Source organism: Bos mutus, chromosome 22, assembly GCF_027580195.1.
Source record: "Bos mutus isolate GX-2022 chromosome 22, NWIPB_WYAK_1.1, whole genome shotgun sequence".
In the NCBI taxonomy this organism is placed as follows: Eukaryota; Metazoa; Chordata; class Mammalia; order Artiodactyla; family Bovidae; genus Bos; species Bos mutus.
Genome location: NC_091638.1, coordinates 15,066,992 through 15,173,296, shown reverse-complemented (window position 1 = coordinate 15,173,296; position 106,305 = coordinate 15,066,992). Strand labels below are relative to the sequence as shown.

Genomic DNA, 106,305 nt, shown 5'->3' with positions numbered 1-106,305 from the left:
GCCAAACCACGCCAGCTCCTGCAAGGTGCAGGACTTCCGACACAGAAAGAGTATCTGAATGGCCAATGAGGATATGAAAATGGTACTCACCATCATTAGTCAATAGAAAAATATAAACTAAAACCACAATATGTGGCATCTATACTAACACCAGAATGGCTAATATCAGAAACCACGGAGGAGGAGACTGTAGACCCTCATACACTGCACGAAGGAGGACACATCATTATAAGGACTCTGTGAGGCTTTTGGCAGCTATCTGTTAAAGACCAAATATGCCTAACCTATGATGCAACAATTCCACTCGTAGATTAATTAATTAATTAATGCAAAATTATATAAACCTATCTATCTATCTACAGATATTCAAGAGATATCCATGAATTTGAAAGTGAAAGTTGCTCAGTTCTGTCTGACTCTTTGCGACCCCATGGACTGAATTCTCCAGGCCAGAATACTGGAGTGGGTAGCCGTTCCCTTCTCCAGGGGACCTTCCCAACACGGGGATTGAACCCAGGTCTCCCGCATTGTGGGCATATTCTTCACCAGCTAAACCACATGGGAAGCCCAAGAATACAGGAGTGGGTAGCCTATCCCTTCTCCAGCAGACCTTCCCGACCAAGGAATCGAACCAGGGTCTCCTGCATTGCCGGCGGATTCTTTACCAACTGAGCTATCAATAGGTCAGTCAAAAGATACAGATAAAAGAATATTCATAGTAGCTTTATTTATAAAAGCCCCAAATCTGAAACCACCCAAATATCCATCAACCAGTGGTACATCCAATCAATGGAATGAACAGGAATCAGCAACTTTAAAAAATAATATCCAGTTCTTTATTACTTCAATTTATTTTTTATTTCTTGGTCATGCCAGACAGTATGCGGGATCTTAGTTTCCTGACCAAGGATTGAACCCACACCCCTGCAGTGGAAGCACAGAGCCTTAACCACTGGACAGTCAGGGGACTCCCAGTACTCAGCAACGTTCAAAAGCCTCTGCAGACTTCCCTGGTGGTCCAGTGGTGAAGACTCCACACTTGAAATGCAGGAAGCCTGGGTTGGATCTCTGGGTGGAGAAGTTTCACATGCTGTGTAGGCAGCCAAAAAAAAGAAAAGAAAGCCTCTGCTAAACGTGACAACATGGATACATCTCACTGACAAAATGTGGTAAAAGCATCTGAACATAAAGAGCAGATGCTGAATTATTTTGTTTGTAATCTACGCCAACCTGCAGTAATGGCTAGCCCTCGCGAGGCACTGGTCTGGTAGGAGACACGAGGGAGCCCTCTGAGCCGTCAGGTCTGGGCAGGAGGCATAATGCTAATGTTTGCTTCCCCGGGAGGCCGCCTTGCTCTGCTCAGGCCTGCTCCTTCTTACACAGCAGGAGCAATACACTGCAGTATACTGCAACCATAAAAGTAGCTCTCTTTCATCAATTATAAGTTGCTGTCACCTCTTTATTTATTAAACATACTTTTAGGAATCTTGTCTCCCTAAGGGCACGGGCACATTCTTACAAATCACATGAAGAAAGAGAATCTGCAGCTCTGGAGACAGTCAGATCCAGGTTTAAAACTGAATTTCAACACTTCGGTCTGAATGATCTTAGACCAATAACGTACCATCCAGCCTCAATTTCCTCACCTATAAAATGGGGATATAATGCCTACCTCGTGAAGTTTACTAGAACAGTTTTAAAAACACACAATGAACGTAAGGAACTCAATACCTAATGGGCGCTCATCAAATGGCAGCAGCTGTCTTCTCTTCCAGCTGCACCAAGGCCTCACTCACAGAGCCCTTGGAAGAGCTTCAGTGATTCTCCTACCTTGTTTCTGAAACCAAGAAGCAGTCCAGAGGACAAACGTGGGGCAGCATCCCATCAGCAGGCTTCCGAATGCCGCCTGCCTCTTCTGGAGGTCATGAGACAATGTTTAGCTGATCATATTTATGACCTGGGGAAGGGGGAAAAAAAATTCTAACCAAATAAACATATCAAACATGAAAAAAAAGACCTGAGGATGAATTCCAATGAAGTATAGCCATGGGTAACTTGATTGCCCTTGCCAGTCATGTACAGCAATCCCCTCAATGGAAGAAAAACGACGAAATGCACTGAACTTTGGAGCTGGCGGTAGAATTTCACAGAGATCATCTAGGCTGGTACCAAAATCGTGAGTATGACAGAAAGGTTTTAAATAATGAGGATGTGAACAAGTAAATAGCACCATTCCGTATGGAAGCTGTTCTGGGCTTTGATTCAGCCTGGAGATTCTCCTAGTTACTGCATGATGTCCTGGCAGCAAAAGGGTGGAGAACAAGACACACTAAGGAAAAGAGGCAAAGTTGGGCCACAATCTAGAAAGAAAACGATTCAAGGCTCTGAGATCGCTGTGTCTCTAGGGTCTACAAACTCCATGACAAGCATGAATGCAGAAACCTCTTCTCACAGGCATTTTAAACACCCTAACCTGAAGAACACCCGAAACACTGTACAATGAAACAGGAACACATAATCACAAAGCGGGAGAGGGAAATCAAAGGAAAAACGTGAGGAAACGGGGCCTCACTTTTCTTCTGGAGGTGGGAAATTTGTCATAGCAACCACAAAGAACCGCATGGAGGCTCCTTAAAATCATAAAACCGGAGCAAACAGTATATCTGGTAATGCCATTCCTGGTAAGGTATCTGGAGAAAATACTAATTCCAGGACACATGCACCCCAGGTTCGGTGCATCACCACTGACACAGGGCAGGACATGGACGCCACCAAAACGACCTTGGGAAATGGAACAGATACGGGAATTTCAGTCCATAGGCACAATGAACTACCACTTAGTCATAAAAAAGAAAACTGAAGATGAACGCCATGCTGGACTCTAGCAACATGGGTGGAACTTCATGTGATCACACCAACAAAATGAACACACACAAATGGAGACGAACAGGAACTGACGTCACTTACACAGATACACGGAAACTGTCACATAGAAACTCAGTTACACCCTGAGGGAGAGAGTCCCAGAACAAAGAAAACCTGTATTTAAAAAGGGGAAATGTAAAAGGAAGGGATAAACCAGGTGCTTTGGAGTCACACATCAACACTTGTTCACATTAATTCAAAGTTTTGCTGGCCACTCTGGAATAGTCCAGTGGAATAAGAAACAGAAAAATAATTCACATTTCCAAATGCCAAATGAATGAAGGAACTATTCACCTTAAACCAAAGCAATGATCAAAATACCTAGATGCCAGGAAAAAATAAGATTAAATGAAAAAAGGAAAGAAAGAAAAATGACTATTATCTCTGCCGGAGGCCTCCGGGTTCTGGGCTGGTGTCACATTTCTGGAGCCTGAGCCCTCCGGACCCTGCGGAGGCTGGGGGAGCTAAAGAGGATGGGCAGGCAAGTGGGAACCGAGGACCAGCAGGGTCTCTTCCCCTCCGACTGAGAAGCCAACCTGCAAATCCAGGCGGGCCAAACTATAGCAAACCCATGCCAGGCGCACCCAACACCTGGGGACCCCCTGGGCTGCAAGAGCTCTTAAACAGTCCCCGCTCCACATGTCCTGAGAGTGGGGCTTCCACCTCCCACGGACATCCTTAGAGTCGCCCCGCCTAGAAGCGGCAGCATCCTCAGCACAGCAGCTGCAGCGGTTGGGCTATGTCTTCCCGGGTGAAGGGGACGGGCAGAGAGGCCAGGAGATACAAGGTCTTGGGCTTTGGGCTGGCACACTGCACTCGAATTAAAACCCACAAACAGGCCTTTCACTAAGGCTCTTGGTTGCCTGAGCAAGCCAAGGTGGGCAGGCAACGTGCTGCCGCCTTGTGGACATTTGTGGGGACTGCAACCAGGGCTGATGGGCACTGCACGTTCCCAAGCGTTTTTTCAGATCAGTTCAGACGCTCAGTCGTGTCCGACTCTCTGCGACCCCATGAATTGCAGCACGCCAGGCCTCCCTGTCCATCACCAATTCCCAGACTTCACTCAGACTCACGTCCATCCAGTCAGTGATGCCATCCAGCCATCTCATCCTCCGTCGTCCCCTTCTCCTCCTGCCCCCAATCCCTCCCCAGCATCAGTCTTTCCAATGAGTCAACTCTTCACATGAGGTGGCCAAAGTACTGGAGTTTCAGCTTCAGCATCATTCCTTCCAAAGAAATCCCAGGGCTGATCTCCTTCAGAATGGACTGGTTGGATCTCCTTGCAGTCCAAGGCACTCTCAAGAGTCTTCTCCAACACCACAATTCAAAAGCATCCATTCTTCGGTGCTCAGCTTTCTTCACAGTCCAACTCTCACATGCGTACATGACCACTGGAAAAACCATAGCCTTGACTAGACAAACCTTTGTTGGCAAAATAATGTCTCTGCTTTTCAATATGCTATCTAGGTTGGTCATAACTTTTCTTCCAAAGAGTAAGCATCTTTTAATTTCATGGCTGCAGTCACCATCTGCAGTGATTTTGGAGCCAAAAAAAATAGAGTCTGATACTGTTTCCTCACAATTAACTGTGGAAAATTCTGAAAGAGATGGGAATACCAGACCACCTGATCTGCCTCTTGAAAATTTGTATGCAGGTCAGGAAGCAACAGTTAGAACTGGACATGGAACAACAGACTGGTTCCAAATAGGGAAAGGAGTACGTCAAGGCTGTATATTGTCACCCTGCTTATTTAACTTATATGCGGAGTACATCATGAGAAACGCTGGACTGGAAGAAACACAAGCTGGAATCAAGATTGCTGGGAGAAATATCAATAACCTCAGATATGCAGATGACACCACCCTTATGGCAGAAAGTGAAGAGGAACTCAAAAGCCTCTTGATGAAGGTGAAAGTGGAGAGTGAAAAAGTTGGCTTAAAGCTCAACATTCAGAAAACGAAGATCATGGCATCAGGTCCCATCACTTCATGGGAAATAGATGGGGAAACAGTGGAAACAGTGTCAGACTTTATTTTTCTGGGCTCCAAAATCACTGTAGATGGTGATTGCAGCCATGAAATTAAAAGACGCTTACTCCTTGGAAGGAAAGTTATGACCAACCTAGATAGCATATTCAAAAGCAGAGACATTACTTTGCCAACAAAGGTCCATCTAGTCAAGGCTATGGTTTTTCCTGTGGTCATGTATGGATGTGAGAGTTGGACTGTGAAGAAGGCTGAGCGCTGAAGAATTGATGCTTTTGAACTGTGGTGTTGGGGAAGACTCTTGAGAGTCCCTTGGACTGCAAGGAGATCCAACCAGTCCATTCTGAAGGAGATCAGCCCTGGGCTTTCTTTGGAAGGAATGATACTAAAGCTGAAACTCCAGTACTTTGGCCACCTCATGCGAAGAGTTGACTCATTGGAAAAGACTCTGATGCCGGGAGGGATTGGGGGCAAGAGGAGAAGGGGACTACAGAGGATGAGATGGCTGGATGGCATCACTGACTCGATGGATGTGAGTCTGAGTGAACTCCAGGAGCTGGTGATGGACAGGGAGGCCTGGCGTGCTGCGATTCATGGCGTCGCAAAGAGTCGGACACGACTGAGCAACTGATCTGATCTGATCTGATCTGACACTGTTTCCACTGTTTCCCCATCTATTTCCCATGAAGTGATGGGACCAGATGCCATGATCTTCGTTTTCTGGATGTTGAGCTTTAAGCCAACTTTTTCACTCTCCTCTTTCACCTTCATCAAGAGGCTTTTTAGTTCCTCTTCACTTTCTGTCATAAGGGTGGTGTCATCTGCATATCTGATTATTGATATTTCTCCGGGCAATCTTGATTCCAGCTTGTGCTTCTTCCAGCCCAGCGTTTCTCATGATGTACTCTGCATAAGTTAAATAAGCAGGGTGACAATATACAGCCTTGACATACTCCTTTCCCTATTTGGAACCAGTCTGTTGTTCCATGTCTGGTTCTAACTGTTGCTTCCTGACCTCCATATAGGTTTCTCAAGAGGCAGGTCAGGTGGTCTGGTATTCCCATCTCTTTCAGAATTTTCCACAATTTATTGTGATCCACACAGTCAAAGGCTTTGGCATAATCAATAAAGCAGAAATAGATGTTTTTCTGGAACTCTCTTGTTTTTTTGATGATCCAGCTGTCAATGTCACCTGCCCTCAAGACACCACCGGAGATGAGTAATTGAAACAGGATTCGTAAACCACAGAGTTGCCTGAAGCCTGCTGCAACAGATAAATTGACTCGCAGAGTTTACTGAAATATAAAAACATGGAAAAACAGGCTCCAGCACAGCAAAATGCCAATCAAAAGACCACTGAGGATTTCCTGGGTGGTTCACTGGTAAAAATCCACCTGCCACGCAGGGGACACCGTATGGATTCCTCATCCAGGCAGATCCCATATGCCGGGGATCAACAGAGCCCAAGACCCACAACCACTCCAGCCCCCCGCCTAAGAGACAGTGCTCCCCAACAACAGAGGCCACCACACAGACAGTCTGCCCACCCAACTACAGAGGAGCCCCTGCCTGCTGCCGCGAGAGAGAAACCTGGGCAGCAAAAAACACCCAGCACTGCCGAAAGGAGTCAACCGACTAAATAAATACATACAGAAAAATCCAACTGAAAAAAAGAAATGTATTATTTTGAGGAAAAAAGAGAGAGAGAGAGAGAGACATGAGACATGTAATATCTCACCAGTCAGAATGGCCATCCTCAGATTGTCTACAAGCAATAAATGCTGCAGAGGGCCGGGAGAAAACCATGCCTGCCTCAGCTTTTCCAGAGAAGCATACCTGGTCACCATCACTTAAAAGAACAGGATGGAATTGACTTTAAAGTCTAATACAAGAGGTAGGACATTCCCGGTGGTCCAATGGTTAAGAATCCATCAGCCAATGCAGAGCATACAGGTTTGATCCCTGGTCCAGGAAGATCCCACACGCTCCAGGGCAACTCAGCCTGTGTGCCGCAACTACTCTGTCTGCGCTCTCGATCCGGGGCTCCAGGACAAGAGGAGCCACCGCAACGAGAAGACCACACGCCAAACGTTAGGAAGCCAAGGTGCAGCATCAACAAAGACCCAGCACAGCCAAAATAATAAATAAATAAATAAAAAGAGTAAACAAAGAAAACCAGACCAAGCAGATCTGGGAATCCGACTTTCGCTAACGTCTCCAGAGAAAGCATGAATTCCAACACACCTGAACCCCAAAGTTCAGCACAGCTCTATGGACACAGGGGAGAACACGGAAGCCTCCAAGATGTCCTTGGACTGGAACGATATAGGAAGTTGGCTCTACTGAGGCACTGGACTCAAACTCAGCCCCAAGAAAGAAATGTGACAAAGAATGAAATAATGACATTTGCATGGACATGAGGGAGCTGGATATGACTACACTAACTGAACTACTGCAGTGAGGACAGAGAAGAATATGATAGGATATCACTTATGGACAGAATATGAAAACTGGCACATATAAACTCCTTACACACCAAGTAGAGGGTCCCAGAATAAGACAAGACGGAAGGCAAAAGGAAGGGATCAGAGAGTTGCTTTGGATTCACATATGGAAACTCATATACCCATAGGAAGCTCAGCTGCGTGCTCTGGAATACTCCTAATGGAAAAAGAACTTGAAAAAAAAAATCCACATTTCCACTGGAAAAAGAAAATGAAACTGCTGTGCCCCTCAAACCAAAGCAATGATTAAATCACCTAGATGCCAGTAAAAAATAAAAGTTATGTGAGAAGAGGAAAGAAAGAAATGCCTACTATATTCCCCTGACCTCCGCGTCCTGGCTGGCGTCACATTTCTAGAGCCTGAGCCCTCTTGGATCCTGAGGCTGGACCCCACAGGGGCTGAAGAAGATGCGCAGGCAAGTGAGAACCCGGGACCAGCAGGGTCTCTTCCCCTCCGACTGGGACCCCAACCTGCAAATCCAGACGGGCCGACCTACAGCAAACCCATGCCAGGCACACCCAACACCTGGGGACCCCCTGGGCTGCAAGAGTTCTTAACAGTCCCGCTCCAGGAGTCCCGGCAGTGTGGGGCTTCCACCTCCCTCAGCCATTCTTAGTCTCCCCGCCTACAAGCGGCAGCATCCTCAGCACAGCGGTTTTGCAGCGGTTGGAATATGTCTTCCGGGCTGAAGAGGACGGGCAAAGAGGCCAGGAGATACAAGCCCGTGGGTCTCTGTGCTGGCACATTGCACTCTAATTACAACCCACTAACAGGCCTTTCACTAAGGCCTTGGTTGCCTGAGCAAGCCGAGGTGGGCTGGCAACGTGCTGCCGCCTTGTGGACAACTTCCAGAACTGCAACCTGAGACCCAGGCTTGATGGACGTGGCACATTCCCAGGGCGTTTTCAGGGGCTGTCAATGTCACCTGCCCTCAAGACATCACTGGAGGGGGGGTAACCGAAACAGGATTCAGGAATGGCAGACATGCCCGAAGCCCACTGTAACTGGTAAACTGACTCACAGGGTTTACTGAAATATACAAAAATGGGAAAACAGGCTCAAACATGCTTATCAGGGAAACGCCAATCAAAACACCACCAAGGGCTTCCGGGGTGGCTCATTGCCCAACAATCCCCCTGCAAGCCAGGGGACACCGTATCGATTCCTCATCTGGGAGGCCCATATGTCGGGGGTCAACGAAGCCCAGGACTCACAACTACTCCAGCCCCCTGCCCTAAAGCCAGGGCTCCCCAACAAGAGAGGCCACCACAATGAAAGCCTGCTCACCGCAACTACAGAAAAGCCCCTGCCTGCCGCACCCAGGGAAAAACCCGGGCAGCAGGGAAGACCCAGCACAGCGATGGAATCAGCTGACTAAATAAATACAGAAGAATTCAACTCAATAGAACAAATGTATTTTTCTGAAAAAAAAAAAAAAAATGAGAGCGAGACAGAGAGATGTCATATCTTTTCAGTCATAATGGCCATCCTCAGACTGTCTACAAGCAACAAATGCAGGAGGAGAAGACCTGGAGAAAGCCATGCCCTCCTCAGCTTTTCATGGATGCGAACCTGGCCACAGACACTAGAAAGACAGGATGCAGTTAACTTTAAAGTAAAAAACCAGAGCCAGGCTTCCATGGTGGTCCAGTGGTGAAGAATCAGTCTGCCAATGCAGAGGACATGGGTTCGACCCCTGGTCCAGGAAGATCCCACTTGCTTCAGGGCAACTAAGCCCGAGTGCCACAACTACTGAGCCTGAGCTTTCCAGTCAGTGCTCCACGACAAGAGAAACCAAGGCAACGAGAGGCTTGTACACCACAGTTTGAGAAAGCCAAGGTGCAGCAGCAGTGAAGACCCAGCACAGCCCCCAAATAAATAATTTATTAAATAAACAAACAAATGAAACCAGAGCGGGCAGATCTGGGAATCCGACTTCTGCCCCCATCTCCAGAGAAAACGTTAATTCCAACACACACGAACCCCACAGTTCGAAGCAGCCCTGTGGATGCAGGTGAGAACATGGAAGTCTCCCAGATGTCCCTGGACATGGGAAGGACATAGGCATTTGGCTCTATAGAGGCAATGGACTCTCACTCAGCCTTAGGAAGAGAAGTGAAATTGGACCTAATGACATCTGCACCAACATGATGAAGTTAGACATGGTCACGCTACACAATCTAATGCAGAGAGACAGAACCAAATACGATAGGATACCACACGTAGAGAGAATATGGAAAGTGGCGCCTGTGAACTGGTTATACACGCAGCAGAGGTTACCAGGTAAAACCAGAAACCTCTTGCTACAATAGGGGAAAGGTTAAAGGGAGGGATCAAAGAGGTGCTTTGGATTCACATATGCAAACTCAAATATATTCACAGGAAGCTCTGCTGGGTGCTCCGGAATATTCCCAATGGAAGAAGAATCTGACAACGAATCCACACGTCCACATGGAGAAAAAAAACCAAGTTGCTGTTGGCCTCAAACCAAAGCAACGATTAAATCACCTAGATGCCACCACAAAATAAATAGTTACATGAGAAGGAAAGAAAGAAATGCCTACTATATTCCGCTGAGGCCTCCGCGTCCTGGCTGGTGTCACATTTCTGGAGCCTGAGCCCTCTTGGATGGTAAGGCTGGACCCTGCGGGGGCTGAGGAGCTGTAGAGGATGCCCAGGCAAGTGAGAACAGCGGTGTCTCTTCCCCTTGGACTGGGACCCCACCTGCAGACCCAAACCGGTCTGCCTTCAGCAAACCCAGGCCAGGTGCACCCAACACCTGGCGGCCGCCCTGGGCTGCAAGAGCTGTTAATAATCCCCGCTCCACGTGTCCTGAGAATGGGGCTTCCCCCTCCCATCACCATTCTTAGAGTCGCCCCACCTACAAGCGGCAGCATCCTCAGCACAGCGGTTTTGCAGCGGTTGGGATATGTCTTCCGGGGTGAAGGGGACGGGCAGAGAGGCCAGGAGACACAAGTCCGTGGGTCTTTGGCCTGGCACATTGCATTCGAACTCTCAACCCACAAACAGGCCTTTCACTAGGGCTCTGGTGGTCTGAGCAGCCGAGTTGGGCTGGCAACGTGCTGCTGCCTTGTGGACAATTTCTGGAACTGCAACCTGGGACCCAAGGCTGAGAGGGCACTGCACATTCACAGGGCGTTTTTAGGGGCTGTCGGAGGCGGCGATGCCACCCCACTCCAGTACTCTCGCCTGGAAAATCCAATGGACGGAGGAGCCTGGTAGGCTGCAGCCCATGGGGTCGCGAAGAGTCGGACACGACTGAGCAACTTCCCTTTCACTTTTCACTTTCATGCATTGGAGAAGGAAATGGCAACCCACTCCAGTGTTCTTGACTGGAGAATCCGAGGGACCGGGGAGCCTGGTGGGCTGCCGTCTATGGGGTCGCACGGAGTCGGACACGACTGAAGCGACTTAGCAGCAGCAGCAGCAGTGTGTTTGGAGAAGACTCTTGAGAGTCCCTTGGACTGCAAGGAGATCCAACCAGTCCATCCTAAAGGAGACCAGTCCTGGGTATTCATCAGAAGGACTGATGCTGAGGCTGAAACTTCAATACTTTGGCCACCTCATGCAAAGAATTGACTCATTGGAAAAGACCCTGATGCTGGGACGGATTGGGGGCAGGAGGAGAAGGGGACGACAGAGGATGAGATGGCTGGATGGCATCACCGACTCAATGCACATGAGTTTGGGTGAACTCCGGGAGTTGGTGATGGACAGGGAGGCCTGGCGAGCTGCGATTTATGGGGTCGCAGAGTCAGAGACGACTGAGCGACTGAACTGAATGTCACCTGCCCTCAAGACATCGCCAGAGGTGGGTAACCAAAACAAGATTCGGAAACGGCAGACATGCCAGAAGCCCACTGCAACCCACTGCAATAGGTAAACTGACTCACAGGGATTACTGAAATATATAAACACGAGAGAGGCCAAGAGACACAAGCCCGTGGGGCTTTGTGCTGGCACACTGCACTCTAATCACCTTTCTCTAAGGCTCTGGTTGCCTGAGCAAGCCGAGCTGGGCAGGCCAAGTGCTGCCGCCTTGTGGAAATTCTGCGAAACTGCAACCTGAGACCCAGTGCTGAGGGGCAAATTCTGTCAATGACACCTGCCCTCAATACATCTCTAGGGGTGGGTAACAGAAACAGAACTCATAAGCCGCAGACTCGCCTGAAGCCCATTGCAACAGGTAAACTGACTCACAGGGTTTAGTGAAACATAAAAACACGGGAAAACAGTCTCAAACATGCTAATCGTCAGGGAAATGCCCATCAAAATACCACTGAGGGCTTACTGGGTGGCTGACTGCTAGACAATCCACCTGCCATGCAGGGGAAACTATCGATTCCTCATACAGGGAGATGCCATATGCCAGGGATCAACAAACATGAGACCCACGACTAGTCCCGTCCTGCACCTACAGCCAGGGCTCCCCAACAAGAGAGGCCACCACAATGAAAGCCTGCCCACCGCAAGTACAGAGGAGCCCCAGCTTGCCGCTACTAGAGAGGAACCGGGCAGCAAAAAAACACCCAGCACTGCCTAAAGGAGTCAAGTGAATAAATAAATACATAAAAGCTCAACTAAATAAATGTATTTTTTGAAAAAAATGAGAGACAGCAAGAGATGTCATATCTTACCAGCCACAATGGCCATCCTTAGACTGTCTCAGTTCAGTTCAGTTGCTCAGTTGTGTCTGATTCTTTGCGACCCCATGTCTACTAGCAATAAATGCTGGAGACGGCCTGAAGAACCTGCCTGCCTCAGTTTTTCCAGAGTGGGGATACTGGTCACAACCACTAGAAAGAACAGGATGGAGTTTAAAGTCTTAAACCAGAGCTGGCAGAAGATCTGTTAACCTAACTTCTGGCCACATCGGTGGAAAAAATATTAATTTCAAGATACAGCACCCCAAGTTTCAGTGCAGCCCTCTTGATATAGGCCAGGACATGGTATGCTCCAAAATGTCCTCTGTATACAGAATGGAAACTGTGGTTTTTCAGTTCAGAAGCTTGATAGGTGGAGAAATCAGTTGCTACTCCTAGGGGAGCTATCGGACACACAGTTCCAATAGCTGGTTCCAACTGGTGTTGAAACGATGTCCTATAAAACAAAGTCTCTAAGGACTTCCCTGGTGGTCCAGTGGATAAGACTCTGTGCTCCCAATGCAGGGGGCCCGGGTTCGATCCCAGGTCAGAGAACAGATATCCCACATACCGCAACTACTGAGCCCAAGAGCTGCAATGAAGATCCAGTGCAGACAAAATTAATACATAAAAATAAATAAATAAAACAAAGTCTCTAGCAGACAGGAAAAACACCTAGGCATTCCACATGATCTGACCTTAAAACACAGGTGATATGCGAAGCCCCATATTCACATGGGTAGGGTAGGGGTGCCTGGAAGTTACCTCAAAGAGAGAGGACGTTATCCATTGGAGAATCTGGGATTGAGAGCTGATTTTCATCAAATTTGGAAGGTACGTTATGATATGACAAACATCAGTCCTGTGGCATTCATGAAATTAAGGCTGCGGTGTGAAAGGCACCTATTTTGACACTCAACCTCCAAGCAACTGAGATGGAATACAAAGGAGGAGCTTGTGTGGCAACGAAGAGAAAATATGATATTAAGGTGCTGTCCAAGAAAACAGTGCCTTCAAATATAAGCCAGGATCAGCATGATTAATTTTCAAATGATAGAAAACCCAAATCTATGTACTTTAACTAAAGATGTTTATGGGCTCACGGAATAAGTTGAGAGGTAGGTCTATGTCAGGTAAGCTTGGGCTAGTGGCTCAACTGATGTCACCAGGGACCCGGGGTCTATTTCACCACTGTATTCTTAGTATTAGCCTCATTCTCATGATCCATATGCTGGACCCGGGAAGCCCAGACTTCCCCCACCCCAACAGAACAGCTGTGGATACGATTCCAGGCCTTGTACCTTCTCCCTACATATCCTACAAAGGAGGATAGAGAACATCTCCAGTGGTTGTTCTCAAAAAGAAAAGCCTCTCTCTTTCAGAAAGCCCGGTAAATATCTCTTCAGATCTCAGTGGCTCTGTAGCCAAGGGGATAGGCAGGTTGATGGACTTAAGCCAAACAGGATCCACTCGTGAAGCTGAAGGTGGAGACAGAGCTGAGCCGAGAGGATGAGAAAGGATACTTACCCCTAAAACATTTGGGTTACTGTTCCCAGAGAAAAGGCGAATGGATGCTGGGAGCCGAATAAAAGGTGAACGTTACAGAACCCTGGCTGAGAAACCACAAGACGTGCTCAGAATTGCAGATACTGATTTACACTTGGGCTTCCCGGTCGGCTCAGTGGTAAAGAATCCACCTGCAAATGCAGGAGACATAGAGACACGGATTCGATCCCTACATCGGGAAGATCCCCTAGAGCAGGAATAGGCAACCCACTCCAGTATTCTTGCCTGGAAAATTCCATGGACAGAGGAGCCTGGAGGGCCACAGTCCACAGGGTTGCAAAGAAGTCGGACACGACTGAGAACACATGAACATTTGCAACTGAGCAGCTTCTCACACAGGCATCTTTGTCACTAGCTCTGGGTGGCAAAACAGGAGGGATTTAATTATTCATTCTGCCAAGAGACTCCTGGCAGGCCAGCTAATTTTCACTGTGTGAGAAAAAAAAATCTATTCACTATTTCTCCATTTCCTCACTTTCCAGTCCTAGTTTTGAAATTTTTGAGGACAAAATTGTACCATAATCAATGACTGTTTTTAATATTTGCTAATTGCAATTTATTAGAAATTATCATCAATTTTAAAAGATAAACCCTTCTATTTCTCCAAAATTTAAGAACTGAGTACAGTCTTATATCTGTGAATTCAACCAATGGTGGATCAAAAAAAAAAAAAAATTTTACAACTTTCCCCAAACAAAACTTGAGTTTGCAGCGCATAAATCATATGCAAAACCATGGTATTTTCTTTCACTTTATCAGCCGTGCCACTTGGCTTGTGGGATCTTAATTTCCTGACTAGGGATCAAACCTGTGTCCCCTGCAGTGGGACTCCTAATCACTGGACCACCAGGGAAGTCCCCCATGACATTATATGTAAGGGACTTAAACTATGTGGATTTTTGTGTCTCTTGGTGGGAGGTGTCCTGGAATCAATCCCCCGTGGATACCAAGGGACAACCGTATTAATTTTATCCCACTTCTGACTTTGAGATGTGTGCAGTGTCACTACAAATTGAAGGGTCTTCCACGGTACAAATCCTTCATCGCAGACTATGGAAACTTTGATATTCGCTCAGGGTTTCCAAGAGCTTGTCTCTGGGCCTCGGGTAAGGAAAAGACCAGTTAGGAATTCTCTCGGTAGGGGCCATCTATCTCCACTATTTCTTAATCCTCCTGCAACACCTATCTTTTGCCATGTTTTGCTCATTCTCTCATTGTGACGCTTCTAAAATCTGTCTTGTCGTTCCATGGCTCTGCCTACTTACATTTCTATCTTTGAGTTACTAGGGTTCATCAACTCCCGTGATGCTCTTCTGGAAGTCCAAACTGTTCCATTTCCATGGGTTCTTATTCCTCTCCATTCTCTCTCTCCTCCAGTTTAAGGTACTGACTTCATCTAACAGTATGTGTCAACTTCACTCTGGGAGCTTTTGAATATTTAGGATTTTAACAATCTCTGCAGTCCTAGTTGGAAAGTCAACCTTATTTCAGCTGCTGCTTGCATAAAGTATCCACAGGTGATGTTGCCAATTGCTCACTAACTGCCCTTTTCTTTTAAGTACCTATTTACTTGGAGGTGCCAGGTCCATTGCAGCATGCAAACTCTTAGTCGCAGCACATGGGATCTAGTTCCCTGGCCAGGGATTGAACCTGGGCCCCCTGCATTGGGGGAGCAGAGTCTTAGCCACTGGACCATCAGGGAAGTCCCTGATTGCTCTTTCTTAGCATGTATTCCTGGTGCTTCCACCCGTCTGATTCCCTAAATATTGAGTCTTATTCCTTAAGACTTCATCCTGGGTCCTCATATTTTGCTGTACTCTCTCTGGGGGCAGTACCGTCCAACAGACCTTTCTGCAATAATGAAAATGTTCTACACCTACACCATCTAATAAGGTAGCCAACTGCCACATATGGTTACTATGTGCTGGAAATCTGGCTGTTGTGCCTAAAGACCTAAATTTTTAATTTAATACCTATATGTAGCTAGTGGCTACAGTATTAAATAGTGCAGCTCTAGGAGATTTCATTCATTTCTTCCCACAGCTTTAAATACCTTCTGCTCCTTTGACCACTCCCAAATGCACAGCTCCAGGTATTGCCATCACTTCATGGCAAATAGATGGGGAAACAGTAGAGACAGTGACAGACCTTATTCTGGGGGGCTTCAAAATCACTGCAGATGGTGACTGCAGCCATGAAATAAAAAGACCCTTACTCCTTGTAAGAAAAGCTATGACCAACCTAGACAGCATATTAAAAAGCAGAGACATTACTTTGTCAACAAAGGTCCGTCTAGTCAAAGCTTTGGTTTTTCCAGTAGTCATGTATGGATGTGGGAGAATTGGACTACGAAGAAAGCTGAGCACCGAAGAATTGATGCTTTTGAACTGTGGTATTGAAGAAGACTCTTGAGAGTCCCTTGGACTGCAAGGAGATCCAACCAGTCCATCCTACAGGAAATAAGCCCTGAATATTCACTGGAAGGACTGATGCTGAAGTTGAAACTCCAATACTTTGGCCAGCTGATGTGAACAACTGACTCATTTGAAAAGACCCTGTTGTTGGGAAATACTGAAGGTGGAAGGAGAAGGGGATGACAGAGGATGGATGGTTGGATGGCATCACCAACTCAATGGACATGAGTCTGAGTACACTCCAGGAGTTGGTGATGGACAGGGAGGCCTGGCGTGCTGCCGTCCATGGGGTCACAAAGAGTCGGACACGACTGAGCGACTGAACTGAACTGAGGTATGACCATCCAGAGCTTCAGTCCATATATAAAACCATCTACTTGAAATTTCTAATTGCACATCTCACACATAGTACAAATGTTAACATTAAATAGAGTTTTAGATTTTTCCATCCCCAGACCTATTCTCATTCCAGTAAATGGCAACACTAACTCAGCTATTCAAGCCAGGAAGCTACCCCTGACTCCTCCCTATCCATTATCCTTGCATCTAATCCATTAGCAGTTCACTGATTTTTCTTTCCAAAATATATCTTCAATCCACTTTCTCTTCATTTCTATTATCACCACCCTCTCCAGGCCACTATCATCTCCAACCTGGGCTGCTGGCAGTCTCCAACATGCTCTCTACTTCCACTTTGGCCCCCTTTTCTCTTAGTAGCCAGAAGTTCACCATCATCTTATAATAAGAATCAAACATGCCATTTCTCCACTGAACACCCTTCAGTGGCCTCTTCTCACTTAGGACAAAATCGAATGATCTGGCCCATCGATCTCTACAATCCCAACTGGTGCCACACATGCCCTGATCATTTTGCTAAAATCTTGTCTTCTTGGACATGCCAAACTCTTCACACATCAGGTAGTCTGCACAGCTCTTCCCTCTATCCATTCTTCCTGTTCTTGATATAAGAGGCTGTTTCTCATCCTTCAGCTCTTAGCACTGATGTTACTCTTAGAACAGGCCTTCTGTGAGCATCTTTAGAAAGAGGGCCCCCCTTTCTGATCTTGTTCATTCTCTTCATAGCAATTAGCAACCTTTAATGATTTGGTTCACTTGATTTTTCTCGGTTGGTCCCTTTAATCCTCACTAGGTTAATATTCCATGAAGGCAGGGCGCAGGTCTGACTTCTCATTCCTTGGCAGGACCTGACATGGTGGTTTGCATACAGGCAGTTGCTCAGTAATATTTGCTCAATAAACGACTTGCCCAAAACACTTGTTCATGTTACTCATTTCCATTTCCTGGTTCTGTGTAGTACAAAACAAAATGTTTACTGCTTATTAGAGGTTCTCTAGCTGGACAATGTTGGGCCAAGTTCTGGAGTTATCAGTATGTTTGTGCTTTTCAGAAAGCAGAAGTCTCGTCCAAGCAGGCCTCTGGTTTCTCTTCCTTGCTCCTTCAACAAATTCTATTCACTGGTTGGGAGTTTATAAAAGTGGGATTCTAAATAGCAGTGGGGCAAACTGCAGTCTGGAGAATGGCTCTAAAAGTGGAGAATCTGGAATGGATGTTTCATCTGTGTTGGCCAGCATTCTGCTTCTCTGAATTGGGCCTTTGGTTATCTGATCTTTTAAGATGGTTCATGCCATTCATTAATATACTGCATTTCTTCACAGTTAATATTTTAACACCTTTTTAAAATATGGTCTTACCTTACAGACTCAATATCAAGCACAGTTAATTCTGGAATCCTTCACTGACCCCTTACTTGCTGCAGAGAATCTAAGCATTTCTAGCATCCGTCTTTGATCCTGGACTCTGCAGGGCATTTGTGACCCTGATGCCAAGACACTTGATTATATTTCCACTGCTGACTGACTGAGGATACCCAACAGAGTGCGAGCCCTCATCAGAGAGTGACCGTTTCTCCCTCCTTTAGGTGGCCCCACAGCTGACTTCAGGATGTGGGTATGATGGCAATGAGAAGGGGACAGACGAGGAGAGAATTAGGAGAGTGGTGCAGTGACAGGGGTTGTAACTATACAAATTTTTATGAAAAAAAAATTCCACTTTATTTACATTTCTCCAGAGAACTCTCTCATAATCCAAGGGCAATCAGGTCTCCCAAGACTGCAGGGCCCCGACCATCCCCACTGCTCCCCTTAAGTCACCTCCATGGTCTCAAGGAGGCTCACAACTTCTGAGGAAGAGAAGGTCCTGGAGTTGGCAATGTAACAGCAATATCCTCATATCAAATACAGTTTTAAGTGGGGTAGACTTACAGAAAGCAGTATTAATAAATACTTTGTGTGTGTGTACCCAGAAAGACACAGAAATAACGTATTGTCTCTGAGGAGGGCTGAGAGACAGGAATGACAAGGAACGTTTGAACCATTTCAATTTTTTTTTATCATGAGCATATTATATCTAGTCAAAAATAAATATTCTTCAAAATTTGAAAAACAGAAAGAAATGCCATGCTCCAGAGAGCCGTTTATAGCTGGACTAACAAGCATGAGACTATTAGAAAAATATAAGACAGCACATAATTAAATACCAATTTGGGTGGTACTGACTACCATTAGAAGAGGAAAAGAGGTCTGTTCAACAGAAGGAGCTGGGTCTTAGATGAGGAAGAGAGCCTTTTAGCCCAGGGAAACTTTAGAAGTAAAAACAGGCAAGACTAGAAATGTGCGCAAGGAACAGTAGAGTCAACTGGGCCTGGTTCCAATCTCAACTCTAGAGTTTAGTAGCTGACTGGACTCGAGTGAGTATTATAACCTCTTTCAACCTCATATTTCTCCTGTATAAAATGAGAATAAGAATACCTACATTACAGGATTAAAAAAAACACGCTAGTAAAGTAATGCTCAAAATTCTCCAAGCCAGGCTTCAGCAATATGTGAACCGTGAACTACCTGATGTTCAAGATGGTTTTAGAAAAGGCAGAGGAACCAGAGATCAAATTGCCAACATCCGCTGGATCATGGAAAAAGCAAGAGAGTTCCAGAAAAACATCTATGTCTGCTTTATTGACTACGCCAAAGCCTTTGACTGTGTGGATCACAATAAACTGTGGAAAATTCTGAAAGAGATGGGAATACCAGACCACCTGACCTGCCTCTTGAGAAATCTGTATGCAGGTCAGGAAGCAACAGTTAGAACTGGACATGGAACAACAGACTGGTTCCAAATAGGAAAAGGAGTACGTCAAGGCTGTATATTGTCACCCTGCTTATTTAACTTCTATGCAGAGTACATCATGAGAAACGCTGGACTGGAAGAAACACAAGCTGGAATCAAGATTGCCGGGAGAAATATCAATAACCTCAGATATGCAGATGACACCACTCTTATGGCAGAAAGTGAAGAGGAACTAAAAAGCCTCTTGATGAAGGTGAAAGTGGAGAGTGAAAAAGTTGGCTTAAAGCTCAACATTCAGAAAACGAAGGTCATGGCATCCGGTCCCATCACTTCATGGGAAATAGATGGGGAACCAAAAAGTGGAAACAGTGTCAGACTTTATTTTTCTGGGCTCCAAAATCACTGCAGATGGTGACTGCAGCCATGAAATTAAAAGACGCTTACTCCTTGGAAGGAAAGTTATGACCAACCTAGACAGCATATTCAAAAGCAGAGACATTACTTTGCCAACAAAGGTCCATCTAGTCAAGGCTATGGTTTTTCCTGTGGTCATGTATGGATGTGAGAGTTGGACTGTGAAGAAGGCTGAGCGCCGAAGAATTGATGCTTTTGAACTGTGGTGTTGGAGAAGACTCTGAGAGTCCCTTGGACTGCAAGGAGATCCAACCAGTCCATTCTGAAGGAGATCAGCCCTGGGATTTCTTTGGAAGGAATGATGCTAAAGCTGAAACTCCAGTACTTTGGCCACCTCATGTGAAGAGTTGACTCATTGGAAAAGACTCTGATGCTGGGAGGGATTGGGGGCAGGAGGAGAAGGGGATGACAGAGGATGAGATGGCTGGATGGCATCACCGACTCGATGGACATGAGTCTGAGTGAACTCCGGGAGTTGGTGATGGACAGGGAGGCCTGGCGTGCTGCGATTCATGGGGTCGCAAAGAGTCGGACACGACTGAGCGACTGAACTGAACTGAACTGAACTGAAGGAATGTATGTAAAACAGTTAGCACAGTACCTGACACAGAGTAGGTGCTCAACTAAACGTTGCCTGGTATGAATACGGCTGAACAGGGAAACCAGTCTTGCCAGAGTACAGGGTATTCACTCAGAAGGGGCAAGATAATACTGGATGTTGCAGTCCAGCAAACTGTGGGCCATCATTTCATCTTGTGGTTGGGGTTCCTGTAGCATAAGAATTAGAAACAAATATCACCATTACGCATTCTCTACTGTTCAAGAAGGTGAGAAGTCTGACGGTTATAGGGTTTCTCTCCAGCACGGCACCTCTGATACATAATCAAAACAGAATTCTAAGTGAAGGCTTTCCCACAGTTGTTACATGTCTAGGGCCTTTCCCCAGTATGGATTCTCTGATAACAAGTGAGATGTGCCTCGCAAATAAAGCTTTCCTCACAGTCAATACATTCATGAGGCTTCTCTCCAGTGTGGACCCAGGGGTGCCGAGCGAGACCCAAGTTCCACATGAAGCCTTTCTTAAAGCCCTTACATTCATAAAGTTTCTCCCTAGTGTGAATGTGATTGGTAGTTGTAACCAGGACTGTGCTTCTTCACACCCAGGGGGAGGAACAGGGCAGGCCTTCCTTAGGCTCTAACCATGGTGAGTCACAGTCCACGTGTTGCTCTACTCACCATCTTAAGTCTTATGCCGGCTCTAAATTGGTCCCATAGCCAGGGAGAAGCTGTGCATTGACTGACTTGGCCTGGATTGCTGGTCTCTGAACAGGTCTCTCATGTAGTGACTTAGATGGGAGAACTTACTTGGCTTATCTCAGTGGGGGCCTATGCTAGAAGCTGGAGTTGGGATTACTCCCACCCAAAGGGCCTGGCTACTCCCTAGTCGGGGAGGGGGAGGAGAATGGATGTAGGGAGGGAACCACAGTGTCCTCTAGATTCTCTCAGGATCTCAGGACCTACTCTCGCTACCACTCCAGGGAATTTCCCATCTCTGCTTTAGACAGAAAGCTAACAGCGAGGTTATTCCTTGAATAAAACCTGAACTCCCTGACCTGCAGCAGCCCTTCCTGGAGCTCATGTTACTACTCAATTTCCCTTGGAAATTGTAGAATTGGTCTACAGTTCTCCAGGCTTGGATGGGAGTTACAAAGAAACAGAGCTTAACTAACTCTGAAGAATTTATTAGAGTGGACCTTTGTAAATATGTGCTTTACATATTTTTATCACTAGAGTTTTATCCTTAGGTGTTTATCATTAGAGTTAGAAGTGACTTCTGGAAGTGGCTGAGTGAGGCTATGAGGCCATTTTTATGGATGCCATAGAGAGACTCATCGCTGACCCTTATAAAAAGAGAAGGCTATGATGGATAGGAAGGAAGGGAAGTAAGAGATGGTGATTTCCCAACACAGCCTCAGGAGCAGCTCTTTGAAATTCTATCCTGTCAGGATAGTTTTCTATATGAATTGGCTTTCAGCTCCTAGGGGCAGGTGCAGAGACGTTAGTCTTTCCTATTTCTTCTTGACATTTTAAAATGAGTGACAAGTTTTTGTATTTTGGTGAACTGATGGAATCCCAACTTCCCTGAACCTCTCTTTCCTGTCCTTTATATTCTTACTACTCTCAAATTTCAGGTCATCTGTGTTACCAGTCTTTCCCCCAACCTTCATTCTCCCCTCCTGCTTAGACACAGGAGTGGCACTTGAGAAAAATGGACATATTAATACAGCTTGACGACTTTAGTCGCTCTGTCATGGGTACTGATGACATTTGCAGCTCTGTTTTCTCCTTTCAGAGGGGGTGTTGAAGAGTGAGAAAGAACATTTTATCCTGAAGAACATTCACGAGCAGGCACAGGACCACATGTTGCTATTGAGTGGACCCCAGTTCTGTGGCTCCCAGGAATTCTGGTTTGGAAAAACCTGTGAAGAGGAGAAAAGCACTGTAGGGAGATGGCCTGACTACCCTAAATAGGGCAAGTGTGGAGAACACTACACGTGACATCACGGCAGTGATTGTCAAAGATGAGATGATCTTAGTAGAAGAGCGTTCAGAGGATGCCGATGTTAACACCCACCTTGTACATCAGGAAAGCCTCAGTGAAGAGGCGTTCTATGTACATGAAGAATGTGGCAAGTGTTTTGATCAAAAGGAAGACTTTGATCAACATCAGAGAGTTCATAATGGACAGAAGGTCTATGGATGTAAGGAATGTGGGAAGAATTTCAGTTTTAGATCACTTTGCATTGTACATCAGAGGATTCACACTGGGACGAAACCATGCCTATGTCAAGAATGTGCTCCTCATATGTTAGTTTGTCTCCAGTCTGGCTCCTTTTCCCTTGTCCAGCTCTGTGCCCTTAGACCTGCAGCCCCCGGCCCCCAGCCCTGCCTGAAGATCCAGATCCTCCCTTGTGTTCATCTAAAGGTGTTAAGTCAAAGTGTTAGTGGCTTAGCCGTGTCCGACTCTTTGTGACCCTATGGACTGTAGCCCATCAGGCTCCTCAGTCCATGGGGATTTTCCAGGCAAGAATACTGGAGTGGGCGGGCAGCCATTCTCTACTCCAGGGTATCTTCCCAACCCAGGGATCAAACTCAGGTATCCTACACTGCAGGCAGATTCTTTACCATCTGAGCCACCAGGGAAGCCCATTCATCTCAAGACCCACCTCAAACAAAACCAGCTCTGTAAAACCAGTCGTGGAAGTTCTGGCCATTCATCGCTGCACACAGCGGTCTGTGGACACCTCTACCCCAGCACTGGCTCAGGCCTGTGCATCTGCTTCCCCTGCCGCCACAAGCCTGGGGGATGCCGGATCCACTCTGCCCCTGCCTGTTCCTCGGGTCCCTCCACTCAGGACTGTGTCCCAATTTCCCCGTCACTGCACTGCCTGCTTTCCGCCCCTCATCTGGGCCTATAGCCAGCTTCCTGGCATCGGCTCACCTTTGACAACGTGGGCTGTCCTGGCAGCAGGTTGAGCGCTGGGCTGAAACGGGCCCCACTTCCCAGGGCCACCAGCTGCTCGCTGGGTCAGACCGGGGGCGGCCAGGTGTCTGGGAGGAAGGCTCCAGAACCGCTCGGGGCTGACATACCAGCCATCGGCCCGGGAGCGGACCTGGAAAGACGCAGGCCTCAAGCCCCCGCCAACCCCACATGCAGCTCTCCACGTTCTGTGTTGGCCAGATTGCTTCACGCGAGAGGTGGAGGCCGGCGCACTCCTGCCATTCCAGCTTCTCTAGGATGGTGGAGGGCTCCGCGACTCTGTGGTCCTCCGCCGTGCTCAGTAGGAGAGGAGAGGGGCCCAGCTCTCCCAGAGACACTGACGCTGTAGAATTCTTCCCTGGCCCTTTTCTTCCCACTTCTCCACCTTGTTGCACCTTTGCAGGATAGATGCTGATACAAGATAGCCCACACTTCCCTTGATTAGGCCTGTTCACATATCCTACTATGTCCTGGATATGCTCACCTTTGTGTCTCTAATATCTGCCCCAAATCTAGCACTTCTTAGGACCCAATTTCTTCAAGTGCCATAGAATGTCTGTTGAATAAAAGGATGATTATATGTTGAGCCAGTTTTTCAGTTGAAGTAATGCCCCAAAAGAGGAAATGACTTACCTACAGTCACAGAGGAAGATAAGCTTTTAAAGAAAGTTGTGGAAATAAAGGAAAACCTCAGAGATGAGAACAAGCAATGGCTATTTATTCAGAGATCAGCCGCCATACTTGCATTTGGCAGAGAAGTGGAAAGTTTGATAGCAGGAATAAAGGAAGGCTTCAAGTATGTGCTGATAAAAGATTCTAAGTATAAGGCCTTACTAGAAGCAAAGCATCTTATGTGATTGGTTGTGAGGCATTATTCAGACTCTGGCTATTTAGGGATGATTACTACAGGGGTTACTTTGGCTTCCTGGACCGATTGCTACAGACAGTAGTTTGACCTCTTGGATTGATTATTGCTAATAGTGCATTGGTTTTCTGGACAGGCTGCTGCAGATTGAGAGTCAGAGTTCTACTTTTCTATATGGTCTGGCCATTGTCCATTTGTATATTCAGTCTCTAGAATGAACAAAGTAGAAAGATATCTGCTTCACAGGAACTCAAAATCAGGTTCAGGTACCTCAGGGACTGGAGCTTACAGATACCATACCTACAGAAAGTTACAAAGAAGCCCTCATATGAACTCCCAGGTTTATTGGTTGGTTGGTTGGTTTCTAAGAGAATACTGGAGTAACTCATAAAAGGACAATAGCTGATAGTCTGCAGGTACTGAGAAGGAAGCAAAGACTCTTAACTTGGGGAAGATCACTATGAAGGGTGAGCATACAACAATTTGATATATGTTAACCCCATGATTTTCCTCAGGACCAGCTGGAGAAAACTGAACTGGTGACAAAACAATTGCGGGAGTTGTAGCTCAGAATAAGGAGCCCTCAAATACCTGATTTACCAAGTTATGGTCCACCTGAAAAGAGGTATCGATGGCTATGATCAGTGTTTGGTTTATATTTTTTTTAGAAAATTAAAGAGGCAAGGAAGAGTCTATCACATTTAATCCCATATTTTTACTCTATTATTCTTCTGTCAAACACATGGCAGCAGGCAAGGTCAAGGCCACGTCCTAATTGATTTGGCCAGTAAAGATAATCTGTCATTCTGAGATTCGTATAATGTATTAATTACAAAAACAGCAAAAGGAAGAGTAGGCAAACATCCCAATCCCCCAGGTCCTTGTCCCACACACCAAAAACAACGACACGAAAACAAAAGGGGGCTGGATGACCGCAACATGGGTTGTGGGATACACCCTTGCTGAGGAGTCAATTTTAGGCTGCAGCTCAACAGTGTTATATTGTTGTTCAGTCGCCAAGTTATGTCTGACTCTTCGCGACCCCCATGAACTGCAGCACTCCAGGCCTCCCTGTCCCCGACCATCTCCCGGAGTTTGCCCAAGTTCATGTCCATTGATGCCATTCAGCCATCTCATCCTTTGTCACCCTCTTCTCCCTCTGCCTTCAGTGCTTCCCAGCATCAAGGTCTTTTCCAATGAATCAGCTGTTCACATCAGGTGGCCAAAGTATTGGAGCTTCAGCATCAGAACTTCCAATAAGTTTTCGGGGTTGATTTCCTTTAGGATTGACTGGATTGATCTCCTTGCTATTCAAGGGACTCTCAAGAGGCTTCTCCAGCACCACAGTTCAAAAGCATCAATTCTTCAGCACTCTGCCTTCTTTATGGTTCAGCTCTCACAAGTGTACATGACTACTGGAAATTACAGTGTTATAGTCTGAAGTTAAACCAGAGAAGAGTGGGAGAGAAAGTCTCATTACTTATCAGAATCTGGGAGGCAATGAGAAACTGTCTCATAACAGCCTCCCACAGGGATAGGGACAGAAGTGGGAGATGGCCTGAAAAGCTTGTAAAGATCCTCTTTTGTTCTGGAAGGATCACAAGGTGGTCTGCCAAGACTCAGATTAGCTATAGTTCAAGGCTTTGCCTGCATGGCCTATATATTGGCCAAACCAATAGACATGAGTGAAACTGCCAGAGCACCATGGTAGAGGCAATTCTCCTACAACTTTACCTCCTAACTTTTTGCCATGCAACGTGTGCAATTTTAGTTCCCTGACCAGGGATCAAACCCACACCCCCTGCATTGGAAGCATGGATACTTACCCACTGGACCACCAGGGCAGTTCCTAACTCCTTACTTCTAACACATAAAGAATTCTGAGAAGCATGTCACCACGTAGGTCACCAGATACTCTAGTTCATTGTACTGAAAGAGGATTGGGCCAAATATATTCCATTTGTCTCAGGCAGCACTGGACAGGAGTGACAGTGATTGTGACTCACAGTAGTATAACCAGGCTCACTGTAGGAAAGACCATGGTGAGGCTCCACATCCAGAACTAAATGTGTCATTAATCCCTGTGGGGCAAGAAAAACTGGCAATGGCACATACCTCAGCTAAACTGGCCAGTGAGAAATCCAGGGCAATACAATTGTCCATCATCATTCATGCTAGAGAATTTAAGAAAATCAGTGATCTCTGAAAAATGTACAAGAGACTCCAACAGTAACATAAAGCTAAAGGGAATTATGTCAATGTCTAGAAAGTTAATTCTGTTCTGCTGTTTTTTGATGAGGCTGTTCCTTTCTGGAGTCAGTGGCTATTGGGAGGATTCTGAGAACTTTTAAACTAAGATCTGGCCAGTAGTCAAATTGAGGGTAGTGGTAAAAGCCTGGGTTAAATTGGCCAGATATCCTACAGACAAAAGCTAAGCTAGACTAATTATCTCTGCCTCTGCTCCTGACTTCCCAGAGTCTAGGGTGTTTTTGCCTTACAAACTAGGATTGTTTCTCTCCTTCCACAGCCATAGAATCATTACATCTAGTCTCTGGAACAATCACTTCACCTTTTCCCCAATCCTCCCCACGTCTTCTCACACTATATGCTACAGCTCATCCCTAGTTAGCTAAGAAGTTCCTTTCTTATATAATGTATAACACCCAAGACCATCTACCACCCTGTGACATGTGAGCCATGCCAAGACCACATTAGAATTATCACCTTGTAAATTCTTGATCACTCTTTGTGACCTCATGAATTATATAGTCCATGGAATTCTCCAGGCCAGAATACTGGAATGGGCAGCCTTTCCCTTCTCCAGGGGATCTTCCTGACCCAGGGAACAAACCCAGGTCTCCCGCATTGCAGGCGGATTCTTTACCAGCTGAGCCACCAGGGAAGTCCAAGAATACTAGAGTGGGAAGCCTATCCCTTCTCCAGGGGAATCTTCCTGACCCCGGCCCAGGAATTGAACTGGGGTCTCCTTCATTGCAGGTAGATTCTTAACCAGATGAGCTACCAGGGAATCCCTACAATTATCTATAATTGCCCAAATCTAATTACATCTGTAATTTTTCATCTGAGTACTAATTTCACTATATGCCGTAAACTTTGGTTTTCATTTTCATTCATCTCAAGGTGTTTTCTAATTTCTCTAGTAAATCCTTCTCTCAGGAAAGCATTAGGAAGCTTGTACATAGATTCTTGCAGACTCCATGTTTGTCTTTTCCCCTGATGATTTGGCTATGTATCTTTAATACACCACTGTAATAAATTTCGGTTATGAGTAAAACTATAGGCCAAGTCCTCTGAGTTCTTCTAGGCAATTCTCTGCATGTGAAGGTGGTTCTAGAGATCCATGACATGGGTCATGGGAACTAGACTGCATAACAGATGTTAAGCATTTCGCTTAATTCCTGGCTCATGGTAAATTCTTAATATAAAATTGGTAAAAATTTTAAATGGTAAAAATGTAAGCGGTCATGGTGGCAAAAGGCATGACCAGCAGAGGGCCATGAACAGGACAGAGACCCAAGCTCCCAGATTTACTGCCATAGAGTGTCTCCAGACTGAGGACCCCCAAAGCACCGACCTAAAGTCTCCATTAAGCGCAGGGCGGGGCAGCAGAAATGCCTCATGGGCCTTCCGGCCCCTAAGCCCGAGGTCCCTCTAGCGAGCCCAGAGGACACCTCTGCAGGTCGTTGATCCTCCCAGTTCAGTTCAGTCGCTCAGTTGTGTCCAACTCTTTGCGACCCCATGGACTGCAGCACACCAGGCCTCCCTGTCCATCACCAACTCCTGGAGTCTACTCAAACACATGTCCATTAAATCAGTGATGCCATTCAACCATCTCATCCTCTGTTCTCCCCTTCTCCTCCTGCCCTCAGTCTTTCCCAGGATCAGAGTCTTTTCAAATGAGTTCTTCGTATCAGGTGGCCAAAGTATGGGAGTTTCAGCTTCAGCATCAGTCCTTCCAATGGATATTCAGGACTGATTTCCTTTAGGACGGACTGGTTGGATCTCCTTGCAGTCCAAGGGACTCTCAAGAGTCTTCTCCAACACCACAGTTCAAAAGCACCAATTCTGCGGCACTCAGCTTTCTTTATAGTCCAACTCTCACATCCATACATGACCACTGGAAAAACCAAAGCTTTGACTAGATGGACTTTGTCGACAAAGTAACGTCCCTGGTTTTTAATATGCTGTCTAGGTTGGTCATAGCTTTTCTTCCAAGGAGGAAGCATCTTTTAATTTCATGGCTGCAGTCACCATCTGCAGTGATTTTGGAGCCCAAAAAAATAAAGTCTGACACTGTTTCCACTGTTTCCCCATCTCTTTGCCATGAAGTGATGGGACCAGATGTCATGATCTTCGTTTTCTGAATGTTGAGCTTTAAGCCAACTTTTTCACTCTCCACTTTCACTTTCATCAAGAGGCTCTTTAGTTCTTCTTCACTTTCTGCCATAAGGGTGGTGTCATCTGCATATCTGAGGTTATTGATATTTCTTCCAGCAATCTTGATTCCAGCTGGTGCTTCATCCAGACCGGCATTTCTCATGATGTACTCTCCATATAAGTTAAATAAACAGGGTGACAATATACAGCCTTGACGTACTCCTTTCCCCATTTGGAACAAGTCTGTTGTTCCATGTCTGGTTCTAACTGTTGTTTCCTGACCTGCATACAGATTTCTCAGGAGGCAGGTCAGGTGGTCTGGTACTCCCACCTCTTTCAGAATTTTCCATAGTTTATTGTGATCTACACAAAGGCTTTGGCATAGTCAATAAAGCAGAAATAGATGTTTTTCTGGAACTCTCTTGCTTTTTTGATGACCCAACAGATGTAGGCAATTTGGTCTCTGATTCCTCTGCCTTTTCTAAATCCAGCTTGAACACCTGGAAGTTCACGGTTCATGTACTGTTGAAGCCTGGCTTGGAGAATTTTGAGCATTACTTTGCTAGTGTGTGAGATTGAGTGCAATTGTGCAGTAGTTTGAGCATTCTTTGGCATTGCCTTTCTTTGGGATTGGAATGAAAATTGACCTTTTCCAGTCCTGTGGCCACTGCTGAGTCTTCCAAATTTGCTGGCATATTGAGTGCAGCACTTTCACAGCATCATCTTTCAGGATTTGAAATAGCTCAACTGGAATTCCACCACCTCCACTAGCTTTGTTCATAGTGATGCTTTCTAAGGCCCACTTGACTTCACATTCCAGGATGTCTGGCTCTAGGTGAGTGATCACATCATCATGCTTATCTGAGTCATGAAGATCTTTTTTGTATAGTTCTTCTGTATCTTCTTGCCACCTCCTCTTAATACCTTCTGCTTCGGTTAGGTCCATACCATTTCTGTACTTTATTGAGCCCATCTTTGCATGAAATGTTCCCTTGGTATCTCTGATTTTCTTGAAGAGATCTCTAGTCTTTCCCATTCTATTGTTTTCCTCTATTTCTTTGCATTGGTCACTGAGGAAGGCTTTCTTATCTCTCCTTGCTATCCTTTGGAACACTGCATTCAAATGGGTATATCACTAAAACTCAGACGTGACTGAGAGATTTCACTTTCCCTTTTCACTTTCATGCATTGGAGAAGGAAATGGCAACCCACTCCAGTGTTCTTGCCTGGAGAATCCCAGGGACGGGGGAGCCTGATGAGCTGCTGTCTATGGGGTCGCACAGAGTCGAACCCGACTGAAGTGACTTAGCATTAGCATTAGCATCTTTCCTTTTCTCCTTTGCCTTTCGGTTCTCTTCTCAGCTATTTGTAAGGCCTCCTCAGACAACCATTTTGCCTTTTGCATTTCTTTTTTGGGGATGGTCTTGATCACTGCCTCCTGTACAATGTCACGAACCTCTGTCCATAGTTCTTCAGGCACTCTATCAGATCTAATTCCTTGAATCTATTTTTCACTTCCACTGTATAGTGGTAAGGGATTTGATTTAGGTCATACCTGAATGGTCTAGTGGTTTTCCCTACTGTCTTCAGTTTAAGTCTGAATTTGGCACTAAGGAGTACATCATTTGAGCCACAGTCACCTCCCGGTCTTGTTTTTGCTGACTTATATATAGAGCTTCTCCATCTTTGACTCCAAAAAATATAATCAATCTGATTTTGGTATTAACTATCTGGTGATGTCCATGTGTAGAGTCTTCTCTTGTGTTGTTGGAAGAGGGTGTTTGCTATGACCACTGTGTTCTCTTGGCAAAACTCTATTAGCCTTTGCCGTGCTTCGTTCTGTACTCCAAGGCTCCCGGACTGCCCTGCAACTCCATTGTGATGCCGCCCCCACCCTGCCCTGCAGCTGCGGCTGGACTGTGTGAGGCTGAGACTTGCCATAGGCTTGCGGTGCACACTCTGGACCGCTGGGTCCCAGCCACTCCAGAGGGTTGGGAGGGCAGCGCCTGGGCCAACACCCTGGGACAGGCCACCCTTCAGTGGCCCTGGTGGGCTGGCCCCATATACACAAGAGTGGCTGGACCTGCTGGCGTGAGAAGAGTTCAGTGCAATGGTGATTGGTCAGAGCTCAAATTCGCACTGAGCTGGAGACTCCTCCCGCTCTGAACACTCTGGCCACACTGGCCCTCTTGAGATGACCCCGCCACTTGCTTTAGAAGAATGTCCCCTATATCCTTACACACAGCACACATTTACCTGGTCTTGTTGTCCTCCACTAATGATCCTGATCAGTGCAACCTCCCTGATTCCCCATCCTCCTTCCTGTTCAGCCCTTTTTTGTAGCACTTAACACAATTGTGATTATATGCTTCTTCGGTGGAAGCCATAAACTCCAAGAGGGCAGGGACCAGGTCTGTCTCATTTAGGGTTGCAGCAAAATTTCTGGTTTAAGTGCACAGCAGGTATCTGTTAAATGGATAGACAAGGCTGTTCCAAGAAAGGAGGAAATGAATGGATGAGTGGGTGTGAGTGAATAAGTGAATAAATGAAGGAGAGAATGAATGAATAAATGAAGGAAAGAATGAATGTAAGGTAGTGGTGGTTGTTGTTGTACAGTTGCTAAGTGGTGTCTGACTCCTTTTTGACCCCATGGGCTGTCCATGGCATTTTTCCAGGCAAGAAAACTGGAGTGGCTTGGCATTTCCTTCTCCAAGGGATCTTCCTGACCCAGGAATTGAACCCATAGCTCTTGCATTGCGGGTGGGTTCTTTACTGCTGACAAGCCAGGTGGGGCTGCCATCCATTAAAACTGAGGGACAGGGACTTCTCTGTTGGTCCACTTGTTCAGACTCCAAGCTCCCAAACAGCAGCACAGGTTTAATCCCTGGTAGGGAAACAGATCCCACAAGTCAAATGGTACGACCAAAAAAAAAAAAAAAAATCCGAATCCCAAAATACAAAAAAATACTAAGGGACAAAGTCAAGCTCTTTGGACTTGACTCACAGTTTCTGACCTTTTTCTTTTTTTGGCAGACCCTCAGCCTGTGGGGTCTTAGTTCCCTGACCAGGGACTGAACCCGGGCCACAGCAGTAAAAGCAGAGTCCTAATCAGTGGGCCACCAGGGAATTCCCTTTCTGACCATATCCTAAGGATGGGGAGAGTTGTTGGAGCTGAGTACTTGCTGTGGTTGCCCTGAGCAACCAGAGAGGACTTCATGGATGCTGAGTGTGGATATTTTCAGCTCCCTAGTGGGAGGAGCTACACATGGGAGCTCACTCAAGAGAAATCGTATGATTGTCTGAAGAGACAAAGTCCCTGTTTGCAGGTCATCTCAGAAGTTAAAGAGTAACTTGAGGGTTGTCACAACTGGTTGAATTCAGTCTGAACCTCATATATTGCTACAATGAGCTAGGCTGCTGAACCAAAGTCTTAAGAGCCAACAGTAGTTTTCTTCTTCTTGGGCCTGCTGACAGGGTCTTAGCCTGACATGTCACTGAAGGTCCCTAGTAAATGGTCAACTCACCTCACCCAAGCCAGGGCCACTGTCAGAAAAAGTCCCTGCTATACTCTGTACCGAGATCCTTCTTGTGAAGTAAAGCAGTTGGTTTGAAGTCCCTATCATCTCTGACATTTCATAATTCCATGATTTACATTCTGTATTTCTTGGTAGAGAAGTGTGCAAGCCAGTTGGCGAGAGACTCAGAGACTCAAGTCTGAGCTTGTGTTTGAAGAAGCCTCTGTTTGGGAGAGTCTGTGGGTCTTTTAAAGGATGAGGAAGAGGTGGATGTGAAACTTAGTAAGTACTTCGTGCATTTCTGTTGAAGAAACTAGCAAATTAATGGATATATGAAGTCAAGAGTAAATAAAGGAGTGAGTGGTCAGTAAGTCACAAGGGCGGGCGTTGGGTCAAAGAAGTCTTGGCAGAGAAAATGCTGGACCGTGTCAGGAAAGGTTGGAACAAAGTCTGAAGCTCTTGCGGGGGCTGTGACCATAGCAAGAGGCTTCCTTCTGGCCTTCCTCCTGCTTCCTCCCACCTGCTCCTCTCACGTGACTAGGTCCTAACAAAATCAAGGGAAAGGGTTTGCTCTGAGGTACTGTCTCACCAGCTTTATTTACAGCAACTTGCAGCCACAGGGCAAGGTCCAGGTAGGAAGTCCTTTCTATCCCCACTTTGTCCTCCCAAATCCTCTGGCACCCAGAGAACAGCACATCCAGAGCTCAACCTGGAACAGACCAGCCATGGTGCTCTGGGGTCCGGCGCTGGGAGCCCTGCTAGTGGCCATTGTGGGATATCTGTGCCTTCGGGGGCTGCTCCGGCAACGAAGACCCAAGGAGCCCCCACTGGATAAGGGCCCCGTGCCCTGGCTGGGCCATGCCATGGCTTTCCGGAAGAATATGTTCGAATTTCTGAGGCACATGCAGGCCAAACATGGGGACATATTCACGGTACAGCTAGGGGGCCAGTACTTCACCTTTGTCATGGACCCTCTGTCTTTTGGCCCTATCCTCAAGGATGCGCAGAGGAAGCTAGACTTTGTGGAGTATGCTCAAAAACTGGTGCTAAAGGTATTTGGATACCGCTCTGTGCAGGGAGACTATAGGATGATACACTCAGCCAGCACCAAGCACCTCATGGGGGAAGGCTTGGAGGAGCTCAACAAAGTCATGTTAGACACCCTGTCCTTGGTTATGCTGGGGCCCACAGGCCCCAGTCTGGACACCCACCACTGGCGTGAGGATGGCCTCTTTCACTTCTGCTACAACATCTTGTTCAAGGCTGGCTACCTGAGCTTGTTCGGCTACACAAAGGACAAGGAGCAGGACCTGCTGCAGGCAGAGGAGCTATTCCTGGAGTTTCGCAAGTATGACCGCCTGTTCCCCCGGTTTGTTTACTCCCTGCTGGGGCCCTGGGAGTGGCTGGAAGTGGGCCGGCTCCAGCGTCTCTTCCATAAGGAACTCTCGGTGGAACACAACCTGGAGAAGTACGGCGTAAGCAACTGGATCACCTACATGCTTCAGTTTCTGAGGGAGCAGGGTGTCTCCCCAGCCATGCAGGACAAGTTCAACTTCATGATGCTCTGGGCCTCCCAGGGGAACACAGGGCCGACCTCTTTCTGGGCCCTCTTGTTCCTCCTGAAGCACCCAGAGGCCATGCGGGCTGTGAGGGAGGAGGCCACCCGGCTCCTGGGAGAGGTCAGGCTGGAGGCTAAGCAGTCCTTCAAGTTCGGTGCCCTGCACCACATGCCAGTGCTGGACAGTGTGATGGAAGAGACACTGCGGCTGAGGGCCTCGCCCACCCTCCTCAGGGTGGTGAACGATGACCAGATCCTGCAGATGGCCAGTGGGCAGGAGTACCTGCTCCGCAATGGAGACATCCTGGCCCTCTTCCCTTACCTCTCAGTGCACATGGACCCCGACATCCACCCCGAGCCCACCGCCTTCAGGTACGATCGCTTCCTCACCCCCAGTGGCAGCCGAAAAGTAGACTTCTACAAGGCAGGCAAGAAGATCCGCCACTATACCATGCCGTGGGGCTCGGGTGTCTCCATCTGCCCTGGGAGGTTCTTGGCCCTCAACGAGATGAAGCTCTTTATCCTGCTCATGGTCATGAACTTTGACCTGGAGTTGGTGGACCCTGCCACACCTGTGCCACCCGTGGACCCCCAGCGCTGGGGCTTTGGCACCACACAGCCCAGCCACGAGGTGCGATTCCGCTACCGCCTGCGGCCTGCGGAGTGAGCTCTGTCCAAGAGGCGGAAGTCTGGCTGGGGGTGCTCCCCTGGGTCTCTGCCTCCTCTCGCCCACCCCTCTAAAGCCCCAGACCACCCCCTTCCTCTTCCTGCTTGTCCTCCCTGCTCTTTGGCATCCTTCTGATCACCTCACAGGCTGATACTTCTCTCTTGAAAACACCATCTTTCACAGCAGATGCTGCATAACTCGCCTCTCATAGGAAGTCCAAGGAAGGGGAAATAACTGTGGGCAACTCAGTTTGGGGGATAATACATGCCATGATAAATCTCACGCAGTACAGACACCGGTTACAGTGAGTCATATAGCATCTTGCAAACATTGGTCTCCACCCTCCCACTCTGCTTTGCTTGTTTTCCTCAACACTCACCCTGTGGGATTCAGGGCCTAGAACAGTGTCATCCGATAGCCATATGAGGCAAGCCACATGTGTAATTTTTCATCTCCTAGCTGACATATTTTTAAAAGTAAAAAGAAACTGGTGAAATTCATTTTTCTACTGTATTTTACTTGTCCTGATGTATCTAAAATATTAGCATTTCAACAAGGAGTCATACAAAAGTATTAATTAAATATTTTTACATTTCGTTTTCCCTCCAAGATCTGGTCTGTACTTTTTAACCCTTCACACTGAGTGCTCAATAGCCGTGTGGCTTCTGTAATGGACAGAGCAGCTCTAGAAAAGGGTGGCCTTTCATGGAAGAGATATGCAAGGTCCCTCCTCCCTGCCCTCCTCTCCCCTCTGCACCCCCACCTTGGGGTGATTTCAACCCTTCACTTGGTTTCCACAACCATTGCTAAGCTCAGAGCTCTCTCCTACCTCCAGACCCCCAATATCCCCACAGCGATCTCCCAGCACCTCTGATTCAGTTCAGCCCACACAGAACTCAGCATCTGTGCCCCCCCGCCACACACACCTCTGCCCTGAACCACGCCCATCTCCTGATTTCCCTGCCTCTCTGCTCAGGACATCACCATCCACCCCATCCCCTTAGGCAGATACAGAGGACACACCCTCAGCCCCTCCCTTTCTCTCTCCCACAGGGAGAGAGCTCTGTCATCTGACCCCTGTGGTGCCACCGAACCATGGTCCCGCTTCCCCACCCCTGCTACCCTTCTTAGAGCTCAATCCCAGCATCTCTTTCCACGTGGGGCCTGTGGACTCTGTTTACCCTACTGCCAGAGACTTTTTTTTCCAAAAGCACCTCTGAGCATCCCCTTTTTACTTTTCTGGCTCCTCATCACCTCCCCGCAGTTGATATTTAAGTTTTGCCACATGCAGTTCCCGAATTTTCAATCCAGGGCAATTCAACTTTGACAACTTTCTCCAGTGGAACTGTCCGTACAATGCTTGTTTTCACTCTCAGCCCCGGGGCCGGCTATTCCTGGAAGCCTCTTGAACATCACCATCTGGCCAGAGATGGCCTCCTCCCCAGCCCCTCCCTGGAGCACCCTGCCACTGCGTGTATCACAGCCCATCTGTCATGTCATTGCTTTCTGTGTCCTGTTTCCAGCCTCCTGCACCTGCTTCAGACTGCAGCCCACAGGGCTTGGTATCTTATTCCTTCATCTCTGACCTCAATTCCCTAAACGTAGATTAAATTACAGAAACCTGACTTCCAGTCTTGTCTACTTTACTTTGGCTCATGTCCTCCTAGCCTTCATTCCATCCAGCCAAAAATTTTGTTCTGAGCACTACTGTCTGCCAGGCTCTGTGCTGGGTTTTGCAGGTGGCTCTGGGAGGTGGGCAGAGAAGGCAATGGCACCCCACTCCAGTACTCTTCCCTGGAAAATCCCATGGATGGAGGAGCCTGGTAGGCTGCAGCCCATGGGGTCGCGAAGAGTCAGACACGACTGAGGGACTTCACTTTCACTTTTCACTTTCATGCATTGGAGAAGGAAATGGCAACCCACTCCAGTGTTCTTGCCTGAAGAATCCCAGGGACGGGGGAGCCTGGTGGGCTGCTGTCTCTGGTGTCGCACAGAGTTGGACACGACTGAAGCGACAGCAGCAGCAGCAGCTGGGAGGTGGAAGAAAGCAGTGATGCTTTAGAAGCTCAGCAAGAAAGAGACGGCACTGTGGCTCAGGGGCTCCCTGGGAAAGGTTTCTCGGTGGACATATCGGTGCACAGGGAGGATGCCGACCGAGGGAGACATGGAGCATCCGGGCAGGGCATATCCGTCCGGAATCCTTAGGTCGCAGGTAACAGAAGACCACCACCCCAAACTGAAAAGACATCCCTTGGTTCGTGTCACTGTCAAGTGCAGGCTTGGGATGTCCTTCAGCCGGGCCTTGATTCTGGGGCTTTGGCATTGACCCCAGGATCTGCTCACTCACTGCTGTCACCTCCCCTTCTGAAGTTCGAGCTGATGGAGGAGCAGCCTAGACCTCACACCCTCCTGGCTTCTGTTTCATGCCTCTGTTCTAGCATGTTCTAGTCGAGTTGCATTTCACAAGCTCTGCCTGGGCCTGGGCCCATCCCTAAATGAATCACTGTATCAGGGAAACGTAAGGCCAAAGCTGGCCCAAGACCCGTGCCCCACCCAAATACCACCCAAAGCACAGGACAGAGTGACTCTGGAGTGGTTTCCCAGAGCAGGTAGGACTCAGTTACAAAACAAGGGTGAGGGGATACTTGGCTGGAAAATGACCCCTGTTCCATGAGGGAGCCAACCAGCGAAGAGCAGAGATGGGAATGTGAAGGAAACAGCAACAGGTGTGGTGCCCAGGAAATGAAAAGCCAGGAGAAGGAGTGTCGGGGTGAAATGGTGTGTGGGATTCTGATTGTGAAAAGTCCAGCTTTAAGACTGGACAGAGGTCCTGGATTTGATGGTGTAGGCTCTGAGGGACCCCTGAAGGCTCCTGAGTGAGGGCACGGGAGGCAGAAGGAGGGAGAAGCTCCTGGACCACCAGAAATATGTGTTTACTCTGCCTCCCACCTGCGGACTCTCATGGGTGGAGACCCTCCAGCCCCTCCTGACAGCCAGCCCCTGGAGCCAGCATGAGGACTGTGATATTAAACAAAATTATGATAATATTTTCCCAGCCGAGCTTCAGGGAAAGGGGAAGCCTGGTGGGTGGCAGACATCTGACTACTCTGCAGGGTGTGGGAGTGATGCTGAGGGTGCTGTGGTCAGGGGCTGCTGGGTGCAGCTCAGATGACACACGAGCCCGAGGATGGGCAGCACAGAGGTCAGCTGTTAAACTAAGGCGGCCTTTCAGGCAAGCGAGTACGGACTTCGGGAGGGCAGTGAAGGAAGAGGAGGGTGAGGGAGGGAGAGAGCGAACGCTGCTGATGGCTGAGGACTGAGAACTGACCAGTGGGATCAGCAACATGGTCACTGAGGCCTCTGAAGGGAAGATTTCAGTGGATGCACCAAGGAGCTGGGTCCCCTCTGCTCTCATGGACTGTGGTGTGACCGTTCAGGCTGTTTTTCCCTCTGTCCCCCTTGCCGGGGAGCTCTCAGCCAGCCTCTCCCCGAGGTCACTCATGCCCATTACATCTTCCTGGACCGTGAGCCCGCTACTCTCAGAATAGCTGGACGGCAGGGCCTGTTGCCTTCTGAGCACAGTGGCCAGGAAAGCCTTGAGGTACTGGCGGAAGCGGTGGCTGGAGAAGGCGTAGAGGACGGGGGTGAAGCAGCAGTGCAGGAAGGCGATGCTCTCCGTCACCTGCAGCGATAGTCCAGGTGCTGGCTGACCCTGCAGTCCCCAAAGACTTGCAGGTCCAGCAGCGAGTGCAGGAACAAGGTGAGATTGTACGGGAACCACAGCACAAAGAAGGCCACCACCAGAGCTACGGCCATCCTCAGGGCCCGCCTCTGGCCCGGGGGCCTCAGACTCACCAGCACAGAGCCAATGCGGGAGTAGAAGAAGATCATGGCAAGGAGGGGGAGGAGAAACCCCAGGAGGTTCTGCTGGAAGCGGAGGAAGAGCTTCCAGATGGTCCCATGTCCCCCAAAATCTGCATAGCACTCCCACATGCCCGGGGAGTTCTCATGCGTCCTCACAAAGACCATGTCAGGAATGGAGACAGCCAGGGCCATGGCCCACACACTGGCTGCAAGCAACAGGCTCTTGGCTCGGGTCCTCAGTCGGTGGTAGGGCCGAGCGCAGACAATCTCCAGGTACTTGTCCAGGCTCATGCAGCTGATGAAGAAGATGCCACTGTAGAAGTTCACGGTATAGAGGGTGCTCACCACCTTGCATAAGACGCTCCCAAAGACCCAATGCCATGCCACAGAGATGCCCCAGAAGGGCAGTGTCACCACAAACAGGAGGTTGGAGATGGCCAGGTTCAGCAGATAGGTCTCGGTCATCCGTCTTCGAGGCACGAACCGGAGCAAGACCGCTAGGAGGAGGAGGTTTCCAACCAGGCCCAGCACAAAGATCAGGCTGTAGAAGACAGGTAGAAAGACTCTGCCAAATGACAGCACCTCGTCCTTCCTGCACAGCATGAAGATCATGTCCTCCAGGTAGTACTCATAGTCATAGAAGGAGCTGCTGTTCTCAGAACTGGCCACCTTGGTGGTGGGCGGCAGAGGGGAGGCGGTGGTGGCCATGGTGGGAGGACGCACCCAGTCCTGGAGCTCTGCGGGCCAGAGAGCAGTGTGAGCCACAGGAGACGGATCCAGGCCTTCCCGCCCTCTCTCCAAACCCACTGGAGCCCCTTTTCTGGGCTGGCCAATAGACTCTCCACATTTACACCAGTACCTGTGGGCTAGCGACTAGGAGTACAAGTGCGGGCAGCCCAAGGCTACCCCGTGATACTGCGGTCATCTTGGGTAGGTGACGTAACCTCAGGTGTTCTCACAGTATTCACTTCTCTTCTTTATTTTATCCCTCATCGTTTATAAAGACTGATACAGTCATTTGTGTCTTCTTTATTATTGAGGGATACCGATTCACCTGGGCTTCCCAGGTGGCACAAGTGGTAAAGAACCCACCTGCCAATGCAGGTAGATGTAAGAGACATGAGTTCTATCTCTGGGTTGGGACGACCCCCTGGAGGAGGGCAGGGCAATATTCTTGCCTAAAGAATCCCATGGACAGAGGAGCCTGGCAGCTTGCAGTCCATAGGGTTGCACAGAGTCGGACATGACTGAAGCGACTCAGCACACACCAATTCACCTGTTTATTGAGTCTGTATAGACTCCTGAGAGTCCCTTGGACTGCAAGGAGATCCAACCAGTCCATTCTAAAGGAGATCCGCCCTGGGTGTTCTTTGGAAGGAATGATGCTGAAGCTGAAACTCCAGTACTTTGGCCACCTCATGCAAAGAGTTGACTCACTGGAAAAGATTCTGATGCTGGGAGGGATTGGGGGCAGGAGGAGAAGGGGATGACAGAGGATGAGATGGCTGGATGGCATCACTGACTCGATGGACGTGAGTCTGAGTGAACTCTGCGAGTTGGTGATGGACAGGGAGGCCTGGCATGCTGCGATTCGTGGGGTCGCAAAGAGTCGGACACGACTGAGTGACTGAACTGAACTGAACCCTTCCTCATGTGTGGCTTAAAATTAATCTTATTTGTGTGGTTTGTAATTTTTTTTTTAATTTAATGGCCATGCTACACAGCTTGCAAGATGTTAGTTCCCTGACCAGGGACTGAACTCACACCCCTGCAGTGGAAGCACAGAGTCTTAACTGCTAGACCACCAGGGAAGTTCCTTTTTTATTTTTTTTTAAAATGAGAGCTTCTCTTCAGTGGGCTTGCTTCTTCTATATTTAGCTAGTGTGTCCACTCTGGCTTTGAGCTCTCTTTACTTCTGTCACTTGAGGATTCCCTTGCTTTGGTTATTTTAAAAGTATTTTTTGGGAGAACAAGATGGTGGAGGAGTAGGTAGACATGGAGTACATCTCTCTCCACAGATTCATCAGGAATACACCTTCAGACACAGAAGATCTTGCAGAACAACAGCTGAGAGCAGGCGGAGGACCTGACCACTGGAAAAGAATATATAGAACCATGCAAAATGGAGCCACAGCCAGAGAAATCAACTTTTCTGACTACAGACTACACTACAAAGCTACAATCATCAAGACAGTATGGTACTGGCATAAAAACAGAAATATAGACAATTGGAACAAGATAGAAAACACAGAGATAAACCCACACACCTGTAGCTACCATACTTTTGACAAAGGAGGCCAGAATATGCAATGGGGTGAAGGCAGTCTCTTCAATAAGTGGTGCTGGAAAAACTGGACAGCTACATGTAAAGGAATGAAATTAAAACACTTCCTAACACCATACACAGAATGTATTAAAGACCTAATTGTAAGACAAGAAAGTATAAAACTGTTAGAAGAAAACATAGTCAGAATCCTCTATGATGTAAGTCACAGAAAAATCCTCTATGACTCACCTCCTAGTGTAATGGATATAAAAACAAAAATAAACAAATGGGACATAATTAAACTTTAAAGCTTTTTCATAGCAAAAGAAACTATAAAGGTGAAAAGACAACCCTCAGAATGGGAGAAAGTAATAGCAAATGAAACAAGTAACAAAGGATTAATTTCTAAAATATACAAGCAGCTCATACAAGTCAATACCAGAAAAACAAATAACCCAGTCAAAAAGTGGGAAAAAGACCTAAACAGATATTTTCCCAAAGACATAAGATAGATAATAAATACATGAAAAGATGCTCAACATTGTTCATTATTAGAGAAATGCAAATCAAAACTACAATGAGATATCACCTCACACGAGTCAGAATGGCCATCACCAAAAAACCTACAGACAATAAATGCTGGAGAGGGTGTGGAGAAAAGGGAACACTCTTGGACTGTTGGTGGGAATGCAAATCGATACAGCCACTATGGAAGACAGTCGGAGATTCCTTTAAAAATTAGGAATAAAATCACTATGTGACTCAGCAATCGCACTTCTAGGCATATACCCTGAGGAAACCAAAACCGAAAAAGACACGTATACCCCAATGTTCACTGCAGCACTATTTAGAATAGCTAGGACATGGAAGCAACCTAGATGTCTATCAACAGATGAAAGGATAAAGAAGCTGTGGTACATATACACAATGGAATGTTGCATGTGTGCATACTAAGTCACTTCAATCGTGTCTGACTCTTTGGGACCCTATGGAATGTAGCCTGCCAGGTTCCTCTGTCCATGGGATTCTCCAGGCAAGAATACTGGAGTGGGTTGCCATGCCCTCCTCCAGGAGATCTTCCCCACCCAGGGATCAAACTCGAATCTCCTAGGGCTCCTGCATCTCCTGCATTGCAGGCAGATTCTTTACCACTGAGCCATCAGGGAAGCCCATGGTGAAATATTCCTCAGCCATAAAAAGGGATATGTTTGAGTCAGTCCTGACGAGGCAGATGAACCCAGAGCCTATTATACGGAGTGAAGTAGGTCAGAAAGAGAAAAACAAATATCATATACTAACGTATATGGACGGAGAAGGCAATGGCACCCCACTCCAGTACTCTTCCCTGGAATATCCCATGGATGGAGGAGCCTGGTAGGCTGCAGTCCATGGGGTCACGAAGAGTTGGACACGACTGAGCGACTTCACTTTCGCTTTTCACTTTCCTGCATTGGAGAAGGAAATGGCATCCCACTCCAGTGTTCTTGCCTGGAGAATCCCAGGGATGGGGGAGCCTGGTGGCTGCCGTCTATGGGGTCACACAGAGTCGGACACGACTGAAGCGACTTAGCAGCAGCAGCAGCAGCAACGTATATGGAACACAGAAAGATGGTACCGATGAAATTACTTGAAGGGCAGCAATGTGGAGACACAGACATAGAGAGCAGACTGATGGACACTGCGGGGGTGGAGGAAAAAGGAGAGCATGGGATATATGGGCTATATGGAGAGAGTAACACGGAAACATACATTACCATATGCAAAATAGATAGCCAGTGGGAATTTGCTGTATGACTCTGAGAACTCAAACCGGGGCTCTGTAACAACCTAGAGGGGTGTGGTGGGGAGGGAGATGAGAGGGAGATTAAAGAGGGAGGAGACATAGGTATGCCTGTGGCTGATTCACGTTAATGTTTGGCAGAAACCAACACAATACTGTAAAGCAATTACCCTTCAGGTAAAAGTGAATTTATTTTTTAAATATTTTATGTATAAATACTTAGGTTTATGTCAATAATTTCATTTGTAAATATTCAATATGTTAAAAATATTTTATCTCCTCCTTCTAGATTTGCAGCAGAAAGGTATGAACCACCATGTTGATAGACTCAGAACCTATAAACCTACTAATTCCTCAGTTTTACCATCTTCAAAATGATATTAATAATTGTGCCCATTTCATGGGGTTCTCGTGAGGCTTAAACGTGATCATTCAGGCAGAGCAGTTCAAGCTCTATGAAGAATGCCCAGGACATAGGAGGCACTCAGCACACATTCGCTTAAATTACTGCTTTGCCCAGAAGTGAGTTCACCACCTTCCAAATCAGCCTCTTTTCCTCTATCTAACTGAACACCCACCACTAGCTACTCGGTCTCCTAAGACTGAACTGTAAGACATCGCAGACCCCTTCCTTGCAGCCCCATCACCACCCCAGGTGGCTCTACCTCCACACTGATGTCCTCAGGTCCCATTAAAATACACACATGATAAAAATATAATACTCTTTTAAAAAAATTAATACAAATGAAATATATATATGAAACAACCTCACGAAGTATACAAACATATGCTATGAAGGAGTACAAAGAGGTGAAAGGCAGGTAAGAGACAGGCAGAGGACTCACGACGGTGGCCGCCTGGGTAGGAGAAGCCAGCGACACGGGATGGAGCAGGTCACTGTTTAAGGTCAAGTTCCCCTGGACAGCAGTTTCCCAGGTTTTAGTTGTACTGTTAAGCGTAATTTTTAAAAGAAAGCCTCACATGAACCAGTGTAAAAAACCCTGTCATGAACCAAGGATTATGCTCAGTCCTGTTCTGTGTTCTACAAGGAGAGAAACTTCATGTTCAACACATTAAATTGTTCACCGATGGAGAGAGGAAGGAGATAAAAAAGAATTTGTTGGCCAAACAGGCACCCATGTGCAGTCACCAGAATAAGGCCTGTAGGCTGGTAATGGTAATGGGCCACAAACCCCGAAATACAAATCAACTCTACCTTGTTCCTCTGCATTTTAGTTTTTATTCTTTCAGGGGAGGAGGAACTGTACTGCATGGTTTGTGAAATCTTAGTTCCCTGACCAGGGATCAAACCTGGGCATTCAGCAGTGAGAATGCTGAGTCCTAACCACCAGATCACCAGCAAATTCCCTGTTTCTTATCCTATGGTTGTAAATGAGGTTTAACTTTTTAATGTGTTCAGTGCCAGTCTGTATTTCTTCTGTGCATGATTTATTGTTTTAATGGGTGGGATTCTCATTTTACAAGAGGTTTTCTATAGTAAGATTTTAGCTTTTTGCAGATATACTGGAAATACTGTTCCCAGTCCTTTCTGGTAGAAATTTTGTATGTTATTTTTTCTTCCAGGTAGAATTTTGAAGGAAATGTTGATTCAGGTCCTCAGCTGACTCTTCCAGTATCCATGACACTGTGACCCATTGATGGAAATACACATTCTGCGGAGGCTGAACCTCTCCCAGGAGTCTTCCTACTCCTTGAGCCTCTGCCCCACCCTTGGGCTTCTGTCAACTGGCCTCTGGGCCAGAGATTGGGGAAAGATAAACGCCCTATCCCCACCCCAAGGCCTCAGCCTGGGCGGCTTTAACTAGGGCTGGGCTCTGCTCCTGACTGGACTTGAGAACTGGGCCCTGTGCCTTCATTCCTGGTCTTCCACTCCCTTCCTGTGCATCTGAGGTCTCCTGTGTGTGAGCCCCTGACTTTCCTGGGCAGCAGTCATGACATCCTCCGGCACATGGCTGGTTTGTGAGTCTGAGTTGCTGGGGTTGGGAGGAGGGACTGCCCTTCTGTACGTGGGCCTAATTAGGGTTTTCAGTCAGGAAGTTGTTGTTATTTAGTCGCTAAGTCATGCCCAACTCTTTTTGAGGCCCCGTGCACTGTAGTCCACCAGGCTTCTTTGTCCATGGGATTTCCTAGGCAAGAATACTGGAGTGGGTTGCTATTTCCTTTTCCAAGGGGTCTTCCTGACCCAGGGATTGGATTTGCGTCTTCTGCATTGGCAGGTGAATTCTTTACCACTGAGCCACCAGGGAAGCCCAGTCAGGAGTTACCACTAATTAAATAACAGCTCTTCTAGTCTGTCAGCACTGACCTTGATCCTGATCTGGCTTCTCAAAGTCCCTGTCTTTTACTTTAATAAACAACCAAATCTGATGATTGTTTTGATCAAAGCCAGAGGTCAGGGTCAGCATGCCCCAGCTGGACGAGATCACCTTTACAAGGCTCCCTTTACCTGGAACGCTCCATTCTTTTTCTCTGGGGGCTACAAGCCTCCTGATCTTTCACCCTGGGACTCTTTCCACATTCTTTTAACCTCTGGGGCCACAACCCCTCCTGTCCCTTCATCAATAATACCAACAAAGATGACAACAGCAATAAGCATTCCTGTACTCACATGACAACTGGCCAGGCATCTTCTTATCAACTGTGGTAGTCCTATAAGGCAAACCAGGAAGGACCCACCAGCCCCGCTTAACCCAGGAGCAAAGTAACTTCAGCACAGTTACACAGGAAGTCACTGGCTGAACTGCATCTGGATCCAAGGGCTTCATCCTCAGCAACAGTACCGTGGCCCTAGCCCCATCTCATTCTCTGCCTCTCTTCTGCCCTGTCTAGCAGTTATCAAAAGGACCCACTTGAGAGAGGTATGATTTTGAGCTCAGGAGGTCTTGGTTGACCGGGGTTCACCCTCACTGGCTAGTCTTATCTTTGTAGATTCCACCATTAATCACCTGAAGGCTTTATGGAGCCTCCTTGGGAAACACCTTCTCTATGGTCAATGGAGTGGCCTCCCCAAATATCCACATCCTAATCCCTGAAACCTGTGGATATGTTCCTTTATACGTAAGAGTGACATGACAGATGTGGTTAAGGACCCTGAGCTAGGGAGAATACCCTAGATTATCCAGGTGGGGCCACTGTAACCACAAGGGTCCTTTATAGGGGAGGTAGGATCTTCCTGGGTCGGGAAGATCTCCTGGAGGAGGGCATGGCAACCCCCTCTAGCAATCTTGCCTGGAGAATCCCCATGGACCGAGGAGCCTGGCGGGCTACAGTCCATGGGGTCACAAAGAGTCGGACATGACTGAGTTACTTTATTAAGCACAGGAGTGTCCGAAGCAGAGAAGGGAATGTGACTATGGAAACAGGTCAGAGGGACTGGGTTCCAAGACAGGGGGTGCAGGTAGCCTCTAAAGGCTAGAAGAGGCAGGGACCAAATCCTCCCTGAGCCTCTGAAAGGAACATGGTCCTGATGACCCATTTTAAGACTTCTGACCTCCAGAACTTTAAGATCGTACATCTGTGCTGTTTTAAGCCACTGAATTTGTGGTACTCTGACACGGTGGCAATAGGGTCACTTCCTGTGACCCTCGAGTGCCCTCTGAATCTCAGACTGAGAGAGTGAGACTGCATGGTGTCTACCTCCTCCAGCTTACAGGTGGGGAAATGGAGACTCACTGAACAGGAACTACTTGTGCAAAGCATACAGTGAATCATCAGAGGCTGTGTTGAGCCATGGACCCCATGTTTCTGACTGCCCTTCATGTCTCTGTTACCCCACTCCTAACTGTCCCTCAGGCTTGACCATTTAAAGGCATAACACTTTGCATTCATATAGAGACAAAAATTTATGGAACAGAAAATAACATGTGTCATGTTGAAGGTTTACAGGAACATCTGAGCAATCCCATGTGGATAATTGCAAGAACAAAGGATTACCCTGTCCCCACCAGGGTCTGGCTGACACCCAGATGTCTGCAACATCCAGTCACACCCACTCCCCTTGGGGTGTAAAAAAAAGCCTGAATTCTAACTTAGGAAAGATGGTTCTTTGGGATATGAGTTGACCGTCTTCTTGGTCTGCAGGCTTTCTGAATAAAGTTTCTATTCCTTTGTCCCCTGTTGTGTGCAGCAGCAGCACAAGCTCAGACTCGCTAACAGAACTGGTGATACCCTTTTCCCCCAGCTCCCTTTTTTAACATGAACCAAACTTGAATTTGAGGGTGAGCTTCTGATAGTGGGGCTTCTGGCCTCATCAAGGGGTGGCAGAGGAGATTCTAAGTCTGCCATACGCTGGGCCTGGCTTGTACTGGCTGGCGAGAGTCAGTGACGCAACATGCGGGAGGCCTGCAGCAAACGATCATGGAATTAACCAGCTCCACCTTCAGTGATAAGTCAGTAGCTTGAAACGGGTTACAGTGGGAACGTTTATACCACGGCAAAGGCCGCATACTGGGCCTTCCCCTCCCTCGCTCGCCACTGCTGAGTTGGTTGTTAAACTTTTACCAGGACCCCGATCTGGACCCCATGGAGCCCGGCCAGACCTGCCTGTCTTGCTGTCTCCCTGTCTGTGTCACCTCCTTGTCCCCCTTTCACATCAGCCCCACAGCTGCCCTCCTCCCCAGCCGAGGGCCCTGGAGGTCACGGTCACATGCAGGCCCCTGCCAGGCCCCCAGAGCACTCCCATGCTGTGTGCTGCCTACAGTGCAGCTGAGACCAGTGAACAAACAAACAAGATCAAACGTGACCCCAAGAGGCCACACCAGCTTTCATAATATAAAACAAAGAGTAACACTGGAGATCACTTCAAGTGGACACTAATTCTGCTGGCTCCCCTGGAAAAGGATTTGGAAATTATAACCTTTAAAAAGGCCACCTTAATGCTCCCCTCCCAGAAGCCTGCCTGGGCCGCTAGCCTGGTGAAACCCCCTTCCCAGCCCCCCGAGCACTCACAGAAGGTTGCTCCTCAGCCTCAAATCCACCTCCCCAGATTCACAGTCGCCGTGTGAGGATCACCTGCCTCCTCTGCTGGACTGGGGATTCCCAGAGGTTGGAACTCCCCGGCACAGGCTAGCATCTGAGAGGTACTCAACAAATGACCATGGAATTAATTAGCATAGTCAGGCCTCTCTCTCTCCCTACTCTGCCTCTTTTCCTGGCCTGCTTCCTCCCTCCGCCACTGGTGCCCTGCATACAACGGAGCCAAAAGCCTCCTTTCTTGAGTTATTAATACTTCCTCAGCCTGGGCAAGCCCTGCCTCAGTGACCTTGGGAGCCAGTGACCATGGAGGATGACCAGCCCACAGCCCCCACTATTTCCACTGCAGCCGAGTTCAAGGCCAATTCCAGCTCCCTGTGACCTCCCTGTGACCACCACACACACCTCTCCCCCACCCCCTCCCCTCTCTCAGAAGTCTCCTCTGACTGCTTTGAGAGGACAGTGGTAGAGATGGAGTCCCAAGGTCTGGACTCATCTTGGCTCAGCTAGCAATAGGACCTCTGCCCCCACCCGATGATAACTCCAGCATTTCCAGCCTGCCTTCCTGGCTCAGCTGTGGTTGGAAAAGCTGAGGCTGGTGTTGTGAAGTGACTCACACTCTGACTGCAGTGTCAGGCTGTGGAAAGTGCCCTGGGGTTGGGGAACTGGTAACTGCACTGGGATCTCTATTTTCTTCCTCCTGGGTTCGGCAAAACATCAGATATTAAACTCTATTCTACATATAACCACCAGAGCAACAACAACAACAATACCCACCACTTACATAGCACTTACCGTGGGCCAAGCTCTGTTCTCAGAACCTTACATGTATTCATTCATTTCAGCCTTGCAATACCACTCGGATACTACTGCTATCTCTATTTTGCCTTTGAGTAAACTGAGAGAACATTCCTGAGGTCACACAGTTAGTAAGTAGGGGAGTGGGGATTTGAACCCAGGCCCAGAGTCTGGGCTAGCTCATTAAAAGACAGGGGTGAAGGCTGGAGACTAGAAATGGAAAAGTGGTAGGAGACCACGCTGCCATGGCTCAGGATGCCTGAATGGAAGGCTGCTTGTGGGGCTGACGGTATGTGAATGAAAAACAGGAAAAGCAACTGGGAGCCACATAAGGACAAGAGGGAAAAGGTCCAGGGCCATGGGAATGGCACGCAGGGAGAGAATTCAGGAAAGACTAGCTCAGGTCTGACCAGCTCAGGGTCAGACCTCAGTGGAGAGGTCTCCTCTCCACTGCACAGTGTGGGATGCCTTTAGGCTTAAACCTTCAGGCCCTGCAGCCACAAGACAAGGTCAGGGCTTTATCCAGAGCCCTTGAATTCCACGAGGCTGTTTTCTCATCATAAAATAAACAAGACTTACGGCAAAGACAAGGGATTCCGTGGGATTAAATGTGGTACAGCTATTATAGCAGCTAACACCATGGACACTTGACAGTGTGCTGGGCGCAGGAACAAGGAGCTTCACATACATTAACCTATTTAATCCTAATATTAACTTATAGAAATTAAACATGATTATTAGTCCTGTTTTATAGCTATGAATACTGAGGCACAGAGACTAGGGAACTGGCCCAAGAGCAAGTGAGTAGCACACCAGAAACTAAAATCCAAAATTCATGCCTGTTTTTTTTGGACCATGCAGCATCGCTTAGCTCCCTGATGGGGGGCTGAACCCATGCCCTTGGCAGTGAAGGTGCAGCGTCTTAACCACTGGACTGCCAGAGAATTTGCCAGAGTCCATATTTCTAAAACCAAAAATTACATTCCCTCTCAAAGAAAACAACAAGTGAGTGGTAGTCCCACCCACCCCCAACTTCATCATCAAGTTTTATGTGTGTTACGGTACACACTAACCTCATAAAGACTTTTTGAGACAAGCACTATTATTATTTCCATTTTACAAATGACGAACTGAGGCTCAGGGAGGGAGAGTAACAATCGCAAAGACACACAGCAAGTATACCACAGGATTAGGAATCAAGTCTCAGCAGTCCGCTTGAGATCGAGAGCCTTGTCGGGGAGCTCTCAGGCGGCCTCTCCCCGAGGTCACTCATGCACATTACATCTTCCTGGACCGTGAGCCCGCTACTCTCAGAATAGCTGGACGGCAGGGCCTGTTGCCTTCTGAGCACAGTGGCCAGGAAAGCCTTGAGGTACTGGCGGAAGCGGTGGCTGGAGAAGGCGTAGAGGATGGGGGTGAAGCAGCAGTGCAGGAAGGCGATGCTCTCCGTCACCTGCAGCGCATAGTCCAGGTGCTGGCTGACCCTGCAGTCCCCAAAGACTTGCAGGTCCAGCAGCGAGTGCAGGAACAAGGTGAGATTGTACGGGAACCACAGCACAAAGAAGGCCACCACCAGAGCTACGGCCATCCTCAGGGCCCGCCTCTGGCCCGGGGGCCTCAGACTCACCAGCACAGAGCCAATGCGGGAGTAGAAGAAGATCATGGCAAGGAGGGGGAGGAGAAACCCCAGGAGGTTCTGCTGGAAGCGGAGGAAGAGCTTCCAGATGGTCCCATGTCCCCCAAAATCTGCATAGCACTCCCACATGCCCGGGGAGTTCTCATGCGTCCTCACAAAGACCATGTCAGGAATGGAGACAGCCAGGGCCATGGCCCACACACTGGCTGCAAGCAACAGGCTCTTGGCTCGGGTCCTCAGTCGGTGGTAGGGCGGCGCAGACAATCTCCAGGTACTTGTCCAGGCTCATGCAGCTGATGAAGAAGATGCCACTGTAGAAGTTCACGGTATAGAGGGTGCTCACCACCTTGCATAAGACGCTCCCAAAGACCCAATGCCATGCCACAGAGATGCCCCAGAAGGGCAGTGTCACCACAAACAGGAGGTTGGAGATGGCCAGGTTCAGCAGATAGGTCTCGGTCATCCGTCTTCGAGGCACGAACCGGAGCAAGACCGCTAGGAGGAGGAGGTTTCCAACCAGGCCCAGCACAAAGATCAGGCTGTAGAAGACAGGTAGAAAGACTCTGCCAAATGACAGCACCTCGTCCTTCCTGCACAGCATGAAGATCATGTCCTCCAGGTAGTACTCATAGTCATAGAAGGAGCTGCTGTTCTCAGAACTGGCCACCTTGGTGGTGGGCGGCAGAGGGGAGGCGGTGGTGGCCATGGTGGGAGGACGCACCCAGTCCTGGAGCTCTGCGGGCCAGAGAGCAGTGTGAGCCACAGGAGACGGATCCAGGCCTTCCCGCCCTCTCTCCAAACCCACTGGAGCCCCTTTTCTGGGCTGGCCAATAGACTCTCCACATTTACACCAGTACCTGTGGGCTAGCGACTAGGAGTACAAGTGCGGGCAGCCCAAGGCTACCCCGTGATACTGCGGTCATCTTGGGTAGGTGACGTAACCTCAGGTGTTCTCACAGTATTCACTTCTCTTCTTTATTTTATCCCTCATCGTTTATAAAGACTGATACAGTCATTTGTGTCTTCTTTATTATTGAGGGATACCGATTCACCTGGGCTTCCCAGGTGGCACAAGTGGTAAAGAACCCACCTGCCAATGCAGGCAGACATAAGATACGTGAGTTTGATCCCTGGGTTGGGACAACCCCCTGGAGGAGGGCAGGGCAATATTCTTGCCTAAAGAATCCCATGGACAGAGGAGCCTGGCAGCTTGCAGTCTATAGGGTTGCACAGAGTTGGACACGACTGAAGTGACTCAGCACACACCAGTTCACCTATTTATTGAGTCTGTATACCCTTCCTCACGTGTGGCTTAAAATTCTTCTTCTTTGTGTGACTTATAATTTTCACTTTAAGGTCACACTGCATGGTGTGGGAGATCTCAGTTCCTTGACCGGAGACTGAAACCACACCCTTGTAGTGGAAGCACAGAGTCTTAACCACTGGACTACTGGAGAAGTCCCAATTTTTTTTTTTTTCTTTTTTTCCAATTTTTTTTAAAAAAGAGCTTCTCTTCAGTGGGCTTGCTTCTTCTGTAAATAGCTAGTGTGCCCACTCTGGCTTTGAGCTCCCTTTACTTCTGTCACTTGAGGATTTCCCTTGCTTTGGTTATTTTAAAAGTATTTTTTGGGATAACAAGATGGCGGAGGAGCAGGTGGACGTGGAGTACTTCTCTCTCCACGGATTCATCAGGAATACACCTTCAGACACAAAAGATCTTGCAAAACACCAGCTGAGAGCAGACAGGAGTACCTGACCACTGGAAGAAAATATATAGAACCACGCAAAACTCGGTAGGATGAAGGAAGTAGGGGGGAAAGAGGAGAGTGAGCAGGACTGGACCTGCACCTGGGGGTAGAGGAACTGAAATAGGGGTCAGAGCCTCACATCGGGGCAACTGTGTAGGACAGAAGAGAAGCATTTAAGGCTGTTGGAGAGCGAAGTAGCTGAGCTGTGACAGCGTGAATGGAATAGAATCACACAGACAATCCTTGCTGCAGCCATACATACCCTGGACAGGGATGCAAGTCCCCTAGGAAGTACAGGGGCTGGGAGTTGGAACGTAGGGATTGGAGAGCAATCCCAAGGCAAGGTCTGCTGTTGACTGTGAGGAGACGGACCAATGGGGCGTGAAGGAGGAGATCTCAAGGGGAAATCCCTGTGGAGGAAAACCAGGCAACCATGGAGCCAAGGTGATACTGCAGAGTTACGTGCAGGGGATGGAGCCATCACTGAAGTCTCTCTCTCCCCACATGCCAGCAGTGACAGCTGAACAGAGAAGCTCCAGAGAGGCTGGCCTTTTAAGTGCCTGATGCACCAAGCAACAGGAAAGGACCAGCCAAATAGGCTCTCTGACCGCCTGCTGCCGGAGGCTAGAAAAAGACTATGATAGGGCCATAGCTCTCAGAGTTCTTCTAGGTCTTCATAGAATTGATCAACTTCAGCTTCTTGGGCATCAGTGGTTGGGGCATAGACTTGGATTCCTGTGATGTTGAATGGTTCTGCCTTGGAATCATATCATATTTGAGACTGCACCCAAGTACTGTATTTTGGACTCTTTTGTTGACTATGAGGGCTACTCCATTTCTCCTATAGGATTCTTGGCCACAGCAGTAGATATAATGGTTATATGAATTAAATTCACCCATTCCCATCCATTTTAGTTCACGGATTCCTAAGATATCAATGTTTACTCTTGCCATCTCCTGCTTGACCATGTCCAGTTTACCTTGATTCATGGACCTAACATTTCAGGTTCCTATGCAATACTGTTCTTTACAGCATCAGATTTTACTTTCATCATCAGACACATCCACAACCAAGCTTCAGTTTCAGCTCTGGCCCAGCCACTTCATTCTTTCTGGAGCTATTAGTAGTAGTTCTCCACTCTTCCCCAGGAGCATATTGAACACCTTCCGATCTGGGGGGCGGGGGGGGATGACTCATCTTTTGGGGTCAAGTCTTTCTGCCTTTTAAACATTTCATGGAGTTCTCTTGGCTAGTATACTGGCGTGGTTTGCCATTCCCCCCTCCATTTTGTCAGAACTCTCCATGACCCAACTGTCTTGGGTGGCCCTACACGGCATGGCTGATAGCTTCATTGAGTTACACAAGCCCCTTCAACATGACAAAGCAGTGAACCTTGAAGGAGAGATCTAGAAAACCTCAGAACTAACAAAAAAAAAAAAAAGATATCCTATTCAACATAGGGGATTGGAATGCAAAAGTAGGATATCAAGAGATACCTAGAGTAACAGGCAAGTTTGACCTTGGAGAACAAAATGAAGCAGGGCAAAGGCTGCAAACACCCTTTTTCAACAACACAAGAGATGACTTTACACATGGATGTCACCAAATGGTCAATGCCAAAATCTCTTTTGGTATTTGGTCAAAACCAAAGAATGATTACGTTCTCTATAGCCGAAGATAGAGAAGCTGTATGCTGCTGCTGCTGCTAAGCCACTTCAGTCATATCCGACTCTGAGCGACCCCAGAGATGGCAGCCCACCAGGCTCCCTCGTCCCTGGGATTCCCCAGGCAAGAACACTGAAGTGGGTTGCCATTTCCTTCTCCAATGCATGAAAGTGAAAAGTGAAAGTGAAGTCGCTCAGTCGTATCCAACTAAAAGCGACCCCATGGACTGCAAGCTACCAGGCTCCTCCATCCATGGGATCTTCCAGGCAAGAGTACTGGAGTCGGGTGCCATTTCCTTCTCCAAGGAGAAGCTGTATACAGTTAGCAAATACAAGACCTGCAGCTGACTGTGGCAAATCATCAGCTCCTCATAGCAAAATTCAGGCTTAAACTAAAGAAAGCAGTGAAAACCACTAAGCCAGTCAGGTACAACTTAAATTCCCTATGAATATACAGTGAAGGCGACAATTTTTTTTTGTGTGTGAAGGTGACAAATTTAAGGTTTTAGATCTAGTAAACAAAGTGCCTGAAGAACTATGGACGGAGGTCCATAATATTGTACAGGAGGTAGCAAACAAAGCCATCCCAAAGAAAAAGAAATGCAAGAAGGCAAAGCGGTCGTCTGAGAAGGCTTTACAAATAGCTGACAAAAGAAGAGAAGTGAAAAGCAAGGGAGAAAGGGAAAGGTACCTCCAACTAAATGCAGAGCTCCAAAGAACAGAAAGGAGAAATGAGAAGGCCTTCCTCAATGAACAATGCAGAGAAATAGAGGAAAACAAGAGAAAAGATAAGATGAGAGGTCTCTTCAAGAAAATTGGAAATATCAAAGGACAATTTCATCCAAAGATGAGCACAATAAATGGCAGAAATGGTAAAAAACCTAACAGAAGCAGAAAAGATCAAGAAGAAATGGAAAGAAGAGGTATACAGAAAAGATGTTAATGACTGGGATAACGACAGTGGAGTAGTCTCTCACTCAGAGCCAGACATTCTGGAGTATGAAATCAAGGGGGCCTTAGGAAGCACTGCTGTCAATAAAGCTAGTGGAGGTGATGGAATTCCAGCAGAGCTATTTAAATCCTAAAAGATAATGCTATCAAAGTGTTGCACTCAATATTCCAGCAAATTTGGAAAATCCAGCAGTGGCCACAGGACTGGAAAAGGTTAATCCTCATCCCAAATTCCAAGAAGGGCAGTACTAAAGAATGTTCAAACCACTGGAAAATTGCACTCATCTCCCATGCTAATAAGGTTATGCTCAAAATCCTCCAAGTTAGACTACAATAGTACGTGAACCAAGAACTTCCAGATGTTCATGCTGGGTTTAGAAAAGGCAGAGAAACCAGACATCAAATTGCCAATATTTGCTGGATCATAGACAAAGCAAGGGAATTCCAGAAAAACATCTATCTCTGTTTCACTGACTATGGTAAAGCCTTTGACTGTATGGATCATAACAAACTGTGGAGGCATGGGAATACCAGAACATCTTACCTGTCTCCTGAGAAATCTGTATGCGGGTCAAGAAGCAACAGTTAGAACCCTGTATGGAACAACTGACTGGTTCAGGACTGAGAAAGGAATACAAGACTGTTTATTGTCACCCTGTTTATTTAACTTAAAACGCTGAGCACATCAGGTAACATTCCCAAGGACACACAGCGAGTGTACTGCAGGATTAGAAATCAAGTCCCGGAAGCTGGCTCAAGATCTGGAGGCTCGAACCATGCAGTGGGAGCTGCTGTGAGCCCTCTCAGACTCACAGAATCGACAGTTGCCCTCTGCATGGCCCCCCTTGAGAAGCATGGCATTTGGGTTCATAGCAATGTATAAAACACAATGAAAACAATGCAACCCAGTCCTGACAGTTACGGGAAGCTTTCTTATACCCTAGCGCTTGCAGGTCCTCCTGGCCTCCCTGTGAGAAGGGGAGCAGGTATGCCCTCCCTGGTTTCACAGGAAGCCCAGGGCCATACCACAAGCCAGGCACGTTTGACCCTAGAGCCCTCAACACTGAGTCCTGGACCACTGCACACACGATCCCTCTTTGTTTTTCTAATATGCATTTTTCCTGATTACCAAAGTAATATATGCTCAATGTAAAATGTGAAAATAGAAGAAAAAATAGAAAAGAGACTAAAAATCTCTCCCTAATCCTACCCTGCCCCCTCTAAAGTAACCCTTGGGAACATGCTGGTATACCTTTTCTTTTCCATGCCCAGAGTCCCCATCTGCCTCACTGATCTTTCCTGGGTGTGAGATTCACCTGCTGGCTTCCTGGCTGGAAGAGTGGCCTTGCCCAGTCCCCATGGAGTAGGGGGCCCCTTGCAGCCACCTGATAGACATGCCATCTCCTGCTCCCTGGGATCCGTGAGGCCCACCCACTCCCCACGCTCCCTGGGACCCCACATTACTCAATGTTTCCTGGCTCTTATCAGGAAACAGGGATGTTTGTGACATTGATGAAATCACAACAACAACCCCTCCACCCAAAGTTTCCTTCAATTAATAAAAACTAGGTAATTTTAGAACCTGGCTCTTCAAGGAGCTGCTGCGGAAGATTTTCACATCTTTCTTGAATCATTTTTGCTCCCCACTCCTTTTTTTTTGCTTCTCTTGTTGCCTGAACTTTCACCACTTCAGCTCCTGGTTTTCATTTCACCATTATCCTGGGGTAAAAATGAAACACTCACCCCACTGCCACTACCCCCAGGGAGAGTGGTATACTCAGCATGGTGCAGCATGGAGGAACAGACTACAGGCTGGTTCACTTCATGGCTGAGCATCCATGAGCGAATTACTTAACCTCTCTGAGCCTTAGTTTTCTCAACTCAGAAATGCTTCCCTGGTGGTGTTTCTATAATATTAGTTAATAATTAAATAAGTGCCTAGCACATGTCTATTGGTTTCCCCTCCAGGCCCTAAAATGACACTTGGCTCAAGTTGGGATGGATAAAAGGATATCCTGGGGCTGTTTGGGACAGATGGAGGGGTTAAGATCTTGTCAGGGTTTGGGGATAAAAAGAGAAGGATGTGGGCTTTTAAGAAGAAAGTGTAGATGTGTGCTGGAAACCTCAGCCCTGGGAGTGGGGCCCCTTAAAGGCTACCTCATCTGTCCACATCACAGTACAGCCCAGAGAGCAGAGGGAACAGCTGAGGTTACCCAGCCTCATCTGGTACCAACCCTCAGGGATTTCCCAAACCCACAAAGCAGATCCTCAGAGCCAGAGTCAAGGGCGTAAGGGGCCAGCAGGCCACCTTCCTCCTCGGCTGCCTGGGCCACTGCTCCAACAGCTGTCCTAAAGAGAGAGTGCCACGCTCACCCTACTTAGCTCCTGTCTCTCCCCACACCTGTCCCCTCTCCTGGCCACAGGATCTGGTCTCTCCCTGTAACCCCTACATAGGACCCACCCACCCCATTCCCAGAATGGCTGAAACCTACCAGAGCCAGACCCACTTGCCTGTGGACGCCCACCTCGCAACCAGGAGGAGAGCAGCAGCGTCTGTGTCCCTCTTCCTCGGGAAGCACGGAGGGAGTGACTCTTCTTTATAAGCTCTTCCCCTCCCCAGACGGCTTCCTGCCCGCATCCTCTCTGCACATCCCTTGTGCCTGCCCCAGCCCCACCTCAGCTGCACACTGAACTTGAGTCAAGCCCAAATGACCGCCTCGTTGAAAGATCACCACCCCCAAAGATACACTAATTATTTTAGAAAACATGTGTCCCCAATCACACTTTTCTGGAACCATTCTCTTGCGGCTGGGCCAAGGACACAAAACGCCTCAGTCCAGGCTTCCAGGCTTTCACTTACTCTTGTCCCCTATCTTAAGTAGTCTTCCCAGCCTCCAGCTTCATCGGTCCTGGATTCTGCGCCCCCCGCCGCTCCCTGCCCCACCACCCAACTCTCCTCTGACGGTAACTCCGCACAATCAGAGCTGTGTCTGGCTCACCCATAGTGACATCAGTTCTCTCATCTACCAGACTTTTCAGGCCAACTTCACTCTTTCCCCTTCCCTGCTCCCCCCGCCAGTCCCATCACAGCATAAATCTCTTCAGAGCCAGCTGTCTGTTCATGTCTGCTCAAGGACCATATGTGACCCACCAGGCTGAGCCTAGGGCCAGGCAAATGCAGACCGAGTGAATGAATACACGTGTGGAACACACTGCCCGTCACGCGCTCGGCAGTATGAGGGTACCTACCTCTCCACCAGGATGGCACCTGTGGTCCACTGTGAGTCTCAGCCACCTTCATCTCCAACCCCACTGCCAGCCTGACACAAAGCAGATGCCTGGTGAATGCTCACGGCCCCTATCTGAACTGAGCAGTTAACAGAATAATGGCAGGTGGTTACAGGCACTGGCGATAGGGTCACACAGAGCTGGGCTTGAACCTGGCTACGTACGTGCTGTGTGACCTAGAGAATGTAGCCTCACCTCTCTGAGCCTTGGTTTTCAGATCTTTTGGGGGAGGTGGGGTTGGTGTCTCCCTCAGACAGGCATGAGAACTAAGTGTCCCCAGAGAGGTGGACAAAGACAGACATTTGCCTTTCTCTGGGGTCCACAGGCCACAGGAGGCCAAGCCTGTGATGGGTTCCACTCCCAACAGTGGGGAGCAAGGGACCTTCCTCGTGAGTGGGTTTCCAAGTCTCTCTGGGGCAAATGTTAATTACCAATAGGGAGAATAAGGCCACAGAGTCCTGGTTCCATCTAGGGGAACAGCTAGGTTCTAGAACTTGGGCTTCTTCCTCACCACCCCCTTTTTAATTTTTTTAAATTTTTTAATTAATGTTAATTTTTAAATTTAAAATAATTTTTAGACTTGCAAAAATTGTGCATAGAATTCTTGTTAACATATTATATAATCATAACACAATTATCTAAACCATGAATATCATGGCATAATATCATTAACTGGACTTGCCTAGTAGCTCAACAGTAGAATCCACCTGCCAATGCAGAAGATGTGGGTACAGTCCCTGGGTCAGGAAGATCCCCTAGAGAAATAAATGGCAACCCACTCCAGTATTCTTGCCTGGAGAATCCCATGGACATAGCCTGGCAGGCTACAGTCCAAGGGGTCATCAAAGAGTCAGACATGACTTAGTGACTAAACAACAATAATACTTCAACTAATCCACAGACCTACTTGAATGTCACCAACTGTCCCACTAGTGTCCTCTCTGGTCCTGGATCCTAAGCAGAACCCCGTTGTGCATTTGGCGGTGGTGCCTCCATGGTCTCTCTGCTCTGGGACAGTTTCTCAGCCTTGTTTTGTCTTTCATGACCTTCACCATTTTGAAGAGAACTGTAGAATGAACCTAAATTTTGGTTTGATGCTTCTTCATGATTAGATTGAGGCTATGCATTTTGGGTAGGAACATGTGTTCCAGAGAAGCGATGTGTCCTGCTCACTACATACCAGAGGTAACCGATTTCAATATAGCCCATTACTGACCATGCTAACTTTGATCACTGGGTAAGGTGGCTTCTGCCAGGTTTTTCTTCAGCGAAAATACTGATTAACCCTTTGTAATTAATAAGCATCCTGTGGGGAGGTATTTTGAAACTATGTAAATATCTTGTATCTTCTTATACTTTCACTACTAATTTTAGCACCCATCAAATGATGCTTTCTGACAACAATTATTACTGTGGTGTTTGCCGAATGGTGATTTTCTATTTCCATCATTCTTTCTACATTTATTAACTTGAATTTTACCATTAAGAGTTGGTCCTATTTATTTATATATATCGGTAGAGACTCATGAGTACTACTTTCATTTCATTTTTGATGTTCAAATCATCTCATGCTCTTTTGAAATATTTCAACCCATCTGCTTCCTGCTGACTTAATTTCCCAGCCACAGTTCATCATGGTGGGCAGGGCAGGATACTGGGGCAGGTGTCTTTGCATGAGTGGCCAGGTTTCCCTAAAATTCACTCAGGCATCTTCCCAGTAAAAGCTGGGCCTTTTCCTGGAATAGGCAGGTTCCAGTCAGAGGAAGTCAGTCATGGGCTCCAATGCCAGGAAGGGCTGACCAGGTAGGTCCACATCCTTCCACTGCCTTCCAGTCCATCATCTTGCTCTCCACCCCAATCCTGACCTGGCCCATGGCAGTACCAGCCAACCTCATGCCCTGAGCTTTTCATTCTCGACTCCCCTTTCTCTGCTCTGCTGCAGGGACAGTTGCTGAGAAGCCTGGGTGGCAGACAGCTGGGCAACATTTACCCAGATTCATAGAGAGGAACTGCGCTCCACCCAAGAGATAGCTGACAGGTGTCCTTCACCAGCTCCAGGGGCAGCCAAGGCAGTGAGTGCAGTGCACTGCAGCAAGAGAAACTGGCCAGGGAGCAGCGGGACTGGCCCACGTCCAAGGGAGCTGAGGGAGACGGGGGGCTCTGAGCTCATTCTCTTTGCTCTCTTTAATAAGACTGTCTGACCTGTGGAAGGGGTGGACTCAGTCTCTGAGGCCAGCCAGCCAGGATGCTCACAGGCCTCTCCCATAGGGCACAGTGCCCTTGGACTACAGGTCTGTGACTTGACAATCTTTACTATTCCGACATACTCCTAACTCACTGAACACATTTATTAACTACAGTGAAAAGTGGCATCACATTTTTAAAACACCTGCTTCTCTCTTCAGCTGAGCATGGACTGTGAATCTGCCAAGCTTCTGCATGCAGCCTGTCCTCCACGAGCCACCTGAAGGCCTGTCTCCCCCGCCACGAGCCTCCCCAAGTCCCTCCAGCCTACCCTGATGCCTGGCTCTGAGCCCCTGCACGCAGAGTACCCAGCACTACCCACACTACACAGGAATGGGAGAGGCAGCTGGTTAATTTGTTGACGGAGTCCAGCCAAACTTGACAAACTGGATTTTAGAGAAAGGAGTCCTGGTTTGGCCCAGCCTCAGCTTCTGTCTTACTCGCTGTCTCTCTTTCTCCGTTTCTCTGTAATCCTTAGGCAAAGCTCACCCCATTCTGGGCTGGGCCCACGAGGACATTAGTCTGGTCCAACTCCAGGGTTTTAGAGTTGGAAATCCTAGAGCACAGACTGGCTGCCCAACTCACAAGTTCTATAGGTGCCTATGTCGAGTCACTGATTCAATGTGGTGACAAATCTCAGAGCAGCTTCTTTCTACTATGCTCCACTGATGGCCCAGCAGGAGAAAAATGATGTTTATCTCACCTCTTCCTACACCTTCTGGGCCCCTCCAGTCACCCTAGACATGTGTTGTCTCCCCTTCTGTACATCTGCCCAGGGCCTCGTGCTCAGGGCCTCATGAGGGGGCTGATTTCAGTTAAGGTGGGTGAGGGGTGTGTAACCTTCTCACCACTCAGCAGCCCCTTGCCGGGGTACAAATATACCTGTTTGTAATCAACATATTTATTCCTTTATCACAATACCTTCAACCACGTATTCCATGTTAATATAGTGGTTCACCACATGCCTTCTCTGTGAGTTGGGCCAAGCTGAGGTTATCACACCCATTTTGTGGACGTGGCTGCCAAGGCTCAGAGAGGGAAAGTCACTTGCCCAGAAGCCTGTAGTTGATAGGCATCCCTGAACTTTCTGATTCCTACCCGAGTGCTCTCTTGCCCACAAGGTATGAGAATACTCTGCTTAATTCTTTGCTTCTTCCTTCTCCCTCCCTTCCAACTCAGACCTAATTAGCTATTCTAGGACAGAAATTATTTCTTACTCATCTGCGAATCCCTCACAGAAAAGCCCAGCGAGGGCTTGACATGAAGTAGAACTGTAATACAAGTGTACTAGGTGAATGGATGCTTCCCAAGTGACATTAGTGCTAAAGTAAAGAACCTGCCTGCCAATGCAGGAGACACAAGAGACGCAAGTTCAATCCCTGGGTCGGGAAGATCCCCTGGAGGAGGGCATGGCAACCCACTTCAGCATCCTTGCCTGGAGAATTTCATGGACAGAGCCTGGTGGGCTATAGTCCATGGGGTCACACAGAGTCAGACACAACTGAAGGAACTTAGCATGTAGCACATGCTTTGATGTAGGAAGCTTCCCAGAATGACTTAAATCCACTCCCTGGGGCTTCTCTGGAGAGTGGTTGTAGAAGGTCGGTCAGGTCTGATGACATCCATGCTCCATCAGCTGGGTTACCCTATTGTTGGCTCTGGGACTTTGCCCATGAGGGCATGACTGACACCCAGCCAGAGTGAGGTCAGGGTCAGCAACCAGTAGCAGCTGCACACATCCTCGGGTTCCCAGTAAAGATGGCATCGTGTAGGGCTTGAAAACTGGTGCTCACAGCAAAGCCCAAAAGTAGGTAGGAGGCAAGGATGGGCTGAGGTGCCAGCTTTCCGTGGGTAAGTTCGTTTTGTGGAATTATTTTCTTTCAAACATTTTTCCGGTCTTGGAAAGTGTGAAAGCTGTTAATCAACTGTTGAAAACAGAAAGCCTTGCCAAACACTCCTTCACCTTTTTATCCCATCTGCCCAAGGCCCTCCCCACATGTCTGTCTCAGGTCCAGGAGGCCTAACTCTGCATTCCCACCCTCAGCCCCCAGCCAGGTGCTGATGGCAACTTCCTTCCAAATCCAGCTGTTTTCTCCACACCACATGTTTTATAGTTTTGTTAAGTTTATTTATTCTGGCAATTTTCAAATATATACTTTAAGAAAGTGCCAGAATAGTGTAAATAACTCTCATGGATCCATCATCCAGCTTCAGTGATTATCAACTAGTGGTCAATCTTTCTACTCATACTCCCACTCACTTATCCCTTCCTGTGTTCAGTTCAGTTCAGTCCCTCAGTCGTGTCCGACTCTTTGCGACCCCATGGACTGCAGCACACCAGGCCTCCCTGTCCATCACCAACTCCTGGAGCTTGCTCAAACTCATGTCCACTGAGTCAGTGATACCATCCAACCATCTCATCCTCTGTCGTCCCCTTCTCCTCCCTCCTTCAATCTTCCCAGCATCAGGGTCTTTTCAAATGAGTCAGTTTTTCACATCAGGTTGCTGCCGGGGTCCAGCCCCGGTGGATCCAGGGAATTCGAAGCGGGGACGGCGTCAGCGAGGATCAGGAAACAACTGCTTAATTAAACGTTAATTAAGGATATAAAGAGTAATAGAATAAGGATAGCTCAGTGAGGAAATTCAGTGGAGAAAAGAGGCTGAAATAAGGATAGCTCAGTGAGGAAATTCAGTGGAGAAAAGAGGCTGAATAATTCAGCCAGAAGGTAAGAGAAAGAACGACATGGTGAGACCAAGTTTCGGTGAACAAGGCCCACACTTTATTTTCCAAAGTAGTTTTTATACCTTAAGTTATGCATAGAGGATAATGGGGGAAGGGGTAGAGTCATGCAGCAAGCCAGGCTTTCTTCCTGCAAACTTATCATATGCAAAAGCTTAGGTGATTTGCATCATCTTCTGGCCCGGAGGCCTGTTAACATTTTAAGACCCTTTCTTCAGAAAACTTATTTTCCTCTAAAGGTGATTGGTCAGGAGCCACCCTCCAAAAGCATTAGATAAAGTTGCATTCCTACAGAGCAAAGGTGTGGTGGGCTATAACAAGAAAAAGAATTAACTCAAGGGTCCCAGGTTACAAACATTAAAGCTACTACTTACACCAATTATATTAATCAATACACTGCCAGGGACACAGCAGGTAAGGGATATGGAAACTTAGCAGCAAACATTGGCCCAACAAGTGAAAATCCCTTCACCAATACAATTTCTAATCAATCTTTTAACTACTCAAAAGAATCTGTGTTTAGACAGTTTAGAACATCTCCTGCCTCTCACAGTTGGGAGGCTCTGAACAATCACATGTGGCCAGAAAAACCTATTCAGGCAGGCTAGAGGATTTCCAAAGGAGTTTGTAGGTTGAAACACTGTCAGACCCAGGAATTATTAACTGGAGCTGTAAGCTAACTTTTTTCAGAGAGGTAGTGGGGGACAGCCCCCCATAAAGTCAGAGGTGTAGGTGAAAGCACAAAGCAGAAAGTAGGCAGACCCTGGTTTTGGGTGTAAATGCTCGAGAATTTCCAGGGGAACCCCTGAGGCTCGATCCCGCCTTTGCGCCTCCTTCCTCATGACCTTTGTCATGGGCAGAGTTCCTCACACTGGCTCCCAGCAGTGATAGAATTCCAGTTGAGCTATTCCAGATCCTGAAAGATGATGCTGTGGAAAGTGCTGCACTCAATATGCAATATGCAATATGCACTCAATATGCAATATGCCGGCTCCCGGCAGCTGGCCAAGATACTGGAGTTTCAGCTTCAACATCAGTCCTTCCAATGAACACCCAGGACTGATCTCCTTTAGAATGGACTGGTTGGATCTCCTTGCAGTCCAAGGGACTCTCAAGAGTCTTCTCCAACACCACAGTTTAAAAGCATCAATTCTTTGGTGCTCACCTTTCTTTATAGCCCAACTCTCACATCCATACATGACTACTGGAAAAACCATGGCTTTGACTAGACCAACCTTTGCTGGCAAAGTAATGTGTCTTCTTTTGAATATGCTGTCTGGGTTGATCATAGCTTTTCTTCCAAGGAGCCAGCATCTTAATCTCATGGCTGCATCACCATCTGCAGGGATTTTCGAGCCCTCTCACTGTGTCCACTGTTTCCCAGCTATTTGCCATGAAGTGATGGGACCAGATGCCATGATCTTCATTTTTTGAATGCTGAGCTTTAAGCCAGTTTTTTCACTCTTCTCTTTCACTTTCATCAAGAGGCTCTTTCGTGTTTCTTCACTTCCTGCCATAAGGGTGGTATCATCTGCATATCTGAGGTTATTGTTATTTCTCCCAGAAAACTTGATTCCAGTTTGCACTTCATCCAGCCCAGCATGTCTCATGATGTACTCTGCATATAAGTTAAATAAGCAGGGTGACAATATACAGCCTTGACATAATCCTTTCCCGATTTGGAACCAGTCTGTTGTTCCATGTCTGGTTCTAACTGTTCCTTCCTCACCTTCATACAGATTTCTCAGGAGGCAGGTCAGGTGGTCTGGTATTCCCACCTCTTTCAGAATTTTCCACAGTTTATTGTGATCCACACAGTCAAAGGCTTTGGTGTAGTCAATAAAGCAGAAATAGATGTTTTTCTGGAACTCTCTTGCTTTTTCAATGATCCAACGAATGTGGGCAATCTGATCTCTGGTTCCTCTGCCTTTTCTAAATCCAGCTTGAACATCTGGATGTTCACAGTTCACAGACTGTTGAAGCCTGGCTTGGAGGATTTTGAGCATTACTTTACTAGCGTGTGAGATGAGTGCAATTGTGCGGTAGTTTGAGCATTCTTCGGCATTGCCTTTCTTAGGGATTGGAATGAAAACTGACCTTTTCCAGTCCTGTGACCACTGCCGAGTTTTCCAAATTTGCTGGCATATTGCAAATATGCAGCACTTTCACAGCATCATCTTTCAGGATTTGAAATAGCTCAACTGGAATTCCATCACCTCCACTAGCTTTGTTCGTAGTGATGCTTCCTAAGGCCCAATTGACTTCACGTTCCAGGATGTCTGGCTTTGGGTGAGTGATCACATCATCGTGGTTATCTGGGTCATGAAGATCTTTTTTGTATAGTTCTTCTGTGTCTTCTTGCCACCTCTTCTTAATATCTTCTGCTTCTGTTAGGTCCATACCATTTCTGTCCTTTATTGAGCCCATCTTTGTATGAAATGTTCCCTTGGTATCTCTGATTTTCTTGAAGAGATCTCTAGTCTTTCCCATTCTATTGCTTTCCTCTATTTCTTTACACTGATCACTGAGGAAGGCTTTCTTATCTCTTCTTGCTATTCTTTTTAATTCTACATTCAAATGAGTATATCTTTCTTTTCCTCCTTTGCCTTTAGCTTCTCTTCTTTTCTCAGCTATTTGTAAGGTCTCCTCAGACAACCATTTTGCCTTTTTTGCATTTTTTTGTGGGGGATGGTCTTGATCACTGCCTCCTGTACAATGTCATGAACCTCCATGCATAGTTCTTCAGGCACTGTCTATCAGATCTAATTCCTTGAATCTATTTGTCACTTCCACTGTGTAATCATAAGGGATTTGATTTAGGTCATACCTGAATGGTCTGGTGAATGGTCTAGCCATTCACTATCACAGTAATCCAAATCTATACCACAACAGTAATGCCGAAGAAGCTGAAGTTGAACGGTTCTCTGAAGACCTATAAGACCTTCTGGAACTAACACCCCAAAAGATATCCTTTTCATCATAGGGGACTGGAATGCAAAAGTAGAAAGTCAAGAGATACCTGGAGTAACAGGCAAGTTTGGCCTTGGAATACAAAATGAAGCAGGGCAAAGGCTAACAGAGTTTCACCAAGAGAATGCACTGGTCATAGCAAACAGTCTCTTCCAACAACACAAGAGAAGACTCTACACTTGGACATCACCAGATGGTAAATATCAAAATCAGACTGATTATATTCTTTGCAGCCAAAGATGGAGAAACTCTATACAGTCAGCAAAAACAAGACTGGGAGCTGATTGTGGCTCAGATCATGAACTGCTTATTGCAAGAGGTTATACTGGGAGAAACTACATGAAAGGGATATAGGATCTTTCTGTATTATTTCTTGCAAATGCATGTCTAAAATTATGGTAAGATGATTTTTAAAAAGGTAAAAAATTATTCTGAAATACAGTTCTTAAAGTATTTTTAAAAACACATTTATGATACAGTAACATATGCCTTTCATTATTAACACATTTAAAAAGATATAGCAACAAATCTTACAACTACTATGACAGTGATAAATATAAATTATATTTTTAAGATACCTGTGACAAGATCCTGCTAATAACACTACTTTTTGGTTGCTTACAGTCATAATCAAACATGTTAATTTTGTCAGAGGTTAATGAAAATAAAGGGGTTTCCCAGGTGGTGCTAGTGGTAAGAACCCACCTGCCAATGCAGGAAATGTAAGAGATGCAGGTTCAATCCCTGAGTTAGGAAGATCCCTTGCAGAAGGGCATGGCAACCTACTCCAGTATTCTCGCCTGGAGAATCCCATGAACAGAGGAGCCTGGCAGGCTACAGTCCTTGGGGTCCCACAGAGTCAGACACGACTGAAGCAGCTTAGCACGCACACAATGAAAATAAAAATGTAAATTTTCTTCCTATCAAAATTCAGGGTTCCCTCCCTGAGTCATATCATGGGCCCCCAAGTTAAGGACTCCAGCTTTGCTTAAAATGACAGCTTTCTTTCCTCTGTTTCACAAGCTATAATGGACACAGTGGGTAAAGAGTAGTAGTGGGAGCATCTATGGAGGACGTGGTGGCCACACTGCATTGGTCATGGTGGCATGGAGCATTTTTGAAATGTCAATTCATGCTTCCCCATATTGACTTTCCCTTTACTCAAACAGCAAGATCTTAAAAAAGTCTGAATTTTCCTTGTCCTTTGAGTACAGGAGTTTGAGGATATTAAGGTTCTCTTTCCGCCCTTCATCAAACTAAAAACTTATTCCCCAGGCTGGGGAGAAGATGAGGGGCCTGAGGGAAGCATGTCACTCTAGACACTAGGTGACCCTGGGCTCTGCTTCCCCATCAGAGACCTGGGGTTTCTGGGATCAAGGGAAAGAGGGACATGGCACATTGTGAGTCTAAGTTGAGTACAGCTACAGGCAGCCCCATCCCACTCCCTAGCTTGGCACAGATGCAACAAAATGAGGTACTCAGTGAACTGCCAGGCCTGAAGGTGCTGGTGGACCATCCTGAGTGTGCATATATAGGGCTGGAGACCAACTGGGAGGCAGCAAAATGTCTAAGTGGAGGCCTGTATGGGCAGATTCCACCAAGAACCATGTGGCATAGTGCTTGCCTTGGCCCTGACTGAGTCTCCTAGACCTGATGCAATTCCGGGCAAAGGGTGATCCTCACACTGACTGATATTTCTTTTCCATTATCCTGTGGAATGCAGTCACAAAACAGAAAATAAGTTGTTCTTGAAAATATGATATTTTTTTGTATATTGAGTTTGTGTTCAAGAGCTACTGGCACTTTCAGAATCCAAGGGCACAGCTTCTGCAGCAGGTGCCACTGCTGGTGCTCCAAGATCCAACCCTTCCTTATACCCACTGGCTGACTCCCAACTGGCAACACCCACTATGCCATGTCTCAGGGCTTGCTCTGGCTAACAAAGCCTGTTTTACCTCTGCCTCCCCAACAGTGCCGTGCGCCAGAAGTTCCAAGGAAATAATGTTCTCGCCCCCTCAAGAGTCCTCAGCAGTCGCCCGGCCAGAAGTTCCAGAGAACTAAAACATCCCACCCCATCAAGGGTCCGTAACCAATGACTGGGCCAGAAGTTCCAGGGATACAACACTTTCTACCACCTCAAGAGCCCTCAACTAGGGACTTCCCTGCTGGTCCAGTAGCTAAGACTCTGCGCTCCCAATGCAGGAGAGCAGTTCCTTGAGAGTCCCTTGGACTGCAAGGAGATCCAACCAGTTCATCCTAAAGGAAATCAGTCCTAAATATTCAATGGAAAGACTGAGGCTAAAGCTGAAACTCCAATACCTTGGCCACCTGATGGGAAAAACTGACTCATTTGAAAAGACACTGATCCTGGGAAAGACTGAAGGCAGAAGGAGAAGGGGACAACAGAGGATTAGGTGGTTGGATAGCATCACCAACTCAGTCGACTTGAGTAAGCTCCAGGAGTTGGTGATGGACAGGGAAGCCTGGTGTGCTGCAGTCCATGGGGTCACAAAGAGTCGGACATGACTGAGCGACTGAACTGAACTGGGTTAGATCCCTTGTCAGGGAACAAGATCCCACATACTGCAAAGGGGATAAAGATCCCCTTTGCCACAGATAACCCTGGCACAGACAAATATACTTTAAAAAAAAAAAAAAAAGAGCCACCAGTAACCCTCAGGTGAATGGTCTGTACTGTTATCCTGAATTTCCCAAACGGGATTACATGACCCTCCCTCCCCTGTCTCACTTCCCCACTATCCTGCCTGTGTTTCCACCTCCCAAATAAACTACCCACTTGAACCACATGACACTGCCAATGGCTGATCTTCTTTGCTTTATTTTTAAAAAATGAATGCAACTGTATAAATAAAACTGAAACTAAAATCTATACTCACATCCCTGTCTTGGGGTCTGCTAAGACATTTATCTATTACATACTCCACCCAAGAACTGTCCCCTTGAGCTGCCACCAAGCCCTCTCTGCAGTGGGTCAATGGGAGGAAACTGCTGAACCAAATTCAGGGGAAGGATCCCCTGGGAGCTGGAGAGGCCCAGTGTGCCTCCTCTGGTTCCACAGGAGAGCTGAGGTAAAGAACACAGAGGCTGCTTCAGGTTGGGAATACGCTCCACCCAGATACTACATATCACAGTGGGAAGTGTGGCCACAAAATTAAGAAACCATGAGATAATGAAATGCTATGATTGGAAATGTGATGAAATCTTTGGAAGCTGAAGCCTGGGATGTGGAGTGAAAAACTGCAAAAAGGAATATCTGTATGATCTCAGGACGGTGACCGTGAAAAGTTCTGGGGCCCTATTTGGCCTGATCCCAGGCCTCCCTCCTAGAGAACTCAATCCCTAGGAGGTGGAGGTGGAGGGCTCTGGGCTTATAAATGGGCTGGAGAACACCTTGGCTAAGTCTGAATCCCAAACATAACCTAACATGTTAGCCACCCAGCAAAATTAGCCTGCCTCCATGGCTCGGAGGGTGTGGGGATCCCCCCGCTAGACAGTGGAGCAGGAGCAGAGCTTGGACTAGAAGCCAGGCCTGTTTCTCTCTGAGCAGATACTTTTGCCTGTAACCCAACAGGAAATGCATTTTACCCAGCAAGCAACTACACAAGTTTCATAAAAAAAATAAATGCCCTGACAATCCGTAACACATTTTGACATTTTCAATTTTATTCTGTTTCATATTTCTAAAATGCTGGACATAACACATTAAGTGATTTCACAACTCACTTCTGGGTGGTGACCCACAGTTTGAAATACTGCCCTTGAATGTATCCAGAAATGAAAGTACATGGACAGGAATTCTAGGCTTTTCCTAAATACTGTGTATTTACTGTCAGCCTCCATGTCCCATCCAAGGCTGCAGAGAATACTGGGCTGGGCCAGGAAATTAAAATTCTGCAAAGTGGACACAGAGAACTAGTGGTTGCCAAGGTGGAAGAGGGGATGGATTGGTCATTTGAGATTAGCAGGTGCAAACTATTATAGATTAACAATGAGGTCCTGGTGTATATATAGCATAGGGAACTATATTCAACATCCTGTGATAAACCATAATGGAAAAGAATATGAAAAAGAATGTATTAATATATATGAAAACGAATATCTATGTAACTACTCACTTTGCTATATAGCAGAAGTTAACACAACATTGTAAATCAACTATACTTCAATAAAATAGAAATTTTAAAGTAAAATATAAAATTCTGTAAGGTGAAGGTGATTCCTGTCTCCTAATCCAGTGATTCAAACCAGGCATTGCCATTGCTTTCACATTCTTTGCCACATCTCATACCACCTGTACTATGATTACTATATGAATATTCTAAATCAATTCATCACTTTTTAAAACTTAAATACTCACACTAGCCTTGTCTTATGGAAATCAAAGGTTTGAAGTTACTCCCTGATGCAAAATAAAACTAAAACACAAATGATGAAAATAAAACACGCTTTCTGTGTTCCACATTAAATTCCAGAACTTCTGGCTCTCCCAGTCCTGCTCCTTTCACAAGAAAATAATCCAGCCTTGATAGCTCAATACAAGCTGTCCTTAACCCCTACAAAGGCTTTGTCCTTCCAGACAGTCCACCTCCCCAATGATAATCCGCACCATCATCATGGCTAATGACATTTAAACTCATTCAGTCTTCACACTGGCCCTGTGACCTGGTCAGGTCACTCCCTTTTATAGATGAGGAAGCAAGTATGGAGAGATGAGGCAGACTTGCCCATAGTTAGGACATTTTGAACCCAGGTCATCTGAAAGCAGAGCCTACGTGCCTAACTGCCCCCTCTGAAGGTGCTCATCGCCAGAGTCAGCCCTAGTGTCGCCTCTTACAGGATACCATCCTGGACTACACATCCATAATATTGTTCTGCCTCTGTTACCAAAGCACTCGCTTCTTGCCTGTTTAACTCACTGGAGGTCAATCATAAAACTGCTTGGATACACTGCCTCTACCAGGCTGGGAGCTTCTTGAAAGGATGGCAACATCTTATTCTTCTATGTATTTCTGTGTCCAATAGACTGTCTGAGGCATCAGAGGCCTTCAGTATTTCTTGGATCCTATGATCTTTTCTTGTTATTTAACAAGCACTCAGTATTCTTTGCAATTTACTAGCTCACAGGCTGGTTTCCAGTAAAGCGCTGGCAACAGAGGGAAGGGAAGACAAGTCAGAGACAACAGAATGAATGGGTCTTAACCTGCAGTCCACAGATCCCCACTGGACCCATGCCTAGGATACAGGTCTCTGAACTTAAGTGGAACAAGATTACATCTTTATTGTCACTGACCTCTCATGGAAATTCAGTATTTCCTTCTAATGGAATCTGACCTGTGACTCAGTCACTAGTAAAGTCACTAATAATTCCATTTCACATCACCATTGCAGCAGACATCACAAAATACACCCATCACTTCCTAAAAATTTTGGTTTTCAGACCCACAGCTGTATCTTGTATTTAAGACGCCGGTAAAGAAACACAGATATAGCACATACCATGCCACAATTGGAAAAACATAGCTTAGCATCTGTATTTTAATAGGACTGGCATTTCTTAGCAATTTCAATAGCGTCAGTAATCTGTTTTATTTTATACTTTTTAAAACATTATTTTGAGATAGGCCCATAGGTTTCACCAGGCTGCCAGTGGAAACTATGGTCCAAAAAAGTTAAGAGCTGGGTTTGAGTTCAAACCTTAGTTCTGCCATTTATAAAACAAGTTACCTGGGCCTCAGTACCTTCATCAGTAGAATGGGGATTACTACCTACCTTATTGGATTAGCATCTAGCATCTGAATAAAACTGATTCCAAAACCAGCCTAGACTGCCTGGTGAGGCACACAAAGCCCAAGCATAGTGGAACCCTCAGTTGCCCACCTCTCCTGTCACAGAAGCCATTTGTCCCCCTCAGTGTGGCTGAGACCAGCTCCCTTTGGCTGGACATAAGGGCTAACTTCAGACCCTTCTTAGATGCTCTATCCCCATTCTGAGCTCAGCATCTGCACCCCACTCCCCAAATTGGCAGACATCCTGGAATATGAAGTCAAGTGGGCCTTAGGAAGCATCACTATGAACAAAGCTAGTGGAGGTGATGGAATTCCAGTTGAGCTATTTCAAATCCTGAAAGATGATGCTGTGAAAGTGCTGCATTCAATATGCCAGCAAATTTGGAAAACTCAGCTGTGGCCACAGGACTGGAAAAGGTCAGTTTTCATTCCAATCCCAAAGAAAGGCAATGCCAGAGAATGCTCAAATTACCGCACAATTGCACTCATCTCACACGCTAGTAAAGTAATGCTCAAAATTCTCCAAGCCAGGCTTCAGCAATATGTGAACCGTGAACTTCCTGATGTTCAAGCTGGTTTTAGAAAAGGCAGAGGAACCAGAGATCAAATTGCCAACATCCGCTGGATCATGGAAAAAGCAAGAGTTCCAGAAAAACATCTATTTCTGCTTTATTGACTATGCCAAAGCCTTTGACTGTGTGGATCACAATAAACTGTGGAAAATTCTGAAAGAGATGGGAATACCAGACCCCCTGACCTGCCTCTTGAGAAATTTGTATGCAAGTCAGGAAGCAACAGTTAGAACTGGACATGGAACAACAGACTGGTTCCAAATAGGAAAAGGAGTACGTCAAGGCTGTATATTGTCACCCTGCTTACCTAACTTATATGCAGAGTACATCATGAGAAACGCTGGGCTGGAAGAAGCAAGAGCTGGAATCAAGATTGCCGGGAGAAATATCAATAACCTCAGATATGCAGATGACACCACCCTTATGGCAGAAAGTGAAGAGGAACTAAAAAGCCTCTTGATGAAAGTGAAAGTGGAGAGTGAAAAAGTTAGCTAAGCTCAACATTCAGAAAACGAAGATCATGGCATCTGGTCCCATCACTTCATGGGAAATAGATGGGGAAACAGTGGAAACAGTGGCAGACTTTATTTTTGGGGGCTCCAAAATCACTGCAGATGGACACTGCAGCCATGAAGTTAAAAGACGCTTACTCCTTGGAAGGAAAGTTATGACCAACCTAGATAGCATATTCAAAAGCAGAGACATTACTTTGCCAACAAAGGTTCGTCTAGTCAAGGCTATGGTTTTTCCTGCAGTCATGTATGGATGTGAGAGTTGGACTGTGAAGAAGGCTGAGTGCCGAAGAATTGATGCTTTTGAACTGTGGTGTTGGAGAAGATTCTTGAGAGTCCCTTGGACCACAAGGAGATCCAACCAGTCCATTCTGAAGGAGATCAGCCCTGGGATTTCTTTGGAAGGAATGATGCTAAAGCTGAAACTCCAGTACTTTGGCCACCTCATGCGAAGAGTTGACTCATTGGAAAAGACTCTGATGCTGGGAGGGATTGGGGGCAGGAGGAGAAGGGGATGACAGAGGATGAGATGGCTGGATGGCATCACTGACTCGATGGACTGAGTCAGTGAACTCAGTGAACTCTGAGTCTCACTGAGTCTCAGTGAACTCTGGGAGTTGGTGATGGACAGGGAGGCCTGGCATGCTGCGATTCATGGGGTCGCAAAGAGTCAGACACAACTGAGCGACTGATCTGATCTGATCTCTGATTCTGACTTTTAATACCATAGATTAGCTTTGCCCTGTTTTTAAAGTTTATTTAAATGTTGTTCAGTCGCTCAGTTGTGTCTGACTCTTTGCAACCCCATGGCATATATTTTGAAATGGCAACCCACTCTAGTATTCTTGCCTGGGAAATCCCACGGGCAGAGGAGCCTGGTGGGCTACTATCTATGGGGTTGCGAAGAGTTGGGACACAACTGAGCAACAAACATATATTAAATATATTCTTTTGTGTTTGTTTTGTTCAATATTATGTTTGTGAGATTGTATGCAGTTGTATTTCATCCATTCTCACTGCCCTGTAGGTTCTACCCAGTGGATATTCAATAAATTTGTCCATGTATCTGTTGACTTGGCATTTGAATAGAGTCCAGTTTAGGGTCTGCTTTGTGGGTGCTCCCTGGAGGGTAGCATCCACGCTTCTACCCAACCAAAATTGGTTTGGAGCTGGGGACTAATGACGCAATACACTCACAAGAGGATTTGAAAGATTAATCACATAGTAAAGCTTTCTGGGGACAGCAGGGCCCACACTCAAACCAGCATGTTTGGCTTAAGCAGAAGATGCAAGTGGCTCTAGTTTTTACAGTGGATGGAGAGAGGGGGATCAAAGGTGAAGACGCCCTCTCCCACTGGCTGGAGTTTCAGGAGTCTCACCTTCCCACTCATGCCAAGGAAGCAAGTATCTAGCTTTTCTTATTGGCATGTCCAGGAGTGGAGTGAAAAGGGAAAGAATAATGGGGCTTGCAGGCTATCATGGTCAAACATCAAAAATGGAATCAGACTCTTTCTTTTACGGTTATTATAAGTAGTACTGCTGTAACATTCTTGTACAAGCCTTTTGGCAAACATATCACACATTTCTAATGGGTGGGTGTCTCTAGGACTGCAATTGCTGGGGAATATGCTTGTCTTGGGTAAATACTGCCAAACAGTTTTTCAAAGTGATTATACCAAATTACATTCCCTTCAACAATATTTATGGCTGTACCAGTTTGTTTATCCACTCTGCAGCTGAGGGACATTTGGTTTGTTCCCATTTTGGGGGGGATTACAAATAAAGCTGCTGCAAACATTCATATGCAATTTTGGGGTAAACACAGGTTTTCATTTCTTTCGGGTAAAAACTAGGAATGGGACAGCTAGGTTGTATGGTAAGTCTACACTGTGCTGTGAGAGAAACCAGGCACACTGTTTTCCAAGGTGGCTGTGCATTTTGCACCTCCACCAGCAAAGTATGTGAGTTCAAACTGCTCCACAATCTCCTGAGTACTTGGATTGGTCAGTCTTTACTTTTAGTTATTCTTTTAAGTGTGAAGTAGTATTTAATTGTGCTACTGAGTTGTATTTCCTTAAGAACTAATGATGGTGAACATATATGGATGACTATATATGTTGCCATCCATATATGTCCTTTGGTGAAGTGTCTTTTTCAAATCTTTTGTCCATTTTTAAAGCTGAGCTGTTTTCTTACTGTTGAGTACAGCGGGCTCTCTGTTTATCTTGGATACAAGTTCTTTATCAGGCAGATGGTTTGCAAATATTTTCTCCTAGTTTGTGACTTGTGTTCTCGTTACCACAACAGTATCTTTTGAATAGCAGTAGTTCTTAATTTTAGTGAAGTACAAACAACTTTTCTTTTACGGATTGTGCTTTTTGTTTTTGTGTCTTACCTAAGAAACCTTTGCCTACCCTCAAGTCACAAAGATTTCTATAAATTTTATATTTTCAGGTTTTACATTTAGGCCTGTGACTGATGAGCCTATATTAACAAACTTCAAAAGGTATTTGAAAAAGGGTCTGATAATGGACACATTGAAAGAGGGCAGAGTTTACTTCCAGTAAAACACTCAAGATAGATTAGGAGGAAACTATTAGATACACATAGTTTCTGTGTATAGAGTCAAAAGTTAAGATTTTCTGCTAATTCAGAGTTTATCTTTCAGAAAAAACTGGCAAGAAGTTCTAGGGATGATGGGGGCTGCTTTCCTCTCTGAATCCTCCCTTTGATAGATGTATCACCTTTATATAATATTTATGCAGTAGTCTACAAATACGCCCTTTCAGTCTATAAATAATTTCACAGTCTTTGTTTGTTTTGCTTCTCTGCTCCTAAGAGGACCATTTGTTTAGCCCTTCAAAAAGTTAAGAGTTGAGAGGGAGATTTGTTTAATGTAACATGACAAACAAACCCTAAGTAGCATAACAAATACACAGAGTTCATCGTGTGATCAGGATAATTATTAATTTGTAATGAATAACTTTTAACAATCACCCACCAACGTCTAGGATCTGCCTGAACCAACTGAAGAATTATTCATCTTATGGAGTGAAGAAACTTCACTTCTTTCATTTTATGGGTTATCTTCTTCTGTCTACCTTGAGCCACAGTTAAAGTTCATGAGCTATTTTATTCTTCCTTTTACAGAGGCAAACGACAACTCATTGGTTCGGGAAGCCCCAATGGCATTAGTTCCAATAGGCCTTGTTCTAGAATTCCCACTGGTTTTACAATGGACTTTTCAAGTTAAAAACAAAAACCCAGTTCCAAGAATTATAAAAAGGACATAAAGCCAAATGTTTGTTGGTTCTCTATATTCCAAAGCAGCTAACCAGCAAAAATGCTGTGTCAGGGAGGATCCATGTTTTACTTAGGTAACCTTTAGGCAAGGGAAGTTTTTATAGCATCTATCACCTTGTGTACTGAAGGCAGAGTAAGCAGCAGTCAACGGACTTTAGAGACAATGCTAAAGTCTGTGCACTAACTACTGGGTAGCCATGGGTCACCACTGCAAAGGCATTTGACGGAGAAGGCATGGTGGAAAGGGGCAGGCACGAGGCTCCTGATGCACAGCAGTAAACTACAGTGGTAAGCAAGGTGAGGACTTCAGAATCCTACTACCAGCCCCGCATCTTTCATATCTAGACTTGAGGGTATTTACCTGGCAACTCCACACAGTCCCATGCTCTTGTGGTCTTCACCCAGGATATCTTGAATGCCACAAAGTAACCTCCTTTTCTTCCCAGGCTAAGACTTCCCAGGGGTCTGTGGTCTCTATGAATTACATACAGATTTACCTTGTTCACTATCGGTTTTGATGCAGCTGTGGCCAGCCACCCTAGCATAGCTGAGCGTGGTCGAGGGCCCCACAGAATCCTGTGGGGATGGCCAACAGAACTCACAGGGCTTTTTCCATCTAGGTTCTTTATGGAAGTTCCTTTTCATAGACCTGTATCCTGCTGGAACATATGCGTTATACGGATTCTGTGGTGACCTGGGCTGCAGAGGAACCCGGGACATAGTTGAGAACTTGAAAATAAGAATGCAAAAGACAAGTAAGACAGCTCTCGGGGTTGAAGTGACACTACTGGAAAACTAGCTACATGTTGATACGGCTTGAGTCTTGAGATCTGGTCGACTGATGAACTGCAGCATTACCATTCATCTTGATCCTCAAAAGGGCTTCAGGCCATGTAAAGCCTCCTTGTTGCTAAGTTTTGTTTAGTTTTGCTTAGTTCCATAGTTTTGCCACTAGATCACCAGAGCTTTGGAATTTGGAAGGGATATGTGGTTTGTAATTTATAAAAACGTTTGAAAAATTATCCCATAAAATCGAGAACATCAGTCTGAGTTAGGTATGAATCTATCTTTTCCCAGAGAGGAATGCATCTTTGGAGTTCTTCTGACTATGGTAGGATCTTCCTCCCAGGAGGGGTTTCCGCAGGCTACTCAGAGAATAAGCCTAACAACTCAGATCCAGTGGATGACAACTGACACTTATATCATCTTTTTGGGGTGCTTCCCCCCCGTTACCAGTGACAGAAGAAGGGCAGTGCACTTAAGAAATAAACCAATAAATTGGAAAGTCCAGGTCAAGCCTGGCATTTTTTATTCTATCATGCTCCTTCATCTGACTATGCCCTAGGATCACAAGCTCAGATAGGCAGGAAGGAGGAGGAGGGGCCTGGGACCTCCTGTTGCCCATCCTGGTGGAGGCTATAAATAGGTAGCACAGGAGAGCAAGCTGCTAATGTGTGGGCAGCCTTTTCTGTATCAGGGCCCCCTTTTCTAGGCTCTTTGGTGGTTCTTACATTGGAAATGACAAGGGCTATAGACCAGAACAGGGAGCATATATTCATATAATGGCCAGTTTTGTCTCAAGCATTTCCCTTTACGTACTTCAACTTCTTTAACTCATAAGCAAAGCCTTCCTGGGACGAAATTCATACTTATAAATCCAATACACTAAACTTTAAATATTAGGAGTCTAAAGGCCTCCAAGTGTTCCAATATCAAGAATAATTTTGTAAGATTTCACCTTAAAAAAATGTACATTGCTTAAACATTTCAAACCAGTTACAAAGCTATCATTCTACTAGATCAAGATTACCCTTCCTGTGATACATTTATAAAATATCAAATACGCAAAGCCACTTACTTACTTCACACAAAAATGTTAATGCTAATGGGTCTTTTCCTTAACTATTCCTATGCTTTATTCATATTCTATTTATTTAACCTTTATTTCCAGGTTAAAAAATGCTTACGCACCTAAGGCAGGCAGTTATCATACCAGGGTCTGCTAGCAGACTCCTGGGCTGGGAGGAGGAGAAGCATATTTGAGAACCCATGGGCAACACTAAATTCTATATAAAGTTATGTTAATCACTCCATAATGTCAAAGGAGTAATAATTGGATGAAATAGTATATAATATATAATATCTTGGATTTGCTTTAAAATACTCTAGGGAAAAAAAAAGTTAAAATGTAAATATATACCTAAATACATAAATGTAGGCGTGATCACCTAGTCCATTTCCCTGTGTTCAAGTTTTTTATTTTATGTGTTTTTTTCTCCCTAAAACTCCAAAGCTCTTAGTCACATTGATTACTTGACTAAGTTTTGAAATTCTAAGATACATAAACATATATGTTTGTGAGCTAAGTCACTTCAGTTGTGTCTGACTTTGCAACTCTATGGACCGTAGTTCACCAGGTTCCTCTGTCCATGGGATTCTCCAGACACGAATACTGGAACGGATTGACATGCCCTTCTCCAGGGTATCTTCCTGTCCCAAGGATTGAACCCATGTCTCTTAGATCTCCTGCGTTGCAGTTTCTTTACCACTGGCACCATCTGGGAAGCCCAAATATACATGCTTAGATATGTAAATACCTTTACATAAATATCTCTAGAGATCACTGAAGCCCTGATGGAAATGTGCATTCTTTCATATTCATAGAACTATGCAACATTTGAGGATCTTTAAAATTAGATCCATTTGGATTTTGGATATTTCGTATGGTTTTCTTCTGACTCAATGGCAGAACTTACAGATTCATGATACTACATTCCCTTTGAATCAGATAATGTCTCCTAACTGCTATTTTTAACAGTTTCTGTATTCTTTATGACACTACTAAATGGATTAATATCAACACGATTGAGTAGTAACTCAACGGTAATGTTCAACAGTGTTTCTACTTAAATTCTTGATTCTGAGACTGTACTTCCTTTATTTTTATACTGAAAATGTTGATTCCTAAAATAATACACATAATCACTATTATGTTTACTTATATTTAGCACAAGAAAATGATTTTAAAATACAACATTAATATGATCAATAAAGCTACAGGATTAAGTCTAATATTTTTTATGCAGTTTCCTTTTTTTTAAACTGTCTCCCAAAGTGTCATTCCCATTAAGTATGTGTAGGCAAACCATGTTCCAGAGCTTCACTGTCCAATACAGAAGCCACTGGCCATATGTGGCTACTGAGCACCTGAATGTCCAAACTGAGAAGTGCTACATGTATAAATCACACACCAGATTTCAAAGACCCAGCACAATAAAAGAATGTAAATATCTCAGTCTTAAATTTTAAATAATTCTTAAATCAATAATTTGATACTGATAATATCCGGACAACATTTTCATTATTTGGGCCTTGACTGGCAAGCAGGACTCCCTCATGACTGGGACTCTAGTAGGCAGAAGATGAAACCACTCACTCATGCAGATGAAATTTGTCCTCTAGCACCCTCTACTGACAGAGCTCAACAGTGAGCCTGCTGACAAGGAAGAAATGTGATATCACAAGCAAAGCAGTGAAAGGTGGATTGGAATAAGGAGATGTTAAGTGAGAACTGGCACACCTTCTCTAAGGAGGGCTTGCTCTTTTGCTTTCATGGGCTTTTCACAGGTACATAAAAGACAAAGAGTTTCACCAACAGCCTTAATGAGATCTTGCAACCTCTGCTGGGTGGCCATTTCCTTGTTTTCTCACAGATCTCTGATTCAGACTGGCGATGATGAGAGTTTGTTTGTTTGCCTTAAACGTTTTGCGAAATTATGGTCCCAGGATCAGGCTTGGAACTTCTGGGCCATCTCTGGTATCACCAATCCCAAATTATACAAAAGAGGCACCAAAATGTTTTACATTGATTTACTGAAAGGATGTTGGGAGTTCCCTTCCTGATCCTAACAGAAGCATCAATAGAACATTTATCTAACCCACAGGGAAAGAGTGTACATCTGATTTTGAGGGGTCTGAGAGGAGAGGGTTACAGCGGTAGTCAAACAGATAGACCAGCAGGTTTAACTTAACGATGCTTGCCAGAAGCAACAAAGCCTTTCTGAAAAGTAAACCAGCCAAGGACAGAACTTAGGTACAGCACTGCCAGGAGTAGAAGGCAAGGGAGGAGAAGATAAAAGTAAGGCATGAAGGGATCTCATGAGTTTTGCTGCTTCATCCTACATTACACCTTCTGCTCTTCTTCCATGTTGTTCCTTATCCTGTTGACGAGGCCAGACTATCAGGGGTGGCAGTCACAGACAAAATTTCAAGGTAAGATGTTTTCACTTGTAGGGACTACACTGCAGAAGAAAATATGGGAGAGAATGGGGTCATGGAAGATGGGCCTGTGGCCCGACTCCCCCTGCCTCTCCTCACGTTCCCTGGGGCACCTTATATTCGAGAGACCACCACTTCAAGTTTCTGTCATGTCCTGTCCTGTGTCCCTTTTGCCCCTTGGTTGGCACACAGGGAGGCGACTTAAAAAGGAAAGCCACGTTGGGGGAGGACAAGGTGCAAGGGCTTGGTAGTCATGAGGCCTTTCTAGTCCCAACTCTGAAACTGACATGTTGTAGGAATAAGGCCCCTCTGGGCTGCAGGGTCTCTATCAGTAAAGTTAGAGCTGTTCCAACTCCATGGCCCTATCAGAAAAGTCAAAGGATGAAAGAGGTGACAGAGCCAGGATTTGGGGAAAAGGTGAAGAGAAAAACAGCAGACACAAAAGCCCTTGGTCTAATCTCCTGGTATTAGCACTGAAGCAGGTGACTCACTCTGGCCCACCCAGAACTGCCCATTATTCCTGGCCCACCACTCCCATTTTCTCCTCTGACCTCTTGGGAAGACAAATTCTGGTAAGTCATAGACACAAGACACAGTCTTAGTCATCAACTCAGTAAAAGCTACTAAGAGTCACATGGATGGCTTCTTTGCACTTTGAGAGCAAATCTCGTTCCAAAGCTGCATGAACTCTGCCACACCTATGTGGACACGCAGAAGGCGTGTCCTGTGCCTTGCCTCTACCAAAGCCCAGGTTTACAGCCTTCTAGGTGCTTTGCATTGATCAAATAGCATGTCTTATACATTCAACCTCTGTAGCCCTGTCACCAACCCTCATCTCTTGTCCTCTCCACCCAAAGCTTGCCCATTCTTCCACCCTGCTAAGTGTTATTCCAGACCTGCTCTGTTGCTAATTCCACGCTATCAGACGGCTTGATGTTCCTGCCCTCAAGACTGTTCCACCCCATAGTGTTCTGACTGCCTGTCAATAAATGTGTCTGTGGAGACTATAACAAAGATATTACTCGTTTAGTCAGCTATTATATGCGGTGATGGGCCAGCCCTTATATTATCCTCCTGTTTTATTTAGTGCACAACACCAAAACGGTAAGTACTTCATAACATAATTTTATTTTCTAATACGATTCTGTTTTCAGAGGTTTCTAGAGAAAAGAGTTTACATTCTGACTTGAAAACCTTCCTTACTACACTGTATTCCTGACAAGAAACCTCCAGAAATACCCTAATGAGCCCCCGAAATCATTGGTCTTTAATCCTAAATTAGATGTAATAAAATATCTAACTGGCATGTGGGATGAATTTACCTCTCCAAATCTCATACCCTCAGATCTTCCCAGAACATTCACATACAGGTGGGCTCTGGGAGAATAATAGGCCTCAGAAAATAATTCACTTTGTTTCCCCCAGAAGTGACCCTTGTCCAGTCAACCTGATCTGACTTTGCTTACCTAACACTCTGACCTAGCCTACTGAGATTAAAGCTTATGACTAGAACTCTTTTCCTTCCTTGTTGACTTAACACATATCCTTTCAGGTGTATAGGTTATTTTATGAGGAAGACTAAATGGTGTATAGTAGCAAAAAAGCAATTCAGCTTCCCCTTACCACCCCAAATTAGCAAACAACCATCATAAGTCCTGACTGGGGAGTGTTGGGCTTTCTCCCTGTGGGTGAAAGTATCCAAGTGAAGGCTGGGTGATCGGCAGCCAGAGGATTTCACATTGATTCACAGCTGGAAATCAGGAGTCCTGAGTGTTATTTCAACCTCACAACTCAATGAGTCTCTTTCCTGTGCATAGAGAGAAAGAGAAAAAGTGGAGAAGTCCGACTCCTACAGCCCTTGTCTTGGCACTTCATCAGACCATGTATTAAAGGTTTTGTGTATTAAAGTGTATTAAAGCAGATATACTATCTTTTCAACTAAGTTATAGGTCCCCAGAGGCAGAGTGCACTGCCTTTCTTTTCCCATTCCACTCTTGACAGTACATAGCCTAGGGTTCACTGTTTAAAAGGTATTCAATGACGCCCAAATTTGCTCATCCTTTTAATGGCACGCTTTTAAGTTACTCCTGAATACTCCATATTCAGGGATATGGAGATACAGTGAAGACTTGGTGCCTGCACAAAAGAAACCCCGTAACATGGGTGTGTAGAAAGACTGACTTGTAATGAAGGCTATCTCATAGTTATGGGTGTTGGCATATCCAGAAATCACAGTTATGGGAAAGAGAAGTTCAAATGAGGAAACTGAACATTCTTGCTTATGAGATGGATGAAGAAATATTTGACAGATGAAATCCTCTGGACCTGGGGATGAACTGGGACTCAAAGGATGAACAGTGTTTTACCAGGTAAAAAGTGAAAACCTAAAAACTTGGATGGAACACCCCAGTCAGTGATAGCAGGACACACTTTCTTCTCAAGTGCACGTGGAGCATTCTCCAGGGTAGACCACATGTTAGTCCATAAAACACATCTCAATAAATTTCGGAGAAGGCAATGGCACCCCACTCCAGTACTATTGCCTGGAAAATCCCATGGACGGAGGAGCCTGGTAGGCTGCAGTCCATGGGGTCACTAAGAGTCGGACACGACTGAGCGACTTCACTTTCACTTTTCACTTTCATGCATTGAAGAAGGAAATGGCAACCCACCCAGTGTTCTTGCCTGGAGAATCCCAGGGACGGGGGAGCCTGGTGGGCTGCTGTCCATAAAACACATCTCAATAAATTTAGAAGAACTCAACTCATACAAAGTATGCTCTTCAGCCACAGTGGAATTAAATTAAATCAACATTAGGGAATTTAGGGAATTCACAATTGTGCAGAAATTAAACAACACACTCCTAAGTAACCAATGAGTCAAAGAAGAAGTAACAAAGGAAACTATAAAATACTTTGAGATGAAAGACAGCTAAAACAAAACACACAAAATTTACAGGATATAGTGAAAGCAATGCTTAGGAGGAAATGTATCGCTGTAAATTCCTATGTTAAAAAAGAAAAAAGAGGGACTTCACTGGCAGTCCAATAGTTAAGACTGCAAGAGGCATGGGTTCAACTCCTCATCAGGGAACTAAGATCCCACACCTCTCTCATTACGGCCAAAAAAACCCCAAAATAAAATATATTAAAGTTAAAAAGAAAAAAGAGGAGACTTCCCTGGTAGTCCAGTGGCTAGGACTCCTCATTTCCAGTGCAGGGAGCCTGGGTTCAATCCCTGGTTAGAGAACTAAGATCTCATATGCCTCAGGACAACTTAAGCCCATGCGCTACAACTAGAGAATCCTCTCATTGCAATCACTAAGACCACGTGCCACAACCAAGACGCGATATAACCAAATAAATAAATTTTAAAAAGAAAAGACAAAGTACAACCTGGGTGGGAAGAGACGTCCTTCTCCAACTTCAACAAAGAACAGAGGCACAACCTGGACCACGTGGGGCCTGATGGAATAATGGTGCCTAGCTTATCACTCGGAGAAGGAAATGGCAACCCACTCCAGCACTCTTGCCTGGAAAATCCCAAGGACGGAGGAGCCTGGTAGGCTGCAGTCCATGGGGTCGCTAAGAGTCGGATATGACTGAGCACCTTCACTTTCACATTGCACTTTCCCTTTTCACTTTCATGCACTGGAGAAGGAAATGGCAACCCACTCCAGTGTTCTTGCCTGGAGAATCCCAGGGACGGGAGAGCCTGGTGGGCTACCGTCCATGGGGCCACACAGAGTCGGACACGACTGAAGGGACTTAGCAGCAGCAGCTTATCACTAAGTAATAGGAGATGGGACAGAATCACGCATAAACACCAAAGTAAGCATGACAACTGACTCATGTCATGGGAACAGCAATGTAACGGAGACACAACACAACTACGATCACATGAGAAGAGATTTAAGACTGGGATATGGTAGGTGTATCAGGAAGATCCTAGCTTTCTTCATGGGGATAGACTGGAGCAAAACTCTTCTGTTACCTTTTGTATTATTATATGAGCCTCCCTTACACTTCCTCTCTGAGTGGGGCTCCAAGAAACTCAAGCTATCCAGAATACAAAGCAAAATGTTATAAATGACTCAAGAAAATACAAAGTTCTTGGGAAAGGCAGTGTGTTTCAAAAGAAAAAGGAGTGGCATCAGGGAATTCCTGGGCGGTTCAGTGGTTAGGACTCAGTGCTTTCACTGCCATGACCTGGGATCAGTCCCTGGTTGGGGAACTAAGATCCTGCAAGCCACACAGTGTGATTAAAAAAACAACAACAACAACAACAGGGTAGTGTCAGTTTAAAGATCAGGAAAGATTTTATTCACAAAAATAGTGGCATATGAAGCTGAAAGGATATGAAAGACTTTAAAAATTGCTTTCTGATCACAATAACAAAATAAATTTAGTTTGATAAATACAGAAAAACACAGAGGGAAAAAAATGAAAATTGAAAATTATTATCCTACTACTCAGATAAAACCATCATTAATATTGAGAGGTATAGTTTTCCTCATCTTATTTGTATCTGTGTCTATCTATAAATATTTATCGATACTATAAATATAAATATCTATAAATATGGATATACAGATATGAAAGTGCATGTGTTTGTGAATATATACATACATATAGAGACATAACTATACATACACATATATTTCATAGATATATATGTGGATATATAACTAGGTCCAAAGATATAACTACACATAGATATAACTACACATATATTTCAAAACAAAAGTTGTGACTGATAAGGATTCTAACAGTGGAAAAGGAAGGTAATAAAAGAGACCAGGCACAAAAAGGAAAAGAAAGTACAGACAGGCAATGGAACCTTCCAGAAAGAGCATGAGCTAAACAAGACTAGATTCAAATCCTGCCTCTGCTTCTATGGAAACATAAGCAACTTACTTATCCATGCTGAACCTCAGCTTTCTCATGTGTAAAGTGAAGACAATATGTGCTTGATCGAGCTGTTTTAGTGATCAGACACTTGACAACATCAGGTATGAAGGAAGCATCCTGCCCAGAGAATGGGAGGTGCTGAGCGTGTGCTGGTGTTGTACAGCAGGCTGTCTGGGTAGCTGCATGTGGTGCTGCTTGCTTCTTTTTTTTTTCAATGTGGACCATTTTAAAAGTCTTTATTGAATTTGTTGCAATATTGCATCTGTTTTATGTTTTGGCTTTTTGGCCACAAGGCATGTGGGATCCTAGCATCCCAGACCAGGGATCGAACCCTCAGCCCCTACACTGGAAGGCAAAGTCTTAACCACTGGACCACCAGGGAAGTCCCTGGTGCTGCTTACTTCTAATGTAAGATACTTACAGGTAAGAGGGAGGCCAGGGACACTCTCTCACATTTATGAGCCCTCAATTCATTAAGTCACCAAGACAAACAGATGGTATGGTAAATTACATACCATAAAATTCTCCATTTTAAGGTGTACAATTCAGTGGGTTTTAATATATTCACAAAGTTGTATAACCATCACCTTTAATTCCAGATCAATTCCATTTTTATCATGCCCAATGTGGGTGATACCCATTAACTATCATTCCCTATTGCCCTTTGTCTCGCCACCTCCCACCTCGTCCCCTTACCGGCCCAAGGCAAGCAATAGCTCAGAGACCACAAGGATTCCAGATCCCAGCTACATGAAAGAGCAAATTAGCCAGAAGTGGTCATAGGTCTTTTAAAACTGTTGGTGAACTCCCCTTAAGCAACAGCTTACCTAATTTCACAAGCAATCACAATCTGCACAGGACACAATACTTAGCCATCTCACAGCTTGCAATTTCCCTCTAATCAGCCATACTATACTAGGCAACAGACCAAGGTTATAAGCTCATTTTATCTAGTTATTTTAATACTCATCATTCTCATAAAACCGTTCTGACTCTCATAAAACAAAACAGCAGGAGGACTTTGACGGCTAGCACTTGTCTGCTGATTCATGAGTAAAACTCAAAACTCAATTTGAGTCAGACAGATAATTTTTCTTTTCTGGTTTTTCCTGACACAGGGCAGGCACGTCCCTGTCCCTAAACAAAAGCATCAGCATAGGGAGAGTAATGAGGGCCACCAATTTGGGTGAAGTGTCTATTTGCATAATCCATTTTTCTCTCAGAATTATAAAATACTTGTCCATCGTCTCTGGCAAAGGAAACCACTATCCTGTCTGTATTGAGATACGGATCTGGTTTAGATGTCAGCTACACCATAAGCCCTCAATTCATTAAGTCATCAAGGCAAACAGATGGTGCCTCACAATCAGTGTGATGGCAAAATGGTTCGGAGAGTGGAGATTAGTCAATAAAAACCTACTTGCAGTGCCACTGAGTGTGGCAGTGCGTTCCGGAAGAGGCACCTCATTCTCAGAGAATTATCAGACTTGTAAAATTAGCCCTAAGTCGCCGTTGGGAGAGACAGAGTCGGGGAAAGCAGAGAGCCAATGGGTACCCAAGGCAGCTGGGGAGAGGAGAGGAGGTTTCTGAAAGGGAGACTGTCTATGGGGTGGTGATCAAGAGAAGAAGAAGCCACAGGAGCCCAAAGCCCCTGCCCAGCTACCACAGTCCAGTAGCAGAAATGCAGCCAGAGTTACTGAACTCTCGTACTCACCTCTGCAGAGAAACAGTCTTGAGTCATTCAACCAACATTTTCCATGGGCAGGATACCACCAAGTGCTGTGGTGGAAACATAATGGAGGTTCTGCTGCCAGGGTGCTTGCAAGCCAACGTTCATGCACAACCACAGGACTCTCCATCATACCAAGTACCAGGAGCCAGCTGGGGAGCCCAGGTAGAAAATCACATTTATCCTTTCTAGTGGAAAGAGCTGTTTCCAGGTAAACAGGTAAACAGCTTTTCGCTTCCAGTGCTCAATTCTTTGTGTAATCTAGTCAAATTACCTGTATAAATACAGATAATAAAAATTAGTCAACCTTTTCACTTACATAGTTTATATGAGACTATAAATTTTCTAATTTTTAAAATCAATATATAAACTACCTAAAACTGAATGCTAAAGACACCAAATTCTGTCTACTCACTCTCTACCAAAAGACATATTGAATAAATTATATGGGATATAAAATTACATCAAATTTTAAGACAAAATGGTTGTACTAATTCCAAATCCAACCATTTCCAACACAAGGGAAAGATGCAGGTGGCCTTCAGCTCATCTAGAGAAGTTACATACCCACCACTCCACCTGCCCCTCTCCCTACCCACCACGCACCCCAAACAACTAATAGGAAGAACAAAAAGGAATTCTGAGGAGCTGCAGTGAATCCAAGATCCATTTTTTAGTGACAACCACACAGCTTTTTGTTAGAAAATATTGTCATTGAAAGTCTTGCATCAAACCTAGAAGGATGCAAATGTATTTCCTTATTTGAGCTGTTTAAGTGCTTTCCTGTGTAAATAATCCTCTTGACATCACTGTATACAGAAATTGGGCAAATTTTAGCCAGGTTTGTCAGAGCACATTACTGAGAGTGAAGACACGTCTCATCTCTGCCACAGTTCTTTAGAGCGCTGGCCCCTTGTCATCCAGTTATCTGTCCACATGTCACTGGCTGCATGTACACAAAAGCAGAAGTACCATCAGGGATTTACCCAGGTTTCATGTTTGGTTAATGGAGTGGGAAGCAGGTTTTCCAGTCAAGTCAGGGAATTTAAGAGAAAGTACCAGCATATGAGAAACGCTGGGATGGAAGAAGCACAAGCTGGAATCAAGACTGCCAGGAGAAATATCAATAACCTCAGATATGCAGATGACACCACCCTTATGGCAGAAAGTGAAGAGGAACTAAAAAGCCTCTTGATGAAAGTGAAAGTGGAGAGTGAAAAAGTTGGCTTAAAGCTCAACATTCAAAAAACAAAGATCATGGCATCCGGTCCCATCACTTCAAGGGAAATAGATGGGGAAACAGTGGAAACAGTGTCAGACTTTATTTTTTGGGGTTCCAAAATCACTGCAGATGGTGACTCCAGCCATGAAATTAAAAGACACTTACTCCTTGGAAGGAAAGTTATGACCAACCTAGATAGCATATTCAAAAGCAGAGACATTACTTTGCCAACAAAGGTTCGTCTAGTCAAGGCTATGGTTTTTCCTGTGGTCATGTATGGATGTGAGAGTTGGACTGTGAAGAAGGCTGAGTGCCAAAGAATTGATGCTTTTGAACTGTGGTGTTGGAGAAGACTCTTGAGAGTCCCTTGGAATGCAAGGAGATCCAACCAGTCCATTCTGAAGGAGATCAGCCCTGGGATGTCTTTGGAAGGAATGATGCTAAAGCTGAAACTCCAGTACTTTGGCCACCTCATGCGAAGAGTTGACTCATTGGAAAAGACTCTGATGCTGGGAGGGATTGGGGGCAGGAGGAAAAGGGGACAACAGAGGATGAGATGGCTGGATGGCATCACTGACTCCAGGGACGTGAGTCTGGGTGAATTCCGGGAGTTGGTGATGGACAGGGAGGCCTGGCATGCTGCGATTCATGGGGTCACAAAGAGTCGGACATGACTGAGTGACTGAACTGAACTGAACCGGCATATAAGAAAGGAGTATCCAGAGCAGCAGGGAGGACAGGAGAGAATAAGTTCAGTTACAGCCATCTTACAGAGTCTGGAATTTTATGATGGCCTGGACCCTGGTCAATGTTCCCTGAGCACTGGTCTGTATGGACTATCACTGCTTTAAAGCAGCAGGCCTTGCCAAGGTAGTAGAGGAACGACACTACTGCATGTAGCTGCCTTCCACATCCTTAAGACCTAGACTGTGGCCTCAATACAAAGAACATTACAAGCCACAAACTGAACAGCCTTTAGCTTTCTGGCAGATAAATGCTGATAGTACCTTTCTAATGCATTCAATTTTCAATACCTCAAACACACTCAGCTTTTGTAAATATCCAGCTCTAAAACTTTCAAGGGCCAACAAATACAATACTGTCCAAGTTCTTTTACTAGCATTAAAGGTCCTCCCCACTGAGCTTACTTTCCATGACTCACTGACTGTGCTTTAGTCACAAGTGTTTGCTTTTTCCCCACTTATTGTCCTTCATACTGCAACTACAATTCCACAGTCTACTTCTATTCCTCCACCCACTGTTTCCTTTCCTGGAATATTCTTCCAGTTTACTTACACGCTAGTCATCCTTCAAAGTTCACACATTCAAGCCCCAGTCCCAAGAAGCCTACTTTGAAATAGCTCACTCACTATGGTATCTACCTGGATTTCCACTCAAAGCACTTCTCACAGACTGCTTTCTACGCCTATTCCTTTGACCTCATCAGATTATAAATTACTTCAGGGAAGGAACTGAGTCTAATTTCTGAGTCCAGCACAGCACCAGGCACAATATACATGTCCAGTATTTGGTGACCCTGACTCTCATTTCTATTTTTAAAATACTCAATACTCAATTTTTCTCAAAAGTCTTAAGATTTGTTTTAGACAAAATGCCACAAAGATCACACAATGTTTTTTAAGGATGTCTAAAACTGGATTACGTAGCTTTAAGCTGAGCCATAACCTAAACAGACGTCTGAGTTTAGAAGCGCATTTCTTTTATATTGGATATGATCATATGTGGACAGCTCCTTGGAGCATGAAAAGTTAGAGAGACTCTCTAAAGAGGGGAAATTAGCCCAAACTGGCAGACACTTCCTGGGCTGCCTTTCTATAAACTACATGTAGATTAATTTAATACATGAGAACCTGAATTTTTTTAGTCTTCTGTATTATTCTTTGAAATGACACAGAGTAAGAATCAAACAATATATGTTGTACATTAAAAATAATAATGTCTGTATTATGAAAATCTTAATAGTTAAATCAGTTGTCACTATTGTTTTCTTATGGTACTGAATAAAGAATAGCAGAATAATCTTTTTAAAATCTTCTATATCGTCTGATAGTTATCATTACCATTTACCAAGATTCTGGTTTCTACATACTAATCAGAAAGAGATAATTTCTTACACAAGTAGGGCAGAGTCTGCCTCTTTCCGCACAATGCATATCATAGGAATTTTTAAAGTAATAACTCACACTTTATATGTGTTTCCTCATTAATCACTACTACTGTTATCCTCTTTTTACAAAGGAAGAAAGTGAAGCTCAAAGTCATGGTTAGTATATGGCCAAGCTGGGACTAGCACTGGTCTGCCTGACTCCAAATCCCATTCTCTAGAAATTAGTAAACAAACTTAACACTATTTTGATTCAAAGAATAGGCCATGGTCATTGCTGCAGTTAGCCTTTGTATTTCCAGAATTAAGGAACTTGATGACTTCTGCATTACCTATGAATATGGCTTTCATTTTCAAATCTCACGTTCTCTTATTTTCTTAAATATTTATGTAGCTGCACTGGGCCTTAGATGCTGCATATGGGATCTAGTTCCCTGACCAGGTAGTGAACCCAGGTCCCCTGCTTTGGGAGCACAGACTCTAAGCCACTGGACCACCAGATAAGTCCCTCTTTTACTGTTTTAATTACCCTAAATCAACTTCTGATCTTCCGACTTAACTTTAAAGCCCTTTGTATCCACTGTTGCTTCTTTTAACATTACCAAGGCCCTCCAGAGCTCAAAGACAGTGTTCAGGGAGATATCGCCACGAACCTGACAAAACACGTGCCAGCAAGGAGCTGAAAGCACTCCACACGACCAAGGTAAGGAGTTTTTATCCTACTCAGAATGAATGTTGCCTGAAGTGAAAGTGAAAGCCGCTCAGTCGTTTCCGACTTTTGCGACCCCATGGACTATACAATCCATGGAATTCTCCAGGCCAGAATACTGGAGTGGGTAGCCTTTCCCTTCTCCAGAGGATCTTCCCAACCCAGGGACTGAACCCAGGTCTCCCGCATTGTGGGCAGATTCTTTACCAGATGAGCCACAAGGGAATGTTTTCTACTTGTGTCTGAATTATGAGACAAAAGACTTTCAAGATCCTGAGCCTATGACACTGAGCTTCTACCTGTGGGTTAGAGCACTTGGCAGTCTGCCTCGTTTCACGGTTATCGCCAGAGATTTTAGTTTAGTTAGCAGTCCTCATGGCAGTGCTTGATGCTTTGCGCCAATTCGCCAGGTAGTTACCGAGTGATCTACTAACAAATTACGGGTTCTGTCCCAGGAAGTTCACCGTTACAAGGTGCCTGTGCCTTCTTTCCTCAGGCAAACCACGCCGGTCAGTATGGAGTCACCCGTGCTTGTAATGAATGGCTGTCTCCGACTACAGTGTAAGCGCCAAGCTCAGAGGCCCATAGCGCCTGTTCGCGGCCGGTAAGTGCCAGGGCATGAGAGTGGATCCAGCGCCCTAAAGCCGCCGGCGGCCCCTCCTCACCCGCAGCCGAGACTCAAGGACCCGCCGCGGTTTAACCCTCTCAGCCTCAGCCCCGCCCTGCTGCGTTCGCGGATGCTCGCTGCCGCCACCTCCCAAGAGGAAAACAGCGAAGCTACTGTCAAGCTCCGCCCGGCCAAGGGCCGAGAAGCACCCTCGAACGTCCTCCGCCGTTCCTAAGAAGCCGACTTCTCACCTCTGATGCAATCCGTACGTAAGAGCCAGCGACGAGAAGTCACCGCCCGCGCACGTCGCCCCAGCCAATCCGGGGCTCTCTCTGGGCCACCCCACCCATTGCGTACACGCACGCACGCACCCATCCACCCGCCCCGACCCTCGCGTGCCCGTTGCTGGTTTCTGATTGGCTGAGGCCGGACGTAGGCGGGACCTGGAGAAGCCGGCTGGACGGCGGGTGCGGGAGTGGGGTCAGAATACGGTAGGAACCTGAAACGTCTTGAAGTTGTCTGTAAGTGATGCAGGCGGGCTTTGGGGGTCGAGTGATTCCGAGCGGTGGAGTGGGGAGAAGAGAGGCCGTGTCGAGAGCACCTTGGGAGGGTTGGCGCCGCGGGACTGGGAGAGGGGGCTGATGCCTGGGCTGAAAGGGGCGAAGTCTGGTTGGCGGGGCTCAGGCCTCATTTCGTGGTGCCGGTGAGGGCTGGTGAGAGCGTACGGAACCTATGGGGGGATGCAGAAAAGGTTTGTAGAGCGAATCGCGGCTGAGCTGGAAGGCTCGGGGATGTATCTGGGGAGGCACCGGGCTGGAGCCGACTTCGCGGAGCCCGTTGTCCCGAGCGTGTCCGGGACTTCTTTGAGAGCGGGTGGGTGAGGAGGGATTGGGAGGGCGTGCGGTCCGGCCATGGAGTCCTGACAAGGTCACAGGAAGGGAAAGGGGAGGAAGGTTGAAGGGTTGAGGGGAGGGCGTAAAACTACACGACCTTCCCGCCATCGGCTTCGTGTTCTCCCCGGGCCGGTATTCTGTTCCACCTTTGGCGACTCTCTTCCGCCTCAGGAAGGTAAGGACCAGGGCCTGTATCAAGCGCCTCTGACAGAATTTACATTTCTTCCTCAAAAGTAAACCTGCCAAGTTAGAGATTACAAAACATAGCACAGGATTAGAATTGGGAGCAGTCGAAATGATTCGGCAGGTTTATTCGCCTGTTTTACCGGTGCGGGAATCAATTATTCCCCTCTTCTGGGTAATCCCTATGGATGGAATCTATGCTTCCAGAAGTGCCTGGGATGAAAAGTTGTGATGTATAAGTGGTACCAGGCCCCAGCATGACAATCGTATTTGAGTTTTGTACATCAGTGGTTCTCTTGATTCCCTGTGCACCAGAATCTCTTGAACGGATCTTCTTAAAATATAGATTCCTTGGGACCTGCCCCAGACCATCTGAATCAGAATCTCCTGGGGTGGGGACTTGGCAGCCATTTAAAACGGGCTGACAGTGACGGGTTCAAAATGAAAATTGAAATCCATTGTTAGAAGCTCCTGTGACAAAAATGACGAGCTGTGAAGATCCTTAAATCTTTTTACATCACGTGATGCGGAGCGGCTCCTGTTACCTTAGGCCTCTGCTAGGTGCACTTGGAAAGGTCTTCAGTAGTATCTTAGTTTACAGACTAATTCGTGTTATCTGGTTTTAGGTGCCTCCTTTTGTACATGTTCAACTTTCTGGCAGATCTGGGTCAGTTGCTGTGGGTGGATAAGAAAATGATAAAGGAAGTCCAGAAGTGATGCTAGGGGAAAAAATATTCAAATTACAGCTGAAATTGTTAGATGAATTACGTCACTGGGGAAGAAGATTCCATTTAACTTTGGGCATGACAGACATTTTTCACAATTCAAAGGAGGAGATGCAGGCTTCTGTTAAGAAATGGATTTTCCATTTTTTCAGATAAAATGTACACCAGCATAATAAGACAAATGATCTGGCAATATATTGTCAATCAAAAGAACCCACAACTGTTTATTAGGAGAGCTGGGTTCTAATCCTGCCCTGTCAGAGATTCCTGTTGTTGAGCAGTTTATTGCACCCTTCATAAGCTTTCTTTTTCCATCTGTAAAATAAGGCTACTGGCATGGATTGAACCTTGGGGTTTTATTCTCAAGTGACTTATACTTATTGACCCTGATACTTTAAAAGTTAACCATTTTTTATTTAGATGGCTGTAAATCATGAATACTTGGGGAAACTTCTAGGTGATCAGGAAGAGAATTATTAAAATCTTACACTCAGGGAGTTTTATAGATATATGTCATGATAGAAATAGAATTTGAACCATAGAATAACAAATTAACTTTGTGATGTGTTGGACTTTTAATATTCCCCTTTCTTTTATGCTGAAATGTGCACACATGGTGTTCTGTATCAGAGACAAATTATCCTTAGTCACTTAAGACAAATAATGACTACATGATTCCTTCATACCTTGATTCTTACCCCAGGGACTACTTTCTGAAAGCCAGGTCAAATGGCCTATCCATACAAACTGCTGCAAGGAAGGAGAAGCGAACTTTTGCTACCCTGATCTGTTGGACAATTAGTTATCTAGAAATTAGGACAAAGGAAGAAAACATGCTTTTGTATCTGCAAAAGGAGGTGCTAGTTTTTAAAAATGGATTGTCATATATAGTGGTTTTTTTTCTTGGGGTCGCAAGGATCCAAAACCTACTCAGGTTATCATGTGTTCTTTCATTGAGCAATGTAACAATTAAAAGAGAAATTAGCACTTATGTAGATACAGCTTGATATTTTTCTTACTGATGAAACTCTACAAATGTGTGTAATTGTTATTTTTCACTAACTTTTCCTAATTGCCTGAGAATAATTTTAATAGTTGAATAAATATTGAAGTAATATTTTTCAACAAACAATAAGTTTAATTAGAATGTGGGATTGGTGAGGAAGGTAGAAGAAGGAATTGTGGTAAAATAGGAAAGATTTTGAAATGTTTGCCTTTGGGAAGTTTAGATTGATTATGAAGGGAACTAATAAATATACTGGCCTAAAATAGTTTAATCTTACCATCTAGTCAATTTATGTAATATCTTGGGGTTTGTTTGTTTGGGCTTTTTTGGCTGCACCACGCAGCATGTGGGATCTTAGTTCCCAGACCAGGGTCCGGGCCCCCTGCAGTGGAAGCCTAGCGACTTAACTGCTGGACCACCAGGGAAGTCCTCATTTATGTAGTATGTTGAAAGCCAAGCTCAAATATTTCTCTGAAATTTCCCAAACTTTATCTAAAAGATGCCACACTCTAAATTCTGTCTGTTATGCTCTTTGCAAAGTATACATACTCTGGCATGTTTTTAAAAGAATTTAATTTCTGAAACATTATTTCAGTGTTTACATTTTAATCTCTTGAAATATATAATGAGCATCCTGAACCTTGAGCTTGTTGAACCTTGTATATAATAAAAGCTCAGACAAAGTAGGGGTTCATTTAGTTAGCAAGTAATGGAGCACAAGAAAGAAGAGAAAGTCAAAGTGAGAGTCGCTCAGTCGTGTCCAACTCTTTACAACCCCATGGACTAACTATACAGTCCATGGACTTCTCCAGGCTAGAATGCTGGCGTGGGTAGCCTTTCCCTTCTCCAGGGGATCTTCCCAAGCCAGGGATCGAACCCAGGTCTCCCGCATTGCAGGCAGATTCTTTACCAGCTGAGCCACCAGGGAAGCCCTAGTTCTAATTGATTCTATCTGTGTGATACTGTACAGCTCATCTGGATTAAGCTCTTCTCTGTCAGATGACAGAACTGTACTCTTCCCAGTGAGGATGGAGGCTTTGAGGGACAATTTCACTTTTCAAACTAAACCCTACGCCTCACGTCTAGAGTTGGATTTTCTTTGAGAACCTTGATTACTATTAAACCCCTTGAATAGCAAAGTGTTGAATGAGAGCCATTTATTACTGGAGGGAGTGTGATGCACATGAAAAATTCATAAGCTAAGACTATACAGATAATGGGATTGGCAGTTAACTTTTTGATGTCATCTGTAAATGACATCAGAGAAGGCAATGGCAAGCCACTCCAGTACTCTTGCCTAGAAAATCCCATGGATGGAGGAGCCTGGTAGGCTGCAGTCCATAGGGTCGCTACAAGTCGGACGTGACTGAGCGACTTCACTTTCACTTTTCACTTTCACACAATGGAGAAGGCAATGGCAACCCACTCCAGTGTTCTTGCCTGGAGAATCCCAGGGACGGCAGAGCCTGGTGGGCTGCCGTCTATGGGGTTGCACAGAGTCAGACACGACTGAAGCGACTTAGCAGCAGCAGTAAATGACATCTGACTGATATCAATTACAACAGTGTATTGTTATTAACATCAGTCAGAGATACTTGTGCACTTATATACTATGTGTGACTCCCTTTTTTCAATCTGCGGGTGAAGTTTATCATCTGTGCAGATCAGTCAGAACGAAGTATGTAGTGACCATGACTAAGGTGAAATTGAATTATTACTTTACTGTGATGAAATGCCTATTAGCTTCCTGTGTTACCAAAAAAAAAGACAGAAAAGGGAGAATGGAGCCTTGGTCCCTTTGTTATGGAAATTAATCTTTTTTTCACCCTGCCCTGTTATTCATATAATCTGGCTAGTATCTTGGCTTTTTTTTGTATTACTTAAAGGAATAATCTTATTAAAAAAGTATGCTTTTAACTGCAGAACCTCATGGAAATTCTGTTTCAGGAAGAGTCTTCAATCACTATGTCAAGCGACACAGATATTTCTCTTTCTTCATATGATGAAGATCAGGGATCTAAACTTATCCGAAAAGCTAGAGAGGCACCATTTGTCCCCATTGGTAAGTTTGACTTTGATGGTCTAATAAGCTTTAACACAGTAGAAGTGTGGGCAGCTTGTTTCATTCATCAAGCATTTCCTGATGAAGCATTTATTTTTTAATATTTTTTCATATGTTGAAATATGCTTAGATTGGTATAAGTCTCGTAAAAATTCTTCTCCGAATTCAGACATCGTATTTTATTGACTTATTTCAGTGAATGTGTTGTGACCCCAAGACGACCATCAGTTTCAGTGATTTGCTACAAGGACTCACAAGACTCAAGAGTTGTTATAAACTCACAGTTGTGGTTTATTACAGTCTCTGCTGCATTCCCTTAACTGATTTCCTTCAGGGATGGAAGTAGAACAGAGAAGAGTTCCCCTAGCACTCTTAAAGGAATTTATTTACTGGCTTCACAAGCCCATACTTCAAAGATGATCTTGATTTTCTAGATCTGCTATTGCTTGCTACCAATTTTGAGTTTTTAATTCTGAATCGGGGTGGGGATTAAAACCTCAGTTCATATGCTAGCTGGGTAATGGTCTCCTAAAGCATCCTTATAAAAAATAGAACATCGATTGATAATAAACTCATCTTGATTCCCTGCCCCAATGTATCTGACATAACTTGTGAGTATTTCTTTTACAGGAATGGCAGGTTTTGCAGCAATTGTTGCATATGGATTATATAGATTGAAGAGCAGGGGACATACTAAAATGTCTGTTCACCTGATCCACATGCGTGTGGCAGCCCAAGGCTTTGTTGTGGGAGCAATGACTCTTGGTAGGTTCCTACAGGACATTTTCAAATTTTTGGTTCCCCATGAATGGATTTCTTTGTAAGTAAAACAAGGTAGATACTTTTAACTGACTTTGAAGCAGTTTGCAAATATCACTACTCATTTTCACCTAAAAACTGAATGAATAAAAATAGTTCAAGTAGTGGTATAGTTTTACTCTATGATGAATAATCTTACTAAGGTTTTAAAGAGAGAAAAGATAGTAATGCCCATTATAATGTCATTGAGTCTATATATGCAAATAGGGTTGGTAGTAAGATCCATCATCTGGAAGAGACATGATGGCTGTTTTATTGAGTTTTTCAAGGTGGAAAAGATACTACATGCTTTTGTAGGCTTTATAATTCATTGACATTATCTGCTTTATACAGCAAGATTGAGTCCTTTTAAAGTTGCCAGATAAATATTGATATTTTAGCCATCTGAGCTAATCATACTAGTCTTGAAAATACTTCGGAAACTGTGTAAAAAGAATTTTAGAAATTTGAATTATTTAAGAAAGCAAGAATGTAAGCAGCCTAGGGTCTTGTTTTCCTTTTAAGCATCATATGCTAGTAAGAGTGCTACTTTTAGCTGTTTTATGAATAGTTTTTAATTTTCTAATACTGAAGAAAAATTTTAAATGCTTAACTAGCATTCTTTCTCTTTAGGTATGGGCTATTCCCTGTATCAAGAATTCTGGGGGAAACCTAAACCTTAGAAGAGGAGATGCTGTCTTGGTCGTCTTGGTGGTGCTTGCTTTAGTTAGACATCTCATATTGAGGTTATATGTTTATGCTGAAAATAAATTGTTTGGGTCAGACAAGAACATGGTAATTTGAAAATTGGCCTCCTTTCTTGCAGGCTTGATTTGCCTGGTGACCAAGTTACTGGTGACTAGTTCACTAGCTAGGTCATTCAGGGGAGTCAGACCAGCACAAAAGAAACATGTCACTTTTAAATACACTTGATAGTGGTACCTGTCCACCTTCTTAAACTCTTCTGTTGAAATTAGTTCTAAAGAAGACAACATGGCAATCCTGAAAATGCTCCCAGTTGCTGCAGAATATCATATGCTTTTGATGTAATGTAGGAATCCTATTTACCCCAGTTAATGTAACTTTCTGACGGCCTTGTGGACTGAGTACTGTTTTAAGGGCTGGTTGGCTCTTGAGGAACCCTTTCAGAACAGTGCATGGAATACAACATTATAAACCTCCCTGCAAGTCTGTGTGTGTTTTTAAACCAAAACTAAAAAGCTGGTAACAGAGCCACCTTGAAGTAGTATTTATTTTAGAATCATAAACATGAGAGTAACTTAACTTGTGGATCCCTTTTAGCTCTTTAGTAATTGTAGAATTATATTTTGCTGCTGTTATATTAGAATAATTTTAAATTATTTTGAAACATGTATTTTAAGTGCTAATGCAAAGGTAAATGAAAAACACTTTTTAAATGTGTGCAGTATGTTTATTTTCTCCAAAAGTATCATCAACTAAATAAAATCCCTACAATGGAAGTCATTGATGAGCAAGCTGGTTTGGTCAGACATTATACAAACTTTGGTATATCACAGAATGCTTTGTTGTACTTGTGAATTCTCGTCTAACCTGAATTTACATTCCATGGTGATAACATGGTAAATGTAGTGTTATTAAAGTAAATGAACACATCAAATGTCTTGTATTTATTTCAATTTGGGAAAAACCATCGTTCTTTGAAGTAGCATAAGTAGTTCCAAGAAAAGAGGGAATAACAGCTAAAAATTTATTGGGTATTACTGTGTGCCACATACTTTCATGTATAAAATCATTTAAATTTCCTAACAACCCTAAGAACTGTGATCCTTGTTTCGTGGAGAAGGACACTGAGATACAGTTTTAAGTAATTAACCCAAGGTCACGTAGGTAGAGAAAGCTGTGTTTGGGACTGAAACCTGGGCAGTCGTGCAGTAAAGCCAACAGGTGTTAGAGACTTGAAATGTTGGTCTTTGTGAAATTAATGCTGGAGAGGCAGCAGTTGTCATAAATTAGTACTATTGGACAAGAGGGTACAACATGGTCTTGACTTACCACTCCGTTGACTATATAACCTGGCCCAAATCAGGGTTTTCTCAATTTTCTCCTAGTTAGAAACGAGAGATTGGACTAGGTAATTACTACAGTCCTATCTAGCTTAGAGATCATGATATGGGTCCATGGGAAATGTGCTTTAAAAATAAAAGCTATGCAGAAGGAAATGGCAACCCACTCCAATATTCTTGCCTGGGAAATCCAGGGACAGAGGAGCCTGGCGTGCTACAGTCCATGGGAGGTGGGGGATGTCACAAAGAGTCCGACACGACTCAGCAACTAAACAATAACAACAAAATTGAGAGAACTGAGATGTGGAGAGTTTGTCACTTTCATATAGTTCATGGGCTTTATTTTTTGGTTTGGGGGAATACTTGATTTCACTATATAGAACCATTTTTTTGTTGGAGTATTTAATATTTATAGATCATTGCAAATAGAAAAGGTCACTTAAAAGCTGTTTACTGTGTGCTTGTTTTGTACTCAGATTTGAAAATAAACAAGGAAAAAAATAAATGCTATTACTAGGAACTCTTCTCAGCCTCCAGTAGACACAGGAGTTGCTCGTAGGCAGTCCTAACAGTAATTTCATTAAGGATAAGCCTTCTACAGAAAAATTTGAGAACAAGTTTCAGAAACTTTCTAATGGATGAGTACATTATTGATTTTGTTAAATGAATACTAATTTGAGAGAAATTGAGCTAGACAAATGCCAGAGGACAGAAGAACAGGAGCAAAATGTTGAGACTAGTGAGTACTGAGTAATAAGGAGAAAATGAGTAAAGAAGAACAGAGTGATAAATTAGGACAGATGAACCTTCCCTGAAGAAGACAGCAATAAATTAGGGTGGATGAATAGGCTGATATTCAGATTATGAAAGTTATTAAAAGTGGCTCAAGGGGATGTGATACTACTGTTTATTGAGCCAGACCTGGGTTCATGGTTTTGCCACTTACTAGCTATGGTTTCCTCATCTGTAAAGTGGGGACAGTGTCAGTGGCCTAGGTTGTTGGGAAGATTAAATGCAGTAGTGAATGTGGCAGGCTTAGCATAGCACCTGATACATTGGTAACCTCTGAATGCTTGCTGTTCAGCTCAGTTCAGTCGCTGTCGTGTCCGACTCTGCGACCCCATGAATCGCAGCACACCAGGCCTCCCTGTCCATCACCAACTCCCAGAGTTCACTCAGACTCACGTCCATCGAGTCGGTGATGCCATCCAGCCATCTCATCCTCTGTTGTCCCCTTCTCCTCCTGCCCCCAATCCCTCCCAGCATCAGAGTCTTTTCCAGTGAGTCAACTCTTCACATAAGGTGGCCAAAGTACTGGAGTTTCAGCTTTAGCATCATTCCTTCCAAAGAAATCCCAGGGCTGATCTTCAGAAGGGACTGGTTGGATCTTGCAGTCCAAGGGACCCTGAAGAGTCTTCTCCAACACCACAGTTCAAAAGCATCAATTCTTTGGCACTCAGCCTTCTTCACAGTCCAACTCTCACATCCATACATGACCACAGGAAAAACCATAGCCTTGACTAGACGGACCTTTGTGGGCAAAGTAATGTCTCTGCTTTTGAATATGCTATCTAGGTTGGTCATAACTTTCCTTCCAAGGAGTAAGCGTCTTTTAATTTCATGGCTGGAGTCACCATCTGCAGTGATTTTGGAACCCAAAAAAATAAACTCTGACACTGTTTCCCCATCTATTTCCCATGAAGTGATGGGACCAGATGCCATGATCTTCGTTTTCTGAATGTTGAGCTTTAAGCCAACTTTTTCACTCTCCACTTTCACTTTCATCAAGAGGCTTTTTAGTTCCTCTTCACTTTCTGCCATAAGGGTGGTGTCATCTGCATATCTGAGGTTATTGATATTTCTCCCGGTAATCTTGACTCCAGCTTGTGCTTCCAGTCCAGTGTTTGTCATGATGTACTCTGCATAGAAGTTAAATAAGCAGGGTGACAATATACAGCCTTGACGTACTCCTTTTCCTATTTGGAACCAGTCTGTTGTTCCATGTCCAGTTCTAACTGTTGCTTCCTGACCTACATACAGGTTTCTCAAGAGGCAGGTCAGGTGGTCTGGTATTCCCATCTCTTTCAGAATTTTCCAGTTTCTTGTGATCCACACAGTCAAAGGCTTTGGCATAGTCAATAAAGCAGAAATAGCTGTTTTTCTGGAACTCTCTTGCTTTTTCCATGATCCAGCGGATGTTGGCAATTTGATCTCTGGTTTCTCTGCCTTTTCTAAAACCAGCTTGAACATCAGGAAGTTCACAGTTCACGTATTGCTGAAGCCTGGCTTGGAGAATTTTGAGCTGTTACCATTGTTAAATGTTAAGCTTGGGAATGTGGCAGCACAGGAGGTACACGGGCCCTCCTCTCACAACTTAGTCTAGCAGCAAAGGCTGCCTTTAGATCACTGACTTCGGAAAGCATGATGATTACTAGGTATAGGATGCAGAAGAATGGGGGACCTAACCTAGGGCTAGAGTCAGAGAAGTTACCCCAAGGAAGCCATGATCTAACTTAAGATGATTTTTCTCTGGGAGATTCCTTGGCTTACTGTTGCATGTTTTTGGAGCACTGGTGTATGACTGCTTCCATGCCTTTCTCTTCTACTACTATGAAGGCGTGATGATCTTTTTTCATCCAAAGCAGCTGGCATTAGTGCCTGGCTCATACAGATGTTCAATAAATGTTTGTTGAATTAATTAGAATAAGCAGGTCATATTTTGACGTTCAGGATTCTGTTTCCAGAAAAAGTCATCAACCTATTTCTAGTTAACAGGCAACAGTGCCATCTGGTGGTGAGAGTTGGAATTTGACTGCATGCATAAATCCCCAAAGTACACTCTGCTTCTATATCCTGGAGTCGGAACTCTGGAGTAGAGGACAGGTCATTTAGACCATTTCTTTTGCCTCACAGATGAGGAAACACTGCTCAAAGTTTCAAGAACTTGAAATTTAGGCTCTATCCCCAGGTAATCTACACCCCATGGAAACAGGCCGGAACAAAGCTGAAGGAACATAAGGTATCATGTCAAACAGTGGAACTGCCAACTATTATTTACATACTTAATCCTGTTTGAAAGCTCTTCAATTCAAACGGGAAACTGGAGGAAGGAGACCAAACATGCACCAGCCATGCATGGATTGCCACTTTCTTAGTGAATGATTTACCTGCTATAAGTTCATGGAAGAGCCAGTAATACTCATGCATCCTGGCGTTATTCTTAAAGAGGGCCTACTTTCCCTCTAGCCACTGAAATGAGGCAAAATCATGTTTTTTAGCAAAACAAAAGTTAGGAAAATTTCTCCTAAATTCAGTAGTAATAGTTCCAGAGTGGGGGCTAGCATCTGGCTGGTCCCCTCTGTAGTATCCTGAGTTGCTTACAACATTCGTGTTAGGTCTTTTCCTGTCCTCAGTGTCACTCTGAAGTGTCACAGAGACTGAAAGTTTACAAGGTAGAAATGCCATCATCATACCTTTCAGCTGGAGCCCTCTTACTCAGCTTGTCTACAGCTATACTTCCTGTCTTCCCCACTGGGGCTCCTTCTGAGATCACTCGTTCCTGTTAGTCATCTCCATCTCCCACCATCACACCCTGGGCTCAAACTCTTAGAAGTGTCTTTCCTTCCTCCCATTCATTTATCACTATTAAGCCAGTCACCAAGCCCTGTTTTTCATAAGCCGAGTCCTGCATTGCTCAGATTTGTTCTTTTCTTCTTGCCACCACTAAACTGAGGCCCTTCATCTCCTGTGCTGCCCCCTAGCTCCAGCAGAGCCACTGACACCAAAGCCCTGTGCCCACCACTGTCCCTGACACCTCTGCTCCGGCTCTAGTCCTTTCCTGAATGTTCCCCTTCCCCACTCCCAGTCAATTCAGTGTACGCCTTAAAGACCCAACCCCATTCTACTTTTGGTAAACTACTCTGAACTCTTCCAGGCCACAGTGAACTTTTACCTTTTTATAAATCTTGCTATATTTGAATTTAAAACACAATGCATGGTCCACTGTGGTAACACTTTTGCAACTAAAGAAAACCAGCATACAGCAACGAAGACCCAGCGCAGCCAAAAATAAATAAATAAACAGAATGTATTTATACTCTCCACTTTGCTGTTGTTCAGTCACAAAGTCACGTCTGACTCTTTTGCGACCCCATGGATTGCAGCCTGCCAGGCTCCCCTGTCCATGGGATTTCCCAGGCAAGAATATTACAGTGGGTTGCCATTTCCCAAGTCTCCAGCATTGGCAGGCAGATTCCTTACCACTGAACCACCAGGGAAGCCCATACTCCCTACTAGTCCCTCACAAAAACTGAAGTAGGTATCATCCTGACTTTTCCAATATGGGAAGCTGTAATTTACTCAAGTCCACACAACTGAAAAATGACAGAGCTGGGACCCAAATCCAGAACTTGAGATCTCCGTCCTGTGCAAAGACTGCATGACGGAACAGAAGGCTTATGCATAAAGCAGTGCGAATCCAAAAAATACTTGCTCTTTCCTTCATTTCCCCCACTCACTGCACACACACATACACAGTTCCCATCAGGTCCCAAATCCAATACTTTTTTCCAATATATCTGCTTTATTCTCAGGTTTTCTTCATATATAAAAATCCTCGGCCAATATTTGGTCTTTATAAGAAGGAAGCTGAGTGATAACAACTAGAGATGATCACATTAAGTGAAGTAAGTCAGAAAGACAAATACCATATGATATCACTTATATGTGGAATCTAAAATATGACACAAATGAACAAATATCCATGAAACAGAAACAGAGTCACAGACTGGGCTGACTGATGGTTGCCAAGGGAAAAGGGGTTGGGGAAGGGATGGAGTGGAAGGCTGGGGTTAGCAGATGTGAACTTTTATATAGAGAATGGATAAACAAAAACCTACTGTACACAGAGAACTATATTCAATATCCTATGATAAAACAGAAAAGACTACAAAAATGTAATATGTGTGTGTAAGTAAATCACTTTGCTGTACAGCAGTAATTAACAGAATAATTTAAATCAACTATACTTCAGTTTTTTAAAAAGAAAGTTGAGGAGATTCTCACATATACATGGTCTTACTGTGGAGGGAGTAAATTAAAAACTAGTAAGTAGACAAGGTATTGGGGACCTTATCAACATGTAAGAAACCAATTACCTCTGAGAAAAGGTGACTTTCATCCAAATGTTTTCAAAGACCATGATGTGAGCCAAGAGTGAAACTGAGAAATTTGGGGAGAAAATATAAAGTATATTACCAATACATTATGCTTGGAGGAGAGCCATCAGAGTGGTCCCCTGAAACTAAGGGCTGATGAATCTTGGCAGAACATTGGGTTTTCTAATGAAGTCAACATATGATGAATGAGATCACTATATATACGAGCACATCTTAAGACAAAATTGCTCCACAGATAAAATAGGACTTGACTATAGCCAGAATGGTGTTAAATTAAAACAAGGAGTGTACAGAGGGGCAACTGGGTGGGGTAGGGGGAGTCTGAGAGGCTGGTGGCCAACAAAAAAAGCCCAAATCCATGATGAGATGAAGAAAACTGGCGATGTGTATCCAGCACCTTCCAGCGAGAAAGGAACTTGAACCTGGAGACAATGGATAATTTTTATCTATAGCGTGCTTCTGGTTGTGAAGTAGAATATTTAATAAAGCTTCCCATGTAGCTCAGTCAGTAAAGCATCTGCCTGCAATGCGGGAGACCAGGGTTCAATTCCTGGGTCAGGAAGTTCCCCTGGAGAAGGAAATGGCAACCCTCTCCAGTATTCTTCCCTGGAGAATCCCATGGACAGAGGAGCCTGGCAGGCTACAGTTCACAGGATCACAAGAGTCAGACATGACTTAGCGCTCTTTCTAACCCTAAGTTAAAAATATTTCAATGCAGTTTGTTTCTGTTTGCTCTCAATTGCCCACAATATCTTTCTGATGACTCTTTTGGCATCATGAGTGTCTGGTCCTGGGAAAGGAGGAGCTCTGGATATGTGTCACAATCCCCTAGTGTGAACTAGGGTCTTAGTGTTCTTGTTTGTTTACAGGTTAATCACTTAATATCATGGATGACATAAGTCTGGTCCCAAATGACACTCCTGGTTTAATGATCAAATTAGATTTTGGACCTGCAAAGCTGAGGTCCATTAAGAAGAGAACTCTGAAATGGCAAGAGATAAATGGAACCTTGGTTTTAAGCTGTAGCAAAGCTTACTTTCATTTTGAGGCTAAACAGCTAAGGCTATAAAAATGCATGACAGCTGAAGAGCATTTCAGTTTACAGATCACTTTTGAGATCTATTTGATTATCATGAAAATAAATTTACTATTGCTATTTTAAGAAGAAAGTTGAGGTTTGTGACTTGACTAATGTCCAAGAATTAAAACCTAGGTATTCTTACTTCTGAAAGACTGTGTTTAACTTTGCTTCTCATAATAAGGGTAGGATCACTAACTGGTTATGTCATATTTACTTATTTGTGGGAGAGGGAATATTATTTCAGTGAAGGGAAATCTATCTTATCACCTTAGAAAAGAAAGGTTCCAGCTTAAAGTTGGAGCTATTTTGAACTGTGGGAAGGACCTAATTTAGGGATTAGAAAAAGGATCAGCTAGAGCCACACAAACATGCTCAACTGATTAAAAAATAACTATACTGTAAAATATACATGAAAGAAAAGTGAAAGTCGCTCAGTCGTGTCTGACTCTTTGCAACCCCACAGACTATACAGTCCATGAAATTCTCCAGGGCAGAATACTGGAGTGGGTAGCTGTTCTCTTCTCCAGGGGATCTTCCCAACCCAGGGATTGAACCCAGGTCTCCTGCACTGAAGGCGGATTCTTTACCAGCTGAGCCACACGGGACGCCCAAAATATACATAACAATTAACTATTTAAAGCATTTTTAAGTGTACAGTTCAGTGATACTAAGTATACTTAAAATACTATGCAACCATTACCATCATTGGCCTCCATAACCTTTTCATCATTCCAAACAGAAACTTCATACTCTTTAATAATAAAACTCCCCATTTCTCTCTTCCCCTGCCCCCTACAATCTCTTTTCTACTACCTGTCTCTACTCTAGGTACCTAATATAAGTGGAATCATACAGTAGTTGTCCTTTTATGTCTGGCTTAGTTCACTTCGCATGTTTTTCAAGGTTCATCCATGTTGGAGAATGTGTCAGTACTTCATTCATTTCTATGGGTGAATAATATTCCATTTAGTGACGTTACCACACTTTGCTTATCCATTCATCTGGAGATCGATATTTGGATTGTTTACATCGTTTGAGCATTGTGAATAATGCTGCTGTGGACACTGGTGTACAAGTATCCATCTGCTTTCATATTTGGGGAATATACTCAGAAGTGAGTTACTGGATCATAATCTATGTTTAAATTTTTTAGGAACTTCCAAACTTTTCTACAGTGGCTGCACCATTTTACTCTCCCACCAGCAATGCATAAGGGTTTCAATTTTCCCACCTCTTGAACAATACATTATTTTCCATTTTAAAAAAAGTAATAGCCATTCTAATGTGTATGGAGTGGTACACTACTGTGGCTTTGATTTGCATTTCCTTAATGGATAGTAATGCTGAACATCTTTACATGTGCTTATTAGCCATCTGTATATCTTCTTGAAAGGAATGTCTCTTCAAGTCCTTTGCCTATTTTTAAAGTGGGTGGCTTTTTGTTGTTGAATTTAAAC

General features: G+C 45.3%; 4 protein-coding genes and 1 non-coding gene across 7 annotated transcripts; 2 read left to right on the top strand and 3 right to left on the bottom strand.

Annotated features, from left to right (window-relative positions):
- Positions 1–15,275: 15,275 nt before the first annotated feature.
- On the bottom strand, positions 15,276–15,348 carry TRNAG-CCC (transfer RNA glycine (anticodon CCC)). The gene has a single exon. It is a non-coding gene; the product is annotated as a tRNA-Gly (tRNA).
- Positions 15,349–29,155: 13,807 nt separating this feature from the next.
- Positions 29,156–35,127, top strand: CYP8B1 (cytochrome P450 family 8 subfamily B member 1). Its single transcript, XM_014476783.2, has one exon. It carries the CDS (start codon positions 32,663–32,665, stop codon positions 34,160–34,162), a length of 1,500 nt encoding a protein of 499 aa, XP_014332269.2. The 5' UTR covers positions 29,156–32,662; the 3' UTR covers positions 34,163–35,127.
- A 177-nt stretch (positions 35,128–35,304) lies between these two features.
- LOC102281508 (atypical chemokine receptor 2) lies at positions 35,305–38,966 on the bottom strand. The gene is given in 2 exon segments (XM_070359436.1): positions 35,305–37,852; positions 37,855–38,966. Coding segments are annotated over 2 exon segments (1,137 nt in total). The 5' UTR covers positions 38,735–38,966; the 3' UTR covers positions 35,305–37,595.
- Positions 38,967–42,274: 3,308 nt separating this feature from the next.
- On the bottom strand, positions 42,275–91,103 carry LOC138984626 (atypical chemokine receptor 2-like). Its single transcript, XM_070359028.1, is given in 4 exon segments — positions 42,275–49,757; positions 49,759–50,233; positions 86,201–86,489; positions 90,571–91,103. Coding segments are annotated over 3 exon segments (1,329 nt in total). The 5' UTR covers positions 86,349–86,489; positions 90,571–91,103; the 3' UTR covers positions 42,275–49,051.
- A 206-nt stretch (positions 91,104–91,309) lies between these two features.
- HIGD1A (HIG1 hypoxia inducible domain family member 1A) lies at positions 91,310–97,336 on the top strand. 3 transcript variants are annotated; one of them, XM_005891080.3, is made up of 4 exons: positions 91,310–91,399; positions 95,633–95,747; positions 96,378–96,512; positions 97,179–97,336. In XM_005891080.3, exons 2-4 carry the CDS (start codon positions 95,651–95,653, stop codon positions 97,226–97,228), a joined length of 282 nt encoding a protein of 93 aa, XP_005891142.1. In that variant the 5' UTR covers positions 91,310–91,399; positions 95,633–95,650; the 3' UTR covers positions 97,229–97,336. The 3 variants fall into 3 exon arrangements, with proteins under 3 accessions (XP_005891142.1, XP_070215132.1, XP_070215130.1); XM_070359031.1 differs by having other exon boundaries at positions 91,341–91,369; XM_070359029.1 differs by lacking the exon at positions 91,310–91,399 and having other exon boundaries at positions 95,614–95,747.
- The last annotated feature ends 8,969 nt before the right edge of the window (positions 97,337–106,305 follow it).

Bases quoted from the DNA above. Each gene is read 5' to 3' on its own strand.
- CYP8B1 (XM_014476783.2), top strand. From the start codon at position 32,663: ATGGTGCTCTGGGGTCCGGCGCTGGGAGCCCTGCTAGTGGCCATTGTG.
- HIGD1A (XM_070359029.1), top strand. From the start codon at position 95,615: ATGGAAATTCTGTTTCAGGAAGAGTCTTCAATCACTATGTCAAGCGAC. The intron at 95,748-96,377 runs GTAAGTTTGACT...TTTCTTTTACAG, and splicing joins GGCACCATTTGTCCCCATTG to GAATGGCAGGTTTTGCAGCA. The intron at 96,513-97,178 runs GTAGGTTCCTAC...CTTTCTCTTTAG, and splicing joins TGTGGGAGCAATGACTCTTG to GTATGGGCTATTCCCTGTAT.